This window comes from Corythoichthys intestinalis, chromosome 16, assembly GCF_030265065.1.
Source record: "Corythoichthys intestinalis isolate RoL2023-P3 chromosome 16, ASM3026506v1, whole genome shotgun sequence".
Classification (NCBI taxonomy): Eukaryota; Metazoa; Chordata; class Actinopteri; order Syngnathiformes; family Syngnathidae; genus Corythoichthys; species Corythoichthys intestinalis.
In genome coordinates, this window is record NC_080410.1 from 18,623,330 (window position 1) to 18,767,508 (window position 144,179).

Genomic DNA, 144,179 nt, shown 5'->3' on the forward strand with positions numbered 1-144,179 from the left:
TGTGCATAATTTTATACCATTCTCAGATTTTATTAATATTTCAGCATTGTTAATTTGGAACTCTCATTTTATTTTTGTCACAATTTCTTTTGAGATTGCTCTAAATTGTGTAATTTCAGTAGAACTTTATTTCGGCCGAAAAAATCGGGTTTCGACATTTTTTTTTAGCACATGTAAGAATGATTTCAGTTTGATGAGTTAACACAGTTAAATTGCAATTGCTTATGTATCATACTATAATAGCCTCTATACCTAAATTGCATGTACTACAAGGCACAAGTGCGACTAAAGCCAAACATTATTATTTTCATATGTACATTTCAAAATACTGTATTCAATGGGAGTCCTATTTTTATGCTATTATTATCTTGATAGCATCTGGACCTGAGCGATAAAACGATTTTATGAATTAATTCATGTTTGTTTTTCTTTCATGCAGATGATTTAAAAAAAAAAAAAAAAGAAAGAAAAAAAAAGAAAGAAAGAAAAAAAAAAGAGTTTAGGCTGTTTTTGGCAAGAAGGAAATCAAGCGTTTCTTTTCTTTGTGAATTTAGTGACAGACGATTTGCACCTTAATTACATTTATCAAACATTTTGTTTTGGAACTCCTTATTGTAAACTTAATCCCATAAAGACCTGGCGTCCACTTATGTGGACATGATAACATGTAGACGAAAATATTAACATTTGGTATGTAATGTGTAAATATGTACACCATATCTTAATTATTAAAATTATTTAATTATTATCGGCACAGTGGTACCTCTTATTACAAATGTCTCTACATACAGAATTTTCAGGTTAAGACACACCTCAACGGGAAGTTATTGCCTCTTGTTACGAAAAGAAATTTCAGGATACAAAAGGCAAAAATACAGTATTACTAGTACTCGCAGCCCCCTGAGTTTACTGAACCTAACATGCTTATAGCTGCTCTGCCATTGGCTATTGCCTAGCATTCCTGGCATCCAATTGACTAAGAGGGACCTCTACTGTATGTGTGTATCCCAGCGTCCTCTTCATTTACTCCTCGTGTTCCGACAGCTTTACATGAATGTATTAGCTTTTATTCTTTTTTTTTTTACATTATGCAGAACTTTTGTTTTTGTGCAATAATCTAATGGTAACATGCATAAAATGCATCAAAACATGTAACAAATACATTATAAAAGATTTATGTCTGGATTTTGGGGGTCTCTACTTACAGAATTTTCAAGTTACGAAACTACAGAACCAATTAATTTTCTAAGTAGAGGTACCAGTGTATTACGTATTTTTAATAAATAATAAAATAACAATTAATACATTTAAAATGGTTAAAAACTGAACTGAAACTCTGGTTATGGTGCCCAGTCCCATTATAAAGTCTTATTAAATGGGAGCTTTGCAATGCAAAGTGCCCATCAAATATTGTTCCTCACCTTTATTATTTAAGTAGATTTCTTCAATTTTATTTCAAATTCATTGCCTGCCATTAAAATGGTACACGTCCAATTCATTTAAACTAGGATGAATGGCTGTCAATTCATATGCAATCCATTTTGACTGGGCGGGGCAAATGAAAGAATGAGGATAAGCATTCCAGAAAATAGATGGTTTGCTGTGTAGCTGTATTTTAATGACCTTATTTAGCAACATGAAATCCTTCACCACCACGTTAACTATAATATACATTTTGTTACAGTAATTTGTCTCATAGTTTCAATCCTTGATATTTTCTCAACTAATGGAATGTCTGGTGTGTGTGTTTAATGTGCACCAACAAGTTATGGGAAAAAATAGTGATATCAATCACGGGGGCGCAACATAGTATATGCACATTTCCTTTACTGAAGGGTGATCGTTGCACACGTTAACACACAAAATATGATTTATCACTTGATCTACAGAGGGTCACCAACGCAAAGTCATGTGATAGTGTTACCAGTGCATAACGACTTCCTTACATGGATCAACAGTCTCTTTGCCTCATATTCCTGTGGGTAACTGTAAACTAGGGGAAATATCTCAAGACCAAAAACAAAAGATTAGAAAAAGTAATGTGTCAGAGTAATAAAAATGGTATGATGCGAACTTTACCTCGTTAGATAAAATTCTACACATAGGATAGTAGAGACTTTTAGAAATGACCCTGCAAAGTGAATTATATTGTTTCGAAGCATAATGGTCAAACTTAATTGAATATTGGTTCATAGTACTGTCAATTATGACACGACACCTGCAATGAACACGAACGAATGCATTACAGAAATGGCATTAATTGTCACTTTTAATGCAAAGTTGATTGGAACAGCTTCAGTTGCTGCCTCTAATATTTGGTTCCCTTGATCAATTACCTAATCATCCTATGCTTTTATTCATGTTCATGACAGGTGTCTCATCATAATTACGACAGTCTTATGGACCCACATTCAAACGAAGTGTTACCAACATACAGAATTCATTGACCTCTGTAATACAGAATGAAAGAATTGCACAAATACCCAATACATAAAGAAGTCACCTTACATTGTAGTCCCCTTCCAAAATGTTACCACAATAATAAACAATGAAAAAGATAAGTATGAAAAGAAGAGAAAAAAACATTTAAACAAGCCGTATCATCATTGCAAAAGCATGTGTAGATGTATCCGACAAAATGCTCCACTGTAATGCATTAATCTCACGAGAGCCACTGAAGGTGCTTGATGATGGTTGTGGATAGAGCAGAGGGCAGTCTTTAGTGAACTATCAACCTAACACACAGCACATGTGAAGAGGGCACAGACGGGCCTCAAAAGAAAAAGAGCCTTGAGACCTTGTCTGAAGAAGGAACGTGGACGCGAACAGTGGTGATGACGATTAGCTCAGCTTGCTGCCTATTGTGATGGGCGTGGCTACAGTGAACAGAGGAAGAGGAGTGGCGAATCCCAGTGTTGAGGCACAAAGAAGTAGTATCAGTATTGTGTGTGCGGGAGTGTGCGTGCATGGTTTAGCAAGCACAGTTCCGTTGGCTCTCAGAAGACGAGTCTTTTAGGCTCTGGTTCCTGTGGTTGGGCACTAAGGTAGCGTCTCCCTCCACGCTCTCATTCATCTTGTCACAGATGACATCCACTAGGCGCTCAAACACCTGCTTCACGTTGATGTTGTCCTTTGCACTGGCCTCGAAGAACTGGAAACCTAATGGCGAGGGATGGGAGAGTGTTGTTAACAGTGGCATTGATTATGATAGGCGTCCAATAATGTGTTTTTTTTTCATGATTTTGCAGTGAATTTAAATGACTTTGTCACCGGTAGGCGTACAATCCATTTGAACTGGGAGGGATGGCAGCGAATAAACAAATGCTCCCACTTCGAATGGATTGGACTATCGCCATCATTGGTAGCCAAGTGTGTACAAATGTGCTGCAAAGATTTAGAGAGGTTTCATGTACCAAGGTCTTCCCCAAGTCGTTGGCCATCTTCCGTAGGTATAAGCCTGTCATCCTCTAGATCACACTTGTTTCCGATTAGGATCACCTGGGCATTGTCCCATGAGTAAGTTTTAATCTGTGTCGCCCTGTCAAACAAACCAAAAATGAGGTACAATGAATAAGGAAACAAAAAGAACATTAAGATGGAGAAAACTCAAAATATGTTTAACACTTTGTAAGGTACTCATTAGGGCTGAACGATATTGGAAAAAATTGACATTGGGATTATTTGAACTCATTGTCTGCCTTTGACGGCACTACACGTCAAATCCAATTTGACTATAATTAACATTTTGTTTCCCCTCCCATACTTGTATATCAAATGTTAATATCGTGGCTTACATGATCCAAAATGTGATGTCTACGTTTGTGGACGCCAGGTCTTTATAGGGTTAAAAATTACCGAAATACTCAGTTGCCCAATAAAGGGAGAGAAAACAATTTCTCTCCCTTTTTTTTCTGTCAGCCAGAGAAATTACTACACAAACAAGTAAACTCTTTCTCATGGAATAATCTATTGAATAACTGGTTGCTATAGTTCCAAGGGTTTAGTTATTTTCAAATCATATGCAATGAAGAAAAATTAATCCATCCCAAATCCATTTATTGCCTAGGCCTACATTAAATATATGCATTATCAGAAAGTACCAGTCCTGAACCGCATTGAAGGACTCCTGGTTGGTAATGTCATACATAAGCAGGAAGCCCATGGCACCTCTGTAGTAGGCTGTGGTGATAGTCCTATACCGCTCTTGTCCTGCGGTGTCCTGCATTTAAACACATATACACAATCCATGTCAATGACAAGAAGTGTGGAATCGTTTTTTTTTTTTTTTTTTGGTCATTCACAAAACTTTTCTCTATGATATCAAATCTGTGTTTTTTTTTTTTTTTTTTTTTTTTTTTTAAAAACAACAACCTAACACATTATGCCAAGATATGTAGTGATGCAAAAGCATTTTGCAGGGTAATTGTCAACAGCATGACTTTGTCACCACAAGGGAGCACTATTGTCCATACTATGGTATTGCGAAACATCATCTCCTCTAAAGTACAACAGTACTGTATTCGGTGGTTCCCAGCAAGGGAGCCCCAACACATGCTTTCAGAGATCATCAGATGTTTACCAGAACACGATCCAATTTAACTTAAAGGAATAGATTGGATGTTTGTACGCGTGCTGCGTGATTGACCATACCTTTACACACAATGGCCATGCTTTTAAGTAGTGTCATTTTTGGTGTTTAAACCTGAATTTCCCCATTATCCAAGGTCTAAAAAATGTGAAAAATTACAATAGTTTGTGCAACTGTATTTCACATGAGGCTCATTTGTACTATGGGTTGTCAATTGCTTTAATTTGTCTGCAAAAGTATAATTTGTTAATAAAAATTATGTATTTTTTCCATCTAGCGCAACTCCATTAGATGAACAGAAAGTACTAAAAAATCTGTGTATCCATCCACCTGTTAACATTCAATCAACAGTAGAAGTCACATTAACTTAAGTGTATTTGTACTGTATAGCCCTTAATCACTAAAAAACACGAAAGGGATGTTTGCTTCCTGAATGCATTAAATGACTGTATGTAAATGAAATCAAACTTGAAACCTGATCTTCTATAAATTTATGACAGCCTTTATTTTCATACTGTAGTTTCATTAGTGGCACCTCCCAAAATACACAAAAATCTAACAGCATTAATTAAGTGTATTGGGATTTGATTTTTGTTGTTCTTTATACTCTTAGCTTAGCTTTACCAATATAACAAGACTGTACATGTGCACACATATATACAGTGCCTTGCAAAAGTATTCGGCCCCCTTGAATCTTGCAACCTTTCGCCACATTTCAGGCTTCAAACATAAAGATATGAAATTGAATTTTTTTTGTCAAGAATCAACAATAAGTGGGACACAATCGTGAAGTGGAACAAAATTTATTTGATAATTTAAACTTTTTTAACAAATAAAAAACTGAAAAGTGGGGCGTGCAATATTATTCGGCCCCCTTGCGTTAATACTTTGTAGCGCCACCTTTTGCTCCAATTACAGCTGCAAGTCGCTTGGGGTATGTTTCTATCAGTTTTGCACATCGAGAGACTGACATTCTTGCCCATTCTTCCTTGCAAAACAGCTCGAGCTCAGTGAGGTTGGATGGAGAGTGTTTGTGAACAGCAGTCTTCAGCTCTTTCCACAGATTCTCGATTGGATTCAGGTCTGGACTTTGACTTGGCCATTCTAACACCTGGATACGTTTATTTTTGAACCATTCCATTGTAGATTTGGCTTTGTGTTTTGGATCATTGTCCTGTTGGAAGATAAATCTCCGTCCCAGTCTCAGGTCTTGTGCAGATACCAACAGGTTTTCTTCCAGAATGTTCCTGTATTTGGCTGCATCCATCGTCCCGTCAATTTTAACCATCTTCCCTGTCCCTGCTGAAGAAAAGCAGGCCCAAACCATGATGCTGCCACCACCATATTTGACAGTGGGGATGGTGTGTTCAGGGTGGTGAGCTGTGTTGCTTTTACGCCAAGCATATTGTTTTGCATTGTGGCCAAAAAGTTCAATTTTGGTTTCATCTGACCAGAGCACCTTCTTCCACATGTTTGGTGTGTCTCCCAGGTGGCTTGTGGCAAACTTTAAACGAGACTTTTTATGGATATCTTTGAGAAATGGCTTTCTTCTTGCCACTCTTCCATAAAGGCCAGATTTGTGCAGTGTACGACTGATTGTTGTCCTATGGACAGACTCTCCCACCTCAGCTGTAGATCTCTGCAGTTCATCCAGAGTGATCATGGGCCTCTTGGCTACATCTCTGATCAGTTTTCTCCTTGTTTGAGAAGAAAGTTTGGAAGGACGGCCGGGTCTTGGTAGATTTGCAGTGGTCTGATGCTCCTTCCATTTCAATATGATGGCTTGCACAGTGCTCCTTGAGATGTTTAAAGCTTGGGAAATCTTTTTGTATCCAAATCCGGCTTTAAACTTCTCCACAACAGTATCTCGGACCTGCCTGGTGTGTTCCTTGGTTTTCATAATGCTCTCTGCACTTTAAACAGAACCCTGAAACAATCACAGAGCAGGTGCATTTATACGGAGACTTGATTACACACAGGTGGATTCTATTTATCATCATCGGTCATTTAGGACAACATTGGATCATTCAGAGATCCTCACTGAACTTCTGGAGTGAGTTCGCTGCACTGAAAGTAAAGGGGCCGAATAATATTGCACGCCCCACTTTTCAGTTTTTTATTTGTTAAAAAAGTTTAAAATATCCAATAAATGTTGTTCCACTTCACGATTGTGTCCCACTTGTTGTTGATTCTTGACAAAAAAATTCAATTTCATATCTTTATGTTTGAAGCCTGAAATGTGGCGAAAGGTTGCAAGATTCAAGGGGGCCGAATACTTTTGCAAGGCACTGTATATATATATATATATATATATATATATATATATATATATATATATATATATATATATATATATATATATATATATATATATGTATATATATATATATTAGGGCTGTCAAACGATTAAAATTTTTAATCGAGTTAATTACAGCTTAAAAATTAATTAATCGCAATTAATCGCAATTCAAACCATCTATAAAATATGCCATATTTTTCTGTAAATTAAATATATATTCTGTATAATAAATTGTTGGAATGGAAAGATAAGACACAAGATGGATATATACATTCAACATACGGTACAAAAGGACTGTAGTGGGCATTTCACTCTACAGTCATTTAAATCTGTCTATGCTGTCCTCACTCCGAAGCGTCTACTTTTTCCAAAGCTAGACAGCTAGTGAACGACGCCTTAATAATTAGACTTCTTCCTTTTTCATCTGATTTATTAATAAAATGGCCTCAAACCATTGTCCTCTTTAAAGCGTCGTAAAACTACAAAAAAAAAAAGTACACAAGCATTGCATTAGCAACAACGTTAGCTTAGCACGCTATACAGGTTCACTAAACATAAACAAAAAGCGTCTCATACAAAAAATATAACATTTCGCTTACTAACATAATATGTACATTCTTTACAACAACCATACTTAAGGACAAATCTTGTCCAAGGATCATATAAGCACAACATTATCAGCCCGAGACGTCGTGCAGCCATAATGAACTGGAAAGAAAACAATAAACCATGTCGCAAAGCGACCACAAGAGTTTGCTGTTTGACAGCACAAAAAGTCTTGCTGTAAAACTTACCAAAAGGCAGAATACTTTCTGAGCGGGACATGTGCGTTAATTGCGTCAAATATTTTAACGTGATTAATTTAAAAAATTAATTACCGCGCGTTAACGCGATAATTTTGACAGCCCTAACATATATATATATATATATATATAAATTAGATTTAGTCAGCACTTTGTGGTTTCTGTTTGCTTCTCTCAATAAGGAAAAGATCTTGTCTAAAACCTTTGGGCACAATGTTAAGAGATGTAATTGGTTTTGTGGCTGCACATCGGAAATAAAATTAAACGAGTGCGACCGAACTGGAGTTGGTTACCTGGTAACGTTATTCATTTGCATCAGGGCCATGTGTTTGTGTGCATTTGTCTGACGTTTCAACACAGTGTTGAGGAGAAGGTTGTCCAGGTAACCACAAGGGCAGTCAGGGTTATGAATGTTCAATTATAGTGAGGAGCGTAGGTCATCTAAAAACGATCGCTATCACGTTGCGAAAAGCCATCCCAATCAAAGTGCCACCATTATACTGTAGATTGATTTCCTAGCCCTGATGCTGCATACTATAATTCCCCATTACTGAACAGATTGTCATTCCTTTATTATTTCAAACCCGTCAACTTACCGTGGTATAGAGCAAATGTGCAGCAACAGTGTCTACAGTGCTGTTTTTTCCGAACAATACAAGTAAACAAAAGCTTTTCGCTAATACGTAATGTATGTTAAACAACTGATTAAAATGAGCCCGTGAGACTCTTGAGTGACGCCAGTGAAACCCTCATCATTAAACATTGTGCACCCACCGGAGATCACCCTAACACTACAACACACTATCAAGTACACCTGCATTACTTAATGCAGGTGCTTGTCAGATAATTATGTTTTGATAGAGCCTTTTAGAGATTATCCCTAAAGAGTTTTACTAGGGTTGGGTAATAAATTGATGTTATGAAATAAGTTAATATTTTTGGTAATTAGGGGGGAAAAAAACAACATGTATAAAGACTGATAACCCCATTGAGTCATGTAGGCACAATGTTAAAAGGAACCTCCGACTAAAAGACTTGTAAGCTCTAATAAGCCATAATTGTTCTCTTTTGCTAAAATATGTTATTAGAAACACATAAATATTGCCATTGATTTAAAATTTTATCATATTTAGTGCATGTTTTGACCTACGGAGGGCGCCATGTTTTAAGCGTGCAATAGATGATCGGGGTGATGACGTAGATTTTCATCGTCACTCGACCAACACCAAACAAGTTCCAGCATCATCACCTTTTCAAGAGTGAAGAATCTGCATAGGACAAGGTGTCAAGAGTCAAAAATCTGCATTGGACAAGATGATGATATTGGAACTTTTGTTTGGTGCTGTTCCAGGGAGACTTTAAATGGCACAAAATTACCGAATTGCCTGGCATTGACTGCCACTGACAGCCATAGACGTTCAATCCGTTTGAAGTGGGAGGGTGGCAGCGAATGAACGAATGTTCATTCGCTGCCATCCCTCCCTGTTGAAATGGATTGGACGTCTACTAGTGATAATTCCAATTCACACTAGAAGCTTGTTTTTCTCTTAATTAGTTGTTTGTAGAATATCCTACAATGTCCTGACCAATGTATCGATAATCGTTGTATGGCCGCCGCCATATCGTCAGATCATCGTTATCGTGAGCTTTGTATTGCAAATCGTATCGTATCGTGAGGTACCAAGAGATTCCCACTCCTACTGTTGAACACATTAGTCACACAGCATATTTAAACCACTCTTATTTGATATTACTACGTTTAAATATTTTCTTAAGGCATCTTTAGTATGTTCTGTCTGTATACATCTAAACAAAACAAGCTGAAAGCACACGGTAGTACTATGGGTGTCAAATTCGCCTCTAATAGCACGTTTCACCGGTGTAGCATATTTTGGCAGAACACCGTGTTTTTGCTACTCTCATCTCGTCTCATCCCGTCTTTCCTGTTCATTTAGCGTTTGCTGCTCGTTTTGTAAAATATCGACAGTGCTGTCATGCTCATTAATGTTCCTCTCGGGTTCAATTTGAAAGGGTTGAACGGATGACATGTTTATGTCGCTAGAGTCATACTCTGGAAGCCCGCCCTGCGACGTCAACAACAATGGCGACCTACTAGTTAAGCTAAGCTTAAATAAAAATATCAAGAGGGGTTTCAATATCAAATTATTTTAACTCATAATAACATTTATCTTTTAAGAGCTACAAGTCTTTCTATCCGTGGATCCCTTTAACATTTGATATACAAGTGGGAAACAACATGACAAAAAGTGATGTCCACACATGTCACGCTAGATCTTAATTATACTGGACTGTCTCAGAAAATTAGAATACACAATATTCTAATTTTTTGAGACAGTCCTGTGTATATATACAGGACTGTCTCAGGAAATTAGAATACACAATATTCTAATTTCCTGAGACAGTCCAGTATACTTGTATAATAGATGCTACTAATATTTTTTAACTTTAGTGTAGCTAACTCTTAACATAAAGTGCAGCTTTTTGAGGCCTGTAACCATATGAGCATTTTACGCTGTGTGTGAAAGGTGTGTGTTTGCGCAGAGATCAGAACACACATTTCCATGTCATAGAAAAGGGATGTAAATACGATGTGCACCTCATGTGTACATGTGCTTGCTCATGAATCCCCGGTGCAGGGGCCATGTGGTGCGTTATCAGTCCAGGCTGTTTCCATGATGCACAAAGGGGAGCATAGCAGCTGGCAGGGCGGGATCATCAACAAAATAACATGGCTTACAATGTCTTACAGATGGTGCTCAATGGGAGTTATCATAAATTTGATGATCAAGAGGTTGATAATTAACATAAAATGTGTAAGCTAACAAGAGAGGACTTCAATTTAGGCAGGTTCACGCCCTTTAAATACATGTCACACTGGTACTGCAGTATATATATTCATTATATCCTCAGCACAAGCTGATAGGGAACTTCCTCAGTTTCCTGAACTTGGAAAATACCAGGCAGTGTACAATCCGACAGACAAAACAGGACTGGGAAGACAAGTAAGCCCACATTCTGAAAAAGCCTCCTAATTGCAGTAACCTGGCAAAACATTTTGCAGTCATTTTTGAAGAATTTTCCCATACATGGTTTAACAAAAGCACATACAAGGAAGTGAGTGTGTGCTTTGGTGCAGGCCCAGTGGCTGGGTATCTTTGCAGTGGCTTACATATTATTAGTTTACGTGACTCATCTGTTTAATCAGTCTTATCAATGTAAATTAATATGATTGTGAAGAATGTATCACTTCTGACATTAACACCAAGACACAATTTATCAATACTAAGGTGTTAACAATGGAAGTTTCTTTTCAACAGGTGACATTAACATTTATAGGGCAAATGACTGTTTTTGGTAGTTTAAAAACATGTACAGTGGTACCTCTACATACGAATTTAATTCGTTCCAGGACCTTGTTTGTAAGTCGAAATGGTCGTATGTCGAGCAGGATTTTCCCATAGGAATACATTATAATTCCATTAATTCGTTCCAAAGCCTAAAAACATACACTAAATTCTTAATAAATACTGCTGGCACTGTTACAAATGGCAATTAAACATAGAAAAACAAATAAGTTATAAATAAATAATTCAGAATAATATAATAATAATAAGAAGAATTAATAATTATTCCTGTAAATAATGTAACGAATCGGATTCTAATATGGCGGACACTTTTTACTGTCCCTGAACGCACCGCGAAGCTGACGTCTCAGTGAGATAGGTCGGTGCGGTAGAGATAATACTTTCGTTTTCTTAAGAGCAGTCAACTGCTTAAGACAATGGGCGTTTTGTGTTGGATAAGTTCTTAAATAAATGATAAAAACGTGACGAAGCTGGCGATTTCCTTGGCAATGTTACCACAATAATAATTGTCACCTTAACTTATAAATAGTGGCGAACGGTGGTCGGAAGAGGACCATGGAGCTGTATTGTTGAGCCAGTTCAGGGACGCGCACCCCAAGCTCATATTTTTCTATAACTTGCATCTTCATTTCAAAGGTAAGCATCACTTTTTTCCTTGTTTCTCCAACTGTATCAACTTTTTTTGAAAACTGTGTTGATTTCTCACACAAGAAAATCCCCCGTGCGTTCGTTTGCAGTGCTGTCATGTCGTCGTATTTCGAGCAACTCGTCGGATGTAGAAACAAATGGCGGCTCAAATTTTACGTCGGATGTCGAAAAGATCGTGTGTCGAAGTGATCGTATGTAGAGGTACCACTGTATGTCATTATTATTGCATTATTATTAGATTACGACTACTGTATTATATGATTATTATATTTTTCATTTTATTGTATTAGGTTCATTCATTAATTAATAACATTTTAATTAAACCTATTAGAAGATATAATTCCTGGAGAAATTGCATGTTGTTTTATTTTTTTTTTTTACTTTTTACTCTGCTGGTCAGTGAATTAAAAGCTCAGCTGAGCTCTGTAAGTGCCCCCAAATTAACAGGACACTTCCTGGTGCATTTGCAGGTCACTTCCTGTAAATTTTTGTGCTTTTCCAGTTCACTTCTTGTTGTTGTTGGGTCATTTCCGGGTAACTTTAAGTATATTTTGGTCACTTCCTGGTGATTTTGGGACATTTTCGTGTCATTTTCTGTAGATTTGGAGGGATTTCTGGGTCAGTGTCTTTTGATTTTGAAAACTTCCTGTTGATTTTGGGGGCATTTCCATGAGAAATAAACCCTGACTATGTCCCCCCAATAACACTTGAACGTTATTGAAATTCATAGAATTTAAATGATTGCCCTATAAAAGGTTTTAAGCTGCTAAAATACACACTCTGGCAAACATGGGGGGTTGAAAAAAGTTGCTTATAAACTTGACATGACTCAGGTTTAGCTTAATACATTTGTATGTAGTAGTAGATAAGGGTGTGCCTTAAACCACAATAACTTGCGCAATTGTTTGAAGGTTAGTTTTAGAGGATGTTGTCTCTAAATGTTGAATGATTCAAAATACTGCTGTTGGTGTATAAAGCACTGAATGGGCCTAAATGCATGATTTGATGCAACGATATGGCTTATCCTAGACTTTTCAGAAGTCAAGTACTATTATAGTTTGATACAATCACTTTAGTTTAAATGCATTTAAACTTTAACTCCTAAAGTATTGATTCAATATTTGTTGGAACTTGGTCATTCGGATTCCTGCTCATATTTTGCTTTTGAATGTTGTCCTGATGCCTTAAAACTTTGTATGACGCACCTTGATTTTTTGTGTGTCTGAATTGTGCAATTGAAATTTAAAAAAAAAATAATAAGCTTCACCCAGATCTGCAGCTTGATCCTTTTGTCATTGCGGAAGACAGTCTTGACTTTGAAGTCAATGCCAACAGTGCTGACAAAGGCCGAGGTAAAGGAGTCATCAGCGTAACGAAACAGGAAAGAGGTTTTCCCCACACTGCTATTGCCAATGATCAGTAGCTTAAACATGTAGTCAAAGTTCTGGTCAGCAGCATCCTTCTGGGATGGCGGCTGTTGGAGCCGAGACTCATTTGATGCCATCTAGAGAGAGAGAAAAAAATAGTGTAGAGGATCACTTTTATGGTAGCGGTTCTCATGGTTGACATTGATCTGACTTGAGATAAATCCATTCTTAAAGGCTGAAAAAGTTTAAAAGTGCCACAAGGAAGTTTGGTGGACTCCCTATGTGGTTGTTTATATTGTCCTGTTTATTCAGAAAATACAACTGGGCAGAAGATGGTTTTAATTGGACACAGAAAAAAAACAAGGGTAACGGTGATCGAAAAACATAATCAATTACAGTATACTGTAGATGATACCCTGCTATATAGGCCTGTCGCGAAAACAAATTTTAGTAGGCGATATATTGTCACATAAATTATTGCCGATATGCAATATTATTATTGTCAATTGATCGAAACCCAATTCAACCACTAATGTAGAGACAACAGATCCTAATGAATCACCCAATCAACTGCAATAAAGTGCTAGTTTTAAATAAAACACAAACTATATCAGTAAATATTTAAAAAAAAAAAAAAAAAATACATACAATGCATAGCGAGTCATTTGAAATCTAGCTAAGTGCAGAATATGAAATACGTGAGAAACTCAACGCCATTTTTGTTTTCTGTGAATTAGAGCCAATCAAAAATGTTTCATTTCTCCAAAATGACTGTCATCTTGTGAGCATGTTAGCAAATTTGAAGCCAAATTATTTACTGCCAATCAGATTTTTCATAATAGGTGTCAGTTTAAAGCTAGTCTTAATGTAGAATCTGAAGTATGTGAGATTAACTCCAGAAATTCTTATTTACATGTTGACCATGATGTGCTTTTATTTTGAAATGTTCACCGGAAGTACGTTAGCTAAGCCGCTAATCATACGCTTTACACTCAGTTTAAAAAAAAAAAAAAGCCCTTGTCTTCTATTTTCGTCATGCATGTGTCAGTAATAGATGTTTTTCTTTTTTTTTTCATTTGCAAATGCTGTAAACCAGCAAGTTTTCATATTTGAAGTGCCATCTTTTAACCGCAAGACTGCCAATGTTTTACAGCAGGCTAAAGTGGTGAATGCATTGTCTTTTTTTTATTAGCCTCAATGTAGCAGCGCTAACATTTTACAATGTTTAATATATAATCTATATATAATAATTAATTTTACGTTGTGTTGATGACCAATAAACATCTGTGAAAGGAACTGGAGTCTCATTTGCAATCAACGTGCACTCAAGCCAAGTGCATGCAGCACACGCACATACAGATGTATGCACGCACGCAGACGGTGATAAAAATTACCGCCCTCATTTTTATTTACCGTGCCATTAATTTATTTATTGCATATCGTGACAGGCTTAGCTATATGTAGCTTTGCAAGGTCTCTTTAGCCTGCCCCTGTGCAGGGGAGTGAACAGTAGGAGTGCAACGGTTTGCGGTTCAAAGCTAATGGCAACACTTTTAACATGACTCCGGCACTAATTTTTAAATGTGTACGCCGTACATTACGTTCAAAATCTCTACGTTTTACGTGCATTACGTTTTGTTCGTTAATACGTTGGTTGAATGACGCGAGAAAAGTCAGAGACACGGAGAGGAAAGAGTGTTTGTTGTGACGCTGCAGCAAACGTGATGCTAGGCTAGGTGGCTCAAATATTTCCTCAATGTAGCCGACAGCCTACAACCTACGCCTAGATATCTCATGCATATAGAACTACATGCGAAATGACAGACTCGGTAGCGTTAGTAAACAGCCGCCATTTTAGAGCAGTACACTTCTCAGAAAGGCTCTGTTGTAGTGAACCTTCCTAGTGAACCTAAGTAATTTTTAATGTAAAATACGCCTAAATCAGCAAAATCTTGACTTGAGTCTATCTTGATGATGATGAAACAGTTTAACATTTTTCACATGTTGAAAGTAGACAGAAGGGAACTAATGCAAAAACGGGAGCAATTTTATCAACTTTAACGGTTGATTCAGAACATTAAATGACCTCCAAACATAGCAAACTTTACAATGATTTGGTTTTTTTTAAAAATGAAAAATAAAACGTGAAAGGTAACACCAGTTACTTTGCCAAGTAACTTTTTTACTACTGTGTATTTCAGTAATCAATCACTAAACTAGCCAAAGAGCTAAGAGGCATTTTAACAGTCAAAAATGTTTACATTTTAAGTGTTTATTTCATTTTCTTAGAAGCAAAATAAAGGCAGTTTAAAAAAAAAGAAATGCAAAAAGCAAACCGAAAGCAAACCGAAACCGTGATCCCAAAACCGAGGTTCAAACCGAACCGTGGGCTAACTGAACAGTTGCACCCCTACTGAACAGGGCACAACCCCGCTGTCTACCCCCCAGCACCATCCTACAATTATCCAACGTGTAGTTTTTAGCATGTAAAATAATTTCCTTGGCTGACCTTTTTTTTTTTTTTTTTAAAGTGCATTCTGGATTTGGCTTCAGTCCTATCATGCTGGTGCAGATTTGAGTGAAATTGAAATGGTAGTTGTGCTCTCAAATTACAGGAGGTTTATGCCATCTGTCCATCCGCAGGCCCTATTATGTGCGCAGTGTGAGGAAGAAACGTATCTGCACCGCTGCTTATCATAGCTTCCATCCCCCACACAAACATCGCTGATCAATCCATGTGGCTCAGCCCCACTTCCCTGATGAGACCTGTCTCCGTGGAGACTAGACCAGGACCCAACTGCCAGCAATACCCATTAGCGGCCCAACCAGAGTTGGTTGAGCTTTTAACTGGCTATAAGGAAACCTCTAGCACGAGAGTGATATCTATATCACACAGAAGTGAGATGTGAGAGCTGCCAAAACCATTTACCGTGTGTGCATGTGCTGGACTTACTTATTACAGTGGTCCATATGCTGACATGAACATGATAGATTGGTTTCACACTCCTATTATGTTGTCGGTCAAATTGACCTCTTTGTTGGAACATCTGCTTGGCTTAGTAAATGTAATCAAAATATATAGTTTAATGAAAATGGTCTACTTCAGGTATTTGCAAACGGATTTGATAGTATTTAACTTGTTTTAACTTCTGCTAAGTGTCAGGTTCTTTGTGCAAACACAAGCATAAGCAATTTCCTTTGGACAGGAACTAAAGCCAATATGTCAAAACATAGACATTTAAATGTACATACAGTATCTCCATCAGCTACTTTTTTCTCAAATCCATGAATTATTCTTTAAAAAAACATTTAAATCATCACATCTACTTTCTTACAGAGGCTACCATGTTCGTGACTTTTCACACCCATTATAGTGCGAAGTAGCAGGAATGTGACTTATATCAGTTATTTCCAGAGGTGTAAATCACCAATTTTACGACAATACAATAGTGAGTCTTTGGATACAATTTCAATATTTGCTGGTATTACAAAGTCTGCCATGATTCAATTTTGATTCAATTCATGGGTCTCCAACTGCTATTAAGAGAATATTATGAGCAATAAAAATACAAAGCAATTTTGATATTTTTGACCATTTGTCTGGTGAAACGTTTCAGATATTAGAAACCCAATGTTTTTTAACATCACGATCTTGATCAGTGTATTTCATTTTGATTCATTTGATTGTGTCACTGCTTTAATCAATCGATGTATCAATCTAGATCGACATATAGTTATACCCAGGGGTGAAAGTGAATTTCTTGCTGGAACTCCCCGACGTGAAGGTCGCCACGGACCCAGAAAGTTTATTTATTTATTTATTTATTCTTACTTTTTAATTTTTGTTTTCTTTTTTGTTGTGGGGGGATCAAACCTCTTATACTACTGAAATGCAAAGAAAACTGTTTTAGCACAGTTATTTCTATAACACATACAAAAACTGATTTTCATTTAAAATTGTATTTTTTCAATGATTAGAAAAATAAAAGTTAACATACAGAGCAATAACCCTAACCTCCATCTCCTAATTTTTATTTTCCCTCATTTCCTCACATTCTAAATGCCAAATCTCAATTTCAACTACTTAAGAACATAGGATGTAGATTAAAATTGAAGTTAATGTGTCCTGGAGGTGGGGCTCGAAGGCAAGCGTCTGGTGGCCGGGCCTGCCCCCATGGGGCCCGGCCGGGCACAGCCCGAAAAGGCAACATGGGTTCCCCTTCCCATGGGCTCACCACCTGTGGGAGGGGCCAAAGGGGTCGGGTGCGTAGAGAGTTGGGCGGCAGCCAAAGGCGGGGGCCTTGGCGGTCCAACCCCCAGCTGCAGAAGCTAACTCTTGGGACATGGAATGTCACCTCTCTGGCAGGGAAGGAGCCTGAGCTGGTGGGTGAGGCAGAGAAGTTCCGACTAGATATAGTCGGACTCTCCTCCACACACAGCTTGGGTTCTGGTACCAATCCTCTCGAGAGGGGTTGGACTCTCTTCCATTCTGGAGTTGCCCACGGTGAGAGGCGCCGAGCAGGTGTGGGCATACTTATTGCCCCCCGGCTTGGTGCCTGTACGTTGGGGTTTACCCCCGTGGACGAGAGGGTAGCCTCCCTCCGCCTTCGGGTGGGGGGACGGGTTCTGACTGTTGTTTGCGCTTATGCACCGAACAGCAGCTCTGAATACCCACCCTTTTTGGAGTCCTTGGAGGGTGTGCTGGAGAGCGCCCCCTCTGGGGACTCCCTCGTTCTACTGGGGGACTTCAACGCTCACGTGGGCAATGACAGTGAGACCTGGAGGGGCGTGATTGGGAGGAACGGCCCCCCCGATCAGAACCCGAGTGGTGCTCTGTTATTGGACTTCTGTGCTCGTCACGGTTTGTCCATAACGAACACCATGTTCAAACATAGGGGTGTCCACATGTGCACTTGGCACCAGGACACCCTAGGCCGCAGTTCAATGATCGACTTTGTAATCGTGTCATCGGACTTGCGGCCACATGTTTTGGACACTCGGGTGAAGAGAGGGGCGGAGCTGTCAACTGATCACCACCTGGTGGTGTGTTGGCTCCGATGGTGGGGGAAGTTGCTGGCCAGACCTGGCAGGCCCAAACGTATTGTGAGGGTCTGCTGGGAACGTTTGGCAGAATCCCCTGTCAGAAAGAGTTTCAACACCCACCTCCGGCAGAACTTCTCCCTTGTCCCGGGGGAGGTGAGGGACATTGAGTCCGAGTGGGCCATGTTCCGCACCTCCATTGTTGAGGCGGCCGATCGGAGCTGTGGCCGTAAGGTGGTTGGTGCCTGTCGTGGCGGCAATCCCCGAACCCGCTGGTGGACACCAGCGGTAAGGGATGCCGTCAAGCTGAAGAAGGAGGCCTATCAGGCCTTTTTGGCCTGTGGGACTCCGGAGGCAGCTGACAGGTACCGGCTGGCCAAGCGGATTGCGGCTTCGGCGGTCGCCGAGGCAAAAACTCGGACATGGGAGGAGTTTGGCGAGGCCATGGAAAACGACTTCCGGACAGCTTCGAGGAAATTCTGGTCCACCATCCGGCGTCTGAGGAGAGGAAAGCAGTGCACCATTAACACTGTGTATAGTGAAGATGGTGTACTGCTGACCTCGACTCGGGACGTCGTGAGTAGGTGGGGAGAATACTTCGAAGCCCTCCTCAATTCCACCGACACGCCTTCCTTTGAGGGAGCAGAGTCTGGGGACTCTGAGGAGGGCTCTTCGATCTCTGGGGTTGAAGTCACTGAGGCGGTTGGTAAGCTCCTCGGTGGCAGGGCCCCAGGGGTAGATGAGATCCGCCCGGAGTTCCTAAAGGCTCTGGATGTTGTGGGGCTGTCATGGCTGACACGCCTCTACAACATTGCGTGGACATCGGGGACAGTGCCTCTGGATTGGCAGACCGGGGTGGTGGTCCCCCTTTTTAAAAAGGGGGACCGGAGGGTGTGTTCCAATTATAGAGGGATCACACTCCTCAGCCTCCCCGGTAAAGTCTATTCAGGGGTGCTGGAGAGGAGGGTCCGTCGGGAAGTCGAATCTCGGATTCAGGAGGAGCAGTGTGGTTTTCGTCCCGGCCGTGGAACAGTGGACCAGCTCTACACCCTCGGCAGGGTCCTCGAGGGTGCATGGGAGTTCGCCCAACCAGTCCACATGTGTTTTGTGGATTTGGAGAAGGCGTTCGACCGTGTGCCTAGGGGAGTCCTGTGGAGGGTGCTCCGGGAGTACGGGGTACCGAGCCCCCTGGTAAGGGCTGTTCGGTCCCTGTACGACCGGTGTCAGAGTCTGGTTCGCATTGCCGGCAGTAAGTCGAATTCGTTCCCAGTGAGGATTGGACTCCGCCAAGGCTGCCCTTTGTCACCATTTCATAATTTTTATGGACAGAATTTCTAGGCGCAGCCGAAGCGTTGAGGATGTTCGGTTTGGTGGCCTCAGCATTGCATCTCTGCTTTTTGCAGATGATGTGGTGGTGTTGGCTTCATCAAGCCGTGATCTCCAACTCTCACTGGGGCGGTTCGCGGCCGAGTGTGAAGCGGTTGGGATGAAGATCAGCACCTCCAAATCCGAGACCATGGTCCTCAGCCGGAAAAGGGTGGAGTGCCCTCTCCGGGTCGGGGATGAGATCCTGCCCCAAGTGGAGGAGTTCAAGTATCTTGGGGTCTTGTTCACGAGTGAGGGTAGGAGGGAGCGGGAGATTGACAGGCAGATCGGTGCAGTGTCTGCAGTGATGCGGACTCTGCACCGGTCCGTTGTGGTGAAGAAGGAGCTGAGCCAAAAGGCGAAGCTCTCAATTTACCAGTTGATCTACGTTCCTACCCTCACCTATGGTCACGAGCTGTGGGTCGTGACCGAAAGAACAAGATCCCGGATACAAGCGGCCGAAATGAGTTTCCTCCGCAGGGTGTCCGGGCTCTCCCTTAGAGATAGGGTGAGAAGCTCGGTCATCCGGGAGGGGCTTGGTGTCGAGCCGCTACTCCTCCGCGTGGAGAGGAGCCAGTTGAGGTGGCTCGGGCATTTGGTTCGGATGCCTCCTGGACGCCTCCCTGGAGGGGTGTTCCGGGCATGTCCCACCGGTAGGAGGCCCCGGGGTCGACCCAGGACACGCTGGAGAGACTATGTCGCTCGACTGGCCTGGGAACGCCTTGGAATCCCGCCGGAGGAGCTGGCTGAAGTGGCTGGGGAGAGGGAAGTCTGGGCTTCCCTGCTAAAGCTGCTGCCCCCGCGACCCGACCCCGGACTAAGCGGAAGATAATGGATGGATGGATGGATGGATGGATGAAGTTAATGTAAACATTTACTTTTTTTTTTTTAAATAATCATAAAGATCTAGGTAACATACATTCAGAAAAATAAGTACAAATGACTTATATTATGCAGAGTGAAATGGAATAGATTTTGAAGATTGTGCAAACATTGACTTTTTTTTAAATCATAAGGAAATGAATAAGTAGCCTAACATAAATGAACAAATAAAAGTCCAAAGTGCACATTGAAAGCTAAGATGCTCTGAACCCCCCCTTTAGAGCAGATAAAACAAAATATGAAAGATAAGCCTCCTCAAGTCTTTCGTTGCTCTTAAAGATTTGATCCAATTATGTTGCATTGCCCTTTTCTGTCGCATCAATTCAACCTTTTTTTTTTTTGTTCTTCCAGAAAACATGCGCATTTGAACCAATCAGAGCTATCTCTGCTGATCACATGCCTAACATAAATGAACAAATAAAAGTCCAAAGTGCACATTGAAAGCTAAGATGCTCTGAACCCCCCCTTTAGAGCAGATAAAACAAAATATGAAAGATAAGCCTCCTCAAGTCTTTCGTTGCTCTTAAAGATTTGATCCAATTATGTTGCATTGCCCTTTTCTGTCGCATCAATTCAACCTTTTTTTTTTTTTTGTTCTTCCAGAAAACATGTGCATTTGAACCAATCAGAGCTATCTCTGCTGATCACATGTCAGTATGTCAGCTAATTGATTGGATAAATGAGTCCAGGCGTTTTGCTTTGCTGTGTGCATTCGCACATTGACGTGACTCATCATCGTCAGACTCAGATAACTGCAGCAGCTGGGGAAACCTCCATGCCGTCCGTGGAATAAAATAATTAATGAATATTAGTGGAAACGGATTACGCTTTACAAGCACTTTATTATGCTTGTTGTTAACACTTGTGTATGTAAATCTGATGTTGGTAGATTGTTTTCTTCTTGGAGATGAAATGCATGTGTGGCAGCTTAGCTTTTTTTTTTTTTTTTTTTACATAGCGTTTTGACAGTTGCTGTCGTATTTTCGTAATCAAAACACCGTGTACCGGAACAGCATTCCAGCCGTGAATCTTATACCGGAACTGCGTTCTGACCCTGAAGCTTATCTCCTAGTAGAGCCGGGTGGTATACCGAAAATGTACCCCAACCAAAATTCTTCACGATGACCGACATAATTTTGACCATGTCGGCCTGGTATGCTAACGCTAGCAGCTAACGCTACAAGCAAACGTGATGGAGTCGGGTTTAAGGGAGCTTCGCCAAACTTTCACCCGACATTAAGTAGACTGTTGGCGGCCTCCAGAAGAGCTTTCACCTGCTTTCCTTCCTGGTTCTCACGATTTCATGAGTGTGTGCTTTCATTGTTTTTCTACTGGTAGCCAGGCCACAGGCTAACGCTAGCGGCTAACAGCGGCTACAAATGAACGTGATGGACTCGGATAGCAGCTCTAACCTCGTCGAAACGGCTGAACTTAATGAGTGGATTGTGCACGGACTGTATCTAGCAATTGATACGTCACGTTATTTTGGATCTGTGTGTGTGTGATTTCTTTGATATCTTCTATGATGGTGAAGCATTCATCGTAAATTATAATCCAACAGTGACCATTTAATGGCCAGAGCTATTTTTCTGTATGTGCTTGCTTTATTTTGTGTCATTACTGCCATCATAAGATCTTCAATGTTTCATAGGCAAAAGAGCAATATAGCTTTAATGTGTGTGTGTCTGGGTGGGGGGTACATGTGTGCGTGCATGTATTAAAAAATTCTCTGGACAAAAAAACCTGAAACCTTGAAGTAAACACTTATGTTGAGTAATTATGTCACAGCAGCCATCAACAATAAATTGTCTGTTTGAAGTGTACTGTTCAAGCTGTAAGTCATTTGTGTTACAATGACATGTTTTACACAGTCGTATTGATCTACATAATGTTGTACATTGTTCAAGTCATACAAGCTGTTATTACTGTTCATACTTGAATTCTTATTGTTTGCAAGAAATTTTTATATACTTAATGTTTAGACTGCATGTACAATTGTTAAATATGTTAAATTGAAAGCTGGTAAATAAATCAACGAGAAACAGTTCATTTGTATTTCATGCATTGACTCAGATTTTCAAATTATATAACAGTCCGCTTGAGCGAATTTATCGTCATTTATCGTTATCTAGGTAAATCTGCTCAATTTACCGTGACACACACTTAAGGCCATACCTAGCCTTAACACCTAGTTTTAGCCTGATCAGTTTATTATCGAATCATAATAACAAATGATTACACCTAATCTTGTGGGAGGAATGTGCTGTCTTCAATCTCATCAATAAACAACTTTCCCCAAATACGTACCATGAATACAGAGCCTATAAATAGTCCCTTCAGAAAGAAACGCATTAAATTGAAGTTCCACTTTGTAATTTTTTGTAATCGCATACGACATTCCACAAAGCACATGATTTTTCAAGTCTCCGAAGGGCCATAGCATTGATTCACCAACTTTAAAACTAACATTTCCGCATGTTTCCAACAGTTCATCCTAAACTCGAGGTATATACTCAGTCACATGTCGTTTATGTTTACTTTGAACACCTGACATTGCCTGCAGACTAATTCATTACTAGTAACATTTTTTTCCTGATAATCATCAAATTAAAACTTCAATAGTGTTATTCTTGGACTATAAGACCAAGGTCATAGGTTTGATCTCAACATTGGTAGGGACAATATAACAGCATTATCTGCATGTACACTTTTTGCTGGCGACGGGACATTATTAAGACCAAACAGTTTACTGAACGTGGGTCAGGGCTACATCTCTAACGAACATGAACCTAATTAATTGATAGGCTAAATAATCAATCCAAAATAAATCTGTCTTGACTTATCCTAACTTTCATTTGTATTGGTTCAAGTGATACAACATTCGGTTTAAACCTTTGTCTATGCCTTTGTTTTAAAAAACTACTAAAAAAACATTTTGAAGTGCAAGTCCGTCTATTTAAACAAAAATACAAAAAAAAAAAAAAAAAAACAGGACGCAATCCAAAAATGGGTCCACTTCTGCGGGCCACTGGAGCACCCCTAGACTCAAACTACAGTATTGAAATAGAAAAGTGATATGGGGAAAAAAACAATTAAAAAAAATCTGAGATATCCAAGGAGTAATCTACATTAGAGGCATACTAGACTACCCACAGACTCGAACTAAAGTTCTGTACTCTCATGAAATTCTGATACGTGATTTCATTCCACAGATTTTTTTTTTTCATGTCAGTTCATGTTCATCTCCATGTAAGTCCCCTTGAAGCAGATTCATTCTTGAATAGCTCCCTATTTTTTGTTAATAAAGGGACTTGCACTCTAAAACCATCGCGTTGCATTACCTTAATTCACATTATGCAGACAATGATCCAAGTGAGGGACAGCTAGCTTGACTTCATTGTTCCTTGTGGAGGCTGGCCTGATCGCAGTAGTTTTGCAGGTTAGCCAGTTCAAACAGTTTGATGTTATGCTAACTCTGATGCAGGTCGGACTTTCAGTACCAAAATTAGTGGTGTTTCCTCCACCTCCACAACATTGACATCTTTTTACATTACTTACAGTGGCTGCTGCTGGCCAAAAAAAAACATCTAAAATCCCTCTTCTTCGAAGGGGGCAGAGGAGGTGGCATGTTGTCGACATGAATCTGTCGGGGCTGTGTGAGTTTGCGTGTATGTCTGTGTGGTATGTGTTCAAGTCATCAGCCAGTCAAACACACGTTTGAGGGGGAAAAAATGGACCGGCACGTTCAACAAGTGAAAAGGGATAAATAAGTCTGAACATAATGAAAATAATTCACTTAATAATTATAGGGTCTATTTTATCCTTACAACATTTGGGAAGACAATCTAAATTATTTATTGAAGGAAATAGTACCTTTTCTTGAAGGCACCGTCTAACTGTTCGCATTATTACTATCACGGAATAGTATCGTTTCTCGTATTTACTGTTTGACTGTTTGTATTGCTCTAACACACCCAATATAAAATAAATAGCACTTATACTATAGTTTAAGGAAAAAAAGCAGAATATAGGGCATAAGAGATACTTGACGCCTTCATATCAAGGAAGCCCAACGTGTGCATCATGCAACTGACAGCAAGATTGAATCTGACAAGCCCACCTCTGCACCACCAACTCTCGCAGTCAGTTCTCCCCGACAGTCCAGAATAAATGGCGGGACGCCCTGTCCTAACACAAGGAACACCGGAGAACGCCCGATCTCCAACTGATAACACGACTGATAAGACTCCAAGAGCCCCTTTGACGCTGAGGTGGCAAAATCCACAAACCTTGTTGCCCTGACAACAGTAACTCCCGAATCGTCCAGTCCAATCCACAAACAGACAATAATCCTAAACAACGCCCAAACACACCCTTCTTCTGCCCACAGCCCGCCCCGCGAGAGCCTTCAAAAAGACAATGTTTAACTAATCGTTGGCATTTTTCTCGGGAACCTTTTGTTGACTTGTGATATGGTGACCCTGAATCCTCGCCTGGGTCCGTCTGTGCTGTATGGTTGATGTCGAATAAATTGTCAACTTGTGTTTCAAAGCCTTTTTCCAGCTTTCAAAATTGAGTCAGTACAATGGGTTAAGATTAAGGTGAAGGCGCGGAGTTTGGCCTTTAGGCCGGGTTATCGGGGTCTTGTTAATAAAAACAAAAATACTCTTTTTTTCAAATTTAATAATTTATAACTTTGTTAGTCTGGTTGTCGTTGGATCTGCGCCAGCGTGGGGTCTGCGGTTCGGCTGGCGTGAGTCCGGCAATCTGGCTAAAAGGTCAGATTCCTTCACTATATACCTGAACTCATTATATAATGCAAAAACGGTTGCTTAAAAGTTGGTGTGTTGGGGACAATATGAGCATTCTGAAGTTTATAGTTCAGTGTGGCTTAAAAGTGGATGTCTTTTGATGTAGGGGCCAGAAGTGGTCCCGGGCGTAGATCAACTCACTTGCTCTTTATGGTGCTGAAGATTTGGATTGTCTCCAGCAAAACATAACAGGAGCCATTGCAATAAAAAGAGTGTGAGGGTTGTGGTGCGTCTCAGGCGACTCATTTGTTTGCAGAGACAGGAGAAGTGCCATGCCATTCACCCCCAGGAAATGTCTACCTAATATTATTGATTATGTGGCAGTTGTCACATCTGTTCACATTACGACAAGAAAACACGGAGGAGCCGTAAAGGTTTTGTTTTCAAAGCCAAGATGCTATCTTTTGTTAGCGAAAATCAGGCGAAACTCACTTAAACGTTGGTAAAAGTGAACAAATGGGAGAGGGGAAACCAGTTCAGGAAAATAATAGAAGGAAGCCAGGAAACAACGTACCTTCATACGGAAGTAAAACAAACTCGGCGTTTTCCTATTTTCCACCCACCGTTGAGGAGCGAGATGCCGGGGTGTGGTGGCAAAGTAACCTGGGTAAGAGCTCGACAATACGCGGTAGTCTGCTTCCGCTCCTGGATCCCAGTTGTGGTACAGTAGCTCCCTCCTTGTTGGGTTGGGTGGAAAGTTAAGCAACCGCCAGGCAGGCAGGCACCTGAGGCTGTGTGTGCGTGTGCGTGCTAAGCTCGGCAGGCTTGTTGAACCACCGTGCGTGTGCGCGTGAGCGCGCGAGATCCACATGCACATGATCCAAAATAGACAGCAGGCTACAATACTGTCCAACCTCCGCCAAGGGGTGTCTAGAACTACTACAAACGACTTCATCATTTGTATATTTCAAGTAAGTATAACACTTTATAGGTCACTCATTGGCTGCCATTGACAACGCTAGACGTTCAATCCATTTTACATGGGAAAGGCAAATGAAAGAATCCCAGTCAAAATGCATTGGTCATCTACCTAACACAGCCAGTCCTCCCGGCTTTTAATGAATTGGACATATATCGGTGTCAATGGCAGGTACACAACGAGTTATAAACTATTAAATTTTTTTTTTTTTTTAAAAAGTGTGTATTTGTGTTTTTATTATTTTTATTTTATGAACATTTTAATTTAAAATGTTATTTATTCATTTAAAAATATATAAATTATAAATACACACAAGTAATACACTGTGCACATTATATGGCGGAAAACACAGACAAGGCTGAAAAGGCAGTTTATGCTCTTGCACCCCTCTTTAAAATAAACTGCTGTATTTTAAACCAAAGGAAAAGTTGTGTTTGATACGACAATATGTCTATATGCTGCCATAGCAGATTTATGGTGCATTAAACCCCTTAACTATTTTTAAGTTGTCCGTTTTACCCTGGAAACCCCCATTTACATGCGTTGCACAACCACTTTTGTTTCATCCTAGCCACAAAAAGAAGGTAAGTAATCATATTTATTATTCAAAATGGCAGTCATTTTAGCTTAGAATCATCAATTGATGTCTAATATTTAGTTTAAAAAAAAAAAAAGACAAAATTATTCACTCTCATATTTTAAACTTTCAAAACAAATTACATCACAATGAAAAAATTAGCGTCTGTAAATACATCACGGATATCTACCTCATAACTATGGCTTAATTGTATTTTTTTTTTGTTACTGTCACATTTTCCCCAATATTTTACATAATAATCGATCCAAACAAAGAAAAATTGGAATCTCGACCACTCCTTGATGTTTGCGATTTCTGCATCGCGACCCTTGTTATATTACCATGTTTCACCCATAATATCCCCCAAAAATCCGGCTGTGGCCATTCACAGCTATGTCTTGACACTCGGTGATACATGGAGTTTTTGGATCGAAAAGAGGTAAGTACGCAATAATATCTCGTTAAAATCATGGCGTCTTTAATTATGCTGTCGCGTGCTCTCACCCCGAGTTAGGGTTTTGCTGTTTAAAAAAAAAAGTTTTTTCTCTAAATGCGCTACTGTTCAAAAATTTTCTTCCCCCAGAAAATTGAGATTTTAAGCTTTCCAATGATGTATCACACATTCAGGACAATTTTGAAATTTGTCCAAATTGGGGGTCTCAGAGTGGAACTTAAAGTCACCTGAGTGTTATCCGTCATACGTAAATTTATCAGAGCTCACATCTGTATACTCATCCATAATTTACATCAAACCTCCAAATAAAAGACTAGGTTTAAATTTGTCATTTAGTAACCTCAGGTCTGTTCAACAACCGGTGGAACCTTGAACCATTTGAAATGACCCATATTCTTGCGATATAGTCATCCAAGTCACAATTACCGGTAACTAATTGACGGTGATAGTCCAATAATAGTGCCATCAATGGCAGCCAATGAGATAACAAAGGGACAAAGTAATGTATATTCAAAAAGAAATATACATCACACAATGTTTTTTATTTTTTTGAAAGCACGTGTGACCCCTAGGCCAAAGACATCTACAAGAGGTAATCAAAGTCAGTTGCCAGCCGAACTGAATCAAATCAAGGTGACAAGATTGGAGGTGTAAGTTAATGTTGTCTTGCATGTCCATAAAACAAACCACAAACCAATTTTTATATATTTTTTTTCTCCTGAATTATTGAGGATGTGTGCCATGCCTCAAGCCAAGCTCTCAGACGCCCTACAATTTAGAATTATTCACTTGCATGACACTGGACAAAATGCTAAATGAAATGGGCAAAAACTAGTACTAGTAAGAGTACTGTATTGATAGACTTAGAGAAATCGCAGGCTCGTGCCAGGATCACTGTTGAAGAATCTATGCTAAGTAAAACATTAAGAAAGAATGGGAGTACAACAATGAGGAAGCTCTACTGTCCAAAAACAAACAAACAAACAAACAAACAAAAAACATTGGTTTCAGGTTTGCAAAACAGTTCCTGAAGGCTTCACAACGCTATTGGCAAACTATTAGTTAGGAAGGGACACAAATGACTAGGTCTGGAGAAATATAAAGCACAGAATACATTGGAAAACAACTGTAAAGTATAGCGGAGGTGTGATCATGACTTGGGGCTACAAGATGTTTTGTCTTTTTTTTTTTTTTGTCAAAAATGTTATGAAGTGTGAGCCCCGACACATTTCACCACAGAGCTTTAGGAGAGTTCAAGCGTACTAGAATGCAGCTTGGCTTGGGTATTTAGGCCTCCGTCTTGCCACATTATGCTATAGTTCAGACATTCAATATAAAAAAATAAATAAATAAATAAAAAAAAAAAGGATTTTCTAAAAAGTCTGTTCTCAAGTCGGGCATATTTTGAAGGTTTTGGTCTTCTCTCAAACTGCCTCAACTAAGGATTTTCTGTCTTGGACACCACTGATTTGCTATTCTTCAATTTAGGACTTTAGGTGATATGCCCCCCTCAGCACCCTCAAAAAAGGCATCACATTTGTTTTTATATTATGATTGTTTTCACAATTTGTTTTAAAATCCTTTGTATATTGTTTTAAAGTTGCAGGGCCATGCAGAGACCGATGGAGGGGCAGGTGCTCATAGTTCAAAAGGGGCACATGAACAAAAATTTAATACACCTTACACCAACATGACTTCCAGTTTAACCAGCGTTACAGTATTATTGGCTGTGACTCTGACAGACTTTAATTGGGAGGGGGGAACAGTGAATACAAATCAATACTGTCATCAACACTTTCTGACTGTGAATCAGTCAGTCTTTGCCTTTCTTCAACCTCTATATCAAAACTTCCTTTCTCAACTTAATTAGATGTTCACTGAGCCACCATCAGCAGTTTTTTTTCTTTTTCAAAACTATTATTTGTTTATTAGAGAACTTAAAGATGTGTACCTTTCTAGATAATGTTGTTCGGAGAACGGACAAATATGGTTGCCTATTGAGAGACACACGGGTCAAAATAGCCTTGGGGTCGGTGGTAATTCATTATTAAAGTAGAAAACTAAATAAGAGAAAATGACATCTTATTTTTAAAAAATCCCCACAATACACCTGGTGTAAGAATTTTCACTACAGTATTTGCTCGAACACTGTTTAATAAGGTAACACCGTTTGTTTTCAACTACCAGATGTCCTCAGACTCCTCACCACACACCCAGGTCTCGAAGCAACAGCGTGGATGGGGGGGTATGCGCCTTAGCAGCACACAGACGGCTTAATTTAAAAAATTTTTTTTTTATTAAGGTCTTTTTGGTGTTCAAGTACTCGGTGACGTGCCTGCACAGTCGGCCAGCACACAAATACGCACACACACACAAAAAAAAAGCCTAGTTAAAAGGGGCACTTTGGGCATGTAGGGGGCAGGTGCTCAAGCACCCCCATCCCCTGCACGGGCCTGTTAAGTTGTATATTTAAAATAATTTATAAGGAAAACTTAAACTAGAGGTTAAACATTTTATTCACATTCAAAGCAAACATTAACATGAAATTAGCCTGCTTCTTGCAAACAACACATCTCACAGTCAATATTTGATACAGCATATAGCAAAGAATTACGTCAAGTCAAAAAAATTAAAGGAATATAGAAAACTTTAATACATTCTACAATGAAAGGAATGTATAAAATAACGTTGGCTCCAAAAATAGGCCTAAACATTTTTTCGATCAATGATCTTAATCACCCAGCTCTGCTTCAACTTATTATAGATTGTGGAATTATATTATTTCTGATAAGACTATTTGCCTTGCACACAACAAAATCTGTTTCCATGTGTTATGTGAATGAGGATGATGTTATGGGAAAATTCTTTAGTTTCTGTACTTCCTCTTGTTCACACACCCATTTTTTTGCCTGTACTTTCTCAACTAAAGGTTGGATATTTTCTCAAGATATCATTATTTAGATCTATCATCTCTCACCATGTGAGAGGCTCAGATATGAATAAACACATTGCTCCTTACTACTGTAAACAACATTTCATGACTTGACTAACTTGTTCTTTGCTTAAGGAAGGTCTAATTTTTGATTGCGACATACACTGCAACATTTCCCGGAAGAATAAATGCTTTGTTGCAGTCTTTCCTTTTTCTTCTAAAGAAACGTTTTACTTCCAACAAAATAAAGCAATCAAATTTTGATTGAAGCCGAGTGCTGCTTTCATAATTAGAAGCAAACATCTTGAAAAACCCTCATACATAAATCACTTAGGATTTAAACTTTGTAAGTATGGAAAATAAAAATAATTTGCACTTGTAAACCACAAGAGCAGTAATAGTTATATCCTGTATATTCCTACCTGCATTTAGTTGTCTGTCCATACTCAATATGACTTTTCCAAAAGTAATCAAAATGTGAAAAATAAAAATCTGGAATCCACATGAAAGTTAGTTCTGATTTTACCTGTGGACTAAGTAATGATCTTAACAGTTAACTCATTGGCTACCATTGACAGCAACAGACTTCCAATTCATTTCCAGTTCAAATGGATTGCACTCCTACTAGTGACAAATATAATCTAAATTCACAGCAGAAAGTTAAAAAGAGCCGCACGACTGGACGTCTGTCATCGTCAATGGCACTGAAATAGTTAATACTTTTCATCCAAGTAAATCAAATACTCATCCTGAAAATATGTGATTAACTTTAACGTTTATTTAAAAAAAAAAAAAATGTCACTGAATTCTGACACGTTTTTATTTAAAAAATAAGGGCAAACAAAGATAGTTTCAAATAATACCTGGACTTGCATGTTTGGTCATTATAAAATGTGTTTAGCCATCGCCCCCTACTGGAGATGCATACATTGAGCCACATTTGTCTAAAACATGGAGATCAAATTTGAGTATGTTCTTTCAGTGGATTGAGCAAATCCATAAATCCATTTTTTCCAATAGTATTTTTTTTTCTGTACCCAGCCCCAAGAGGTGGAACACACACAGGACTGTTGGGTAGGTTGCCAGCCAATTCCAGAGAGCTATATGGCAAGTGAAATTTAAAGTGTTAAACTGGCAAAGAAAAAAAAAATCACAGGTACTTTGTTTTGGTCAATTGGACCAAACTAAACCCTGACACCTCACCATGCCTAAATTGTAGATAGATTTAGAGCAGTGTAGATCAAATTAGTTGTAGTGCAGATTACGCCTATCAGGTTGCAGAGGTTGGATAACCCGTGGTAGCGGCCGAAAGTTTTCTTGTAGGCTCTATACTTGGGGTCTTGCTCTTTGAGTTTGGAATAGCCTTGCTTTTCAGCGCTTAGTCCAACTTGATTACCAAGACCATGCTCCTTTTCCACCTCCCTCATCAGGAACATAATCTCAGTGGCTGCTGGACCAAACCACTGAGCATTCAGACCAGCCATCATCAAGGCCACAAAATACAGAATCATCTGAAAAAGAGCAGGATCCAAGACATAATGAATATTTGCAAGCATATTAACAAATTGTATAACAATCACTTGCACATTTAATGAAATCTAATGCAAGATATTTTTCCCCAACGTCTTTAAAGTGCCTGTGACACAAAAAAGCATGTTTATTTCATAATACACGCGGTATTTTATGCCCCTGAATGATATGGGCCGCTTGGATGTGTGTGGAAGCGATCGCTATTTTTATTTAGTTTTTTTAATCCCGAGCCATGAAAATGAGTGACTTCCGGCTTCGGTCTTGCATTGAGGAGGAGGGCGCTGTGACGTGTACGGTAGAAGACGTCCTCTTCACGCTATAGTGTACTGTTGTGTATGAGGACGAAGGATTCAGCTGATTTTGCGGATTAATACATTTATTTTTCGCATCACGCCAGCCAAACGGCTGCAGAAAAATCATTTTGTATGAGGGAGAGGCGTATGCGCCTTTTTGGAGTTTCAAAAGGTTCCCATTCACCGTGGATATTTACTGTGGGACCATTGGACTTATGAGGAAGTGAGTAAACATCTTGTTTTGTATTATGTCAAATACGAATACAGCGATTACAAAGTAAACACTACAAACTTCCTTTAAATGAAGGACTACTTACGTTTGATCATTGATAGGCATGTAAAAAGCTCTCCTAATGCTCATTAGCAGCAGCACGTTAGCTGCACAACAACTCCAGCCACCCTCCTCCGGGGAACAAACTGTAAATTGCTCTCCGCCAGGCGGTTTGCCGATCCGCGAAGACAATCGACAACCGGGTCATCATGTCAAATAATCCAGGATAGTTATGTGTGATTTTCCGCTTCGAAGACTTTGAAACATCACTCGGTTTGGGTTAGCATGTCGGCTAGCTGTCACGCCTTCTGGTTTGTTTACATTATCCGAAGCCAGGGAAGGGAAATGACATATGTCCGATTTAGGTGTCATAAAATATCGTTCGGGAGGTGCGACAGTAAAGGTGAAGTCGACAGTTTTGACCATTATGGAGTAATTTTGCCATGTCGTCCAGAATAAATGCATTTTTATTATTTCATATTCCATTCAGCACAAGACTGTTATTTGTCATGACCATGCCACTTATTTAGCAATTGGGGAAAATACTTGGATAAAAAGAACATCCTGTAAAAATATTGAAGTAAAGAGACAGAAACAATGACATTTTGCCACTCTCTTCGTCGCGTTTTCCTCGTTGTGAATAGTTCCACCTCGACGGGCTGACTGGTCCTTCTCAAGCCATTTATATAGCTATTGGGGAAAAATACTTGGATAAAAAGAATATCCTGTAAAAATATTGGAGTAGAGAGACTGAAACAATGACATTTTGCGGCTCTCTTCGTCGCGTTTTCCTCGTTCTGAATAATTCCCCCTCAATGGGCTGAATAGTAAAACCGATGAGCCCAGTCTACGGCCGACGTCATCCACCTGTTGGGGACGCTAAAGCCCTATAATGGTAGGCGTGGCTAACCGGCAGATTAAAAGACTAATTTCTCGTCATCTGTGCTTTGCTAAATTGTTGTATATAGTCGAATCGTCTCAAAATATGATTCTAATTCACATAATAATGCCATTTAAGACTTTTTTTCTCGTGTCATATGCTCTTTAAAGTCATGGGCGATAAATAGATGTTAGGAATTAATTTGTATTTCTTTTTTGCGGATGATTAAAAAAATTTTTTTTTTTGCCAAAAAGATAGATCAACAGATTATTTCACGGGAAAGAGTTTGTTTCTTTGTGAAGGTATTACGTTGCATTTGGGGGCTGACAGCACAAATAGGGGGAGAGAAAATGACATTTAAGACAGATGTTTTGCTTTTTTTTTTTTTTTTTTTTGTCCATAATATAATTTTTTTAAACCCATTTCAGGGCATGTGGCTATTTTTGGTACAAGGAAAATGGACCATATTAGACCGATCATGAAATCACTACACTGGTTTCCGGCAAGTCAAGGGATAGAATATAAAATCTTACTGATGCTCTACAAAACACTTAAAAAATACATGCTGGATTTGGTTTATCCCTACAAAGCATTCGGACACCCTAGGTCATCTGAAACTGGTTTGTTGTGATTTACAAGAACCACACAGGATGAGACGGCATTCGGTTATCATGCGCCACAACTGTAGAACAAATTACCTGAAGATCTGAGGTGTGTACAATTGGTTAGCAACTTTAACCCTTTCACACCTAAGCCTATTTTGGCCGAATTTGCATGCATTTGATGTTGCCTTTATATTTCAAAGAAAAAAATGTTTACAATGGCCAAGTTGGGTCCCTTTTTTCAGGACACCTTGAACTTCATGTCCAAACTGTTGTTTTCTTCACTGACCAATTATAATCCACATTTTGGACTGAAAAAGACAAAAAAAATCCCAAAATATTTTTAATGTTGATGTCCCATTGACAACCAAACATGCTCGACCAAACGTTTTGAAGCTTGATAATATTTATCCTACTTGTTAGGATAAACATTCAATAGAAAAAAATAAGATTGAATAGTTTTATGTTTGACATTTCAACACAAACAGCAAGTATGGTCTTAGGCGTTTTTGGCCTTTACACATACTATGGTCAAAACGGGTTATATACAGTGCAAAATAGTGAGAAAAAAATAATATACATATCATCTAACACAAAAAGGGTTTGGAGGATATCTCTTTGTGAAGTTAGGTATTATACCCATCACCTTATCTAAAGTATATACGTACATGCAACCAAGCTTCTCGAACACTCATCTTTATAAAAATTGAAAAGATTATAGTGAAGAATAAATATATATAACATTGAAAAAAAGTATTTTCAAAAATATTAACAAGTAGTTCAGTTCAATTCAAATTTTTCTGGCATACGACCCAATAAAGTTTAAAAAAAAATTTTTTTTTTTTTTTTTGCGAACTCACTAAAGCTTCTGCATGAACAGGTCACGGAGATGCGTCACACACAACGTCACACAGCCTACTCTTTCGCCGTTTGCGCGCTGCTGTCAGCCTGCCACTTCTACTCGCCGAGACGCCGACTCATCCCAGGAAAACAACGACAAATGCGGCTCATCTTCTTCCTTGAGTTAATGAAATAATGCATTAGCTTGCGCTAAATTTAGTTTTAGATTCATTCTGCACGTTTCAAAGTCGCTCGCTCAAACTGGCCGTTGCTTGCTTTAGCATGCCTCCTTTTCCTTAGTTGGCGCCTCGCTCGGCAATTTATTAAAAATGTCCACATTCGGTTCGTCCTTCTTGACATCACAACGACTCTTGAGATATGTAGTCTTTTGCGCTGCTTTCGGTTTTGAAAAAGGACAAGAAATGATGGAAATATGGAGATAGATACATGGTCCATGCAGCGTTTTAATGCATATTTATGAGTGCAATAAAAATATAAAATTCAAATGACATTATCTCCCGTTTTTCTTGGTCGATTGACTTCAAATAAAAACTGGTGTGAGCACCAACCTCCGCACTTTCAAATGAGACCAACCAGCGGCATGTGGGTGACGTAATTACAGCGTGGCGAAGCTTCAAAGACGATATGCGTAAACGCGTCGCTGCCGACACGTTCGGTGTTAAAGAGTTAAATCAGGGCTAAAAACATGATTGTTTACGATAACATATCCTTAACTGCCCTTACTCTTTAAATCTGTCTTGCGTAACTTGTGCTGTTTACTATTTTAATTGTTTTTGTTTTTAACTGTGTCTTGCTGATTTTTATAATTTTCATATATCCTTATGTTAATCGATATTTACAGTACCAATTCCTTTTGTTTTAATTGTTACTTGCTGAATTTTTTTGGGGGGAGGGGTTGAATTTCATAGTATTTGATACATTGCCTGCCACTGATAGACGTCCAATTCATTTAAATTGGTAGAATGATCATGTTTCAGTGCCAGAGATGGCATAATACTTTTTAAAATTATTTATCTCATGAGTGTTGAGTGTATTCTACATTATATTTGCAAGGCAAATCTGGCCCTAAACCACGTGGTAAGTTCCATTGCTTATAAAAGCTCTGTGTGAATATGTGATGCGTCATACCTGCACTGTTTCATGTGTGTCCAGTAGCTCTCTTGGATGATACACAGCATAAATAGCCAGACTGACAAAATGGCTTCCCAGCAAGCAGTAGAAATAAACTGGGAAGAGTTTACTCTGCACCAGGCCGAAAGTGTGTCGAGTCACCTGCCACACCAAAGCAAAACCTGCAAACACAAGAAGTCAGTTCAGGAAGAGGTGAAAGAACTGAAATTGTTTAGTTCTTTGACTCGTCTCCTCCTCTTACCTGCAATGAAGGAGACCCAGATCTGCATGCCCCAAGAGAAGGAGAGCACAAGGAGGTGTAGCGCTTTGACCAAATTTGAGGGATCCCCCTCGGTTGCCATTGTGACACTAAAACCTATGGTCTACATATAACATAATTTCATCCACATTAGATAAAAATGACAGTTAACAGCAAGCATGTCAAATTACTAATAATATTCAATATATTAAAAATACTAAATACAGAATGTGTAATATACATATGTATGCATGCATGCATGTACAGTATATCCGTACATACACACACAATAATCTACAGTTCTCTACAAGAATTTAACCATACTTAATCAAGTTGGAGTAGGGAATGAAGTAATTAGTTTCAACTAAGTACAGTGTATATTTTCTAAAAGCCGAGATGTTCTAAGCTGATAACATCAAAAAGTGTATCTTGCAGCCTGCAGCTTGTACTTGCAATAGATAAGGCTCAGTTAGGCTGTTAGTAAATTCACTAAATGAACATGTTGCTGACCAAAGAAATACATTTATTGCACGACAAGATATAAGTCTGGTAGATGAGCAGTAAATCTGCACTGTGATATGCTTTCATTGTTTTGTACGTAGGCATCATTTCGTTTAAGATAAAGTTTACACATGTTGAACAAAACCAGCAACAGGACATCGTTTTATTGAGTTTCAGAAGCACCGTGTAAACTATGGCGATGCATATTCAAATATTCAATGCATTAAAATGTCAGGACATACCCTTTTCCGACGTGATCTGGAAATAAATACTGTATTTCTTAATAATAACAGTCCAAAGTACAGCCGATTAGGAAACCCACGACTGCTTTAACTTCCTGTGTACTCTACAAGCCCGCCTTCTGGGGTGACACCAACCAATAAGCTTCTCGGAAAATATTCGAACGAAAGCACGACATGCTTCGTGACTTTTAGGCAACAATTTTCAAAATACATCCTTTGCCATTGTTTCATGCATGCCTATCACCATTTGCGAGTGTTTTCCAAAATTTAATGATATCATTTTTGTTTTTGTATTTTTAGTCATTCGAGAATTTTGATAAGCGATTACGTCATACACATGCGCCTCGCGGCGTCGCGCGCCAGTCTACGATTCGTAAAAACAAACGATTTTTCTCGCTGTGGAGGCTTTATTAAATGACTATATTGAAAAATACACAAATATTCATAAAGGACCCACAGAGAAAAATCGAGGAACGGCAAACATATATTCGAAGGTACGTTTGTTTCTCATCGTATTTCAATTGGTAAACATTGTTGCTAAACGAGACTTATTGTATTACAAATTAGCAGGACGCTAGCTATTGTTCCTTAAATGAATCGCTAAATATAATCAATATAATGACGTGCCTCCGTTTTCAGACCGTGTGTTCTGAGTGAAACGCATATTGTTAAAAATTCTTCAAATAGTTTACTAATTTCGCCGTTTAATTCATTTATTTTCTGTGTAGAGTCGCGCTTTTGTTTTGGAAAAATGAGTGTGGGTTTAGAGTAAATTAGAGGCGCGGCACATAGTTTGTGTACATTCCCAACAAGTTTAAGTTAGGATTAGTCATAATAAATGCGGTTTTATGTTCGTTTTAGCCGATTGTTTACACTCGTAGCTTTCTAGCTGTTAGCTCGTTTTAGCGCTAACGATCGTTAGCATGCTATCATAGCTCATTAAATAGCATCAAAATAGTTGATGTAAGTTGTGAATGGTGTCGTTTGATGAGAGGAAATGTGCAAATGTTCGATATAATTGGTTTATTGTTAAGTTAATGCGGTTTATGGTTTTTAAAGGAAAATATTAAAAAGGATGTGAATGTTAATCAGATGTTTTGCTATTCAATAGAAACTGGTTGTCTGTACGTATAAACACATCTGCACGTGAGGCATTAAAAAAGTTGATTTCATCCGACGACTCCTGTGCTCTCTGATCGGAGCCACTTCTGGTGATCAACAACTTCAAATCAACCAGTCAAAGGTACAATTCTTCTACACATATTATGCAGTCAATAATTATCAAGCTAATAGCTCAGCATTTTTTTTTAAATAAGTGTGTAACGGATATTCTAGTGCTGCCACAGACGGCGATAGAGGTCAGCAATATTTGACCAGGCATTGCTGGCAGTAAATAAGTGAACTAGTTAGTTAACTAGTTGAGTGTCATAAATGCTGAGCTCACCTCGTTTTTCATAATTGCAGTACTCAAGCTTCTTAGTGATTCTACTACAAAAAAGTTCAACATAAAGATATTAACTAATTGGCTGATAATGAAAACGGTAGATGTCCAATCCATTTTGACTGGGAGGGTTGACAGCGTATGGGCATCACCTCCCAGTTTAAATTAATTGGGCTTCTACCAGTGATAAGCACATTTACAGTAAATTAACAGCAGAAGGATGAAAAGAGCCACATAATTGGACATCTATAGACCCTACTCACATGACGTCACAACCACGCCTCCGCGCCATATTGTCCGTCTACTCGTCGTGTTGACGCATTACAGCTACGTAAATTCCTCCTATTATGGCGTGTTTTTCTGCTCGTTAACATTAATAATCGAAATGGTGAAGGCGTGTGTGGCGGTTGGTTGCAATAACAGAGAAGATAGACGGAGAGACTTGAAGTTCTACCGTATTCCGAGAGACCCGGAGAGGAGAGCGAGATGGACTGCTGCAATTCGATGAGAAAACTGGGCTCCAAACTATTACCAAGGATTATGTAGTAGTCATTTTATATCTGGTAAGATGCATTTAATATATATTTAGAGTAGAGCTGTCCCGACTAGTCGACATAGTCGACGTCATCGATGACGTAAATCCGTCGACGAGCACAACATCCCGTCGACGGTTAATGAAGGGTTAAAAAAAATATATTCGTGGAAAGTTCAAAATGTCGGATGCTCTGTATGCAAGCGGGGAAAGCGGCACAAAGCCAAAAAAAAGCGCACCAGAGTGTCCAAAACATTGACTTATTTCAAAGAAACAACGGAGGGTACACTCTTCTGTCCTGTCTCTTCAATGCCAAGCTTGGCTGCACGTCGGCCGTGAATAAACACCTCACATGCCGTCACCCAGTTTGTAATTTTTTTTCCTTCATTTTTTGTACACCAGAGGGTGCTGTCGCCTTACGGAATAATAATGTTTCATTGACAAAGGGCCTATAAGTGCTATTAGTATTGTCCTTAATGCTAACTGAAAGGTTTATTTCATGTTATGGTTTATTTTATGGTATAGAAAATTATATAAGGTTAAAAGGTCATAAATTTATACAGTATATACAGTGATTGCACTCAAGGGAGAGATTGTCAATGATAAGGTCATTAAATTAAGGTAAAGGCAATTCATTGATATATAAATAAGGTTTAATAGGAAAAAGGTGAAAAGTTTTTGTTAATTTCTAATTGTGTTGTTTTATTTGTGTGCACCGCAGCTCTTACGGTGTGATTACATCAAGGATGGAATAAAAGTTGTAAACCATCAGTTTAAGAGACCAACTTTTCAATCGGGATGCTACACTAGTTAATTCTATCAGCATTTGAACTCATTGTTTATTTGTGATTTATTATTGTTATTTACGTGTTTATTTGTACTTTAATAAATAATTTAAGTGTTCCAATATGTTTTTTGTGAATTGATAAGCGTCAACAAAAATCTCCTTGCTAAATTAGTAAACAACCCCCCCCCCCCCCCCCCCAAATTAAAAAAAAAAATTATTAGATTAGTCGACTAATCGTAAAAATAGTCGGCTGACTAATCGGGAGAAAATTAGTCGTTTGGGACAGCCCTAATTTAGAGGGTTTTGGACTGACAACCACGATTAAGATCATTGCGAGGCTAATTGCCGACAACATACAGTTTCAAATTCAAGATGCTTATTTCTTCCACCAGCATTACATTTTGAATAATATTTAGCTGGTACCAAGTGAAAGAAGCTGGCCTCGTCTACGGATCATCAGTGAAACAGGTGTGTCCAAACCTTTTGCAAAGGGGGCCAGATTTGGTGTGGTAAAAATGCGGGGGGCTACCTTGGCTGATTTACATAGAACAATATATTTAAACAAATGTTAGCAAGCCCTTCTGTGTGTCACATTTGCTTTATCATTTTTTAAAATTCATAATTTCAACAGTCTCGTCTTTGTGGCGTTCTCTTTCGACACTCGGGCTCTTGCGAAATACTGCTGCTGTGAAATTACACTAGCTTCAAGTTGCTATAATTTCTCGCTGCGTATCTTCCCTGTAATGTTGTCGTACATGTCAGCGTGTCTTGTTCGGTAATATCATTATCACGTCACATCGAACTCTTTGAAAACAGCGACTGTCTCTTTGCAAATGAGGCAGACACAGTTGTTGCGTGTTTTATCGAAGAAATAGTCCAATATCCACCTATCCTTGAAGCGTCGGCCATCGCAGTCAACTTTTTTTTTTCTTTTGATTGTTGCCATTTTAGAAATCACATAGGGTAATGTTGCTTAGAGTGCTGCTCTTAATGTTTTTCAAAGTTTCGTGAGAATAGGCCGAGTTTCTGTGGAAAAGATAGTTGTAGATATCAGGGTAGCAAATGTCAGGCAGAGAGGGCGAAGACAGCGGGTCGAAAAATATCGATTTAGGCATCAAATATGGATCTGGCGAATGGATAGACTGAACCTTTTCCACATAACGCCTTTTATGCCACGCATCCAATAAGTTTACAGCGTCTGAAAGCACCGGGGCTTCCATGAATTGCACGACAAATTGAAACCATTGAGAATACGGATAAACAAAGACGGACAATATGGCGGCCGGATACAGCGACACGTCATTCTGTGACGTTGGTGAGTAGGGTCTATAATTGTCAATGGCACCGAACGAATTACTGCTTTTCTGGCAATGTGACGACACACCTGATGGTTGTTATTTTTGGAAAAGCTGTTTATTTGAAATATTGCCTGAAAAATTATGATTAATTTTGGGTTTGTTTTCTCAACTGTAGTACAACAAAAATGGGGCGTAGAAAATCCAAGAGAAAGCCTCCCCCGAAGAAAAAAATGACAGGCAATTTGGACACGCAGTTCACATGTCCGTTTTGTAACCACGAGAAATCCTGCGACGTGAAAATGTAAGTTCAATTTAAAGTGCCTTAAAAACACGATGTACAGAATGTATTGACTCATACTATTTCTTTCCAGGGAGCGAACACGAAACACAGGAATAATATCTTGCAGTGTTTGCTTGGAGGAGTTTCAGACTCCTATTACCTGTATCCTTTTTTAGAAAACGCTGTGTTTTCAAGACTTTCTGGTAAAATGAATGATTCCTTTGACAGTTCTGCATAGAATAAAGCTAAGTTTAAGTGGGCACACTGGACTGATCAACAGTCAATCCAATATAGACAAACATTCATACCTAGAAACAATTTGTCTTTGAATAATAATAATATAAAAGACATGCTTTTTGAATGTGGGAGGAAGCTGGCATACCTTAGAAAAGCAAGAACGTTCAAATGTTAGGATGCTAACTTCGCTCAACTACACATCAATCGATATACTTAGATTCACTTGATTTTGATTGTAGTCTCCCTGTTATTTGAACATTTCCTTAAGTTAACTCAACAGATTTATCAGAACCAGTGGATGTTTACAGTGACTGGATAGATGCATGCGAAGCAGCCAATCAGTGATCGCCTCCCTTCAATTACACTGCTCACAAAAATTAAAGGAACACTTTTTTATTGGGCCTGGCATGAATTGAATTAAACATGTTTGATAAATTTCTGGTTGGTTAAGCAGCTGAGGGCCTCGTTAATCAATTTCAACTGTATTGGTGTTCATGGAATTAACAACAGGTGCACTTCAGTGGCAACAATTAGAAAACCCTCAAAACAGGTTTTACATGGAGGTCATTTCAAGTTGCTCCCTTTTGATCTTTTTTGGCTGGTTATGCCACTCGAGCTGATTTTGGCTTGCGTAATTATCTCTATTGGCAGTATGATGGGATTCCTTCACCCTATAGAAGTTGCTCAGGATGGCACATCCACACGTGCTGCAGGAAGAAGGCTTAATGTGTCTCCCAGGACAATCTCCAGAATATGGAGGAGATTTCAGGAGACTGGTGGTTATTCTCGGAGAGCTGGACAGGGCTGTAGAAGGTCCTCAACCCCTCAGCAGGACCGATACCTGCTCCTTTGTGCAAGGCAGAACAGGCTGAGCACTGCTCGTGCCCTACAGAATGACCTCCAGAGGGCCACTGGTGTAAATATCTCTACCCAAACAATCAGAAACAGACTTCATGAAGGTGGCCTGAGGGCCCGACGTCCTGTAGTGGGCCCTGTGCTTACTGCCCAGCACCATGGAGCTCGACTGGAATTTGCTGAAGAACACCAGAATTGGCAAGTCCGCCACTGGCACCCTGTACTTTTTACAGGTGAGAGCAGGTTCACCCTGAGCACCTGTGATAGACGTGAAAAAGTCTGGAGAAGACAAGGAGAACGTTATGCTGCCTGCAACGTCGTTCAACATGACAGATTTGGTGGTGGGTCAGTGATGGTCTGGGGAGGCATATCCATGGAGGGACGCACGGACCTCTGTTGCCTATGAAATGGTGCTCTGACTGCCATAAGGTTTCGCGATGAAATCCTTGAACCCATTGTCAAACCCTACGCTGGTGCAGTAGGTCCTGGTTTCCTCCTAATGCACGACAATACCCTGCCTCACTTGGCAAGAGTGTGCAGGCAGTACCTGGAGGATGAAGGAATTGAGACAATTAAATGACCTTAAGTCCCATGACTTAAACCCAATAGAACATCTCTGGGACATTATGTTTCGGTCCATTAGGCGCCGCCAGGTTGTTCCTCAGACTGAACAACAGCTCAGGGATGCTCTCACACAGATCTGGGAGGCAATGCCACAAGACACCATCCATCGTCTCGTTAGGAGCGTGCCACGACGTTGTCAAGCATGCATACAAGCTCGTGGGGGCCACACAAGATACTGAAAAGCATTTTTGAGTTGCAGTAATTAAGTTTTGGAAAAAATGGACTAGCCTGACACATCTTCATTTCACTCTGATTTTATGGTGTCTACAAAATTGAGCCCTCTGTAGGCTGAAAACTTTAAATTCAACACTGCCCTGACGTTATTTGCATAGATATCCAACTTCATATTTAGATCTGATGTATCTAATGTGTTTCTTTAAAGTGCTCCTTTAATTTTTGTGAGCTGTCTTGAAGGGAACGTATACGGCGATCCGTTTTGTATAAGTGTTGACCGTGTGGCGAGCTTGGACAGGAGTCTGAGGAGGAGTGTCGAACCACCGAGCCAAGCGGCGTTGTTTTGTTGACATTGAAACTCACGAAGTAACAACGTACATCTTGCATGCTGCGGCGGGAGACGTTTGTTTACTTCGGCTTTTCCCTTAACTAAACTCTTTTCCCCGGGAACTACACAACTTGCCAACATTAGTTCCGCAGGTGAATTCTGTTAACTCTCTACAACCGTTTACTTTATAAAGGTTCGAAAATTAGGGTGCGCTTTATACACGAGTACAAGAATTTCCCCTAGATTTATAAGGTAAATTTTGGGTGCGCGTTATATTTGGAGAATTACGGTACTTTAATGACCTGTGCTTGGAGCTATAGCAATTATTTTACATTGAAAGTAAAAAAATACATCATGATTCTCTCCTTTTGAAGTATAATGTGTATGCATGGATAAACAGGAGTTTTAACATAAAGCATTCTATAGTCCATTTATTTGCGTTAGTTTACCAGACAGAACTTCCACATTCTCTGCGACAGATGCAGTCGTATCGCAGCAATTCGCCAACTCGCTCAGTGAGGCATTTGTATAAACAGTAGATGTCTATGTTGACACTGTGTTTTATTATACCTGTATGTTATGTAGTAATTTAGTCTCATTTAGAATTCTAACCACTTTGTATTTGCTACAGGTGTAAAAAAACGACCATTTCACATCACTATTTTTCCCACTATTGGTAGTTACTTTTTAAGTATGTGTATTTTTTTTTAAATTCATGAATAAGGAACCTCTCTGGACCAAATGACACACAACATAATTCCATAACATATGCTCTCCACATTTTGTTAATAGTATGTAATCTTTGACCAATATTTATGTCACTCTGATCAATGATACATTCTGATGTGATATTTGCTTGCTTTAGATCTTTCCAGAATCACATTTAAATTTATATTTACTGTGTATTTCAAGATCATTCCAGAAACCCTGAATTTTATTTTTCAAGTGTTTTTATTGCACAAATGTCATGTCTAGTGAAAGCCAGTATAGAAAAAGACATTTCAATATTGTTGAAACACAGCCTACTCTTGAATGGTGAAAGCTTACCATTGACTCAACATTTTTATATATTTCAGTTGACACAGATTAGTAAATGCACTGTAAAAATGCTCCTCTTCATTGCTCGCATTCATTTTATTCAATTAAAGGAATGTTAAAAGATTTGACTGATGACTCAGTACATGGTTTTTGTCTTGTGTGAAACTTTTAAAACACTAGATGGTGCTCTTCTCCAAGCTGCGAGGCTATCAATTATAGCAAGTGACTGTACATCTCAACAATATGAACCACACTGTGGAACTCCATCTGAAATATGTACTCCAACCCTGGTGGACTCATGCACATTGATTATACGCATATTCCTGCTTTCTTAGCGTAACTATCCAGCAGCAGCTTGTGGCACTAACAGCAACATTACATTCAAGACATTTGGTGAGTTACAGCAATGCGATATGGTCTCTTCAAAAAATAGAAATTGGTGTGCATACTTAACAGTATCAATACGTTTTCTGCACAAAAGTAAAGGCAGGTAACAAGTGGAGCAACAGCGTCAAGACGGGAATTCTAAGGCAAAAGGAAGTTGTATGCAATAATCAAATTCTGAACGCTGTCCAATGTCGTACTATTGTTATACACCAGTTTTTGGCCACCCTTATGGTTCATTATACTTAACAGCCAAAATTTGAGGTAACGTTCGACACAAACCACATTGATTGGGATACAGTAGCATATGCCTGGATTAATGGGTCATTTGATAGGTGGATGACGAGATTATATCAATGTAGGTGCTCAAAAGTAAATATACTCAAGGTCTATTAGTCCTGTATATTTCACTCTTGTCAGCCTGTTAAATTTCAAAGAGGACATGGATTCTTCTTTAAGATCAGTAGCACCAACATAACTTGTCAATGGCAAAAACTGCCAAATTTCATTTGTCTGGCTCTCTGATTCCAATGTGGGAATATGTCATAAAAATGATCTATAAATAGCATAGAAATTAAATATTAGCCTCTTGAGTGACAGGGTCACTCTAGCAGTGATTAAATACAGAGGTTGGCCACAAGATGAAAGTTAGGATGTAAACTAAACACTACTGTTTTACTCATGGAAAGAGAAACATTTCCCAAGAGTAAAAATGTTAAGAAAAAGAGGGGGGATGGCGGTGACAATGACATCAAATCTGTGTTTAAATAACAGTCTGGAAGAGGGGGTCGCTCATCACAAAGTCATGGTTGTTTGTCTAAGGTTTAGCAAAGAAGAGTTGGGAGGTGGGTTTTTGAGGCTGCCTGTGGTTTTCTTAGTCAGAGTACTGGTTGTAGCCATCAAACTCAACCTCACTTCCATTGTTGAAGTAGGTTTCAGAAGGGTTGGCGCAGTATTTGTTGTCATAGACCTGACGGGGGAGCCCATAGGTGGTCATCCCCTGCTGGGATGCAACTTTGTTGGTGCCCATCTGCAGTGATATAGTGCTGGTGTCACAGTTCTCCAGCTCCAACTTCTTGTCAAAGATGTGTCTTCTTGTTCCTGGTGCTGTCATACCAGACTGTAGAGAGAGAGAGGGAAACAAAAGGCAGGACGGTAGTTAGTTTGCCCATAGAACAGTTTGCATTCGAATAAAAACGTACCTAAGTTATAGATTCAGATTTATTTTATTTTTTAAATAAACTTAATTGTTACAAAAATCTCTGTAGCTAATTAACAGTGTGTCTCCTGACCTGGTTGGCTCCTTTGTTTGTACCCATCTGTAGACTGATAGTTGACTGGTCCATTGGATTGTCCATGCCCATTCTTGAGTCATAAAGATGGCGCCTTGTACCGTAAGAAGTCATACCTTTTTGACTGGCAAGTTTATTGGTGCCCATCTGGAGATGACACAAAAAAAAAAAAAAAAAAAAGTCTCAATTTGAATAATAAATCTGTCATCCATTTCAGCCATTTCCACTCTGTCCAAAAATACTTTTGGAAGTTGGTAACATTTGCTTGTTTCTTAGATTAAGGGGTCATAAAGTACGTGGAATTAACTCTTTCAGTGCCATTGATATTAAAAGTTAATCATAAAATTAGTTTTTCACGAGTAGCGGTCCCTTCAATTTGAACCTGGAGGGCTTGCAGCGAATGAATGTTCGTTCATTTGCTACCAACCATCCCAGTTAAAATTGATCAGATGTCTATCACCGTCAATGATCAGCAAAGATTCAAGTGTCTTTGAAGGGTTTGGAAAGAGAAACCCATTCTTAGGTCCTGAAAAGGTTGTAGACCACTGCCTTGATTGATTTGTCTTAAATCTGACTCAGAAGACTTTTGCCAGAAGTATGAAGGATAAATTTGATCATTCTGCTTGCGCGTGGGATACTGGAAGTATGCTTGTGCTACTGACCTGCAAGCCGATAATGTTGCGTCCCTCCCTGAGCTTCTCTGGAGCAAAACGACGCTGTTGCTTCTCAGCATACTTCACTCCTATGTCGTACTTTGAGTGGAACCCTTTCGACTTGGCCTAGGGGGAGAAAAAAAGACAGCGATAAAAAGTTTGAGATTACAGTATTAAAAACTAATAATAATGTTACCATAATATATAAAGTTATTAAAGGGACCAAATGGAGTTTGTCACTTTTTTTACTCCGCGACTGCCACATCCTGCCTAAAACGTAACTGTAGCTCGTTCATGGTGCACATGCTTGTATGAGCAGAAACATAAAGCAAGGAGTGTTTGGCCCATAATATCAGCACCAGAAATGTAAAAACTAGGGTTGTTCCGATCATGTTTTTTTGCTCCCGATTCAATTCCAATCATTCCAGATAATTTTCCCCGATCATATACATTTTGGCAATGCATTAAGAAAAATATGAATACACTCGGACGAATATATACATTCAACATACAGTACATAAGTACTGTATTTGTTTATTATGACAATAAATCCTCAAGATGGCATTTACATTATTAACATTCTTTCTGTGAGAGGGATCCACGAATAGAAAGACTTGTGACTTTGTATGTTGTGACTAAATATTGCCATCTAGTGTATTTGTTGAGCTTTCAGTAAATGATACTGTAGCCATGCCCCAATGCATGATGGGAAGTGGAACCATGACTGTGCCTAGTGCTACCAATTGATATATCTTCTCTGTGTTGGGAAATAAAATAAGGTGTTAAGAAAAAGATCAATTGCTACCTTGCGTCCCCACATTGCTTCTAATCGTAGGGAGAGGGATTGTAAGGCTTTAGCCAATTAAAAAATGGCTCCAAAGGCTGCCAAAATTTACTCTACTCATTTTACGCTGCCTTTTATCTCTCTATATAGGTAAAATGGCGCCATTACAGATTGAGCGCGACAATGCGTGAGTGGGTCGTGCAACGCATGCATTAATTGCGTTAAATATTTTAACGTGATACATTTAAAAAAAAAACTTATTACCGCCGTCACCGGGATAAATTTGATAATCCTACCTTAAGCCTAAACTAAAGACTCTGGATGAGTGTAACATATTATGTCTGTAACGTTAAATACAATTAGGAAACAATTTAATTAAAAAAAATATATATACCTGTATATTAAAAAAAGGCATGGCCGATATTTTTTTGCCGATTCCGATACTTCGAAAATGACGTGATCGGACCCGATCGATCCGATCGATCGGGACATCTCAGGTAAAAACCCTTAAGTGGTCTTGAAAAGTGTTTTTGCCAAGGGAAGACTAGAGGGAGGCTTGGTGAAATGGTGCGTGCTGCCACGTGTCAGGGCTCTTTTCTCTGTGTACTCATCACGGCATTGGCGGAGCATGCATGGAGAAGAAAAGTATTTTAAGTCTAAAAATCCTGTATAGTCCCCTAAAAGATAACTAGAGCTTAAATAACACAACTTGTTAGCCAAACACTTAAGCTCATTCCAAATTTATTAAAGTCCTCATCCTCAGTATAATTTCTGAACTACTCTGCCAACTGTGGAAGTCGGGCGCCCTTCCTGTGTGAAAAAAAAAACAAGTTGCAGGCCTAGAAACACCTTGAAAAGTGCAAGTTGTACTAGGTACTAGGCCTATGTATTCATCAATATTATGACAGGGGTTGTATTCCCATTTCAATTTAGAAAGGCAGTTTCAAAAGAGCAGATTTGAGGCATTGACTATTATCTGCTTACAATGTCCTGACATTCCTCCCCACAAAGATTGTTTCATTCCACAGGAAGAGTAGCCCTAATGAGCTGTTTTGCCACCAGGGGAATTAACTATTAGTTGGTACGTAACGTGGCTAGTGAATAGCCACACTACATGCCAACTATTATTTAGGCATGAGGCACAACAACGGCACTCTGAACTATAATCTACACAGACAGTAGCAGTCTTATGAGTTAAATATTTTAGGGTAACACAGCAACAAAATCAGAGTCAAGTGTTTTAGTAGATGTTTGTCCTCACCATTCCTGCCAGAGCGATGAGAGTGGATTGAACCTGAGTATGGTTGACATTCTCAAACAAGTCATTGGCTTCAAAGATATCATGAGGTTTCAGGCCATATTCTGTGATTGCGCGGACAAAATTTCCAATGTTTTCCAACTGAAAAGAGCAGAAAAAGATTTTAAAAAGCATCAACAATGGTAAAAAGTTGAAAAATATTATTTATTACTGAGAATTATAGGAAACATGGCATTTTATTCAACAGCATGTATTTTTAAAACAAAACTTTTACTTGTCCTGATTAAAATACAATAGCATAATATCAAAATATACCAATGCTTGTTCAATAGTAATGGCATTCACATGTTACGTGTCCATTGCCCTGTCGAAGCTGCATTATATTATCCATCTACTGCTACTGTACCTATGCTAGCACACGGGTATGGACAGAAATGTATGTGCCAGAAACTGAACCTGTATTACTAAAACTGAACGAATGGATTAAAAAAGCTGAATTTGAATTACATCCAGAATTTGAATTGTGGATAATAGTCTTAAAAAATGCCAGCGTGATGAAACAGGTTTAACTGGTATGCTATTTAATATGCCCAGTTCTGCATAAGGATAATTTACCTGATTACTTCTTACTACTGATAACTGATTACAATTACTTCCATTGCAATAGAACAGAGACCATGTGACAACTCCATCTGAAAGTACCTGGTGCCAGTTTTGACTAGAGCGGTTGATCTTTTTCACAGAACCCGGCTGGAGAACATTAATGAGTCTACAAAGAAACAGAGGTGAAGAAAGGCGCACCAAAATATGAAATTCAAATCATAGACACACCACTTTAGTGAGTGAACAGGATCAAAATTTATAAAAATAATCATGCCTAGTTTTATTTGCCACTGTAAGGGAGCTATTCATTTTTTAAAAATGTTTAGCATTTTCATTTTAGTTTGTACTGATTCAAACCATCTCCATCACTAATAATATTGATTCATTCATCTTCCATGCCGCTAATGTTCAGGAGGGTCGCCGGGTGCTGAAGCCTAACCGAGCTAACTGTGTGCAGTGGGCAGGGTACACCCTGAATTGGTTGCCAGCCAATCGCAGGGCACAATGAGACAGACAACCTTTCATTCTCACACTCAAACCTACGGACAATTTGAAATGTTCAATCAGCCTATGTTTTAGGATTGAGAGGAAACCGGAGTACCCGAAGAAAACCCACACAGACATGGGGAGAGCAAACTCCACACATTGATCTCCAAACTGTGAGGCAGATGTACTAACCACTCATTCATTTACTGTGTCACTTTACTAATAACAGTGTCTTTAAAACTGAGCATTAAAAGTACTCTTTTTGATGCAGCTCAGATATCTCACTCACTCGCAGAGCAGGACTCCATCTTTCAGACTCTCCATGAAGTTTTCTCCAATTTTGTTGCTGGTCACATCCTGGATCCAGAGCCTAAGAGCCTCCTCCATATGAGGATCATACTTCCCTGCCAACTGAGGACAGAGCAGACGTTTAAGGTAATTAACTAGGCAAAACTAACATCCACAAGAGTCTACGATGCAAATATTCAAACTATATAGTGAAACAATGATGCTTTAGCATTTAACTTCACTGATCTTGGTTGTGAATTTAATAAAATAAAAGTCGAGCCATGTTTATCTTTATAATTACAATGTTGTTATTGTTGATGTTTGTGGTAAGGGATAGAAAAAAAAAACAATGTACTCTTTGTAATTTAACAAGCAAAGTAAAATATCTGTTATTTGGTCTACATCTATTTCTTTTTCTTGAATTCCCTCTAATTAACCCCTTACAGGGCAAGTCACTATTTATGGTAATGAAAATTTTTTTAAAAATTCATAAACCCAGCATCCATATACGTGGACATCACATTTTCCAATTCATTTAAACGGGGAGAAATGGCAGTGAATGCTCAACATTGATGGCGCTAGACCATGGGTTGGCAACCCAAAATGTTGTAAGAGTCATATTGGACCAAAAAAACAAATATGTCTGGAGCAGCAAAAAAAAAAAAAAAAAAAAAGTCTTTCATAAACCTTATAATGAAGGCAACACATGCTGTATGTATTGATATTAGTTAGATTAGCCAACTATCAAAATGACTAAGTTGGCTGCAAATTAATAATGAGCCTTCATGATTAAATGTTTATTTTTCCTGCAGTGCATCTTATCGAGAATGACGCACCATGTGACTACTGTTGTACGATGATGCCTCAAGTTTAACTTCATTACAATATTAATGAATTAGAAGAATGTTTGTGTCATGTTTGTCCAACAGAAAGCATATTAAAACAATATATTTCCCTCCCCCCATTTTTTTCCCATTTTCAAACATTTTTGATAAAAGCTGCTGGGAGTCACTAGGACAGCGCTAAAGAGCCGCATGTGGTTCTAGAGCCGCAGGCTGCTGACCCCTGCGCTAGACGTTCAATTAACCTGGAGAGTCAAATAAACTGGCTTTTTTTCTTTTCTAATTATTATTATTCCATAGTATTTAATGCATGTTTCAGTCCCTTTGACATTTGTTCAGTCACCTCTCCCAGTCAAAGTGAGTTGGGCGTCAAGTGCCGTCAATGGCAGCCAATAAGTTAAGTGATTGCACCAGAAAGGGTTAAGATGATTGCAATGTTTATCTTATTGTGGTTTTTTAAAAATCCTTTTATTGAACAGTAATTTATCACAGTTCCTGTACTGCCATGAATACAACCGACAAGATACTTTGTATTTAGGATTAAAAGCAAAAGTGGATTTTAAGGGGCGAAAAGTGTCATTGCATGTAATTAACTTTCTTATATATTTATATAAAAGTTTTAAAGCAATATAACTGCAACAAAAATGAATGAAATGAACAAAAAAAATATTTTTATAATGGGTCAAAATTATTTTTCGAACAGATCATGTGACTAGCAACTTAGACGGTCATTTGCATTGCATATAATTTAAAAAAAAAATGAAGGGATGGCAATTTTATTTTTCAAAGGATTTTTTTTCTTTGAACTTTTTCTGGGTGGGATTGTATGATTTAGACACAAATGTCCTACCCATAATATTACCCAAACACAAAAAGGATTGCTTCAATCAAAGAAATCATTTTTAATGAAAAATTAAGTGTTCAAATGCAAATTTTTCAATCTCAAATATTTTTTCGCATTCAAAAATTTTCTATGATTGAAATTTCTTTTTTTAATAAAGTGATTTTTCTTTCTGAAAATATATATTTTTTGAAGCAACTTATTTTTTGAATGAATAATAAAGACAAAAATGTCCTATTGCCAAAATGTGGCCTAAACACGAATCAACATTACTTCAATCAAAAAAGTTGCTTCAATCAAAAAAAGTGAAAAAAATAAAAGAAAAATAGCTTTCACATGCATTTTTTTGAGTTTCAAATTTATTTTTGCATTCAAACACTTTTTTTTGGTTGAAAATATATATTTTGATTGAATATTGGGCAACTTTTTTTTGGATTGAATAATAAAGACACAAATCTACCTATATATGGCTCCGCCCAGGGGATAAAATTTTTTGACTGGGGTCACTAAATGGCATGACACCGGTGGGCGAACCATATTCAATGGATGACGATCTTGGCGAAAAGTATTGCCTAAGTAGCCTGATTTAGAATTCCCCTCAAGAATATTGGGAAACAAAAAACGTTCATTGTCAACTTATTATTCTAAATATTCTTTTAAGTTAATTTTATGGCTGACACTGTTTCGGGGTCATCAACATGTTGTGCCCCCCCGCCCCAAAAGTCAAACTCCGCCTATGATTAAAAGTACAGAAGAATTTCAAGTATCCTTTGATTGTCTGTGGGATGACGGTGGTGGTATAATGGAACTGAAATTTATCATATACAGTTTAGACCAAAAACTAAACGTCGAATGACATTGATTGTACTGTATACGCTGTACTTGCAGACTAGTCAACAATCTGTCCACTATTTTCACAGTACAGTTAATTGATGACAGGGAGAGGAGTGTGAATAGGAGATCTGAGGACCCTTGTTTACTTTTGTCCCCTTTTCCTGACTTTGTCACAGTTAAATCTTGACAGTCTGAGACAAGCAGCCAACACAAGCAACATTTCCAAGATGGAGGGATGAGGATCGTGTAGCTTCCACTAGATCACACCAAACTTGGGAGAAACAGCTTTCCCAGACACTCCACCACCCAACCCCCTCCCTTTGAGTAACCTACTCTCCCTCGTCAAATGGCCAAGCTCATATTTCTCACTCCTTCTTGCTACAGTCTGGCTTTTCGAGAATATTCCCTTTTACAGTGAATTGCATTCAGCCCGTTAAAAACAAGCCAACACGGGCCTGCTTCCAAGTCAAGGTGCTTTAGTCGTATTGTTGAACTTGTGGAGTCGGAACTGATTTTTAGAGTAAACCGATCAAATCGATATTACAGTAGTATTTCATATAAAAAAATTTTAAAAAAGTAAAATTCCACATCAAGAGCAAAATCAACCAAATCAATGTACAATACAGCAATATATTCAACATCTGTCTAACACTTCTATTATTGCACTGCTTATGTTGTATATATTTAGATATTTGTTTTATCATATTTTTATACACTTTAAAGATTCTTACTTGTTTTTGCACTGACTAGGGAAACATCCCACAATTTCATTGTACTTGTGTATAATGACAATAAAGGAATTCTTTTCTATTCTAACCTGCAATATGGACTTCATGTATTTGACCTGAAAGAACTGAAGATATATTAATTGGGACTACCAATTTAAAGGGCTACGGTAGTCTAAAGAATCTACCACAATTTTTTTTTTTTTTTAATTGTCAGGATTAGGAATTCGATGGTGGCAAAATAGTTTTTCCCCCCTATTTGACAAGGCTTGGGCCCAGTTAAATCGAGCAAATCCCCACTCCACCTTTGTATTGGTCCTTGGGCCCAGGATTACAGTAAGAATAAATAATTGTGACATGGCATTGACCTGCACAAAATTAAAAAAGCAAACTAGGGGAGCACACCTACCACATAAAAAAAGACAAAAAAAAAAAAAAAACATCATATTTCTAACTTAATTAAAGTTGGTTTAAAGATTTTTGAGAGACAGCAAGAACCAAAAGTGGTATTTGCCATGTGGCAAAATGGATTTTGCCACGTGGCTTTTTTTTTTTTTTACCATGTGGCAAAATGGATTTGACATGTAGCATTCTTGGGGGGGATTATATGGCATTTTTGCAGGCCATGCATGTCCACGCCTTTGACGGCTATACACGTCCAAATTTTCCAATCATTTTAAATGGCAAAAAAACATGTGTGGCTGTGATTTTTGACCATCCATCCACTTACCATTACAGCACACTGATATTCAACTGGCACCCAAGTCAGGCTATGCCATTGACGGCTATGCACGTCCTAATTATCTATTCATATTAAATGGCAGAAAAACATGTGTGGCTGTAATTTTTGACCATATAGACTTTACATTACAGTGCATTGACATTCAACTAGCACCCAACTCAGGTTATGCCATTGATAGCTATGCATGTCCAAATTGTCCATTCATAATAAATGGCAGAAGAACAAACAGACAAACCTAAATCCATTTTGCCACATGGGGAAAAAATGCCACATGTCAAAATACATTTTGCCACATAGCAAAAAAAAGCCACATGGTAAAGAAAAAAAAAGCCATATGGCAAAAAACATTTTACCACATAACAAAAAAATGCCACATGGTAAAGAAAAAAAAGCCACATGGCAAATACTACTTTTGGCTCTCGGCCCTGCTGTTTTTTTTTTTTTTTTTTTTTTTTTTTAAATCATCCACAATAAAAAAATAAATAAAATCAAGTTTGTTGTTGTTTTTTTGCCCCAAAAAGAAATGTAACAACTAATTAGTCAATAGATTATGAAAGACTTTGTTTATTTGTGAAGTTATTACTTTGTATTTAAAATATGAGAAAATGTGGGACCTCTTGGGTGAAATTATCTCACTAACAGAGTGCAGCTTATAATGCACACCTTAATCATTCTGATAATCACCAGAATGGACTGTATGTGCACATCTCTACTCATTCCTACATCAATCTTTGAAAATAACCACTAAGAAGCAAAGCGCAAAAGTACGTTATCCCACATCTTAATCCTATGAAACAATCTTTGGAGAGAATTTAAGCTTTGAGTTTCCAAACAACAGCTTCTAAACCTCAAGGATTTGAAGATGATCTGCTGAAAGAAGTGGACAAAAATTAATTTGAATGTTTTTAAGGACGCTAGTCTCATATTTAGTAGGAAAATTCTGCCAGGAGGAGTTGCCATGCCAGACATAGTGGTTAAATAGTTTAATTTGTTGTAGTCAATATAATTTTCTTATTTAAATTACAAACTATTTTGAATGAATGAACAGCGCCTCTGTTACTTACAGTGAAGTTGTGCATATTGTGCCTGATTTCCTCCAAGATATGATTATTCAAGAATCAATTCAATTGCGGATAAAGGGGCCGTACCATAGGAAGGCAAATCAGCTAAGATATGACGCCTTGCTAAAATGCACCTAGACAGGACAGTGAACCCACAATAATTCGTGTTTCGGCATTTGTAAATCCATTTAACTCATCGCCAGTCAATCAGTTTGAAGCTGCCGCCACCCCAGTTAAAATGGATTGGACGTCTACTGGTGATAAACATTTAATTTCACAACAGAAGGATGAAAGGGACACATAATTGGGTGTGTACCGCCATCAATGCTAGCCACTGAATTATTTACAGATTTTGGCAGTTTGAATATCCTCAGTTATTTACTGGGGGGGAAAAATCAAGTATCGACTTCTTTTGCGATTATGACCAAAAAAAAAAAAAAATCTGTGTTACTTTGGCGCCATCTTGTGGCATCTGGGTACCATGGAACTATGTTGACGTCGATAATGGAGCTTCATTTAGGGGAAAATGGTGCTTTGCTACAAGTTTGTGGCATCTTGGTGCAGAAGTCTTATGTAGAGGTGAGTTGAGAAGTTTCAGATTGTAAAGAAAGTAGTTCTTTACTACCATCTTGTGGCAATTAGAAACCTTTTTGGAGGGCATGAATTACAAAGTGCCCGTAGTTAGGTTTTCACAGAAGACTTTCTATTCTAGAAGTTCCTATCCTCAGGGAATTGAGGGGGACGACTATTAGTTAAACAAGCTGGCAGTTCAAAAGCCAACAAGAACCAGTAATCCGAATGAAAACCGGGTGATGAGATAAGCAATTTTGTATCACCTGATTTTGCACTTGTCAGTATGCCTTTTGTCAGTGACACTTTTATTGTCCATCTATTGTTTCACAATGGTATGTGATAATAGGCTATAGGGAAAAATTGTTAACTTGGTCATCATCAAAGATCAGGTGCACGTTTAATTGTTAACAAGTTATTTTTTCATGACAGATATAACAACTTTATGTACGATGCAAAACATTACCTTATCATTAGTCAAAGTGTAAAAGAAGTGGAACAGATTAATTCTATTTTTATCAGTTACATGGTAAGGTTAATTCATGTGTGTCAGCTGCTGGCACTACTTGGTCTCAACCAGACAAGCTGGTGTCCCACTGTGTTCTGTCATGACAGTGTTTTGTCATTTTTGACTTCCATATAAACTGTTTAGGCTAAACACACTTTCTCAAGTTCCGAGCGAGGGTCTTGGTCACTCCTTAAAAGGCCATTTGTTTATGAATGATGTACCTGTCATTATCCGGCTGCATGCGTGCTCCTCCTTAACATCACCAAACTGGAACGTACCATGTGACTGCCAGTGGAGGACCCAGTCAACCCAACAAATTAAGCCTGACATAGCAGCGAACTATCTATGATCCTATATCAGAACACTAAAAAAAACTATAATGTCATCCTTCTGTTGAACACATCTTCTTACAGCCTGAGGGAAATGATGATGGAATGGTTGTTAGAACAAATACAGTGTGACCTTCTGCACACTGAGCTTGAGCGGCTCTGATTCATCACAACACACAATAGCCGACTGAGTAGGGAAACAAAGCATCCTGCTGGATCATCAAATCCTGCTTATTGGAAGTTGACAACAGTAAATGCTTGGAATATTCTTTACAATGTACAAGGACTTTTTGTGTGTTGGTAAAGAGCTACTAACCAATGCTGCTACCCAACTGTCTTGTTACAATAATTATATTATGTTTTAGTATTTCAGAAAAGGTCAGATATTGAACTTGTGTTGACATTTCCCTTAACAAATGCAATAATAATAGTGACGAAACTGGACGTACCATCAAATGGATTGTACGCCTATCGCCGTCAATGGCAGCCAATAAGTTAAAATACCACACTTTGGGTATTATTGCTTTAAACTTCATCACGGGCATGGTTTTCACTGTGGGGGTATGCAGTAAACAGGCAGGACTGTTCTAGTTGAAGTGTGTCATAAAACCTGCAGTTACTTAGCCTTCAATGTACTGTTCCTTGGAATCTACACAGTACCATTAACTCTTTCAGTGCCAAAGATGATGATAGACAAGGGCGTAAGTTTGCATAGGGACGGTAGGGACATAAAACTACCAACTTTTCAGGATGCTCAAATTGTCCCCACCAACTTTTAAGCGACCTTATTTGAATTTTACAATGAGTTCAGCTATAAAGGTAATTTAGATTGTCTTCCCTACCATTATTAAGTAAATTACTTTTATTATGTTCAGACTTATGTTCACCCCTTTTCACTTGCTGAATGTGCCAGTCCATTTTTCCCCCTCAAACACACGTTTGATTGGCTGATGACTAGAACCCACTTTTTCACACAATCCCGACAGAAATACATGTCAATATGCCGCCTCCTCTGTCCCCTTTGAAGAGGAGGGATATTAGAAGGTTTTTTTTTTTTTTTCCCGGCCAGCAGCAGCAGCAGCCACTGTAAGTAATGTAAAAATATGTCAATGTTGTGGAGGTGGGGAACATGCCACTAGTTTGGCTACTGAAAGTCCGACCTGCATCAGAGTTAGCATAACATTAAACTGTGAACTTGCTAACTTGTGAAGCTCGAGTAGAAAGCTGCTTAGAGGTGTCTTCCTGTATGTTTTCTACTGTCAACTTTAATTCAACTGTGCATTTTGTGCATTTATTCATTAATTAAAATGTATTTTTCTACATCATTTTTTAAAAAGTATATTTGCAGCCTATGCACATTTTTTACCCCCCCCCCCCCCCCCCCCCAAAAAAAAAAAAAAAACCAAACACACATTTTTTCATTTTTATGTAGTAACCAGCCATTTCTGAGAAATGTATCCAATCTGTTTGGTCTTATTAATGTCCCGTCCCCAGCAAAAAGTGTACATGCAGGTTATGCTGTAATAGCGTCCCTACCAATGTTGAGACCAAACCTACGCCCTTGATGATAGACACCCTAATCATGTGGCCCTTTTCATACTTTTGCTGTGAATTTAAAGTCCAGCACTACAGTCAAAACACATCTCCTTAAAACTAGTTAAATTCCCTTGTTTTCAGTGTAAATCCACTAGAAATAAATAAAATTATCTGCTAGTGCTTAAGGTAAATTTTACACATAGATTTCTTGAAATAAAAAAAAAAAAAAATCGCTATCTACAAAATAAGCTTAATATATTTTAAGCAATAAATTAGTATATTTAATCTTAAAAGCTTGTTTGTCAGAAATTTTCCTAATTCCAGAATAGATATTGTTCGAAGCATTATTTGAAAGTAAAATGTTATTTAGTTGAAAAATTACCAATTTTAAGATTTATGGTCTCAGTAAGGACAAATATCAATACTTAGTTAAAGTAAATGGACTAATCTGGCTCAATAATCTGTTAACTAGTCTTTAACACTCAAAACAAGATGGAGAAAATTATTTCACTAGATTTAAAACAAATAATCTGATTAAGACGTTATAAATTTGCAGTATAGTGGACGTCCATCCATTAGAAGGGGGAGGGCTGTCAGGGAATGAACGAATGCTAACTCTCCCATGTCAAATGGATTGGACATTTATCTCTGTCAATGGCAACCAATGTATTTAAAAAAAAAAAAAAAGGTTTGACTTCTCATACAATAGCATGAGCAAATGTATTCCTTTTTTTCTTTTTTTTTGCTAGATTCTGTATTCAGTACCGTGACAGAGTACCTGACCCTTTGGGTCAGAGTAAACACATCATCATTAGACCACTGAGCTTTCTTAAGGTAGTACTTTCCCATCACTCCTTGTCAAACGTACTTCCGAGTATAGTTTTATAATTGTAAGAAAACCCCAGCCTACCTTACTCTTGACCTCGGCAGAAAGTCCGAATGCAGGTCCACTCCTGAAATGTTGTGACATGTTGCTGTTGAGTCTATTTACAATGAAAGGAGGCAGAGCTTTAAAATCGGCGAAATGGTCAGAGTTGTGAGTCCAGGACAAATGAAGCACTCGGGAAAGTCCCCAAGTTATCCGTTAGTTTCTTATTTTATTCGAAGCCGTCCCGTTTGGACCTGGCGCTGAAGTGTGGAGGCAACTTTCCGACACTTTTCAGAATGTGCTTTAAACGCTGGCCAACTCCGTCGCTTGTGATTGGTCGAGGGCCTCGTCGAATCAGGGTGCAGCTTCCTCATCGAAGCCAGTGATGTCATTGCCTCGGTATTAGATCCAATCTGTCACTTTTTCCACCTCTAGGAAGCCCAGGGATGCTTTGCACTGATGTAGAGATACACTTTGGAGAACGTTTGTCACTATTTCACGTGAATAAAATGAATAATGAATAGAATAAAATGAGAAAAAAATATCTTGGCCATCAGCAATATTAATGTTCCCAGATTGGACAACTATAGTCAGTAAAATAAACTACGAACGATCACTGCCAGCACTTCCTAGTTAAAGTATATTGGACATTGACTGCTGTCAATGGCACTCAGATTGACTCAGTGGGTGGGAAGTGGTGTGCTGAGGGTGCTGCAGCTCCCCCTGGTGTTGTGGAGAAAAAAAGTGTTTTGGTGGAATTTGGGGGGAGTAAAAATAAATAAAATTTTAAACATATTGAAACAATAGTGTATTTATCTTTGGGGATTAAGTATTTATGTTGTAAAAGTTTTCTTATTTTGGTCACCACTTCACTCCTTGCTTGCTATGTTGAATATTTGTGAAAAAGGGACGTTTAACCAAGGCTTACTGGACCTTTTAGTTTTCAAATGTGTTTGTATGTTATTGCGCTGATTAGCTGCATGGAATTGCATTATATTATACGGGGGCTTTTGTTTCCAATACAAAAACTCCAACACACACTTTAGGTGAAATGGAAGACTGTCTTTGTAGTAGCCTAGTAGTAGTACGCAAACTATCTAGCATTCTGTGTACTGCCATTGTGCACGCCTTGGAGAAAACGTGCGAGCATGACAAATAGGCCGGAAAGGGCAGTTTTTCGATGGGAAAAACTAAAAATAGATCCTCAGCACCCCCTGCTTTGAGGGACTTCCAGTGCCGCTGATGGCACTGACACATTTATCATTGGCAGTGAATGAGTTAATATCAGATTAATCCAGGGGTGAAAGTGGGCCAGAACGGTCAGGAACGCAGTTCCAGTATAAGATTCAGAGCCAGAACGCAGTTCCGGTATAAGATTCTGGGCCGGAATGCTGTTCCGGTACACAGTGCTTTGATTCCGAAAATATGAGGGCAACTGACAAAACGCTATGTAGAAGAAAAAAAAAATACTAAGCTGCCACACATGCATTTTATCCCTAAGAAGAAAACAATCTACCAACATCAGATTTATACACACAAGTGTTAACAAAAAGCATGCTAAAATGCTTGCATAGCATAATCCATTTCCACCAATATTTATTATTTTATTCCACGGACGGCATGGAGGTTACCCCAGCTGCTGCAGTTATCTGAGTCTGACGATGATGAGTCACGTCAATGTACGAATGCACGTTGATGTTCATTTATCCATTCAATTGGCTGACATACTGATACATGTGATCAGCAAAAACAGCTCTGATTGGTTCAAACGTGCATGTTTTCTGGAACAGCAAAAAAAAAAAAAAAAAAAAAAAAAAAAAGGTTGTTAAATTGTAAAGGCAATAAAAGGGCAATCCAACATAAAATGGATTAAATCTTTAAGAGCAACGAAAGAGTTGAGGAGGCTTACTTATCATATTTAGTTGTATTTGCTCTGATGGGGAGGTTCTGAACATTTTAGCTGTCAATGTGCACTTTGGACTTATATTTCTTCATTTATGTTAGGCTACTTATTAATTTCCTTATGATTTAAAAAAAGTCAATGTTTGCGTGATCTCCAAAATATATTCCATTTCACTCTGCATAATATAAGTCATTTGTACTTGTTTTTCTGAATGTATGTTACTTATATCTTTATTATTAAAAAAAAAGTAAATGTTTACATTAACTTCAATTTTAATATACAGCCTATGTTCTTAAGTAGTTAAAGTTAAAAAATACAATTTTGAATGAAAATCAGTTTTGTATGTGTTATAGAAATAACGGTGCTATAACAGTTTTCTTTGCATTTCAGTAGTTTAAGAGCCCCCCCGCCCCCCCCCCCCCAAAAAAGAAAGGAAATAAAAAACATTAAATAAATAAAATTTCTGGCTCCATGCCGACCTTCACGTCGGGGAGTTCCGGCAAGAAATTCTAGCCACTTTCACCCCTGGATTAATTAATTGAATAAATTTGTGATTAATCGATGAATTTGAAGGAATAATCTGTCGACAAATGTAATTTTGAAAATTATCTATAGACATGCTTCCTGGGGGAAACATGGGCGGCATCATCTTTGATAATTTCTGGTGGTATATTAGGAAATTATGGCTACAGTATGTTATGCAAAGCATCTCAGTCAGAGACTGAATATACGTATCTACAGTGGGGAGAACAAGTATTTGATACACTCACAATGGGAAAACCCATTGGCAGTGTATCAAATACTTGTTCTCCCCACTGTATGTATAGACTAGTTTCCTGAGCAAAATATGGGCGGCGCCATCTTGGAAAATGTCATGCTCTGAACTTCGGGTTTAGACAGAACAACATGAAGTGCGGTTGAAGTAAGCAGTGTGTTGACAAAGTTAAAACTGTAAAATCAAACCAGAGGAACCCACGGAATCTCCAATAATGCATTCAGTACGACATAGATGAGACCCCGAGACTTTCTGTGCTGGGCGTGAACTCCTGGAAGCCCTTATAGACTGTATATGGTTGGAAGTGGAATGTTTTGATCAGTGACAAGCTAGGAGCTACAATGTGCCAGTGTGGCTCTACCTCTCCATACGCCTTAAATCGAAACCAGCTGAAGACAATACTGTAAGTTAAGGATGTGCTTTAAACCTAAGGATCTACCTAAAATATTGTATGTTTGTTCTTATCACTTTGTTGATCATTCGTGGACAAAATGATCACAATCTGTGCAGCCTGTGTTGACGTGAGGTGTAGATTGATACGCCGGCCACTTGAGTGAGCAAAATGAGGTGAAATTACAAATATTACAGTTGCCAAATGCAGAAGGGCTGACATGGATTTTGTTGTCACAAGGAAATACTACGAGGTAAGTACATATTAACAAAAAATAGTATGACCTTCTTTTTTATCGCAGACATTGATCGCAATAAAACATTTGGACAACATGATTACATTTCTTGTTTTATTTCAAATGATCGGTGCATGAGCAAAACAGGTTTTTAAATCACAGTTTACAAAATTATTAGAAAAATATTAATGAAGGTGTACCATAAGTCGAGCCTCCATCATCAAAGTAGAACACAGGTAGTCTCGATATATGTCAATCGACGTACAGTAAGTATTGTTATGAGGCACATCAAGTTGTCTTCCTTTGCCTAACAGTGTTTTCCACCTGTAAACAAACTAACAAAAAAACTTGTAGCACTTGCATTTACTGTATGCGTTTACATAATTGTGCCATTCTAAACGTACCGCAGTACAGTAGTTGTAGTAAATAATATTAAACATCATCGTAATTATAATCATCATCGTAATAACAATATCAAGACAAGTCGTTTCATTGGCAAGATTTTAGCTTTCGTACCTTTTTTAGCACCGGACACATGAAAATGCAGGGATAGGAAGAACATACAGTACCTTCCATAACACCAGCGGCAACATGGCTACATAAACACCCGCTCTTTGTGGTGGCATGGGCTTGGGTCCCCATCTGCCTTCATGAACATGTCCTCCCATGTCGTGATGATGGCAGATGGATGCGGTATTTCCAAATTGTCATTTTTAAGGGGTTTTGATGAATGTTGCCACTCCAGCTCCACTGTTGTTTTGGATGGAGAAAGTGTAAAACAGAAGTCGCGAGCAGAAATGCGGAAGTAAAGCGGAAGTACCTCGGAAACTTGTCTTTAAATTCTAAAGTTGCAAATCCAAATGGATTAGGTATTGGCACTGAAACATAATCATTGGCGGTGAATAAATTAATGATAGATTAATCTGTTGAATAATTTTGTGATTAATCGATGAATTTGATCGATTAATATGTCGACAAATTTTGCGATTAATCTAACTTGCAATTACTCAATGAATTCTATTCTAACGTTGTCTGTCCAGGTCAAATGGATTGAGCATTTATCACTGTCATTGCCAGGGACACATGTTTACTGACAGCGAATCAGTTAAATAGGACAATATGAGAAAGCACTAACACTACAGATATAAGGTGTGGACCTGATGAAGAGTGGCACTAGCGGTTCTCCATCCATCGATGGTAGCCAATGAGTTAATTAGATGTGATTTTTCAGTGACTTTACAACTATAACATTTTCCTCCTGATCTTATAGCATATATTGTAATTCAATTAAACAGTAATTATTGTCTTACCGGGCCCATTAATGCCTTTTCAACACCACTTATCTTTGACAGGGGTGCGGGGTGCTGGAGCCTATACCAGCTGACTTTGGGCAAAAAGCAGACTACACCCTAAACTGCTTGCCAGTCAGTCGTAGGGTACACACTGAGACAGACAGCCATCCACACTCATAATCACACTACCACTGAGTGGGAACCAACGCCACACTGCCTGTGCCAAAGTTAAGTGAATGTACCAGTGCACCATGTCTCCTAATATGTCAGAGTGAAATGTGTAAATTAATTTTGATATAGTGACTATACATTCATATTGTGTGTGCAGGAAAAACAAAGCAACAACAAAAGGTTAATTAACGACAAGATGTTTGAATGACTATATTTTAAAAAATGTCATTCTGACAAATGTCTCAGTAATTCTGCACTCACACTAGTACATTCGAGGAATTCAGCATGCCCGATGCTTATGATTTTACATAGAAGTGACTATACAAAGCCTGACATCACTCAATTACGTTATGTTTCCTTTTTTACACTGACTAAACCCTCTCACCTATTCTCTCTTTATCTCTGTCTCAAACACATGCACGCACGCAAGCGGATGACAGGGGAAGGAATGCAGCAGATTCAGGGGGTCTATGAAGCGGAGCGACAGTGGAGGTGGCTCCCCAGAGAGAACATGATTCACCCCATGCTCTCACTTTTGTTTGTGTCACTAGCAGACACATGGGCGACATGCCAATCTAACAGAGAGGGGGGAACAGAATGGACAGATGGCACATAGAAAAATGAGAGTGCTAGCACATGCGCGGGCATACACGCACACACACACACACACACACAGTGACCTCAGATGATGTACTGCGGCAGTCTTTCACTAACCCGTGAAGTTTCACTGTTCTCTTACAATGAATTTGTCTTGTGACCGAATAATTTGAACATAAAAATCCCTTCAATACTTGCTCGCAGCCATGTATAGTAGCTAATGTGTCAGTAGATAATGATGACTAACAACAGATGATTAAACAATCTTTTAAAAAATTTATACGTATGGGATATGTATGCCCTAACAGGTATATAAGTGGGGCCTACATCACCGGAAATGTGATGTCCACATATGCGGGCCCAGGCTTTATTAGTTTTCCTTCTTTCCCCTCCACTTTTAGATATTGTAGAGAATTGGGTCAGTGAGCTTCAGCCCATCTCAACTAATATTTTCCATTATAAATGTATCAACTATGCCATCAATTTGTTGACTGTCACACAAGAAAATGACACGAATGGAGCAAAGGTAATTACCACAAATGGGCCTGCAAATTTAGTGGGAATGGTTGTTTAGCTACTGTATATGCATCAACCCGTGACTGATAGGTAATCTGCCTGAAGTGTACCCACCTTTTCCTGAATAAGAGAAAGACTGAACCCCTGTGACAATTGATTGACTCATTGGCTACCAGTAATGGTGATAGACGTCCAATCCATTTGAACTGGGAGGGCTGGCAGCAAATGAACTTCCAGATCTCCCAGTTCAAATGGATTGGATGGCTGCTTGTGACAAACTAATTGAAATTCTCATGAAAAAGAGCCATGTGATTGGACGTCTATCATCGTCAATGGCACTGAAAGAGTTAAGATAAATTGTACAGAAAATAGACAAAATAAAAAAAGGATGAGGATCATTGGCTTATTAAATTCAATTTTGCACACATTCATGTGCAAGCCAAGCGAGTGTCCAATAAACATTTCAGATAGAAGATGAGGCAGCACACTTGTGGCTTGTGGAATGGACACTTTATTTGGGCATGATAGGAGTAGCAAGAAGCTCTGCCGACTGAGAAGTTATGTCTTGTGAAAAAGGAATCCCTCATACTTAAAAATAACAGACTACAGTCTGATATTTACTGTGCGGTGGAGTTTATTGTTTATGTTGGCCTGATGTCTTAACTAATTGGCTATTTTAACTGTATCGCATAGTATCACATGAGGCGAGTGTGTATTAAGACTATGTGAGGGAAAAAGGTTTTGCTATTTTATTACCGTAATTTTCAGACTACAAGCCACTACTTTTTTCCTTCATTTTGAATCCTGCGGCTTATAGTCCAGTGCGGCTTATTTGTTGATTTATTTGCGTTAATAAACACTTTATTCGACAGCGGCGTCATAAGACTGTCATTATTATAACATGACACTATCATGGACATTACTCAATGGTTATGAAAGATGTAATTAAGTGTCATCCGGCAAAAAATGTCACTAACTCCATTTATGCCCAGCTCGGATCTTTTACATCCATTCAGAAGTGAGATAATTTGCCGAATAACACTCAATGACATCTGTTATAAGCATTCATTAATGCTCATGACAGTGTCATATCAAACTTATGATTGTTTAATGACAGTCTTATGGCAAATAAAGTGTTGAAATTGATGAAACAATGGGAACACTAACTGAAGAAATAATTAGCACAGAACATGGATTTGAATTGTTATTTACATTTGTAGCGCTGCAATGCATGCTAGAAGGCATGTTGGACGACAACAGTTTTGACAGCAGCTGGCAGCAGAGGTTGACATGAAGCTTCTTGAACCAGTGTTGGTTCATTTGGTCTTATTCGTATGATGCCGCTGTCAAATAAAGTGTTACCGGTTAATATCTTTTTGTGTAAATATCCCATAATACAGTGAGTACATCTGCGGCTTATAGTCCAGTGCGGCTCATCTATGAACAAATGTCGTTTTCGTGTCAAATTTGGTGGGTGGCGGCTCATAGTCAGGTGCGATTTATAGTGCAAAAATTACGGTAATTGGATTACTTAATATGAGTGTGACAAAATATTGAAATGGTGATATATCGTGATACTTTGTATCCCAAAAGGTTATCGATATGCTCCTGCAATAATCGAGATATCGTTTTAAAAAGGTGTCAATATCTATTTAAAAAAAAACGGTACTCGACACCCAATCCATTTAGACTGGGAATGTTCGTTCATTCAAAACCAGAGCATTCGCAATCATTTTGTCAATTTTTCAGGGCATTTACAGGTCACTTGCTGCTCATTTCCTGTTGAGTTTGAGTCACTGCCTATTCATTTGGGTGATTCCCAGGTCACTTCCTGTTTTGTAACACAAAATAAACAGGAAGTGACCCATAAAATACCCGAAAATCAACAGGAAGTAACTGAAAATCAATAGGTAAATGACCTTAAAGGGCCCAAAACTACCTCATTGCCTGGCATTGGCTGCCACTGACGGCCATAGACGTTCAATCAGGGGTCGCGTTAACCGAATATTTTCCGTCGTTGACCGTTTATTTAAAACGGTGACGGAAAAAACTGAAGTCCATCTGTCATTTTGACAGGTTGCAATTCACACCCCAGACAACAGGGTGGCGAGTGAGCATATTAATTAGCTATTGTCTCTCTTGATGCATGACGTCGTTGGCCTTACTCGGAAAAATGTCAAGGCAACTGAGTGTTTGCCTAGCACGGCCAGACTGTTCTCCCTGTATTTTTCAAACACTGAGAGAAAAGTCTGGGACCCAGCCCATTAACGGCCTCTCGAGTAGGTACAAAATCAATCGAAAAATCAGATTTGTTTATTTGCGTGACGTGTTCTTCACGAGCAGCGTCACTCTTGCGCGCCGAAAGTCGTCTCCACAACAACACGGATGGCGAACGGGAGAGCCGAGAATATGTTCCAATCCGCGGTAAATACAGTTTTAAATGAGCTGAAACACATCGACCCGAGTCATTGACAACAGTCTGTCTCGCGCTAGCCATGTTGAATAAACTCCGCTCTCTTCGTATGTTTACTTCCGCGCGCAAGTCCCTCGTCCTGGCCTCGTCGCTTTGCTAACGTCACGTCTGCCCGTCGCTGATTGGTGCACTCCGCTGTCTGTTTGCTGTGGCTTGCTCCGCCCTGGAAATTGTATCCGCTGAATGGTGGCCAGACTCAATAGCTGGAACAGCGGTGAATCTGGTAAAAGTCCAAAACCTCATGACAATAGCCTCTGCAGCAATCCCACTTGAGACATTTGATTATGCACAAGCGGGCACGCAATTTAAGTCCTTGCGCACCAGGAGGAAGACTGCGTTCAGGCCACAGCAGGTGAACTGTTAATTTCATTGTTCCATATGTAGCCTACCTACTGGGGCTACAGTCAGCTGTTTTTGTCATTGCGGAGAAAAAGTTACATATTCATCTGCTTGATGTGTGATGGCGTGGTGTGGATTCTCTGTTAAGCTTGTCCGGACAGAATATTAATTAAAAATGAATGAAAACTAAATACTATTGAATATGTCATTATTATCATTTTAAAAATGTAATTGACGGGTAAAAATAGATTATGACCGGATTTTTATGACCCAGTCAGTCAAAATGACAGACAACGAAAAAGTCTAGCGCAACCTCTGCGTTCAATCCATTTGAACTGGGAGGGATGGCAGCGAATGAACCGTTCATTCGCTGCCACCCTCCCAGTTCAAATGGATTGGACGTCTACTAGTGATAAACTCATTCCAATTCACAGCAGAAGCTTGTTTTTCTGTTTATTAGTTGTTTTTAGAATATCCTAGAATGATTTCCTGACCAATGTATCGATAATCGTTGTATCGCCATATCGTCAGATCATCGTAATCGTGAGCTTTGTATCGCAAACCGTATCATATCGTGAGGTACCAAGAGGTTCCCACTCCTATTACCTATTTAGCCACTGATATTGGCTTGTCTAAATTTTTCAAAAACTTCATTTGAAAGGCACTGCATAAGCAAAACTAAAGTTGTTTATATTACTCTGTGATAATTTGCAGTTTCTCCTTTCCACTGGTAGTAAAACAAACTTGCATGGCGCAGTCCAGAAGAGTATTTCAGAGTATTCATATACATCAGTGGTAGAACACCTTCAAAAAGCACTTCAAATGGTAGTCGGATGAATGAGACTGAAAACAAAAGAGTGCATAAATGAAACTGGTGAAATGATGCAAAACTACCGGATAGGGGGAAGGAGAGGAGATAAAAAGGGGGATTAGAGTAGTTTCAGGAACTTGCTCTCCCCACCCACTTAGCCCTGTCCTCACACTGCTCTGCCTGGCTATTTATGGTAGAGAGCCCCAATGTCCTGTAAAACTAAAATGAGGTCTGAAGGCTCAGTTCATGACGTCATAACTCCTACCTGTGGTCACGCTCGGATAGGAAGCATCAAACAAAACTGGATTGCATGATTAATTAGACTAACAATGTGTCGACTACTAAATTCCTAATTACGCTATTCTCTCTATTTTTTCCCTCCTAGGCATTCGATGCATATGTATATCACTTATCCTGTTGAGGGTTGCTGAAGGGCTGGTGGCCATCAGAGCTGGAGAGACAGTCAACACCCTGGACTAGAGGCCTGTCACAGGGTGTACTCACACTGGGTTATCTGACTGTGTCACCTACAGTTGGCTTCTTGAGTCTCCAATAAGACTTTAAAACTTCCTTCTGATTGAGTTCATATGAGGCTTGGGCATGAATTCATTTAGTTATGACTTTGCATTTGGGTGTTTGTTAATTCGCCCCTCCCAGTCATGATGGATTCAATTTTTTAGCTCCATCAATGCCAGCCAACAAGTTCAATGAATGGGTTAAAGGCTTAACCTATTTTGAGCTTTCTGTCTTTTGCTCTCACATCCCTAAAGAAGGTAGCACAGCTTGCTTCTGATACCTTTTTACATCTGTAAGATGTGCTTTAATGCTTTTGCACACTAACAGTATTTAAACCAATTATGTGTGTTTGAAACTAGGTGTTATGATTATGTTTTCTCATGTAACAGTCTATTCGCTTGTGCTTTAGTGCTTACACAATGAAAAGAGTCATAATGTTTCTGTTTTCAGTAGACGTCACCATATTGTTTCTCTTTTCAGTAGACGTCACCATAATGTTTCTTTTTTCAGTAGACGTCACCATAATGTTTCTCTTTTCAGTAGACGTCACCATAATGTTTCTGTTTTCAGTAGACGTCACCATAATGTTTCATTCTGGTTTCTGTTCTCAATAAAAGACGTGGTCCCCAGGTTGGAGGCAGAGAGGCTTGTTGTGAGCCACCCGCTCAGCATCAACCTTCCTCCTGACGGCCGTCAGCGTAAAAGCTTATCTCTGTCTCCGTTCTGATCCTTGCCTTCGTCCTCCTCTAGGTCTTTATTATTTTGCTACATACAAGTAAGTTTAGACCTAACAACATCATTCAGCTACTTTGACTTACAAGTATGAGTACTTAGGAATTGATAACCTACAGATCGAATATCTTTGGAACCAATCAAAAGTTTTGACATCCATGACCCCAATAAAGAAAGGAACAAATGTGCCAGGAGTGGGATTTGAACCCACACCTCCATTTGGAGACCAGAAGTCCCAGCCACTGAAGGAGGAAGGCAGCACACCTTGAGTCTGGCACCTTAAACCACTCAGCCATCCTGACATGTCTGTCATGTTTCTGGGAATCTACAATACTCTTAAAAAAGTTATGTATCTTTGGAAATAACCAATTCCATTTAGAGACCAAAAATCCCACATCTGGCGTAAAGAAAAGGGATGTTTCTCGCCTGAATAAATGGAGGAGGAAGGCAGGCTCTGTAGCTGACTTTGAGAAGCTATGGTCCATCATAAACTTATTTTGAGCTTTCGGTCTTTTGCTCTCACATCCCCAAGAAGCTTAATTGCGATATCTTTTTAGACCACTCAGCTACTTTGACTTACAAGTACGAGTAGTTCTTAGGAATCCATAACCTACAGATGGAATATCATTGGAACCAATCAAAAGTTTTGAAATCTGTGACCCCAATTAAGAAAGGACTAAAGGTGTCAGGAGTGGGATTTGAACCCACGCCTCTATTTGGAGACCAGAAGTCCCAGCCACTAAAGGAGGAAGGTAGCACACCTTGAGTCTGGCACCTTAGACCACTCGGCCATCCTGACATGTCTGTCGTGTTTCCGGGAATCTACAATACTCTTAAAAAGTTATGTATCTTTGGAAATAACCAATTCCATTTAGAGACCAAAAATCCCACATCTGGCGTAAAGAAAAGGGATGTTTCTCGCCTGAATAAATGGAGGAGGAAGGCAGGCTCTGTAGCTGACTTTGAGAAGCTATGGTCCATCATAAACTTATTTTGAGCTTTCGGTCTTTTGCTCTCACATCCCCAAGAAGCTTAATTGCGATATCTTTTTAGACCACTCAGCTACTTTGACTTACAAGTACGAGTAGTTCTTAGGAATCCATAACCTACAGATGGAATATCATTGGAACCAATCAAAAGTTTCGAAATCTGTGACCCCAATTAAGAAAGGACTAAAGGTGTCAGGAGTGGGATTTGAACCCACGCCTCTATTTGGAGACCAGAAGTCCCAGCCACTAAAGGAGGAAGGTAGCACACCTTGAGTCTGGCACCTTAGACCACTCGGCCATCCTGACATGTCTGTCGTGTTTCCGGGAATCTACAATACTCTTAAAAAGTTATGTATCTTTGGAAATAACCAATTCCATTTAGAGACCAAAAATCCCACATCTGGTGTAAAGAAAAGGGATGTTTCTCGCCTGAATAAATGGAGGAGGAAGGCAGGCTCTGTAGCTGACTTTGAGAAGCTATGGTCCATCATAAACTTATTTTGAGCTTTCTGTCTTTTGCTCTCACATCCCAAAGAAGCTTAATTGTGATATCTTTTCAGACCACTCAGCTACTTTGACTTACAAGTACGAGTAGTTCTTAGGAATCCATAACCTACAGATGGAATATCATTGGAACCAATCAAAGGTTTTGAAATCTGTGACCCCAATTAAGAAAGGTGTCAGGCGTGGGATTTGAACTCACGCCTCCATTTGGAGACCAGAAGTCCCAGCCAATGAAGGAGGGAAGCAGCACACCTTGAGTCTGGCGCCTTAGACCACTCGGCCAATCCTGACATGTCTGTCATGTTACTGGGAATCTACAATACACTTAAAAAAGTTATGTATCTTTGAAAACAACCAAAAATTGGAGCATCAGTGAACTTAATAGTTTAACCAGCTTGCCTGGAGTGGGGTTCAACCCACGCCTCCATTTAGAGACCAAAAGTCCCACATCTGGCGTAAAGAAAAGGGATGTTTCTTGCCTGGATAAATGGAGGAGGAAGGCAGGCTCTGTAGCTGTCTTTGAGAAGCTATGGTCCATCATAATCCTATTTTGAGCTTTCTGACTTTTGCTCTCACATCCCTAAAGAAGCTTGATTCTGATACTTTTTTAGACTACTCAGCTACTTTGATTTACAAGTACGAGTAGTTCTAAGGAATCGATAACCTTCAGATCAATATCTTTGGAACCAATCAAAAGTTTTGACATCCATGACCCCAATAAAGAAAGAAACAAATGTGTCAGGAGTGGGATTTGAACCCAATCCTCTATTTGGAGACCAGAAGTCCCAGCTACCAAAGGAGGAAGATAGCACACCTTGAGTCTAGTGCCTTAGACCACTCGGCCATCCTGACATGTCTGTTGTGCTTCTGGGAAACTAAAACACACTTAAAAAAGTTATGTATCTTTGGAAATAATCAAAAATTGGAGCATCAGTGAACTTAATCGTTTAAATAGCTTGCCTGGAGCGGGGTTCAACCCACGCCTCCATTTAGAGACCAAAAATACCACATCTGACATAAAGAAAAGGGATGTTTCTCGCCTGGATAAATAGAGGAGGAAGGCAGGCTATGTAGCTTACTTTGAGAAGCTATGGTCCATCATTCACCTATTTTGAGCTTTCTGTCTTTTGCTCTCACATCCCAAAGAAGCTTGATTCTGGTATCTTTTTAGACGACTCAGCTACTTTGACTTACAAGTACGAGTAGTTCTTCAGAATCGATAACCTTCAGATCAAATATCTTTGGAACCAATCAAAAGTTTTGACATCCATGACCCCAATAAAGAAAGGAACAAATGTGCCAGGAGTGGGATTTGAACCCACGCCTCCGTTTGGAGACCAGAAGTCCCAGCCACTGAAGGAGGAACGTAGCACACCTTGAGTCTGGCGCCTTAGACCACTCTGCCATCCTGACACTTCTGTTGTGCTCCTGGGAAACTAAAATACACTTAAAAAAGTTATGTATCTTTGGGGGGAAAAAAAATTGGCAGCATCAGTGAACTTAATCGTTTAACTAGATTGTCTGGAGTGGGGTTCAACCCACGCCTCCATCTAGAGACCAAAAATCCCACATCTGGCATAAAGAAAAGGGATGTTTCTTGCCTGGATAAACGGAGGAGGAAGGCAGGCTCTGTAGCTGACCTTGAAGAAGCTATGGTCCATCATGGATAACCCAAAGCATTGACTGCACAGCACCATCTCCAGGCAGGGTAGCAGTTTCAGAGTCAGTCCGCTTCACTGCCATGCTCCACTGAATGTGGATTTTTTTTACTCCCCCATGCAATGTAGCTTTCTGATTCAATCCATCAGTCTATCATGGGCTTTCAGTCTATCCATTTCTGCTTTCTTAAAGAGAAGAATTACTAGATCAGCACAAACATAGGTTTGATGTTTAGGGGATTTCAAATGTTTCAGATAGCCTATCCATTGTGCATAAACAAATTTCTTTATTTTTATGCATTATTTTATACCAATTCCCATGGCATTTCACCTTCTTTCACCAGGCACACTTGAATCCCTTATCAACTTTCACCACCTCAGCTGGCACTCTTTCATCCTTCCTCCGCAATTGTGCACATTCTTTACTACTGCACACTCCAGTTGACACGGTATTCTTAAAGCTGACCTTGAATTATTATTTTCCATAACAATGATGTCATTTTATCAGACAAGACAATTTGATAGACATCCAATATAGTGAGGCTGTTTTCTTCCTTCTGCTGTGAATTCAAATGAGTTTATCACTAAGTGATGTCAAATTCATTTAAACTGGGAGGGTGGCTGCCAAGTTCCAACCCTCTTCAAATGGATTGGACGTCTTTCGCTGTCCGTGACAGCCAATGAGTTCAGAATTTCAAATGTTTTTAGATGTAAACAAGTTTTTGAACCTATTAGCTGGCAGGCTGGGATGGGCTCCTGGCAGAAGACGTACGTATTTTTATTCAGGGTGAGGTCGCTGATGACACGAAGGTGCCACTCGTTAACAAGCAGTTCTAAAAAGTTATTCCTATCAAATGCCAGGCGGAGGCATTAAGCACCTTGTTAAAAAAATCTCCTTGGTTTATAGCTGTCTGGAATGTTGATTCTTGATTTGTTTTTGTTTCTCCAAGTCTGGGAAAGAGCTTCAACATAAATTCCTCATGAAATAGGCAGATCATTTGGATCCATTTGTATATGAAATCAAGCGGAGCAGTATACCATAGTGGTGGCTGCTTGGTTCTCATAAACGACATATTAAAAACACATATTCAAACTCGTAAAGTGGGAAAGAGGAGACATGACATTTATAGACATTCATTCAATACAAATTACCTTTCTAAAACCAGCTGACAGAAGCCTGCAATTCACTTTTGCAGAAGCTCAGTTATGAAAACATATCATTCTCATAGATTTTGATTTTAAAAAAGCGCATACATCAAGTGATGATTTCTCTGATTATGGCACAAATGCAGCATTTCATATGTGTACCAGATCTGGTGTTATGTGATTATGGCACATATGCAGCATTTCATTTGCTACCAGATCTGGTGTTCTGTGACCGTACACTGTAGTAAGTAGCAGGAGAAATTTTCATTGAGTCTCTTGTTACTGGATGTGACCATGTTTGGTAAAGTTCCTCACACAGAACTCTGACCAAGCCCCTTAAGACCTCTCACAGCTCTCATGTGCACACACAGCTGTGATAGCCTCGATCTACTGAGGCTCCCCCTTTGGTTTATACACATTTTATTATAAACAAATAGTTCCTCCTCGGTCTCCCTAAGCACACATATTTTTGGGACATTTTACTACAGTGACAATAAGTAGCTAATATGGAAAACTATATAGCGTATAATAGATCGATATGGGGGGAAAATAATGCTTGTGGTGACAGCTGACACACTCGCACACAGACGTGCACTCACAAATCCTTGTTTGGAAAAATAGGAAGCTTTAGAAGGTTAAACAAAGTTCAGCACAAGGACCAACAAGTAATGTCGAGTCAATAAAAGACACTGCAGTTAGCTTCTCATTGTCTTCAAGTTTATTGAAGAACACTTTCAAGTAAATCATACCTAGAATTACATGGTTATTGTAGATAAACAACCATTATATGTCCACGTCATAGAGAAAAATTACCCTCAGAGAAAGATCCCAAAAAAGCCTCTGTGTGGTCCAGGCTGGCTCACGCCCCCTGCCCCCAAAACTGAAAGTTTCAGAAAAACAAATAAGAAAACAGTAACAAACGGCACTTAAAAACAAAAAAGGCAATGGGGCAAAAGTTATGAAAAACAAGACACAGTGGCAATCCATTAAAAGTAATAAATTGACATTTCCAGTTACAAGGTGATCTTAATAATTTAACTACCTAACCGTGATGCTTTATAAATTGTACCGTATCATCTTTCATAAAGGACAGCATCTGGTAGAACTAACCACACAGCAGGATGCTACAGTGATTTATTCATTCATGTATAATGTGGTACTATGTACTGTATTTTTCGGACTTTAAGGCGCATAGTGCATCAATGTACTGCATTTGTCATGTGTTCTTTATCCTTCAACATTGTAATTGTATTATTAATTTTATCTTTTATTTTTATTTAGGGGTTTGATGAATGATCAATGTGTGCCTTGAGCACTTTATTGGAGCAGTATAATTCAGTTATGCGCTAACAAAATTGGTTCAAGGTCATTAAAAACAACCAGAATTCATACATAAGGTGCACTGGATTATAAGGCGCACTGTCAATTGTTGGGAAAAATAAAGGATTTCAAGTGTGCCTTATGCTCCGAAAAATGCGATACTCCTATATTGTTATAACATTGGTCTCCTCATTAAGAAAAAAAAAAAAAAAAAAAAAAAAAAAAAAAAAAAAAAAAAAGGCAAAGTGGTTTTCAAACCTGATAAAACAATACACACACTTATCATTGAAAACAGCCTTCTGGAAATAACTGATTTTTTTACCAGCCCCAACATGTGCGATAAAGCATCTTTACAGCTGTTTTACACTAAAACAAAACAAAACAAAAAAAATAAATAAACAAAAAAATTAAATCGAGGAAAAGACCCTGACAACAGTTTCAAAAGTCCATTCATTAACTCAGCGGCTGCAATTGACGACGATATACATCCAATCCATTTGAACAGAGAAAATTAGTTTTCGCTGCTAGCCGTCCCAGTTCAAACAGATTGGACGTGTACAAGTGACAAACTAATTTAACGAGTTTTAATTTAGATTTTAAAAGCCACATGATTGGGCATCTATCATCGTCAACGGCACTGACAGAGTTAACAAGCAGGTCTGGTTTAATTTTGACTTTGTGCATGAGCCAAAAAATCCCAGCATGCCACAAGTGTCCTACTGACCTCAGGCGATCTTCCACTTTGATAGTCCTTGACTGAACACTACTAGTCCTATTCTATTCACAGCTTTGAGAGGGCCAATGTAGTGAGACATTAGCTTACCATTAAAGAGCTCACGTCCAAAAAATAAATACATCTTGATTCCATTCGTCATCATGCTGGATACTATTAGTGCCGCTCATTAAACCAATGACAACATTCATGGAGACGTGGCCGTGTCCGTAGTCAAGAGGCCAACGGAACAATCGCATGACAGCCTCCCTGATCATCTTTGGATTATATTAATACTTGGCCGGATTATTCATTGTGCAGGCATATTATAAAAATATACAGTATACATTGAGTATACACATGGAATACAGAGGAATACATAAATGACAATCATAGAGGATATTCGCATTAGAAAGCTCATGCTTATCAAAAAGGTGAGTCCATGTTTCTGTAAAAGGCACCGAATGTGTCAGCCTCTCCTCTGTGGTGACAGACAGAAATCCAGGAGGTCAAGAGTTATTGCTCCATGGGGAGTGTGCTTTTTTTCCTCTATCTCTTTTAGTTCTACAGTAAAAAAAAAAAAAAGTCCAACATTCTCCCAATGTCCATCCATTGAAAAATACAAAGACCTACATATGAAGAAAAGGAAACATGCAGAGGGTGACTTCCATGCCCGCTTTTTATCCCATTATGGTCGTGTCACTACTCTCAAACCTGAATCGCTTACTTGTTCATGTATGAGTCAGCCACGCAGAGTGAGCACATGTATAGCTACTGTGCAAGTGTAGGGAGACATGCTGGTTGAGGAGAAAGGAATCATACAAGTTCATGCATTCACTATGTTCAGAGCAAAAGGTGCAATTTCTCTATTTTGACTATTCCTCTAAGGCATCACAGAAAAATAGCAAAAGCCTCATTTCCACCTTGCGGTACGCATTTCTCATGAAAACGGTTCCACAACATTCAAAGTGAACAGTACCCTACTTTCTATAAGTAGTCTGTGGACTAGTTGACAGAGAACTGGCTGTCTACATTACATGGCACAATGAAATGAATTGAAAGGGGGGAAAAAACAAGCATCATTTATGGGGGGAAAAAAAAAATTGGAACATGCTTCAAGGAAAATCGTGTATTCCTTGTTTATGGTTACTGTCAGGACACTGCACTGAGCAGGGCTGTCTTTGTTTTATTTTCTTGTTTAATTAACTGGAAAATTCTGAGTTCCTATTCATTGCCAGTACCTTATTGAGCAGACTATTATCGTGCTATAGTAGTCGATGTAGCTCAAACTGCAATGACAGATCGTACGATGTTAAATTGAAGCGTACGGTTTTGGTGGGAATGAAGCTAATGCCACCATGCTTGATAGAAATATAGAAATAAAAACAATAACATGCAGAATGACACATTGCCTTCGACAGCATTCCAAAGAGTCAGGCTTGGTTTTCACTTAAAAATGAATTAAATGATCAGAAAATCTTGCTTTTAAAAGACATATTGCTGGTTGAAAAGAAAGAGACCCTGCTCAAAAAAAAAAAAAAAGCACCATGCTGGATTTAACCCTTTACAGGGCACTCATTGGCTGCCTTTGCTGACACTAGACGTTCAATTAGTTTTGACTCAGTGGGGAGAATGAACAAATTTATTCACCCCCGCCCAGTAAAACGGATTGAACGTCTAGCCTCATCAATGACACTGAAAGATGAACATCCGCAGCCAGTATATAATGGTTAAATTACCAAAAAATAGTCACTTGCCCTGTAAAGGCTTAAAGTATGGAATCCACTGCAAAACTTGAATAAAGAATTGACTGTTCTCCCACACATCTGCTTGATTAGTTTCTCAGAGTAACTGCGAGATGAAACCTGGAAGAATAAAAAGCTTTCAGGGTGCACCAGTACCTTCAGCACATTTTTAATGCCACTGTTTCACTGCATTGGCTAGGATAACCTTTGCAGATGGTTGGCTCGACAGAAGGGTAAAGAAAATCTCTGAGACCGTCTCAAGTGGTGATATCACCGAGGATATAATTTCAAAGACTACATTCACAGTGGAGAAGGGGGAAAAGGAAAAGCTTGCTGATGTTGTAAGGCAGGGGTCTGAGGGGTGGAGGTAGAACATAAAAATAAAATAAAATAAGAGTTCAGGCTGACAGTGAAGCCCAATCCAGTGAGGCAAATGTTATTGGTGATATGGTCATTTCCAAACAAGTGAGGCCATGACAAATTTTGAGAAAAAATGGCAACAAATAGACAGTTGGACAAGAGGAGCCAAAGCTACAAAGGTCTGCTATGATAAATCTCATACGTGACCTTAATGTTTTCTGTTGTTGTTGTTCCAATTGGGGTATGAGTGACTGGTGACAGGTACAAAGAGGCCACAGCAGGAAAAACTGTAGTCGAGGCATTACGGTGTTTGTACGTTTTAGTTGAGGTTGGTGCGTTTAAGACACGAGCCCTGCCGATTTACAACCTTAGTATGGGCCTCAAGTGCTACATCTCCTGCAATTTGGATAGAGTGGAAAAGGGCCAGCGGAGCAGGAGGATTTAACTTTTAAACCGTGGTTTTACTCAACCATGACTATTGCTCTCCTGTTCTTCACAGACACTTCAGAGGATTGGGCTTTGGCTGATGTAAGAGGAGATGAGGAGTTAAAATGGTGAATGAAAGCAGAGGGAAGGGGGCAAAATATGGGTTCAAAATGTGCACGTGAACGCCGTCTCATTCGTAACAAAAAGCAGCAGGATGCTAATGTGCCAGTGAAAGCACACTGAGGATGCGAAGGCTGGTTCTTGATTGAATCCTCATGTCTTGTGTCCGGGTTAGAACCTGAGGACTTACAGCCCCTTCTACTGGCCAACTTCAGGGAGATGGAGGGCTGAGTTTCAGGATTTGAGAGTGCAGACAGTCCAAGATGTGCAGCCTCTTCCACTGCTTGTGACCGTCTTTTCTCTTTTAGTCTGTGTGGTTGTTTGCATGTTTTTTCTTGGTCAAGCAGGGAGATGCCTCTGTTTTATCTTTCCGACCTTTCGATATGGCCAATACTTTGTAGCAACCTCGAGTTATCTTAAACATCCAGATAGTGTTCAAGATATCCAGGGCTACGCAGGAGGTGATCCAAGCTACCTGGGCACCCAAACCCAGGCGCTCAAAGTCTTCGGTGCCAAATGTGGCAAATACGCTTACCCAATAGGACGGCATGACAGCAATCCGTACCAGAAAAAAGACCACTGCCATAGCGACGCCATTTACTACCACCATCCTGTTTGAACGGGGGTATTTTAATGCTTCAAAGAACCACCTAGAAAGACAAGAACAGTAATCTAAATGCAAAGCAAAATAAAGAACTTAAAATAATTGCCAGCCTCTTTGTCTTCCCCCAAACTCCCAGAGGATTACAAAATCATTTTCTCTACCTCTTAATAACAACAACACCAACAAACCATAACATGACATATTACCAAATATCATTTCATATTTGTAAATGATATAAGATCAGGTTGCCACTTTTTCAGTACGACACCTTTCATTTCATGCATTTTATCATTATTAAATGTTTGTCCCTAAGATAGGTCAATGCTTAATGTGTCAAAAATTTGCCAGTTTAGCCTCATTTAACACTCAGTGCCCTGCAGCCCAAACATTTTGTTTTGTTTTGTTACAAATAAAACTAGTCCTGATACTAGAAGAAAATCAGAGTGAAATAGCTTAAAAGATGAGAAAAAACAATTACATATTCCCTAAGAAAATAATGCTAAAAAGGAATTGTCCATCTAAGGCAGACATGTCCAAAGTCTGGCCCGGGGGCCAAATGCGGCCCGTGGTCAAATTTAATCCGGCCTCCAGCCACTGTCCTAAAATCAATAACGTCTGGCCCGCACACAGACTTAATAAATTGGTCAGCAGTACTGCAACCAGCATATGAAGTAGCTTACACACTAAATGCTGCTCCTCATTTACCCACTAAAAGGCAGCAGCACTCTAAGCAACATTAACCCGTGTGACCCTTTACTCCCAATTTTATAAAATGGCGACAACAAAAAAAAGAAAGTTGACTGGGACGGCCGACGCCTCAAGGATAGGTGGAAATTGGACTATTTCTTCACTATAATACGCAACAATTGTGTCCGCCTCATTTGCAAAGAGACAGTCACTGTTTTTAAAGAGTTCAATGTGAGGCGATATTACCAAACAAGACACGCTGACATGTACGACAAGATTACAGGCAAGATACGTCGCGAGAAATTGAAGCAACTTGAAGCTAGTTTATTTCACAGTAGTATTTCGCAAGAGCCCGAGAGTCAAAAGAGAACGCCACAAAGGCTAGTTGCGAGATTGTTGAAATTATTGATTTAAAAAAATAATAAAGCCAAATCTGACGCACAGAATGGCTTGCTAAAATTTGCTTGAATATATTGTTCTACGTAAAGGACGTCAGCCAAGGTCGGCCCCCCACATTTTTACCACACCAAATCTGGCCCCTTTTGCAAAAAGTTTGGACACCCCTGATCTAAAGTGTGCTGAGAGGGACAGAGCAACACTTGTGTTCGACAGGTAATGAAAGTATACAATACAAAAAAAATAACTTAATAATTATTTATAAGGCAAGTGTCTAGTTTTAGTAATTAAAAAAAAGCATTAATCTCATGAAGACCTGACTTCCACATACATTGACATCACATTTTAGGTCATGTATTGCCTGGCTCTGCCAGACTATTCTCCCTGTATTTTTCAAACACTGAGAGAAATAGTCTGGGAACCATCCCATTAACGGCCTCTCGAGCAGGTACAAAATCAATCGACAAATCAGATTCGTTTATTTGCGTGACGTGTTCTTAACGAGCAACGTCACTCTTGCGCGTCGAAAGTCGTCTCCACAACACAGATGGTCAACGGGAGAGCCGAGAATATGTTCCAATCCACGTTAAAATCAGTTTTAAATTAGCAAAAACACATCGACACGAGTCATTGACAACAGTCTGTCTCGCGCTAGCCATGTTGAATAAACTCCGCTCTCTTCGTATGTTTACTTCCGCGCGCTAGTCCCTCGTCCTTCCCTCGTCAGTTTACTAACGTCACGTCTGCCCGTCGCCGATTGGTCCACTCCGCTGTCTGTTTGCTGTGGCTTGCTCCGCCCTGGAAATTGTATCCGCTTGAATGGTGGCCAGACTCAATAGCTGGAACAGCGGTGAGTCTGGTGTACCAGGCAAGGTCATGTAGGCAACAACATTAACATTTTGTATGCAAGTGTGGCCTACAGTACATGCGCCAAATTGTCATGTCCACACTGGTGGACGCTGGGTCTCATATATTAATATTTTTTACAGGCTGACGGCCTTTTAAGTTGCCGCCAAAGTAGTTGTTGTTCTTCTTTTTGTGGAAACAAACCACAAAGTTCCGTTCCTCTATTATTCGTGAACGGATCTTCTTGAAATTTGGTAGCTATGTAGCGAGGGCCAGTAACCATTGATCCTTGGAGTCTGATTTTTCATCAGAGCTGATTAGTTACTAGTATTTGCAAAATTATTGTTGCGTCTAGGTTACAAGTAGGCATGTGCAGGTTACCGGTTTCAAGGTTTACCGTGGTATTAAAACGTCACGGTTTCAAAACCACAAAAATTTTCCGTCATACCGTATTAGCTATTTTTTATGTCCCAAATATGCAGCGAGAAATGGAGTGGGAGTGCTGACTCCTGCCCCTCCGGTTGTTGATATTTCCGTGAATGACGTTACTCTGTGCTATATACTAGAGGTGACACAATGGCTGAAGGTGGTGAGCTTTTTCCGCTGTCAAAAAAAACCCAAATTCGCTTGTATTGGAGTATTTTGGCTACTGAAAAGAAGCAGACGAACGCGGGTTAGAGGAGGAAGGACATCCGACGACAAGACTTGCTTGCGGAGGGTGGCTGCAAGGGGGGAGGAGAACACCTCAAACTTGATTTCACATTTACGTGACAATCATCTGTCACTTTATACAAAATTTAAGGTAAGTAAATGCTGTCATTTACATTTACCACCAGCTACGAGAGTTCTCTCCAGGGTGTTTAGTATGTCCAGTGATAGTAAAACAAATACTATGACGTCACGTAACTAGCTTGTTAACGAGAAAGATAATGTGGCTAGTCAGCATGTAAGAAGAAGGCTAACCGGGTTCCACTCTACCATTAGCCAACTGTTCTAAAGTCATCCGCTCTAGGGAACTTGCTAACAGCGCCGCATTGTGCGGGACAACAATATAGGAAGTTCCGATTGGTACCGCCGCTGCTGACACCGACGGAACTAGTTGGAAATTCCTATATTGCGGGTTGTCCTGCACAATTCGGGACTGTTGGCAACGTTAATTCTTTCGCCATTGTAAACATCTATATAAGTATAACACCATTTACCATTTACCATCTGTAAACATCAAAATAAAATTTTCATAATCCAGCCTGTGGCGTTTTTCCTCTCTGGCAACACACTCGCTCTCCATTAATATTAAATTAATTAATAGTAGTAGTGGTATATTAACCCAGCAAAGGTTAACATACATTCCTGCATCATAACTTGGACTGAGAGAGGAATATGTAGAAAATGAGCAAATCTCTAAAAATGTTGGGATGGAGCTTCAAAGTCAGAGAAGTGCTAATATGCATATATTTTATTTATAAGTGTTTTTACTTTTTTATGGAAAATAATTATTTTTGTTCTATTGTTTAGCAACTTGAGTTGTGGCTGTGGGTTTAGTCTATAAATTGTATTTATTTAAATTTTATTCAAAATATTTCAGTTATTTATTTTATGGTTATATTATTCATTTATCTTAACATTATATTCATGTCGATGTGCCAATTTGCAAATATGTTGTGAAAATTTTTTAAAATCCTTTTCAATGGAATTTTTTTTAACCCGTACATCTCAAAATTACACATTTTAGAGCTATAATTGCTATACCGTGATACCGCGGTATTTTTGCTTAAGGTTATCATACCGTCAAAATGCACATGCTTAGTCACAAGTTAGCCAGTAAAAGGCATGTGCGCTCTTCATCACATCCATCAGTCTGTAGTGTGCTGTGACACACGCTTGATTGTTTATCATTAAACATTTTTGTATTTTTCAAATATATATTTTCATAAATAAATGACATTTTAAACACTTTTATAAAAACTAAATTAGTAAAATTAAATGAATAAAAACGCAAACACACTTAAAATTTTTTTTTTTTTTTTTTAAACTGGGACGAATTCATGTTTCAATGCCATTGACGATGCGGGACATCCAGTCCTTTGTCAAAATTTATTGGGTGTCAATATCGGCCAATGAGTTAAATAGGACCCCTATAAAGGATTAATATCTTTTTGACTCTGCTGCATTGAATATTTCCGATACCAGATTGTTTTGGCCTTAATACAATTGCAAGGCAGGTAATAGGGTGCGACGTGCATGTACATCAGTGAGGGCTGTGGCTTAGCGATTTCACAGAACAATCAATCAAAAGCCACCCATACCTACTTACCTTTGGTTCACAAAGGGTGTGGATAGTTCTGAAATAAGACGAAAGTTGGCAAAGTAAGGCAGCACGCCGCGTGTCTGAAATGACCCAAACAGAAAAAACTTACTCCAAAATGCAAACTAAGAAATTTAATTCTATTAGTTTAACACATGATGCTATGAATATGATCTTACCAGCACATATCCGTATGCATAGAGCGCCGCCAAGTGGTGACAGACAAAAAATTTGTCTCCCATAGTGCTCCAATTACATGCCAGCAGCAGCAAATCTGGAAGGTGACATATAAAAATAGAACTGATAAAAATGGTATTGTGTAAATATCCACTCAGAGACAATAAAAACTATGGTTGTCTTGCTTTGTGCACCCAGAAAAGGATGGACTTCTGCATGTTTTGGATAGGAAAATGCTGTGCGAGGTGTTTTATATCATCAATATTGATTGACCCTGAGGAAGGAGCGATTGTATAAGCAAAAATGACAAAACAACTCACCATACAGCAGGTAACCACAGGTTATGGCTACATTTAACTTCACCAAACTGGGGTCCCCCCTGTGGAACGGCATAGAACATCATGATAAAAAAATTCAATCAATAAAAGAAATTGAATCAGTAGATAAGTAATCTAATTTTTTTAATAGAACACTGTGCTAATCACAAGGCCCAATCAAATTAAACAACAATGATTGTCTGCTGTTGCCAGTATCTGTGATGATAACAGTTATGCAGGTTTAAAAAAAAGAACCATGTCATTCACTTATTACAGGGCAACTGACTATTCTTTATATTAGATTTATCAATTAAAAAAAAAAAAATCTTAAGCTCAAGGACCTGGCGTCCACGCATGTGGACATCACATTTGGGTCATGTGGACCACCACATGAACATTCGCTATACAATAGCGTACTGCATGAATGCCATTTTTAGACCGTGATGTTGCCATCGTAACATGGAACTGGGACATTATAGACCCGCCCTCGCATACAGTCCATGTAATTTCTGCTTGTTTTCTCCAGTAATCTTTCAAAAAAGAACATGCCCGTCAAACACTGCTGCTATGGAACTTGTAGAAACGGCTCATGAAGGATGTTTTCTTCATATGTTTCCCGAAACCAAAAAGGAAAAAATGTGAAGAATGGATCAACGTGCACGGACGTCCGATAGACCAGTCTGACGCCAGCAAGGTGAAGCCATTCACATTTCATATGCGGTAAACATTTTGTTGGGGGCCATGGTCCTATAGAGGACGAAGAGGTAAGCCATTTTGATATTTTTACTTATTTTTTTTGCGTAGCGTGGCGTTTTGCCGTGCTGCTTCTGTCTGATAATGAATGACCTGAAAAAAAATTAATATCGTATCTGACTGCCACTGTTACATTTTCTGTTGTAAATAAAACCACTTTAGTAAGGGGAAACGTTTATTTTTGAACCAATCCATTGTAGATTTGGCTTTATGTTTTGGATCATTGTCCTGTTGGAAGATAAATCTCCGTCCCAGTCTCAGGTCTTGTGCAGATACCAACAGGTTTTCTTCCAGAATGTTCCTGTATTTGGCTGCATCCATCTTCCCGTCAATTTTAACCATCTTCCCTGTCCCTGCTGAAGAAAAGCAGGCCCAAACCATGATGCTGCCACCACCATGTTTGACAGTGGGGATGGTGTGTTCAGGGTGATGAGCTGTGTTGCTTTTACGCCAAACATATCGTTTTGCATTGTGGCCAAAAATTTCAATTTTGGTTTCATCTGACCAGAGCACCATCTTCCACATGTTTGGTGTGTCTCCCAGGTGGCTTGTGGCAAACTTTAAACGAGACGTTTTATGGATATCTTTGAGAAATGGCTTTCTTCTTGCCACTCTTCCATAAAGGCCAGATTTATGCAGTGTACGACTGATTGTTGTCCTATGGACAGACTCTCCCACCTCAGCTGTAGATCTCTGCAGTTCATCCAGAGTGATCATGGGCCTCTTGGCTGCATCTCTGATCAGTTTTGTCCTTGTTTGAGAAGAAAGTTTGGAAGGACGGCCGGGTCTTGGTAGATTTGCAGTGGTCTGATGCTCCTTCCATTTCAATATGATGGCTTGCACAGTGCTCCTTGAGATGTTTAAAGCTTGGGAAATCTTTTTGTATCCAAATCCGGCTTTAAACTTCTCCACAACAGTATCTCGGACCTGCCTGGTGTGTTCCTTGGTTTTCATAATGCTCTCTGCACTTTAAACAGAACCCTGAGACTATCACAGAGCAGGTGCATTTATACGGAGACTTGATTACACACATTTGGATTCTATTTATCATCATCGGTCATTTAGGACAACATTGGATCATTCAGAGATCCTCACTGAACTTCTGGAGTGAGTTTGCTGCACTGAAAGTAAAGGGGCCGAATAATATTGCACGCCCCACTTTTCAGTTTTTTATTTGTTAAAAAAAGTTTAAATTATCCAATAAATGTTGTTCCACTTCACGATTGTGTCCCACTTGTTGTTGATTCTTGACAAAAAAAATTAAATTTCATATCTTTATGTTTGAAGCCTGAAATGTGGCGAAAGGTTGCAAGATTCAAGGGGGCCGAATACTTTTGCAAGGCACTGTAATATATAAAAACAGGGCATATGGTGGTAAAGGATAGATTTTTTTAAACAGGAGAACGTACACAACAAAAAGGTGTCAATGACAAAGCAAACTCTGGATTAGGATGGCTCTTTTTCCCCGTCTTTTTCAGCCCTCATCACTCAAGCCATCTCTTTGACTGAAAATTTTTATGTTCTTTACCAGTGAATTTGGCACCAGGGACATCATTTTGAGACAGAATTGGTAGGTTTAAGTCAGTAAACATCTCGTTCGTACACTATTTCCATGCATTTACTATTAGGGACAAATGGAAGGTTGACCCGCCTAGCAACAATTGCTAACATCGTGAATATTAATTTGCAAAAGTGACGTGTTGCTGAAAGTACGCCATTGTGGCCTACATGTTGCCTGGCACGGCCAGACTGTTCTCCCTGTATTTTTTAAACACTGGGAGAACAGTCTGGGACCCAGCTCCTAATTGGCCTCTCGAGCCCGAAGGAAAGCAACCGTGCAATCAGATTCGTTCATTTGCGGGACATGTTCTTAACGAGCAACGTCACTCTTGCGCATCGGTAGTCGTCTCCACAACAACACAGATGGCGAACGGTAGAGCCAAGAATATGTTCCAATCCGCAGTAAATTCAGTTTTAAATGATCAGAAACACATCGAGTCGCTAAAACCAACAGTCTGCCTCGCGCTAGCTATGTTGAATAAACTTCTCCGTTCTCCGCTCTCCTCGTATGTTTATTTCCTTGCGCTAGAGTTTCTTGTCGCTTTACCAACGTCACATCTGCCTGTCGCTGATAAGTCCACTCCGCTGTCTGTTTGCTGTGGCTTGCCCCGCCCTGGAAATTTGATCCGCGGAACGGTCGCTCTATCGCTGGAACAGCGGTGAGTCTGGAGTTCCAGGCAAGCCTGCATGACCTAAAATGTGATGTCTACATATGTGGATGCCAGGTCCATATTATTCTTATTAATTATTATTCTTATTATAGAATGTATTTATTAGAATTACCTGTATTTACATTTTATATGAATAAGAAAAATGATAAATTTATAAAACATCTATTAAAAACAACAACACATGTACTAAAATTAAAATGAATAAAATCAGAAATATACAGTACATGACACTTTGAAGATCTTTTTATTTTTTTTGAATATTTTATTAATATTTCATATCATTTAACTCATGTTTCAGTGCTATTGATGGCACTAGACGTCCAATCTACTTTGATTGGGAGGGGCAGTTGAACATTCATTCATTCACCCCCACCCCTCCCAGTCAAAATGGATTGGATGTGGAGTGCTGTCAATGGTAGCCAATGAGTTGACTGAGGGTCCAATTAAGTGTTAATTCTGCAAATAAGTTGTTAAAACATGCAATTCAATATTTTATGCAAGGATCTGCATCACTGACAGCCATGAGCAAATGACACTTTAGATGTCCTCACAAATACTGTAGCATCTGTCCAAAACAACAATGAAGTTTACAGAGACATCTGATCCTGGTCACAGTCAGGTGTCATATAGCAAATGAGCAGTGCAGCGTCTGTGAAATGGAGCCCATACGCACTGCCTTTATTAACCTGAAATGAACGGGAGCTCAATATCTCCTGTGGATGACCCCAAATTCCACTGTCAAATTTTAACATACACATGTCTATAAATTTGGCCTAACAAAAGAGAAATCCCCAGTTGTCCCAGAAATAATTCAACAATTTATAGAAGAAAATGAACAGAAATGATAAATTAACAAAAATCTTCCAAAAATCCCAATTCAAATGGAAAAAACACACAAATATAGTCTGTTTATGGCCCCCAATAACAGTGTCCAGTTGATTCATTTTTTAAAAAATTTCATAGTATTTCATTCATTGCCTGTCATTGACAACGATAGAGGTCCAATTCACTTAAACTGTGAGGACTGGCTGTGAATGCTCATGTTTCAGTGTGATTGATGACACTAGACGTCCAATCCATTTTGATTGGGAATGTGCATCTGCTCCTCCCAGTCAAAACGGCACAAAGCTCTAGTGCCTTCAATGGCAGCCAATGACTTCAATGAGTGCTCTACAAAGTGCTAAACTTATTTGAGCTTTCTCTGTCTTTTATTATTGTTTCCTTATAAACAAAAGAATTTAAAAATCGGAAATCAAATTTTGGGTGAAAATCAGAATAAGAATAATGTCACTTCAGGAGTGTGTTACACACCTGTGGTCATAAATTTTGAGACTTTTCACCATTCAGCTGAATGAGAAAATGGGGTGTACAACCAGTCTCGTCAGAACAGCAGCGTGACTTTCAGTTTGTTGAGGCTAGCATGATTTAAGTTGGCGCTTAATTATTAAGCACTAGAACTCTAAACCTTAGGAGCAATGCCTATGTCTGACACACAATGAACTCTGTCCGAGCACATCACTCCTTTTATCTAACTTAAACTTTCACCGAGCTCTGCATGCGCACGACGTTTTTAGCCAACATGTGAGCCCGCTTGCCGGCCAGATCCGAGCAAAGGGACACCCGCTTTGCTTTAACAGGCCCGAGTGCTTGCTTACCAAACTAAAAATTTGTCAGAAAGTATACTTTTATTCACATTTTGGCTGGGAATTTCTAGCCACTGATTAGTGTGCATCAGAACTTTAAAAGCGCCATGTTTTTGAGGAAAAATTTGGCCTGGTATGCTACTTTATTTAAATGTTGATTTGATGGTTTGTCTGTGGCAATTCCAGCAGTAGCAGGTAGTACAATGCTGTTCTTGTGCTAGGGCTCCCGATGATCATCCAGCACAATCAGATTGGTTTAAGGATTATTGCTTTCACCACTGTTGTGTTGCAAGGATATTTGTATTTACATGTAGTTAGAGAGGGTGGGCTCACTAAGAAATTCAATCACAGAAGTCGGTAGACTGTGTTGTAATGTACAAAGCTCAAATTAGAACAGTGAATTCAAATATTTTCAAAACAAAATCTCCTTTTCCTCACCACGTGAAGGGAATTAGAAATGAAGGAATCCAGCTCGGGACAAGAGCAGATGCAGCTTGGGTCCCCTTTTGTCCCCTGCACTTCTTAACCAAAGCCCCAGTCCCCCTTCACACACAATTTCTTTTCTCCCTCTTATGAGCAACACTGACCAGGGCCAACAGGGAGACAATAAGAGAGAAGGAGGAGCACTGCATTGATTTGACAGAGATGTAGGCTGTTGCAATGGCCAGCGGGAGAGACGAGGCTGGCTGTGGGGAATGATGGGGTGAGCCTGAAGAAGATTAGGCTGTGATGTGGTTTACTACGGAAAAGGAGCCTTTTTGGTATGACTCAAGTCTGTGTGCTGGGAGATGAGGTGGTAAAAATGAGAAAGGGGAACAGAGAAGAAAGACTATTTAGCCCTTTCTTGCCAAATGTATCACATTTGATACAGTTAGAATTTCATGATTTTGAGACTAATTCAGAATTTTGAAATATCTTCCCTCAAAATTAAAAAAGAATGGATGCAAGTCAATTCATGCATCTGCAGGTTCCATGAGAAAAAAAAAAGGATTTAGCAGGGTTATAGAGATTAGAGCGCTTATTACACATATTTTTTTCTTTTTTACAAACTTGAAAAAAAGGTTTCATTAAGACCTTATTTTTCAAATTTTGTGATTCTCTGACAATTGCTTCATATTGCAGGTCTTAAAGGGTTAAGGAAAAAGAAGTGCGTTGTAAAGTTTATAGCACGAATGAAAGCCAGGATTAGAGGTCTATGAAATCATGATAAGGATTTCTTATCTATTTCTATTTCTTCTCTAAAATTGAATAGTAAATGTTTCAATGTAGTGTATATCAGGGGTGTCCAAACTTTTTGCAAAGGGGGCCAGATTTGGTGTGGTAAAAATGTGGGGTGCCGACCTTGGCTGACATCCCTTACGTAGAACAATATATTTAGGCAAATTTTAGCAAGCCATTCTGTGTGTCACATTTGTTTTTTTTGTTTTTAACTTACTAATTTCAACAATCTCACAATTAGCCTTTGTGGCGTTCTATTTCGACTCTTGCGAAATACTGCTGCTGTGAAATTAAACTCGCTTCAAGTTGCTTCAATTTTTTGCTGCGTATCTTCCCTGTAATCTTATCGTACATGTTAGCGTGTATTGCTTGGTAATATCGCATCACATTGAGCTCTTTAAAAACAGCAACTGTCTCTTTGCAAATGAGACAGACACAGTTGTTGCGTATTTTAGTGAAGAAATAGTCCTATTTCCACCAATTCTTGAAGTGTCGGCCGTCGCAGTCAACACTTTTGTTGATTGTCGCTATTTTAGAAAATTGGAAGTAAAGGGTCACACTGGGTAATGTTGCTTAGAGTGCTGCTGCCTTTTAATGGGTAAATGAGGAGCAGCAGTTAGTGTGTAAACTACATCATATGCTGGTAGCAGTACTACTACTGACCAATTTATTAAGTCTGCGTGCGGGCCGGACGTTTTTGATTTTATGACAGAGGCTGGGGGCTGGATGAAATTTCACCACGGGCTGCATTTGGCCCCCGGGCCGGACTTTGGACATGTCTGATGTATATCATTTTGGTTTCCCTTACCAGACAGGATTGGCGTTGACCGCGTCATCGAAGCATAGAATGTATAAGCAAAAGAATCCTACAACCAGAGCGTGAACGGTCGACACCAACCTGGAACACAACACATGTACTGCATTAGTTTAGTTTGCATTTGTCTTTTCCCCTTTCACGTGATCCCCACCTACACTACGATTCAAAAGTTTGGGTCTCCCTACTACTTGGGCGGAACTATAAGGCTGAAAAATAAAATCAAGATTCATTCAGCAAAAATTTGATTTACGATTTTCCTCCTCCCACCTATATTTTCAAAGATGCAGTGCAGTATGGTATGTACTCCCGTAGGATTTTTGTGCCAGAATTGTTTTTTTTGGCTCTTTTGGCTTCTATAGGGACCAAAGTGACAGAAAATGAAGGGTGCCAGATTTTCTGACCCCCCTTCACCTTTCTGAGCGCCCCCTATAGAAAACAGATGCCTCAATATGTGAAAAAATGTAATTCAATCCCATGGAAATAGATAACATTGTTTTTTTCTGTTGATTCTGGAACATCTAGGCATGCTGATGGACATACAAAAAATTGAGTAAAATGTTACTCTTGGAAATGCATAATTTTCAAGATGGCGTCCAATTAGGCTGCCAGGAGCTTAAAATGGCTATATCTCAGTTTCTATTTGAGCTACAGACCTGATTTAGGTGTCTTATCATAGGTTTTAGGGCTCAAAGAATTCAACTGAATAGGTTAAATTGTCATCCTTTATTTATTTATTGTCGTACCCAAGATGGCGTCCATCCTACGGCATTGTCTAATTGTACAGAATTGGGTAAAAACAACACATTTGCCGATTTCATTGAAAGAGAAAATACGTCATACTTAATGTGATAAATGGTGTTTAAAAGACATTGTGTGACATTCAATTAAGCATACTGCAAAAACCCACAAAAACAGAACAGAACAAAGATAGGTTACCATAAAGGAATTGATAATCTATTTATCGTCACTGTCCTCTTCTGGAATGTCCTTTCTAGTGTTTGCGCAGTCTCCACCATCGCAGGTGATTCAATGATGGCAGGTTACTCTGAGGGTCGAGTTGACTTTGATCGATATATGGATGAATAATTGAAGAATTGATTTGATGCCATCAGGAGGTGACTTAGGAAGAAATGAAGTAAATAGGGATTCTCAAAGTTGTCAAATATCCCAGTAAATGACCAGCTGCGTTTTTGCAGATGTCTGCCCGCAGTAAGTTTGCAACTTTCTTCAGGTTGCCAATAACTTGACCATCATTCATTGTGGAAATACTGCAATCAATAGCTTGGCTTATGACAGTTGATTTAACAAGCTTGTCTGGCTCATTTAGCGCAGTGACCTTACAAACTGGACATCTGGAAGTCGCTCACTAGTGATCTTTTTCAGATGCTTGCGATAGTTTGTTGTCTCATCAGCATCCATGTGATATCTTTTCAGGATCAACAAGTAAGCGTCATTGACCTGAGCCATGTCAAGAGTAACATCATACATGATTGCATTTTGAATGGCGAAGATTAACTGTTCGTTACATAAAGAGAGAATGAGTGATTCTTTATGATGATCTTTCTTTCTTGTTTGGGTGCGTTTTGAATTGCGCAAGCAATCCCTGTGATACACACTTGCTCCTTTCGGACAGATTTTGACCGTTTAGGTCTCACAGATCCTGTAGTAATTGGACGCCCAGGTTTTCTTCTGGAACAGCCTGGTAGCTGAGATTGGGATTGGTTAGTCCTGAGACAATCAATTTTATTCTTGTTTATAACAGATTTTCGACAATCAATATGGTAATGAACTAATTTCAGTTCCTCTTGATTTAGGCCAGATAAGTAGTCAAAAATGTTCCAGAAAATAGCATTTACCAGTGGACCATAAAAATGTTGATCTGTTCTACATATTCTAAGCTGCATCTCCCCCAAATTTGGTGTCATACAACTGAAGCACAACAGTTCTACAGCCATTTTAGTAAAAGTAGTCCCAGGCGGACTTCTATTTTACTGTTCAGGGTGGTCCCAGAATAGATGCCCCCCCCCCCCAAAATGGGGGTGGGGTCAGAAAATTTGGCACCCTTCATTTTCTATCACAATGGTCCCTACAGAAGCCAAAACAGCAAAAGAATCAATTTTGGCACAAAAATCCTACGGGAGCTGTTTTTTTTTGACATAGCAAACCACACTAATACATTAAGAGCAGAAGACAGAGACATCTGAAAAAAAGTTTAACAGCAATGGAAAAAAAACAAAACAAAACCTCAATTTAATTAATAACATTGATCTATCCCCAAGTCTACTGTTACTTACCAAACCAAAGTTACAAAGAGTAATTTTTGTAGTAAGAACCATTATCTGAAGGGCACCAGTCAAAGAATGTATGTATTGTTCATTAAATGGGCATGTCTTGAAGCACACTGCCTCCCTCCTTGCACTTAAGTCATGCTTACATAACAAACAAGTTGAAAGCTCTCTGGTTATGCAATAGTTGGCCATTATACAGTTAACAAAATCCCCTTCAACTTGTCATTAAAAACCCCAATGATTTTAAATATTAATGGTGAGTATTGGTAGAAATCGAATAGAGTGGCACCATTGATAAAGGGCATTAAGCAATGACAAATGCAGTCATTTGCCCTCTGAACTGTTTTTTACAGCACTGTTCTGTTCACTGTTGTGTTTGTGTGGAATAATTCTGTTTTGATGGAGCGGAACATCAAATAGAGAAGTTGCATCATCAAAAACAGCCCGACTTGCTTTTAGAGGCCAATTTGAAAAAAAAAAAAAATCAATTTGAAAAAAAAAGAGGTTCTGCTGCAAATTAATATAAGTGCTTTCATTTCAATGTTGTCATTGGCTTGAATATATCTTAACAATTAACAAAGTTCGTTTATTTTTTCTTTGAGCGTTTTGGCCTTTAGTCTAATGCAAACTGAACATAATCACTGGAAACTCCATCCAGGATGAGGAAATTTCTAAACTATAAACACTTTTGATTTTCTCTGGTTTGACAGCTTACTGTACCTTCTTTTCTCTCCTCTCACGCTCGTTCTCTCTCCGCACTCCGATTGTTTTTGTGTAATTTTAATTCTTTGCAGTTGCTGCAACTCACCTTGAGTTCCATTCTGTGTGTTTGGTCGGAGGCAGTAATCCATAACTTGGAGAGATGGCTGAAGAGAGAACAGGACTGGCCAGAGAGAAGAGTAGCTGGAAACCCACAAAGCTACCAGCTACCACAGTCAACTCTCTCATCTCCATCTCTCACCTAAAGATGACAGAAGGACAAAGTGAAGTAGATAAGATGGAGGAAAGCAACACCCAGGGTCAACTGAGGTTTTCATTATGGTGTTGAATTAATGGTACAACATAAATTCAAAGACCAGGATCCATAACCTAAGTGACCTGAGACCTCATGACAAGCCTGGTGCTTTGTAAGGAGTGACAAGAAGACAAATAGGAGAGCTATTAAGTAGAGGTGCACGATAATTATCGGTCCGATAATATTATTCGGATTGGGATGTGTGCGTTTGTATACTGGCAAAACAGGAGTGGAAACAAAGTTTTGTTACTGTTCTAGAGGCCATATTTTTCCTTCACTGAGTTATAAACCTTACTATGGCAATTAGCAGTTGTTTGCATTTTACAGTGTTATGTTAACAAGTTCTTGAGAGGCCTTTTGGTTATTGATAGGCTTGCTGTTCTATAATTGCCAGGTTAAGAAAGTTGTTTCATGGACCAAGACGACAAAAGTCTCTCCTGTTGCACCAAATGTTTTATCTGCTGACAAAGCACAATACCTGTTGTTGTTAGTTTTAGATCAGCGCTCATTGATCAGGGGAACACAGAGTCAATGATATTGACTGATTGATTGTGATTGACTCAAATTATATCTATTCGAAAAAAAAATGATGGACAAAAAACAATGGCCGACACAGAAAAATCATTCTGGGCCTGTAAATAAGGTACACTTTGTAGACTTTCTTTAAATAGAATAGAGCATAATTTCAAAGTAGTGTCCGTGGCACATGAGCGTGCTGTAAGGGGTGTCAAACTCATTTTGGTTCGCGGGCCACATTTATGAAAATTAGATCTCATGTGGGTCAGACTAGTTTATTTTTTCATCACATGAGTTAACTCACTGGCGGCCATTGACAACTCTAGACTTCAATTTTGACTGGGAGGGGAACGAACGTTCATTTGGCTCCTCCCAGCAAAAATGGATTGGAGCATATCACCAAAGGTATTTTATAATACTGTAGTTCCAGAGATTTCCAGTAGTGGCTGGCTTCAAAACTGAGAAATGCCCTATTCACTTGAATTCAAAACCAGTCTATTTCACCATCAAAACAAATCTCTTTAAAACCTGGGTACAAACTGTGAATTTGGTCTGCTCATGTGCATGTTGGACTCGTTCGTTCAACTGCAGAACTTTCATGATGCTGGCCATCATCCGTCGACAGTCCCCAAAGCTCAATTGTTATCTTGAATTAGTATATGCTAGTAAGCTTTAGCCTGTGTAATTAAGGATTGCTGTTTAGTTGCGTATATTAACAGATTTTAAGAGGAGCGTTGTTTTGTGTCATTTTTATGCTGGTAGACACTGCAAATTCCATCAAAGCGAATGTCTTGGCCTAGCCACAACAAGTTAAAAATCAAAGCAAAAAGATGAAAAGAGCCACGTAACTGGACGTCTATCATCGTCAAAGGCACAGAGTTAAGAGCATTTCGAGTAGGGCTGTCCCAAACGACTAATTTTCTCCCGATTAGTCAGCCGACTATTTTTACGATTAGTCGACTAATCTTATAAATTAAAAAAATTTTTTTTTTACTAATGTAGCAATGAAATTTTTTGTTGACGCTTATCAATTCAAAAAACATATTGGAACACGTAAATTATTTACTTAAGTACAAATAAACACGTAAATAACAATAATAAATCAAAAAATAAATGAGTTCAAATGCTGATAGAATTAACTAGTGCAAAAGAATGGCATGTAAACAGATTCAGAACACTGACTTCCTTTCCAACAAACACCTCACATTAATATTATAGTACTATATATAATAGTATTATGATAATTATAATTATTCATTGCCAATCAGATTTTTCATAAAGAGTGTCATTTTAAAGGTATTTTAGTGTAGAATCTGAATTTTGAAGTATGTGGGATTAACTCCAGAAATCGCTATTTATATGAAGAACATGACATGTTTTTATTTTGAAATGTTTACCGGAAGTACGTTCGCTAAACCGCTAACTTCAGCTTTACACTCAGCAAAAAAGCACTTTTTGTAATTGCAAGTAGTGTCAGTAATAGATTTTTTTGGGGTCATTTTTTCGTTTGCAAATGTTGTTAACCAGTCATTTTTCTTGTTTGAAGTGTCACCTTTTAACCGCAAATTTGCTTTCACGAGACAACTGCCAATGTTTTATAGCAGGCTAAAGTAAGTTGCCTTTTTCCCCCATTCACCTCAGTGTAGCAGTGCTAACGTGTTTAATATGGATGTGTTTTCTTATTTTGTATGTCTGAACTTTAATTATACAGCTTGTTGATAAGAGAAAGGAACTGGAGCCATCAGCACGCACGCACCAATGTATGCACGCACGCACGGACGTGCGCAGCGATAAAAGGCATCCGTGAAAATTACCGGTCTCATTTTTATTTGCCGTGCGATAATTGGACTCATTGCATATCGTGACAGGCTTAGCAACTTCAATAAAACATGTCGTTAGTTAGTTAGATGGACTTACAAACTGGTTGACGGCGCTTTAGGTGTTCATTCTCGGCCGACGTGCAGCCAAGCTTGGCATTGAAGAGGCAGGACAAAACAGTGTACCCTCCTTTGTTTCTTTGAAATAAGTCAATGTTTTGGACACTCTGGTGCGCTTTTTTGTCTTTGTGCCGCTTTCCCCGCTTGCATGCAGAGCGTCCCACATTCTGAACTTTCCACGCATATATTTTTTTAACCCTTCATTAACCGTCGACGTGATGTTTTGCTCGTCGACGGATTTACGTCATCGATGACGTCGACTATGTCGACTAGTCGGGACAGCTCTAATTTCGAGTATTGGATGTCTTCTATAGTGTGTCGGTGTGGGGGTTCGGTTTGTTCCACAAAGCCTCCCTGAGTCATGTAAAGTGTATTTTCTCTTTTACCTGTGAAATACTTATAATATTGCCGGTATATTAATAAGCATCCATTCATTTTCTCGAGCTAGCCTGGGAAAATATAGTGCTCTCGTTTTATCCCATAATTCTGCTGAAAATAAGTGAACAGCCAATGGTAAGTAGAAAATCATCCCATGAAACAATTTATTGCACCAATAAAAAAATATATATTTTTGTACCGTTCTGTGATATTTTTTATATAAGGCAGATTCATTGTGTTACCATTGTATTGCGTTGTGGTGTTAAAATACAGCATTATTCAAACTCATTTACAGCAATGTACTGCACATCCAATCCATTCTGGGAGGAAGGTGGAAGTGATCCTTCACTGCCAGCACTCCCAGTTGCATCAGGATGTGCATCCAGGATCCAGCATAAAATTATGCCAAGCAAATAATGCAACCTTTGACAAGGCAAAAGTCACTAGAACATTATTATTTGTGTATGCAAACATCTAATATTAAACATTACAATAAAATGCACCAACCTAAACTATACTCATCACCCCTTGCTTAGTGAATAAACACCAAACTACTGTGTGAGGGAAAAAAAAAAACAGTACGGCAGTACACAAGAGAAGCGCTTATCACATGCCTTAAACAATGATTAACTCACATTTGCCAATTATGTCCTTTGTCTGTGTGCATAGAAAAGTCTTTTAGTTCGGCCAACCTCATGCAGCGCATGACACTTCAGGCATGTCGACTGCTATATTTATACTAAAATGGACATTGTCATGTTTGCAATAGCCTTGTAATAGCCTACACTAAACAAAGCACATGACATGGCATTCCTTTTAAAGTACAGTGGAACCTTGACTTATGAGTGCTCCAAGTTAAAAGCTAAATGGTGAATGGTGTTATACTTGTATAGCGCTTTTCCACCTTTCAAGGCGCTCAAAGCACTTTAAAACTGCGTTAAGAGCCATTGCTTGTTTATTCATTTTATGCCAGGTTATACCAGTTAAAATATGAGAAATGAGCGCTTATCTAGTCAACTGAAAATTAAAGGGGTTTTTCTATAGTTCTATTATGAAGTTAATACTATTTATTTGGAGGCTGACAACACAAATTGAGAGAAAAAATGTACTTAAGACAGGTTTCGTCCTTTATTTATGTTTCTTTTGTTGAACATTTAACTTTTTTTACACCCTTTTTGGAGCAACTATTTCTATGTGATTCAAAAATAAACAAAGTTAAACCCAAAAAAGACCTGGCAACCACATATGTGGACATTACATTTTGTAGTCTACATAACCCAAAAAATGATGTCCACATATGTGGACACCAGATTAAATTATAATTATTTTAGTTTTTTATTCATATGTAGTAATATGTTTATATTTTATTAATGGATAAAAAATGCAAATTCAAATTTTATTTAAAAAAATAAAATAAAAAAAAATTGTTGTTCATCTTGTTGTGCTCTGCAATTGGCTGGCAAACGATTCAGGGTGTACCCCGCCTACTGCCCATAGTTAGCTGGGATTGGCTCCAGCTCCCCTGTGACCCTCATGAGGATAAGTGGCTCGGAAAATTAATGAAAACTTCATAAAAACAAAAATATACAGTAGTTATTGGCCCCAATGATTTTTTTTCATAGTATTTAACCCACTGCCTGTCATTGACAACAATATACGTCCAATTCACTTAAACCAGTGTTTCAACGTAACTGGGAAATGTTAATGAATGAATTCACACCTCTCAATCAAAAAGGATTGGACGTCTAGAGCTGTCAATAGACCCCACTCACATGACGTCACAACCACGCCTCTGCGCCATATTGTCCGTCAGCTCGTCGTGTTTACGCATTACCGCTACGTAAATTCCTCCTATTATGGTGTGTTTTTCTGCTTGTTAACATTAATAATCAAAATGTTGAAGGCGTGTGTGGCGGTTGGTGGCAGTAACAGAGAAGATAGACGGAGAGACTTGAAGTTCTACTGTATTCCGAGAGACCCGGAGATGAGAGCGAGATGGACTGCTGCAATTCAACGACAAAACTGGGCACCAAACGATCACCACAGATTAAGTAGTCGTCATTTTATATCTGGTAAGATGCATTTAATATATATTTAGAGGGTTTTTGGGCTGACAACCACAATTAAGATCATTGCGAGGCTAATCGCCGACAACATACAGTTTCAAATTCAAGATGCTTATTTCTTCCACCATCATTATTTTTTGAATAATATTTAGCTGGTAACAAGTGAAAGAAGCTGGCCTCGTCTACGGATCATCAGTTAAACAGGGGTGTCTAAACTTTTTGCAAAGGGGGCCCGATTTGGTGTGGTAAAAATGTGGGGCTACCTGGGCTGATTTACGTAGAACAATACATTTAAAGAAGTTTTAGCAAGCCCTCCTGTGTGTCACATTTGCTTTTTTCTTTTTTAATTCATAATTTCAACAATCTCACCTTTGTGGCGTTCTCTTTCGACCCTCGGGCTCTTGCGAAATACTGCTGCTGTGAAATTAAATTAGCTTCAAGTTGCTTTAATTTCTCGTTGCGTATCTTCCGTCTTGTCGTACATGTCAGCGTGTCTTGTTTGGTAATATCGCCTCACATTGAACTCTTTGAAAATAGCGACTGTCTCTTTGTAAATGAGGCGGACACAGTTGTTGCGTATTTTATTGAAGAAATAGTCCAATATCCACCTATCCTTGAAGCTTCGGCCATCGCAGTCAACTTTTTCTTTATTGATTGTCGCCATTTTAGAAAATTGGAAGTAAAGGGTCTCACGGAGTAATGTTGCTTAGCGTGCTGCTCTTAAAGTGTTTCAAACTTTTGTGAGAATAGGCTGAGTTTCTGCGGACAAGATAGTTGTTGATATCAGGGTAGCAGATGTCAGGCAGAGACGGCGAAGACAGCTGGTCGAAAAATATCGATTTAGGCATCAAATATGGATCTGGTGAATGGGTAGACTGAAGCTTTTCCACATAACGCCTTTTATGCAACGCATCCAATGAGTTTACAGCGTCTGAAAGCACCGGGGCTTCCATGACTTGCACTATAAATTGCACGACAAATTGAAACCATTGAGAATACGGCTAAAATATGACGGACAATATGGTGGCCGGATACAGCGACACGTCATTGTGTGACGTTGGTGAGTGGGGTCTATAGCTGCCAATGAGCTCAATTCGTGCCCAAAAAAGGGTGAAGTTTGTTATACGCTTTGTCTTTTTTCATATTGTCTCGTGAAAAAAGTAGGAGTGCGGGAGGGGTGTGTCGGCAAAAAAATCGTAATTCACATTTTGGGTGAAAAAAAAAAAATCTTTTTTTGGCCAGATCGCCCAACCCTAACACCAGTGAGTCTTGAGCAAATGCTTCTCAAATTGAGCTTGTCGAATGCACCATTCCCTGTAAAATAGCATGTTCATCAAAAAGCAGAGGCATGCCTTATGTTCGGAGGAGCCCCACCGCCTCTTATTGTCTGGCAGCAGTGCACATTCCGGGGCCACGACGATCGTGTGCTGCATGAGTCTGAATAATTCACGCACATTCTTCACCTGGCAAGCTGTTTCGCGCACAGCCCCCATGGGAGGATGCAACACGGATGCTCCTCACTGCGGCTGACAGCCCGGGTAGGAGATCCACTCCCACGTCCACATTTGACCTTGTTCCACATGACTATCCTGCCGTTGTCAGCAACTCGCCACCCGTGACATATCGACTAAACATAAATAATAGCGGTTCAATTTCCTCTGCTTCGTTGGAAATCCAACCTCGTCGCCGACTAAGCCATTGCTGCACCGCACCAGTGTCTCTGCCGCGCATGAGTCCAAACAATCAGCCAGCCAAATCTTATGAAAGTCTTAGAGGAGAAATGGAGAAATGAATGCTGATTCACGGTTGGCTTTTCATCATGACAGGCACACAGACGCGTCAAATTTGATCATTTATAACGCCGATTGTAATTGTTCTCTCTGGCGCACCTGCTATGTGCATTAGATTAGCGTAATTTTTGAAAACTAATATTTGTTTGGCAGGTGGTTTGACTGCATATTTAAAAGAATTGCGGGCAATGGCGAGATAATTAGGCAGCGGTTGTCTGCACTAACATAACTAGATAACCGACTGGTTTCTCCACGCTCTGTTAGGCGTAAAACGAGTTTCCCCACGGCACCCGCTTCCAAACCAGTCCATTTTCAGAGAAAAAAAAGTAGTTATTTTCTCTCGCCTTCGTGTGGTCATGCTGTTGCTGCAGCCACAGGCTAGCCAGGGAGGCTCGTAGCCTAAGATTTATACGGTAAAACAGATCTTATCTGACGGAGAACAACCACATGCGAGCTTGCACGTATTGTATATGACGTTGGAGGAGTAAAGGGCTTCGTTACCTTTTATCCGTCGCATAAGTGTGTGAAGGTCGGATAGGCTCCTGTATAGCCGCCGTCTTGTCCACTTTCTTACAACTTGACGGCTGCTAGCAAGTCGGCTAAACTACAAGCTTGCGAGCTCGCCTTTGCGCCTCAAGCAGAGGGTTAAAAAAAATAAAAATAAAAAAACCCCTACTCTGCCACGTAAACAAGTCAGCGCCACCATTACAACATGGTAGTACAGATTATTTTTTATTTTCCCATTTTTGTCTTCTCTGCATAAATTTCCAAACGACTTCGGTTTGAAAAGTTAAAACTCGCTTTATTTTGTTGACAGGGAGGACTGACGTATGATGTCACAAAGTATCCGCCCCTCCGTCGTGCACACTCCCCTTGCAAAGGAGACGCCCTCGAGGAACAAAGACCATTATAAATCTTTGATTCAATAACAACTCCACTATGGCATATAAATAACTAATTCCCTGATATTGTCGAAGATAAACGTCAAATTCATCGAAAAAAGGATGAATGCCCGTTTGATTGCAGTGCCGCCGCACTATATAAGCAAATAACGCACTGGGTGATGGCCCCCAGTGGTGCCATGCAATGCTATTCTTCAGACAAGTACCTAAATAAGTAATGAATAAATCATTTAACATTTCATTCGTACGGAAGGCCATACATTCGCCTTCCTCTATAAGTCATTTGAAATACAGTGTTTTTAATTATATATTGGCTTTTCTCTTTCTATTTAACAATTCAACTTTAAAATAGCTGTATTATAATTAATACAGTGGTACCTCTACATACGATCGCTTCGACACACGAACTTTTCGACATCCGACGTAAAATTTGACTCGCCATTTGTTTCTACATCCGACAACATGCTCGAAATACGACGACAATGGCAGCACCGCAGACGAATGCACGGCGGATTTTCTTGTGTGACAAATCAACACTGGTTTCAGAAAAGGTTGGTACAGGTGGTGAAACAAGGAAAAAGTTGACGCTTACCTTCTAAATGAAGATGCAAATGACAGAAAAATATGAGCGTAGGGTGGGCATCCGTGAAATGGCTCAACAATACATCTCCACGGTCCTCCTCCGACCATCGTTCGCCAGTCTTTATAAGTTAAGCTGACAATTCTTATTGTGGTAACATCTCCAGAGAAATCGCCAACTTCGCCACGTTTTTATCATTTATTTCACAACTTATTCAAAACAAAAACACCTTCTGTCTGCTGCAATTGACGGTGTTCTCAAGAAAACATTCAAAGTGAAAGTGAAAGTCAAGTTCACCGTCTCTCTGGCAGTCAGCCCCGCGGTGCGTTCTGGGTCAGCAAAAAACGTCCGCCACATTAGAACCCGATTCGTTACATTAATACAGGAATTATTATTATTATTATTATTATTCCGATTTTGATTTATAATTTATTTGTTTTGCTATGTATAATTGCCATTTGTAATAGTACCAGCAGTATTTTTTAAGGATTTAGTGAAGGTTTTTGGGCTGTGGAACGAATTAATGGAATTATAATGTATTCCTATGGGAAAATCCTGCTCGACATACGACCATTTCGACTTACAAACAAGGTCCTGGAACGGATTAACTTCGTATGTAGAGGTACCACTGTACTGTTACTGTCTCTTAGCAAATAATGTTTTTTTTTTTTTTTTTTTGGTGGCCGTGAACTGACTATAGTCAAAGCAAAAATACAGTGGTGTATGCAGTGATTAGTAATAAAAACAGTCAAAGAAATAATATTTTTTGTGACTGTGTGCTAGTTTTGGGGTGGGAGAACAATTAGACTTTCAATTTAGGGCACCTGAAAGGGTTGCAGTGGCCCGGTCTCAGTGTCATTGATGACACTTAGACGTTAACCCCTTCCAGTTAAAATAGATTGGACGTCTAGAGCTGTCAATGGCAGCCAGGGAGTTAAAATAAATAAATAAATAAATTTATTAAATGTATCATATTTATGATCAGCCCTAATCGGGAAATTTAACTTGCAGTCTGCTGTTCATTTACATTGCACACCACAGTGAACCACAAAAAATGCCAGCATGCAAGGAAGGACGAAAGGAAAAAGTGTGCCATCCCTTGAACTAAGGATGGTAGGGTCAGAAGCCAGGAAGCCAACTATTTTGCTTACAATAGATAGACTATAGGGACATGTCCATTTGTCCACAGCAGCATTCAAAGTCCAAGTCCTGACAGATGATATTTGTACGATGAGAACAGCATTCAATTTGTTAACTGGTAGAATAAATCTCTTGGAAATACAACTAGAAAAATAATTCTGCTCTGAAATTACATTCTCATATTACTGACTCGGTTTAGGGTTAATCATAAAATAATCATCTGATTAAAGTGCATGATTGAGTGAGAGAGTTTGCAACTACTGTAGTCATATTGATTAAATCAGCGTCTGATAGGACAGCCAAACAAGAAACAACTAAATGCAGAATAACTTCCTTTCTCCTGTCACAACAATATGTTAAATATTTATTTATTCACTCATGCAAATAGATAAAGACTGCAGAAAAATGTAACCATCACGGTATCACCGCACAGAGGCCTCTCAAAACAAACCAGAATGTGATAATGTCAAAAAACAAACACTTCAGTCTTGTTCTCCTGGTTGCTCGTGAGCAATAAGCCACTTGGTCCACATTAGTATTACCTATTGTGAGTTACTGCCGCAGCGCTGCTATGAACTTTGCATTTACAGTTTATTTTTTATTGTTGTTTTGTTTGTTGTATTTTGTATTTATTATATGTGTATTATTTACAGTTTTTGATAAGTTATTATGAATACCGGGTATTAAAACATGCCATTGCAAATGCATACATGCAATTCAATGCCTATGAAGTGCCCAGTGAATTATATTCCAATTTTTAAATAGGCTACAGACTGTGAAAGAATAATTAGAGATGAGCCTTGAACTCTGAAGAATAATGAAACATGATGACAAAATTAGGATAGTAGACTTCAGCAATTTGCAATGTGGTGGTATATTAGGAAATTATGCCTACAGTATGTTATGCAAAGCATCTCAGTCACAGATTGAATATACGTATCTATGTATAGACTAGTTTCCTGAGCAAAATATGGGCGGCGCCATCTTGGAAAATGTCAGGCTCTGAACTTCTGGTTTAGAAAGAACAACATGAATTGTGGTTGAAGTAAGGAGTGTGTTTACAAATTTAAAACTGCAAAATCAAAGCAGAGGAACCCACGGAATCTCCAAAAATGGATTCAGCATGACGTAGATGACATTCCGAGACTTTCTGCGCGGTGCGTGATCTCCTGGAAGCGCGTATATCTATGTGGTTGGAAGTGGAATGTTTTCATCAGCGACCAGCTTGTAGCTACAACGCGCCAGTGTGGATCTACCTCACCATACGCCTTGAATCGAAACCAGCTGCAGACAAGAAGTTAAGAATGTGATTTAAACCTAAGGATATTCATAAAAGATTGTATGATTTTTCTTATTACTTCATTGATCATTGGTGGCCAAAATTATAACAACCTGTCAGCCTGTGTTGACGTGAGGTTGAGATTGATATGTCGGCCACTTGAGTGACCAAAAATTACAAATTATATTACATTTGCCGAATGCAGAAGGGCTGACACGGATTTTGTTGTTACAAGGAAATACTACAAGGAATGTACATATAAATGAAAATACTATGTCATTCTTTTTATTGCAGATATTGATCGCAAGAAAACATTTGGACAACATGATTCCATTTCTTGTTTTATTTAAAACGATTGGGGCATGTGCAAAACAGGTCAATAAATCACAATTTATAAAATTGTTAGAAAAATAGCATACGAGAATGTGATATCAGACAGCAGAGCTCTGGAGCGGCTTGAGAGCCTCACCGAACTTACACCCGACATTACACAGACTGTCGACGGCCTCTAGAGCCGCTGTCCTTGGTAATTCCAACTCCAATAGCGTATCTTAAAGTTGCTGCAGTTAAAAAGCCCTTAGTTGGATTCGGGATCGAGCTGACGGTCCACCACGAAGCGAGCTGTCCCAGCATCTTGGCCACCCCGGGTAGAACGCACGTAGTCTCGATACATGTCCATCAACATACAGTAAGTGTTGATGTGAGGCACATCAACTTGGCTTCCCATGCCTAACAGTGTTTTCCACCTGTAAACAAACGAACAAAAAACTTGTAACACTTGCACTTATGCGTTGACATAATTGTGCCATCTACACGTACTGATTAGCAACAGGCTAGCATCCACAGCAGTACAATAGGTGTTGTAAATAAAATTAAAGATCATCACAATTGCAATCATCATTATAATAACAATATTTAATGTATGTTACTCCAGCTCCACTGTTGTTTTGGATGGAGAAATTCTAAGACGGAAGTTGCAAGCAGACATAAGGAAGTAAAGCGGAAGTACCTCGGTAACTTGTCCGTAACAAAAATTATGTAAATATTGAAAATAATCACTGAAAGTTTTCACTTGACTGACCTATTTGGGCAGGAAGAGCAAATTCTATTCCCAGTCACAGTGTAAATGTAAGTGTGAATGATTGGATTTACTTTATGTGTACCTCACTGTATATCTGTGTCGAGATTGACTGGTGACCAGTCCACGCTGTAGTCATGCTTTTCATCTAGGTTTTGTCCATATTTTTTTGTTTCCCTATTTAAAGTCAATGTTCCATGGTTGAGAGAGAATGGGGGCTATTCACCCAGGGCACCATTCGGACCAGGACCACCTCTGGGTGCACTAAAGGCCTTCTTTGTTGTAATCGTGATTGATTGGCTGACAGATAAAATCGGACTAGAATCCCCATAGACCATGATGTACGTATATGACATGATCTGCAGTGTAGGCAGAGAGTAGATGGTGGAACATTCACTGATGTGGAGGTTTGTGCCACCATGGAGAGGAATGAAGATTAGCCAAACTACAACTGAATAAATCTAGGGCAATGAAAAAGGAGAGAGAGTGCTTTGGCACAAGGGTGACGAGTAAGGAGGAGTTGCCAGGGAAGAGAGTTCAAGGAAGTCTTAAGAAAAGGTTGATAGATGTCGTGAGGGTAGACATTAGGGCAGTTGTTTTCTGAGAGGAGGATGCCGAAGACCATCTTAGATGAAGAAGGATGACATGCAGCGGTGACTCCTAATGAGTCAAGCGTTTTTGACTGAGAGGGGGCAAATGACCGTTCATTTGCCCAACCCCAGTCAAAATAAATTGAACGTCAAACGCAGTCATTGGCACAAAATTGTGAGCCAGTCCTTACAGTTTAAATGAATTGGCCGTCTATCATTGTCATTGAGTAAAGAAAATAAACAACTATCTGGTTTATCTGGTTCGACTACTTACAAACTGTGGATAGCACAGTTGTGGAATCAGTGAGTCTTCCACGACCTCTACGATTTGTAGATGTTTATTTTATGTTATATATAATACTAGTTTAACACCCAAATTTATAAACAACTATATTTCAGTCTCAAACTGCTATGAAAATAACAAAAATTCAGATCATTCCGATGATGATTGAATCAGAAATCACAGATCAGAGACATGTTTAAAAATCCCAAGCAATGAACCTTTGAATAGCTTTCACACAGTGACTTTGGAAACACAAATCACAACAAAAAATATCCATCTGACATAATGGGGGATATTCAAACACTATACATACTGCCTCTCGTGCACATGCTCTGTAGCAACTGATTGAGCAAGACATGAGCAAACAGAATTTGTGACTTATTTGGAATCAGTGTGTTGAGACGGAATAAATGTGATCCCCTTCCAAAAACTTCAAATCCTCACAGCTTTTTAAACACCCTTTACTAATTAGTGTAGCTCAGATACCAATCCAGGAAAGACAGAATTACATAATGAAGCTACGTGGTGGATATGCTCTCTAAAAAAAGCCGTTAAGATGGCAGGAGCAAAGATGTGTATACAGTATTTTTGTCTGCTGTTGCATTATATTATTGTGTAGCATTTTTGTTGTGTAACTGTGGATGTGGTGCTTTAAAATTTGTCAAATGCCACATGAGCAACAAGACTAGTATTACTCAAAGCATCCATTTTAGTTTTTGAGCAATTGGTTCATAGTTACAATCCCTGCAAATAACGCCATTCACCCGTACGAGATACCTACCAGGGGTGTAACGATAGGTTAACTCGTTTGGGACGGAATCCAAAGAGCGCCTGTGTTGTGTGAATTTTTCAAATGTTTTGAAGTCTAAATGGTGTGAATTGGTGAAAGAGTGTGGGCTGTTCTGAAAAGTGGACTGAAAAATATATGTTGGAAAGTTTTGCTTTGCAAAGCCTCCCCACAATTATTCTTTCTGAGTCTAACGATATACTGTCAATGTACTGCACTAAACACCACAAAGCAGACCATCAGTGATATTGTCCTTATCATCTCTCAGTGTGTTCTTCAGGCCTAGTCAGCTAAACAATAACTCCAAATCAGCTTCCTTACACAGTAACTGTTTGCAAGATAGGCCACTCTTCCATTTTACACTTAGTCTCATCTCTGAAGCCAATTCCACTGTGGGCCAAATCAGAAAAAGAGCTGATGTGAGTAAGAAGAAGAAAAAGCACTTACAGGCATTGTGTTGTGAGAAACATGATTTTGTGCTGCTGACTCAGAGATTTGTGCAGTATACCCATATGTGAATTTTTTTGTCAGTTTCCAATGACTTAGCTTTCATTCATTTTGATTACTATGATGGATGGCCATCTTCCCACAGATGATCTTTTTTTTGTATAATTCCAATTTGTATCAGTAAATATTATAAGCCACTTGCATAAAATTCTGGGATTTGAAAAGGGGCAATTTCTTTTTAAGGATCCAACAGATGATTTTGAATGTATTATTTAACCATTCCAAAGTGCACTTACAGTATTTTTAAAGTTGCTTGTATAAGTTTCAAAATGCAAAAACATTAAGGGATTTATGAATGTTTAGATAGTTGACTTACTTCTTTTACTTGTGTTATGTTATGTAAAGCGTCTTTGAGTGTCCAAAAAAGCGCTATACAAGTTTGAGGTATTATTATTATTATTGTTGTTATTTTATTACATTGTTGTATCTAAAGACTCTTAATTCCACTAGACTGTGTTGACTCCTAAAATTTAGATATCCTCACAGATTTGTAATTACTGTATTTTTCGGACTATTCGTCGCACCTGTGTATAAGTCGCACCAGCCAAAAAATGCGCAATGAAAAGGATAAAACCATATACAAGTCGCGAGTATAAGTCGCATGTTTTGGGAGAAATTTATTTGATAGAATCCAGCACCAAGAACAGACATGTCATATTGAAAGGCAATTTAAAATACAATAGAGAACAACAGGCTGAAAAGGTGTACGGTATGCTAACATTACATAATGCTAGAAGTTAGACCGGGCCTAAAAAATTCAGCCCGACCCGACCAGCCCGCAGGTATTAAAGCCCGACGCGGCCCGAGCCCGCTCAATTAACTTGATTTGCGTGCCCGAGCCCGAAAAACCCCAAAATTTTATGTTTCATTTGTAGGCACGAGCCCGAAAACAACAACTATATTTTATGTTTTATTTGTGAGGACTCAGGAGAATTAGGAAATGCGGGAATGCGATGCGTGGTTACGTTTTCTGTGATCACGTTTGTGATGATGAGGTGCATATATGCATAATGATAACAAATTAAAGCCTGTCTTTTTTAAACGAATTCTCCCAGGTAAACAAGACTGTAAGATGGATATTAAATAAACATTTATATCTTTTATATTTGCGTGTCTGTTCTCACAGTCGGATAGTGGATTTGACATTTATTTTAATCTCCTCGAGATAAAAAACGCAACCTTTCTCAATGTTTAAATAGTCTACATATTATTATGATCATTATAAATGCATTTACACAACGAAATAACACTGGAAAAGTTTGTTAAATATATTTCTCGTATGAGACCAAAGGACCACATTCGTTTACATTTAGCAAAGCCAACACAGGTTTCCGTATAGCACCTTCAACAATCAATTTGAATCCTTTCCATATCCCACTCCTACTGCAGTTGTTTCCTTTTCAATTCCCCTGTGTTTAGTTTGTTTTTCACTCTTACAGCTGCTCCATATCGAAAAGGAAATACCAGGATGCTCGCGGACGGCGCCGCAGGGCGCTGGGAGGGGAAGATTGAAAAGAGAGCCACTGCGTGCACTGTGCAGGCATGCACAGCACCTTCTAATAATAATAATAATAATAATAATAATAATAATAATGCATTTTATTTATAAAGCACTTTACATTTGAAAACAAATCTCAAAGTGCCTTCTCTGTTTTATCCAAATTATTTATTTTATTTAACATCCATACATCGTTTTAGTATAAATACTGTATATGAATATATATTCATTTAAATAAAGTTAGTGAGAGAGAAGTCGGCCCGACCCAACCGTAAATAATCACACATAAATCGCTCCAGAGTATAAAATGCACCATCTGCCAAACTATGAAAAAAAACTGCGACTTGTAGTCCGAAAAATACGGTACTGCATTTATATTAGCTGGACTGAATGAATGAATTTACATTTGTTGGTTTATAAGTTTTATCTCTGTGTAGATTCTCATTCATCTCCATCATGGTAATCTGTAAAGGCTGAATCAAGGCAACCGGATTTTCTTGTTTTTTTGAAAACATTTCACCGTAATCCAAAAGGCGTAATTGATTCAAATTCATAGGTGTGGATTCGATCTACTAATGCCTTAATGTGTCTGCTCCTGGCTGGCAAAACATTTTGCCAACGGTGTGGGATGAAGCTGGAGTATACAGAGCAAATGGGACAAAAATGCAAGTGTCGCACAGGAAAGCTTTTTTTGAACCATAAACCTCATAGCAAGGACTCAGATATGCCACAAGGGGGCACCCTATTGTTGTCGATCACTCAAATACCTATATATGGACTACATAAAGGCCTCACCCATGTTTCTTAAACTTAAAAAATAAACAAAATAGAAAAATAAAAACAAATAATCAGGTTGACATTGCCGATTCAAGTTAATATTCAAAGAACCGATCAGGTTGATGTTGCCGATTCAAGTTAATATTTATAGAAACTGTTACTTTCTAATTAATTAATCAGTGCAACAGTCCAACTATCAATACATTTTATATATACATTTCTCCCAGTTTAAATGGATTGGACGTCAACTCGTGACAAGCCAGTCCTCCCCGTTTATATAAATTAGACAATAAAATAGCTAAATTAGGCAATAAGCTAAATACTGTACTATGAAATTTAACAATAAAATAACCAGAGTATATTTATGACTTTGTTATGTCTATTCACTTGGATTCATTAATTTGTAATTTTATTTATTTATAAAATAAATAAATAAAATTCCGATTAATAGATGAAAAAAAGAAAATATTGAGACATGGTTTTGCATATGTGGCCATCACTTTTTGAGTCATGTAGGCCACACCTGGAAAGCAAATCTTTAATATTGTAGCCTATTACTTAAAATGTGATGTCCATATATGAGGACTGTAGACGTCAGGTCGTTATAGGGTTAAGTTCTTTTTTTACTTTTTTAATTACCAAAAATATTGACTTGCCTGAAGGATCAGTAGTTCGATTTGTAGCTAAAACCGCCCACTGTCGAAGTGTCCTTGGGCAATACACTGAACCATAGTTTGCCCTAATGTGTTGGTAACGCCATGTACTGCAGCAGCACTGTTGTCGTACGAATGGGCTAATTTGAGTTAATGTAAAGTGCTTTGGGAACAGCAAATGTGTGTATATACAGTATGTAAATACTCTATACATGTACTTACCATTTACATCCGCCTCATCATATGGCCAATTTGCTTGCCAGCTACACTGCAAATTTATAACGTCTTAATCAGATTATTTTTCTTAAATGTAGTCTAATAATTTTCTCCATCTTTTTTTGAGGTTCAAAGACTAATTAAAGAGATTAAATTGTGAGATTATTCCATTTACGGTACTTTAAATACAGATTACTATTTGTTCTTTTTAAGACCATACACCTGAAATCTTGATCATTTTTCACCTAACTCAAAACAAAAATGCCTTTAAACAATGTTTTGAACAACGTCTATTCTTGAATTAAGAATATTTTACTATTTCATATATTTTTTAAAGATTAAATGTACTAATTTATTGCTTAAAATAAATTTTATTTTCAGCTAGCTATTTTTCTTATTTCAAGAAATTTGAGTAAATTATACTTGAAGCAGTTGCAGATAATTTCACTTGTTTCTAGTAGATTTACATAAAAATCAAGTGAATTTACCTAGTTTTAAGGAGGCGTGTTTTTGCAGTGTATAATTTACTTACACACCAGCCATTGGTTGATCAGCACAAGATATTGAGTTACAAACAACTTTCACTTGCAAACTTAGTCTTTAGTGATCTGCAAACATTAATTACAATCAACAATTAGCACCTTAAATGATAATAATGTTTAAGTAATGTTTTTATAAAACTTATATTAACTTCTGATGTTTATTGATGTTTAAATTATGATAGGAAGTTTGGGTATTTTCATCAGCACTTCAGCACGAATTTGGTCATATTGCCTCTGCCTGCATTGCCACGAGACTCTTTCACATGATTGGAAAGGAACAGTTCTAAAAAACAGGAGTCAAGAATTAATTGGTGCAGTCACAAGGTAAAGCTCCAGATTAAAAAAACATGTCCATGTCAACCCTCCCCTCAGGTTAGGTGTTTGTGGTGATTTAAACAGTTATTTTCTTTAAAAATATGAATAAATAAAACCGAAAGCAAAATATGCACAAGGAGAGAAATACATTTCCTTGTGTTCCGTGTGCAGATCAACAATGGAGGAAGCGAAACACACTTAATTAAAACTTATCCACATTTTTCACCACTTCATTGCTGATTGCTGAAGAAAATACTAATCTTTCAACTCCAGATGCAAAATGCTAATAGGTCATTGCCAAATGGTAAACATTGTATGAAAAATCCCCAGCAAAATCCAAAATAATTTGTTGTAAATTTACCTCGGGTAAGGGTATGTATTATAAATCATGTCCACTGCATGTCTTCAGACTGCAGATAAGTTGTGGGGATGCTTTGCAAAGTGAAGCGTCCCACAAATATAATTTGCATTTTTTTTTTTCTGTCCACTTTTTCAAGTGCTGCACAGCCCACATACTTTTACCGATTCACACTATTCGACCTTCCAAATGTTCAAAATATTCCCGCAACACAGCATCTCTTTGGATTTCGTCCATAACATTCATGGTTGTGGCCCCAATTTTTATTTATTTATTTTTAAAGGGATAAATACGCCATATTTATTTTCAATAGAAAAGACATTTAAAATTTAGGCAAGGCAAGGCAAATTTATTTGTTTAGGACAGTTAAACACAAGGTAATCCAAAGTGCGTTACATCACATGAAGCTCCACTAGCAAAGATAAAATGATTAATAAAAATCACATTGAATCAAAAAGAAAGTTAAAAAAACAAAGACAATTGAAACAGGAAATAAAATTCTAGATAAACAAATAGCTTGAAATTTGAAAAATATAGACAGTTATGAATATGCTGTGGTAAGCAATAGCGTTTTTAGCCCTGATTTAAAGGCCTTCAGGTAACTTGTTCCAGAGGTGAGGAGCATAGTAACTAAATGCTGCCTCACCCTGCTTGGTTCTTGCTCTTGGAACATATAGTAGACCAGTTCCAGATGACCTTAGGGGTCTAGATGCTTTATTGGGGTCAAACAAATCTAGCATGTATTTTGGTCTAAGGCAAATAAGTGTCTTGTAGACAAGCAGTAGTATTTTGTAGTCTATCCTTTGACTCACTGGAAGCCAGTGTAGCAATTTCATAACTGGTGTAATATGGTCCTTGTATTTGTAATGACTCTGGCAGCAGCATTCTGTACTAGCTGCAGCTTCCTGACTGATTTTTTTTGTTAAGACCTGTAAGTATACCGTTGCAATAGTCCAATCAACTGAAAATGAATGCATGCATAAGTTTTTCCATGTCTTGTTTAATTTTGGCAATTTTTTTTTAGGTGGTAATAGGCAGGTTTAGTGACAAACTTTAGTTGACTGTCAAATTTTAGGTCTGAATCAATAATTGCACCGAAATTTCTGACTTGATTTGTAGCTGTAAGTGACAATGTGCCAAGGTGTGTGCTGATCTTTGACCCTTCGTTTTTTCTCCCCAAAATCTTCACATTTAGCTGTAGAAAATTTTGGCACATCAATTCATTAATTTGATGAATTATTTATTCAGGGAGACCATGGGACTATAATTATGTGTTGACACAAAAATGTAAAGTTGTGTGTCATCTGCGTAGGTGTGATAGGAGATGTCATAATGTTCCATGATCTGAGGTAGAGGAAGCATACATGTAGATGTTAAATAAAAGTGGTCTGAGAAAGGACCCTTGAGGATCCCCACATGTGAATTTGGTTCGTTCTGACACATGGTTTCCGATTGACACAAAGAAATCTCTCTTATCTAAATAATATGTGAACCACTGAAGAACAGTGTCAATGAGCCCTACCCAGTGTTTCAATTTGCTGAGTAGTGTGTTGTGATCAACCGTGTCAAATGTAGCACTGAGATCTAATAATAGCAGAACAGATGACTTGCCTCCGTCATTATTCCGACGAATATCAATTAGAACTTTGATAAGCACGGTCTTGGTTCTGTGGTGTGGCCGAAATCCAGACTGAAATGAGTAAAAAAGATTGTTTTGCATCATATAGGCGTTGATCTTTTCAAAAACAACCCTCTTGATAATTTTTTGATAATGGCAGACTTGATATTGGCCTGTAATTACTAATGGTGTGGCACCCGGATTAGTTTTTGTTTTAGAAAAGGTTTACTACTACAGTTTTTATAGTCTGTGGGAACTATCCTGCTTAGAGAAAAATGTTTTAAATTTGCAGTATGTCTGGGGCTATGCAATGAAAAACAGTTTTGAAAAAGTTTGAAAGAAGGATGTCAACAGCAAGTTGTGGGCTTTAATTTTGACACAATTCCAATAACATTTTGACACAATTCCAAAAAAATGGTGTAGTCTAAGATGCTAAACTATCTAAGATTGTCATAAGCGGATTTTAAAGGGGGGGGGGCCAGCCCCCCCAATCCCCACCCCTGGGCGAAAAGGTTCATTGCATGGAATTGACTTTCCTATATATATATATATATATATATATATATATATATATATATATATATATACATATATATATATATATATATGAGTTATAAAACTGCAACAAAAATAAATGAACAAAAAAATATATTTTTATAATGGTTCAAACATTTTTTCGAACAGATCATGTGACTAGCAACGTAGACGGTCATTTGCTTTGCATATAATTTTTAAAAAATTGGGGAGGGCAAATTTATTTTTCAAATAATTTTTTTTCTTTGATTTAATTTTTTTTTTTTTTTTAATTGAAGCAACTTTTCTGGGATTAAATGATTTAGACATAAATGTCCTACCGATGGCCCAACGAGAAAAGGATTGCGTCAATCAAAGAAACCTTTTTCAATGAAAAATTAAGTATTCAAATGCAAAATTTTCAATCTCAAATATTTTTTCGTGTTGAAAAACTTTTTCCATGATTGAAACGACCCTAGTGAGGAAAAAGCAGCATGGAAAATGAATGAATGAATGAATGAAATTGTTCTTGTTTTTAATTGATTTTTTTAATTTTTTTTTCAAGCAATTTATTTTTTATTTTTTGATTGAATAATAAAGACAAAAATGACCTAGCCAAAATGTGGCCCAAACACAAATCAACGTTACTTCAATAAAAAAAAAAAACTTGACTTCGCCCCCCATATTTTGTGATAGAATAATAAAGACACAAATCTACCTCCACATTGCTCCGCCCAGCGGATACAATTTTTGACTGGGGTAACTACATTGGCATGACACCAGCGGGCGTACCATAATCAATGGATGACGATCTTGGCAAAAAGTATTGCCTAAGCAGCCTGATTTAGAATTCCCCTCAAGAATGATGGGAAACAAAAAAACACTCATTGTCAACTTATTATCAGAAATATTCTATAAAGTTTAATTTTATTGCTGACACTGCGTTTCGGGGTCATCAACATGTTGTGCCCCACCTGCCCCAAATGTCAAACTCCGCCTATGCATTTAGTGTAAATTTAACATTCTCATTTTACAGTTTTTGTCCAGTTCACATAATTCACGCATCAATAATTCACAAAATCAAGGCGCAAAAAGCTATCAACCAGTCTTTGACAAAAACATACAATTCCACCAAAATTTGACTCCCACATGTATTCTCAACAGCCACATTCATTTTCAATGGCTCAATTAACTCACAAGAAAACATGTCCATTTACTCTTATTGATTTTCATCTTGAAACTGAAAAAAAAAAAAAAAAATTCAGTAATGGTCATTATTTTTAACAAAAAAAAAATAACTTCCTTGAATTTCCCAAAATTAACAGGAAGTGACATGGATCGCCCAATATCATCAGAAAGTGACCCGAAATAAACAGAGAGTGACCCATGGCCATGAGTGCCCCAAAACCAACAGGAAGTGACTCAGAAATACCTAAATATCAGCAGGAAATGGCTAATGGAGTGATTGACGGCATTTATATTTTTGTAGTAGTAATAATGTAATACTTATCAATTTAAAAAAAAATACAGTAGAAACAGCAATACAAAGAAAATACTTATTATGCAGTCATCTTTAGTCAATTACACTAATTATTAACCTCTCTAAAGGCCTGCTGCGCAATGTTTGAACTTACCGTGTCCTACGCCGACCAAATATTTAATTATCTCAGACTGATTCTAATTAGCATGCAACTGCAGGTGATACATAAAACAGCTATTACGAGAACAAACACTCAATGGAAAGTTGTTGAGTGAAGCACGCAATACTTTCGAATTTGCTGCTGGGTCAAACAAATCTCGTTTTTTGAAAAGTAAAAGTTTTAATACCATTATAAACCCTAAATTGTACAAGCAATCAAATATAGCTGCTACATGAATCACATTTTTAAGACAATTTTGTTTTTTCAGTCACATATTTCAGATGATTAATGACATTTTAACAGCAAAAACTGCCATACTGTCTAAACCTTTCACCCAAATGTTTAATGACTTGCTTTGCGTAAGGCAAATTCCTGAAAGAGCATGTTGGCTTCATACTTTTAAATTACTTTCAAACATAATGCGACATGACATAGTTTCATCTAGATTGTCTCATAGCTGCTGCATCCTCAGATTCCTTCAAATATGAATTAACTTATACACTAAATGATTTGAATTTATTGTTTTTAAGTAGAAATAATTTGAAATGTAGAAATATTTCAATTTAAAAGTGGCTGGGTCTTATATTAACATATCTAACATGCTTGACAACATCTTTAAAGCAATCAGTGATGCAAAGTGTGAAGCTGAAAAGAATTATTGATGTGAGTAATCAAAATGAGCCATTTTGCAGTATAATTACTTTTGCTTGTACAATTGCAGAGCTGTAAGTAACAAGATTATTAATATAATCTATCAACTCCTTTGAGTTATTAAATAATAAATTATTTGGTAATTTAAAAAGGACATCTCATTTGTTTGAAATCCCAGTTTATGTTCTACAGTATATATAGTCAATATTTGGTGCAAATAATTGAAAAGATTATATAGGTTTTACATGTTTTAAAACTGAAATAAAACAGATTTTTAAAGGCGTCTAGGTTCACATGTTTATACTGTATTACGTTATTTTTGGGGGGGGGGGGGGTTGGGGTTGTGGGGATGGGGTCTTTATGTTATTATAAAATTCATCATAGCATGAGAAGCCATTCATGAAGAAATACATAGGTTTAATTTGTATGGAATTAATTTAACCATTCTTTATTCAAAAACATCTAAAACACTCACACACTAATTGCGTTTACATTATTTGAGACTACAGCGCCTCTGGTGGTTTCACTGTGCATTCCTTTTTTGTCTCAATTACCCCAATGATATAATTCAAGATTTCACTGCTAATAACATAATTCTCAGCTATCAGTTAACTCAATGGTTGCCAAGCCATGATAGGCATACAATCATGTGGATCTTTTCATCCTTCCCCGGTAAATTCAAATAAAACTGTCACTAGTAGACGTCAAATCCATTTCAACTGGGAAGGTTGGCAGCAGCCCTCCCATTTCAAATGGATTGGACTTCTAATAGCAATAAACTCATTTCAATTCACAGCGGGAGGATGAGCAGAGACATATGTTCGGAAGTCTATCATGATCAATGGGGCTGAAAAAGATCATTAATATAAACACCTCTAAGATGAATGCATTTTCATACTTCAATGCACACAAACATTTGAAATAAAATAGAACACTCCCTTAAGTGAAGGTAATGTAAAATTGTGGATTCTGCCAATGCCTCTTATTCTTTCTAATGGGCACAAGATGGCAGACCTAGCATTCCTATTTGTAAACATGATCTCATTTGGCTCCAAGAGGAGTACTCGCTTTTCTGTTTTTCCACAAATAAGCCTTCTATTTATACAGTGAGTCCACCTATTGCAACATTTATTATTTGAATAAGAAGAGCAAAGTCAGCAAACAGTGGGCAAATTTAAAAGTCTCAGTGGACAGTAACCTTTTCAGCAGAGCCAGATCGTGATGTAATTTGTTGTAATAATTAAATATAGGTTTGAATATACAATAGAACAATTTGACTAGGGATATCTTGGTGGGTGTGATGTCAGAAAAAGAAAGTGGGGTTGCTTCAAGTTTGTGCTTTGCCATACGTAGCTCAATCTACACCCACCCAAGCAATTCTGACAAACTTGAGAGAAAAGCAACTCATGATAAAACATTCCAAATATAAAACAATATAAGCAAATTCACATATACATACAGGGGCGTTACCGGGGGGGCAGGGGTGGGCAGTGCCCACCCACGGACACACTCTGCCCACCCAAAGAAAACTGGATGTAGTACTAACGGCAGCCTGGGCACTGCGTATGGTATCCCATTCATATAGTAGTGATGTGTTCTAAGTTTTAACCTTTGCGTTGTTACCTCCTCTTTCACCTTAAAAAAATAAATAAATGAAATGTTGGTTTTGTTCCTAGGGGGCGCTACACACATTTATGCTTTTTTTGTTTGTTTTTGTTTTACATTTTATCAAAGTTTTCACCAGTGTTCACCTGGCTGATGAGTTTGGTGAGTTTTGAAGCATTCTGAGGGGGGTCAAAGTAGGGCTCAAAGCGTCGGCGGGACAAAGAATGACTGCTAGGGGGCGCTACATAGTGTATTTGGAATATCAAAGATTGCACCTGTCTTGACCTGCCTGCAGATTTTAGTGCATTTTGAAGCATTCTAAGGGGGTCAAATTGAGCTCAAAGGGGCTGTGGGACAAAGAATAACAATAATAAAATAACAACAATAATAATAACAAAACCGAGGAACCACAATAGGTTACCTAAAAAAAACATTGTCACCTGCATGTCCATACTGTTCAGATATGGATGTATTCTAAGTCAAATAAAATCCAATCAACTTTTATTTGTTTAGACCAAATCACAACAACAGTTATCTCAAGGAGAAAACAAAACATGTTTTAAGGTGCAGTAGCCCTACACTGGATTTCGACCTACTTGAGCATTGTAGCTTTTATAATTTTTTATTTAATTTTTTTTTTTTGCCTTCCCCAGGTAAGACTAATGCCCACCCACACCTGGCATCCTGGTAACACCACTGTATGCGTATAATGTTTGATGAATAGACAGTTCACCTTTTCACCCGAAATCTGAGAGGCTCCTGTGTTATGACTGCTCTGCTACATCTGGAGTGTGTGTCGTGTGTTCAGTGACTCTTAACACATCTGGACAGAGATGCAGCTGCGGCGCCCCTCTCACGTCTGGAAAGCCTTGTGCAGACGCTTAGCTGTCACTCCAGGTTACCTACAGCCCACCTCACTGTCCGAGGTGAGACACTGCTACATGTGCGTCCACAGAGCCACATCTGCCATGACTGTTTGTGTATGTGTTGTGCTTGTGTGTGTGTGACTATGTGTACGTGTTTATCCTCAGGGCTAGAACTTTGCTCTTCACACCCCTCAAATAAACACACAACCGGATATATACACCAAGTTCAGGGTCATACAGTGTTTTTGGGTCATAAAAACTTACCATCAGAAAATTCAGCAACTGAGCTTAAAGGTAGAAACTAGTGATGCACGATAATACATTTTTCAACTGATACCGATAATTTCCTCTTCGTACCAGCCGATAACCGATAATGTCAAGCCGATAATTTTAATAAAGGATATATGTAAAATTTTAAAGTACCGTAATTTCACGAATATAACGCACACTTTTTCCCCCCCAAAATCAACTTGTAAAACCGTGGTGCACATTATACACGGGTACAGGGATGGAGACAGAAATATATACTGTATATATTATATATATATATTGTATATAAAGACCGATTTTTTTTTTTTATTGACACGGCCATGTTGTGTTGCAGAAACGTATCCGGCGATCCATTGCCGACCATTACGGTATGCGACGTCACCATTTTGTTCGGTAATACTTCACTCTGATTGGTCGAAGGATTTCGTCTGTGTTAAATTCTGCTTTTTTCACTCTTAATAAAGCACAGAATTTAGTTTCTTGAACTCATTTAAGTCAACGTTTATTGCAGCTCCGCAACTTGGACCATAACAAATGTAACACAACACAGACTTCCTGTGTCCGTCAACTATATCTGTCCCTCGGGAAACTCAAACCCAAGTAACAATAGTTCCTAATTTTTACAGCCTAGTGTACAGCGATGCGCTCTTTCCAATTTCCGATGTAAATCCTCACTTTTATTTTACCGTATCAATCCGTGGAAGAAACATTTATTCATCATGATGAAACGAGCAAGTTATACAGCAGCCTTTAAAAGAAAAGCCACATCTGTTTTGTTTTCTCCTGGATTCTGGTAAGTTGAAGAAGTTTTCAGATCATATTATTACCGTACATATTGTCAATTTACGGTAATGTTTTGAACTATCAATGTGCTATGCTGGTGCTGTGTTTCACCAGTCAGTAAAATGACATTTCTGTATGTGAACACGGGCTCTGTTTTCTTGTATTCTTCTATTTATTGGTGCTAAAATTAGGGTACGGGTACAATAATTTCCCCTAGATTTTACGAGTAAATTTGGGGTACGCGTTATACACGGGTGCGCCTTATATTTGGGAAATTACGGTATACACAAGAGCAAATATTACTGTGCAAAAATACAATTTATTGCTCTTTTTTATCAACATCAAACAAGTAGTAAATTCGAACATCGAAATAATGACAGATTGCCTGACATTGTGTAATGGCAAACTTTTGGCAACAATTACTTACAGATTAAATACCTCAGTTGCACAAAAATGCCTTTAAAAGTAAGCCATTCCTAACATATATAACATTACTACACTGCAAAAGCACACCTCCTTAAAACTGTATTCTATGCTATTCTAATCTATTGGAAATAAGTGGAATTATCTGCCAGCGCTTCAGGTATATTTCACTCACTTGATTCCTTGAAATAAGAAAAATAGCTAGCTAAAAATAAACTTAACAGCCTTATTTTAAGCAATAAATTATTATATTTAGTCCTAAAAAAACTTGTTTGTCAAAAATGTTCTTTATTCAAGAATAGGTATGGTTCAAAACATTATTTGAAAGCACATTTTTCTCAATTTAGGTGAAAAATGACCAATCATTTAGATGTATGGACTTAATAAGAACAAATGGTAATATTTACTTCAAGTAAATCGAATAATCTGGCACATTCATCTGTTAACTAGTGTTTAAAACAAGATGGAGAAAATTATCGGACTAGATTCAAGAAAAATGATCTGATTAAGACGTTATAAATTTATAACGTACTCAATGCATTGCTGACTGACTGACTTCTTCTGAGTGTGGTTTGGTACATGTTGAAATTATCATCTAACCAATGTGCCTTCATAATAAGCATGCTTACTTGACATCACTTGCCCAAATGTCCGTGGTGAAAATGATGTGATCGGCATGTTTTTCACAAAGAATGATGGCCGTATAAACTGCATTATTTTTTCATCCGGGGCTTTGGCTCTCGGGTAACTTCGGTAAAAAAACATCTCTTGTCCAACCGAGACTGGCATATCCTCCCGCCTGTGCTCTTCAGTCCGTCCATCCACAAAGCGAGCACCCGCGCCAGGCCTCAGTCTGGTCGTGGTACTAATGAGTTGAACTGGAGATTGGTGGCGGTGGCGCTGCCGTCAAAAGCGTCTCCGATCGTCACAAGCCTCGTAACTTAGCTTAGTTTATGTTTGTTTACATTCTTGTTCCAAAAATCTTTGTGATGCAGCTTTAAATGGCTGATCAATTTAGTGACGTTGAATGAGGATGGTTTCTTTCCACCTCGTGGAACTTCTGCAGTGCATGTTTTGCAGATGGCGAGAGCGTCCGTTGTTTCACACACGGAAAAATCAACCCACGCCACCATGATATCCAACTTGCCTCAACCATGTCATGTAACGTGTCACTCATGCGACAGGGGCTTCTGAGGGAGGAGGGGTTGAGGCGGCGGTGCAGAATTGGTAACGCGTCACTCATGCAACAGGGGCTTCGAGGGAGGAGGGGTTAAGGAGGCGGCGGTGCAGAATTGGACAAAACTGCTTCGATTGCGCACATTTGGAGGATAAATCAAGTATATAACTATCGGATTGCATTATCGGTGGAATTTTTTAAAATCTGGATCATCTGTGTGACATCATAATTGCCATTATCAGGCGATAATTATCGGTAACCAATATTATCGTGCATCTTTCGTAGAAACACACAGAAAAGACATAGAGTATGAATGTAATATTAACTCTTTTAGAGCCAATGACAAGCTTCCATTTATGTGTCACTAGTTGACGTCCACTCCATTTGAACTGGAAGGGCTTGCAGGAAATTCATTCACTGACATCCTACCCAGTTCAAATGGATTGGAGGTCTTTTACCGTCAATGACAGACAATTAGTTTATAATAGTAAATGTCAAATTATATTCCATGTTCTTCTTTATTTGGTTCAGTTGGGAAATCACACAAGTTCCCGATTGCCAATAAAGTGACGCAGCCTCAGGAGGGCGAACCCGCAGCTCCGACATAAAGTCAAACAAGGCTATCCGCGACACAAGTAGCAACTGCCACGCGAGAAGAAAAAAAAAGGGGCTGGTACTAGGTTGACGCCGGAACTTATACCCTGGCAGGGGGTCAACCTGGGGTCACAGGTGACTTCTTTGGTATTAACACTCGCACTGCGCATGCGCGAAGGGATCATTCAGTGCTTTCAGCACCACCTCTGGCAGTCAGCAGGGATGAAATAGAACAGACATTTGCTGTTTTCATATTTTGTCAATGAATGAATTAATTAATTAATATTTTGACGTAACAGAGGTTTCATAAATAGACCTTCTGTGACTTCAAACATGCAGTGTTCTAAATGTAGTATATCAGGAAAAAAAATAGAGAATAAAAAAAAAGCTATTAACTGATGTTGTGGATGTAATTGTGATAAGTTGCCTTTTTAATATTCTTTGTGCTATAAATGACTTTAATGTCCATCCATCCATCCATTATCTTCCGCTTGTTCCGGGGTCGGGTCGCGGGGGCAGCAGCTTTAACAGGGAAGCCCAGACTTCCCTCTCCCCAGCCACTTCAACCAGCTCCTCCGGCGGGATCCCAAGGCGTTCCCAGGCCAGCCGAGAGACATAGTCTCTCCAGCGTGTCCTGGGTCGTCCCCGGGGCCTCCCGCCGGTGGGACATGCCCGGAACACCTCTCCAGGGAGGTGTCCGGGAGGCATTCGAACCAGATGCCCGAGCCACCTCAGCTGGCTCCTCTCTACGCGGAGGAGTAGCGGCTCGACGCCGAGTCCCTCCCGGATGACCGAGCTTCTCACCCTATCTCTAAGGGAGAGCCCGGACACCCTGCGGAGGAAACTCATTTCGGCCGCTTGTATCCGGGATCTTGTTCTTTCGGTCACGACCCAGAGCTCGTGACCATAGGTGAGGGTAGGAACGTAGATCGACTGGTAAATCGAGAGCTTTGCCTTTCGGCTCAGCTTCTTCTTCACCACTACGGACCTGTGCAGAGTCCGCTTTACTGCAGACGCCGCACCGATTCGCCTGTCGATCTCCCGCTCCCTCCTACCGTCACTCGTGAACAAGACCCCAAGATACTTGAACTCCTCCACTTGGGGCAGGATCTCATCCCCGACCCGGAGAGGGCACTCCACCCTTTTCCGACTGAGGACCATGGTCTCGGATTTGGAGGTGCCGATCTTCATCCCAACCGCTTCACACTCCGCTGCGAACCGCTCCAGTGAGAGTTGGAGGTCACGGCTTGATGAAGCCAACAGCACTAAATCATCTGCAAAAAGCAGAGATTCAATGCTGAGGTCACCAAACCGGACCCCCTCAACGCTTCGGCTGCGCCTAGAAATTCTGTCCATAAAAATTATGAACAAAATCGGTGACAAAGGGCAGCCTTGGCGGAGTTCAACCCTCACTGGGAACGAATTCGACTTACTGCCGGCAATGCGGACCAGACTCTGACACCGGTCGTACAGGGACCGAACAGCCCTTACCAAGGGGCTCGGTACACCGTACTCCCGGAGCACCCTCCACAGGATTCCCCTACGCACACGGTCGAACGCCTTCTCCAAATCCACAAAACACATGTAGACTGATTGGGCGAACTCCCATGCACCCTCGAGGACCCTGCCGAGGGTGTAGAGCTGGTCCACTGTTCCACGGCCGGGACGAAAACCACACTGCTCCTCCTGAATCCGAGATTCGACTTCCCGACGGACCCTCCTCTCCAGCACCCCTGAATAGACTTTGCCGGGGAGGCTGAGGAGTGTGATTCCTCTATAATTGGAACACACCCTCCGGTCAGACTTTAATGTCTGAAAGATATTTTCTTTTAGCATTTTGCCCCTTTCTCTTGTCATTTCCACACAGAAACTACATATTAAAACAACAACAAGAACAACAATAAATATTAGTGCTGTCAAATTTATCACGTTAACAGGCGGTAATTAATTTGATTAATTAATCACTTTAAAATATGTAACACATGCGCGGGACGACCTATACATGCATTGCCGCAAACAGACTACAATGGCACCGTTTTATGTTTTTTGAGAGCGAAGAGGCAGAGACAAGCGAGAGGAGTGGACTCAGGCATTCATTGGGGCAGCACTATTTATTGGCATAAGCTTTGGCATCTCTTCCACAACAATTATAACTATCGTGGCGAGCGACATGGGTAGAATGACAGGAGATAATCTTTTTCTTAACACCCTGTATTGAACACAACGCAGAGAAGATATATCATTTGCAGCCACCCCGGACAGTCACGGTTACCCAACCTCCCATCATATATTTGGGCGGAACAGTTAAGTCGCTACAGTACCATTTACTGAAAGCAGAACAAAAATAACATTCCTATCGCTCAAAAAAAATAATGTTCACAAAAAGAAGAGTGCTCAATGTAAAGAGAACTGGCATTCCCAATCAAAATATCTATGCAAAATAATACTCAGACTTTGGTCAAACTCTATTCAAACATTTCGTTTAGCTCAACAAATACACTAGATGGCAATATTTAGTCACAATATACGAACTTTCAGAGGTCTCTTACGTTGTGAAGTCAACACTCAAATGAACGTAAGGTACAATGAACCCGGAAACTACGGCGTCAGTCGAGGGGCAAAACGCACTAGAAAAACTTGGCTAGATCTCTAATTAATTTAAAACTCGCCCTTGACACCTTGTGGTGTATTTCAATCACTACCTTCCATAATGGTGAGCTATTAGTTTATTTTTTTGATTGAAAATTTTACAAATTTTATAAAAACGAAAACATACAGAGGGGTTCTAATGTAAAATTACGATAACTTGTACTCACATTATTTTTTAAGAATTACAAGTCTTTCTATCCATGGATCCCTTTCACAGAAAGAATGTTAATAATATTAATGCCATCTTGTGGATTTATTGTTATAATAAACAAATACAATACTTATGTACAGTATGTTGAATGTATATATCCGTCTTGTCTTATCTTTCCATTCCAACAATAATTTACAGAAAAATATGGCATATTTTAGAGAGTGTTTGAATTGTGATTAATTACGAATAATTAATTTTAAACTGTGATTAACTTGATAAAATGTTTTAATCGTTTGACAGTCCTAATAAATATAAACAACCTAATAATAATTTAGGTAGAACTTGTCGGTCATACATTTTACTGAAAACCCTAAATATGTTATTTGTATTAGTTCACATATATTTCAAGATGCTACTTTTTAAACTTCTTTTAATATTGACCATTGATTTACATTTGCATTGCTGTTGTGATTGTTCTGTAAATTTCCCTTGGGGACATTTTTACCTGTACTTTATGCATTACCAAAGGAGTGCAATACTAGTGATCTTTTACACTGCAATCAATGCACTTCTTCTATCTATTACAGCTCTCTTTCAGAGCTGTTGTGGACTTCAAGATCAGTGCAGCATGCATCTTTCCCCTAAGCACTCCACCAGAGAAGAAACTCCATTCTAATTAACAGAGATTACAGCAATTAGCAGACCATTAATCACACCCTTATTAGTTTAGCTGGGCAGGGAGAAGAGAGGGAAAGAGAGGACATAAAGTGCAATCGGATAGCAAATAATAAGAGGAGGAACAATTATGGGGGAAGAGAGAGGCTCTTCTCTTGGAACTGCGTTTCCATGCTTTCTTCAGGAGTAAAACAATGCTTGTGGTGAAAAAATGTGTTGAGTGTGTCACATAAACTCAGATAAAAAATGCTAGCACTCTTAAACCTTTACAATTTACTGGCTGTGTTTGACGGTGCTAGACATTCATTCCATTCTGACGCAGGTGGGGCAAAGAATGAACGTCCATTCACACCCCCCGAGTCAAAATGAATTGGACGTCTAGCGCTGTCTAGACCTAAAGTCCACTTATGTGGACATCACATTTTGGGTTATGCAGGCCATATGTAGACCTAATATTGTGGACTATATGACTTGAAATATAATGTCCATGTATGAAGACGCCAGGTCTTAATAAGGTTAAGGTTATAATTACCAAAAATAGTCACTCGCCCAATAAAGACTTAAAACCAACATACCCACATTAATTCTAAACACCATGAATGAAATTTCACATATGATAGTGTAAATTTACTATGAACTTTGTTGAAGGCTGTGAGTGTGTGCGTATGTTGCGTGCGTGAGTAAAGTGTGTGAGCAAGGGCATGGGGGCGGTCGTGTGTGTGTTAAGGAAGTGAGAGTGAAGCAGCTTCTGAGAATGAATTTCAAAACATGCGCCTTGTGATACCATCTTCTTTCTCCTACCACCCCACCTCCTCCACCTCACACTTCATGCACCACCTCCTCTTCCACCCTCCACCCCCCCTCACCAGCTCGCCTCCTCTCCCCCATCAGCAAGAGGGGTCAAATGTTATTCCCTCCTCGTTGTCACGGTTGCCAATCACCTCACATTCTGTAGCAACTGTTTCCACGGCAACGGAGGGATCTGGTTGCCAGGCACCAAGAGCAATGCATGTGATTGTTACATATTTATTTAATTCTATCTTTATCTATTTGTTCATTCTAAATGTGTATTCACACCAAGGGTGAATGCCAGAAACACACACACACACACTTCTTCCCGAGCTTTTCTTTATGCACACGTCCATGAACTTTATCTTTTTCTTAATTTAGAACCACGCTTTGTCGTGCATACGCATCGACCACACACACATTGACTGCAACAACCCCCCAACGTGAACTAACGAACTCATCTGCATGTACCACAGGTGTGAAACGTGAGCATTGGATGACAAACAGTCATTATCATAGCAATAAGGATCCTAATCTGGAGTCGACTCTCCTCCTCTGGCCTTCTGTTCCCTCCTCTCATCTGCCTCGTCTCAGAGGAGCTGCACAGTGATAAAGACAGGCCCTAATGAGAGGGCACTTATTGCACTGTGATTTTCTCCCCTTCGTCCCATCCTCTTTTTCTTCACCCATTGCTGTCAACCTATACCGGCGGCATCTTTTCTCTTTTTAGTAATTTCTCGATCAAATCCCAACAGCCTTTGCGCTCTCATCTTGGATGAATATTTCAGGGTAATTGTAATAGAGTGACCCAGCAAAGTGGAAATTATAGCAAGAACACCTAGAAATACGTATTCATGCAAACTGAGGCCTGAACGATGAAACAATTTTATGAATTAATTTGAGTTTTTTTTTTTTTTTTTTTCAAATTATAATTAAAAACAAAGCAAAAAAGAAAAAAATATTTGAGGTCTTGCTGTTGTTTTTGTTGTTGTTATTTTTTGCCATAAAGGAAGTCTAGCAACAAGCTATTTCATGAGAAATGGTTTGTTTCTTCGTGTAGTTATTGCTTTCAATTTGGGGGCTGACAGGGCAAATGGGTGGGATATTTAACAAAGACATTTTGCACTTTTTTTGATAACATTTAATATATTTTAACCCTCTAAAGGGAAATTGACTATTTTTTTTTGGTAAATTTTAACCTCTGACCTGGCCTCCACAAACATGGAAGTCACATTTTGGTTTAATGTAGTGCGACTTCCATAACCAAAAAATGTGACACCCATATATTTAACGTTAGATCTAATTTAGAAATGTATTATTTTTATTAGTATTATTATTTATCATGATGTTCATGCATTTTCATGAATAAGGTACAAATATATAATAATTATGAATAGGTTTGTTCCGATCATGTTTTTGTGCTCCCGATCCGATCCCGATCGTTTTAGTTTGAGTATCTGCCGATCCCGATATTTCCCGATCCGATTGCTTTTTTTTGCTCCCGATTCAATTCCAATCATTCCCGATAATTTTCCCCGATCATATACATTTTGGCAGTGCATTAAGAAAAAAATGAATAAAACTCGGACAAATATATACATTCAACATACAGTACATAAGTACTGTATTTGTTTATTATGACAATAAATCCTCAAGATGGCATTTACATTATTAACATTCTTTCTGTGAGAGGGATCCACGGATAGAAAGACTTGTAATTCTTAAAGGATAAATGTGACTTTGTATATTGTGACTAAATATTGCCATCTAGTGTATTTGTTGAGCTTTTAGTAAATGATACTGTAGCCATTTAACTTCTGCCCAAATGCATGATGGGAAGTGGAACCATGACTGTGCGTCGTGGTACCAATTGATATATCTTCTCTGCGTTGGGAAATAACATAGGGTGTTAAGAAAAAGATCAAGTATTACCTTTCTTACCCACATTGCTTCCCACGATTATTCTAATCATTGGGAGAAGGATTGTAAGGCTTTAGCCATTTAATAAAGGCTCCAAAAGCAGCCAAAATTCACTCTACTCATTTTAAACTGCCTTTTAGCTCTATATACTGTATGGGTAAAATGCCGCGATTATGGATTGAACACGACAATGCGTGAGTGGGTCATGCATCGCATGCGTTAATTGCGTTAAATATTGTAACATAACAAATGTAAAAAGTATTAATTCTCGCCGTTAACGCGATAAATTTGATAACCCTTCCTTAAGCTTAAACTAAAGACTCTGGAAGAGTGTAACACATTATGTCTGTAACGTTAAATACAATTAGAAAACGATTTAATATATATAAATATATAATAATAATAATATATATATATATAAAAATATATATACTGTATATTAAAAAAAGGCATGTCCGATATTTTTTTGCCGATTCCGATACTTTGAAAATGACGTGATCGGGACATCTCTAATTATAAATATAGAAATATACACTGGTTATGGCCCCCAAAAACACTCTAAAGATTTGTTTTTCGTATCATATATCATATCATATCATATATCATATGAAATATGATATATGATATCATATCATATCAGATCATATCAGATCATATCAATCTCATAGTAGCAGGTTGCCCAAAACTTATAAAAATAGATATCCTATTAATTTAAAATGGAAGGTCTGGCTGTCAATGCTTATCTTTCAATGTCTTTGATGACACTAGACATTAAATCCATTATGAATGGGGAAGAGGGGGCGAATGAGGGGCATATGAGTCAAAATGAATTGGACGTCTGGTGTCATCGATGGAAGCCAATGAGTTCATTGAGTGCCCAACAAAGGATGAAAGTTATTTTGGGCTTTCTCTGTCTTTTGTCCTTATTTTTACCTTTACAAAGTAGTTAGGAAGGAAAAGAAAAGTGGGGAAAATTCATAAATTAATCATCATCATCATCAAAAATCATTTTCGGTGTAAAAAAAAAAAAAAAAATCAATGATTTTATTTTTCGACCATATCGTCCAGTCCAATTCAAACTCTATTGTCTCAGTTTGCTTTTACGCTGGGGCTGTTAGAGTGGGTGAGGAAGGACCTCGCTGACTGTTTTGTTACATTCTTGTTCGCTATATAAGCGTAACGACGATGATTAATTATGTTCATTTGTCCATCCTATGGCAAGCAAACAGTGATGAATTATAGGTGAATGAAGCGCCGGCCATGTAGGCAGCCGAAATGATTACACAGTGCATTGCTGCAGAAGTAGTGCAATTGATTATTCATCATGAACAATGTAAGCTTGTTTGGAAACTGTTATGAGAAATCAGCGGGTACCTGCACATTATACACAATACACTCATCAGCCTCAGCGTTAGAGCTGCAGGATTAAAACGGATTACGGGTCTGTCACCATTTTTAAGAAGATAATAATGTTCGTTTTTGATAGACACCTAAGAATGAATGTTAAAGTATTTCTGCATTTCACACATGGTGTGCAAATACACAACATTAAACTCAGTTAAACCCGTGACAACAACGCCAAGGCGTTGAGTTATTACTAGGGTTGTTCCTATTATGTTCTTTTGCTCCCGATCCCATCCTGATCGTTTTAGTTTGAGTATCTGCCGATCCCGATATTTCCCTTTTTGCTTGCTTTTTTGCTTGCTTTTTTTTTTTGCTCTTGATTCAATTCCAACCATTCCCGATAATTTTTCCCGATCATATACATTTTGGCAATGCATTAAGAAAAAAATGTATAAAACTCGGACGAATATAGACATTCAACATACAGTACATAAGTACTGTATTTGTTTATGATGACAATAAATCCTCAAGATGGCATTTACATTGTTAACATTCTTTCTGTGAGAGGGATCCACGGATAGAAAGATTTGTAATTCTTAAAGGATAAATGTGACTTTGTATATTGTGACTAAATATTGCCATCTAGTGTATTTGTCGAGCTTTCAGTAAATTATACTGTAGCCATTTAACTGTTCTGCCCAAATGCATGATAGGAAGTGCAACCATGACTGTGCGTAGTGGCACCAATTGATATATCTTCTCTGCGTTGGGTAATAACATAGGGTGTTAAGAAAAAGATCAACTACTACCTTTCTTTCCCACATTGCTTCCCACGATATATCTAATTGTTGAGAGAGGGATTATAAGGCTTTAGCCAACTAAAAAAAGCTCCAAAGACTGCCAAAATTCACTCTACTCATTTTATGCTGCCTTTTAGCTCTATATATAGGTAAAACGGCACCATTATAGATTGAACGCGACAATGCGTGAGTGGGTCGTGCAGCGCATGCGTTAATTGCGTTAAATATTTTAACGTGATTCATTAAAAAAAAAATTAATTACCGCCATTAACGCGATTAATTTGATAGCCCTACTTTAAGCCAAAACTAAAGACTCTGGATGAGTGTAAGACATTTTGTCTGTAACGTTAAATACAATTAGAAAATGATTTAATTTAAAAAAATATATATATATTAAAAAAAAGGCATGTCCGATATTTTTTTGCCGATTCCGATACTTTGAAAATGACGTGATCGGACCCTATCGATCGACAGCTTTAGTTATTACTACAATACTTTTTTTCAAAGGCTTATGCATGAAAGAATTTTTAAAAATATTAATGATTTGTTGTCATCGAAACAGTCAGTAAAGGGAAAACTTACATGTAAGTTTACACTTGCAGTTTGTACTGGCATTACAGTTAAATATCTTAATATATTTTGGTTAGGGTTTTTATTTCTTTTTAATTATGCAAGACGGTCAAATATTCCAGACAATAGTGAACATACAGTTTCAAATATAATATTACATTGATTCCTCAATTCTGGCTTTGTGTCTAATACAGTATGTGGTCCTATTTTTCTGGCTTAAACTTTTTTATGATCCGCTAAAGAGCTAAGAGATGAAGTCTAACGTTTGTCGTCTGATAAAGAATGAATTGTTGGGTAGGAAATAATATGTGAATTCAAGAAAGAATAAGAGATGCTCATGTTATAATCTCAGAGACTTGTAATCATCATGTCTGAATTCAGCATCCAATGCCCAGAAAATCGTCAAGCTGGTGAGGCAAGTGATCAAGGTATGCAGGGAAATCAATTACATCTTTAATTGCTGTGTGTTCGGGGAGGTAGAAATATTGCACGCAGGTGCTAGCGCTCACACACCCTCGCGCACACACAGCTAGAGACTGTGGCACTGGTGTAAGTGGAGTCTCTGGGGAGTAGCGTGGCGAATCCTCTTGGCTGGGATTTTTAGGATTTAACACACAGACACAGCTCTTGTCAAAGGGCCTTTTACATGGATGTGCACCGCTATCACATTGGCCCACTATGAAATAGATTTGAATAATCTCATTACATTTAGCATTATCTCAAGCCCTACAATCCAATGAAGTTGGACAGACACTGGCGATATCGGTCTAGTTAATCATGACAAATAGTAAATAATACTACAGTTTTATCTGTGTATCTGAAAAATAGATTTTACAAAAAAAATAGGGCTTTGCAATATGGACTAAAAATAAAAATGTTAATTCATCCCTCTGAGTAAAAATTAATTGGACACAGTGAGTCCTCCCAGTTAAATAAATTGGGTGTCTATCATTGTCAATGGCAGGCAATGAGATAAATATATTGAAATGAAAATTAAAATGAAAGTACAAAAAAATAAACATTTTTAATTTTATTGGGGGCCATAACCAGAGTGTATTTTTATTTTTATTCATTTTCTTTAGTTAACATTTTTAATAATTTATAATTCATTTATTCAATGAAAAATTATATAATAATGATAACAATATTATTTTCAAATGACGGAAAAATTCACTTGCCCTATAAAGGGTTTTAAAAATAAATAACAATATTAAAATACAAAACATCTTTTTCTCTCCCCCAATTTGTTCTGTCAGCCCCAAAAACAAAGTGAAAACTTCAAAAAAGAAACTCTTTCTCATGGAATGAACTATTAAATAACTGGTTGCTAGATGTTTTTTGGGGTAAAAAACAACAACAACAAATAACTTGAATAATTCTTTTTGTCATTCACAATTAAATAGTCAAATAAATTCATAACATTGAGTTATCGTCCCAGCCTACAACAAATTATGATTTACTCTCAGCATGCTTTAGTCTCATTTACCAACTTGTTCTTTTAGTCATATTCTACTTGTCGCTCTCCTCCTTGCAGAGCATCTGAAAGTAGACTAAGATTTATCTCTGACTTTCTAAATTTGTTCTGCTCGTGCCCCCACCAGCCCGCCAGTCTGTTTGCCCGCCAGCCAACCTGTCTAGATATTGCATTTGCTCTTTGACTGTGACCTTATACACAGCAGCAAGTGCAACTGCCGGACCCGCTGTCCTGTCGAGCATAGTCGTGTCTCGCTGCCATCAGGGGCCCAGACTCCCTGCCTTCGCCGCCCTGCACCAATTCCTCAATGCCCCCTCACATGCACCCCTCCCTCCACTATGTGCACTTATTGGATTCCCCTCTTCACCATGCACTCTGATAAGGGCATCTGTCAAGCGGATGAACAAGCCAAGCTGAAAAGGTGTGTGATGCACGCTTGGAAGGTTCTTACTTCCTGCAGAGGCCAGGAGGATGTTGGTTGGAGGAGTGTTGTGAGCCTGGGGACCACAAGCAGGACTTTAGGAGAACAAGTATGTTGCTTCTCGCAACAAGACCATTGAAGGAGACCGTCGATTATCATCCCATCACATCGGAGGAATATCTGCGGCCGACGACAAACGCTTCCGCTCAGCTACGCGTATTCTCAAGCAATAACATCGACATCTGTATTATCAACCCAAGAATACCCGTGGTCGAGACGGGAGCAAATGGTCAGACCACCTCTCTCCCCTCCACCTTTTCTCCCCTCTATAGCACCTGCTCCCATCCCCCCACTTTTGAGTCTGACGCCATATAACAGGAGAGAGCTGGAGGGAAGGGTGGGGATTTCATAGGCTTCGGAAACTGATCAGGTCCTGCAGGCAAAAGGGAGACAAAAAAAGTTATTATTTCGGTAATGTATAGAAAACGCCATGAAAGCCTCATAAAAAAAAGCAAAACAAAAAATAAAATGGCAGCTTATCGTTCAAAATGGAAGTAGTACTATGCATTTCTATAGTGATTTAAATGTTGGATCTGGAGAGCGCTGCAGTTTTTATTTTAAAATTAGAACGAATACAGGTTGTCCACATGTGTGAATATCCACATAGGTAGATGCTAGATATCTGCCGTTGATAATGGATGTCAAATTCATTTAAATGTGGAAGGGGACTGGCTGTAAAAGCCTCTCCTTCAATGCCATTGATGACACTAGACGTCCAGTCTATTTTGACTGGGCATGGCGAATGGAGGAATGTTCATTCACCCCCTTCCAGTCAAAATGGTTTGGACGTTTAGCACCCTCAATTTCAGCTGGTCAGTTAAATACTATGATATTATAGATTTAAAAAAAAGAAAAAAAACTTTAGCATTTTATTGGGGGCCATAACCAGAGTTTATTTCTGTTTTTATATGATCAGCTCATTTAAACGTGAGAACTCTAACTGTGAATGTTTATCTTTCATGTGGGGGAAAAAATTCTTTCAGTATTTTGCTAAGAACAAAAGAAAGATTTTTGGCAAGGCTAGTATTTTGTTGAGTCAAAACCTCTATTGTAAGGGATAATATTTTCTGTAGTCAGTATTTCGAACAGCACCGGGTAAACCACAACTCAGAAAAGATTAAAAAAGCAAAACATAAACCTAAGAAAATGTCGAGTGCTGAAAATGATAGACTGCTTTGCTTACACGAGTAGTCACTTTGCCGTAGTGCACAAGGATGTAATAGTGTTTTTTTTTTTAAGCCAAGGAACCCTGACTGAGTGCGAGTGAAGAAGTGGGAGATGTGAGCGTCTCCATCCCCGTTGCTGTGTTTATCAGCGAGCACCACAGTTGCACGCATACATCTGAGGCAGTTGGGGCTGCCCCCGCAGTGCTCTGAGCTCGGGGCCCCCATGCTGAAAACATGAGAGCAAGAAAGAAAGCAACAGAGCAAAAAAGATTAAAAAAGGAAGAATGTATGACGGGAGGATTGAAAGGTGGAGGGAGCATGGATGTTTGATTCTGTATACATGTGTGAGAAGGGAAAAAAAGAGAAAGTAACATGGCAAAAACCAAGCAAAAAGCAGGGAGGAAAGTCAGAAATGTCAGAGAGCCAAATGAGAATGAAAAAATAGTGCTGAATTTCATAAGAGATGAAAGGAAAGAAAATGATAGAACAAGACGGAGTTATGCGCCTCTATGTGAGAGAGGCAGGCAGGAAAAGAGACAGAAAAAGGAGGAAGGGGGTATGTATCAGCTGGGTTCAGACTGTCATTCTACGACATGATTGGCTGTGTCAGGAAGAGATAAGCAGTCTTCACATCCTTCTGCCCTCGCATCTTCAAGGCCCCGGAATCAAACGGTGGAGAACACTGCGGCACATTCCTCCGCACTGAAAGAGACTACATGAAAGGAGTAATTCCTACTATTATTCTAAACACCTCTGCATGTGAAATACCACACTTTTTCAAAGGAAGGAAAGTGATGAAAGTGATGAAAAAGGTCGAAAAAGACATCATAAAAAGGTTTTTGAAAATGTTAGCCTTCTTCCTAGGAGGTAGCACTGTATTTTAGCAATTCATCAGCTTCTACCACTTCACCATAAGCTCTCACTTTAGACGGCATTAGGAAAAGAGATGGAGAGAAGACCAACTAAGTTTCCTCTGCTTTGTCTCACTTCCTTTGGGAGCGGATCCCTGCTCTTAAAAGTCCCGCTGCTCATGTCCAGCTGGTCTCCACTGACCCAGTCGAACATCCGTCATCCAAGAGAAATCCCTAAATTAATCCTTCACACTTTATGCTAAGCTCTGACACTCTTGTATAGATCTGTAGGATTACAGAAGAGGTGGGAATTATGGGGCATTAGTTTCTTTAAGCAGCGGCTTAAACCTCCGCATTAGAAGTAGTTTTGAAACAATAATTCAAGCAAGTCATTCATCACCTGCGCACACTCCTTTTTCAACCCATTGGCTGGCACAGATGGTGATAGACGGCCAATCCAATAAACATTCATTCGCTGCCACCCTCCCACTTCTGATGGATTGGACATCTGCTAATAAACTCATTTAAAATTCACATCAGAAGGGTGAAAAGAGACACATAATTTGACATCTATCCTCGTCAATGGCGCTGAAAGCGTTAAATCTGTTGCTGTTATAGGGATACAAGCGCATGTGATAACAAGTGGACGCAGTGAGAATAGAACACAATCAAGGGTTCACCAAAACAGACAGTGTGTCTGCAAGGTTGCATAGGCATCACCAGCAATCTCCTGTGTACTCCAAACAGCTCCCCGCTACGCGCCGCATCAATTATTCAACATATTTATCTATGCAATCTGACGGCCTCTCCCCTCTAAAGCTCCGAACAAATTGCGGAAGCAGCTAATATCACTTCTGGCTCTGTGGCTCAAATCACCACGCGAGAAAAACCCCAAGGGGTGAGCAGGAGAGGCTGTAAACAATCACTTGACACTTAGCACTTATATTTTTTCATCTGTCGAGCTAAATGCAGGCTGTGAACTGAACGCACCTCCGCTCGGGGGCAATGCATCAGTGGGGTCTTCTTTCATGAAAGAGACAATGGCAGTAAATGTGTGCACGGGAGACCTGTGGCGCTTTCACAATACCAACAAATCACTGCTTCCCTTCCCCCAGTCAGATACCACACTCATGGATGTGCGCACTAACTCATACACACATATTCCCACTTCTGCCACCCCCCTCATTTGTTTCTTTTCCCCTTGCGTTTCACCAAACCGGCATTTAGCATGACACACGCTGAGGAGCCAGGGTAGCCAATTATCAAACAGATGTCAATGTATGCGTTGCAATACTAAAGGGAGTCCAATTACCGCACAGATGTTTTGTTTTTCCTCTTTTCACTCCTTGCTTTCTTTGCCAGCATCCCCTCAGCTCAAGGCCCTCTGAGGATTCCCCCAACACACTATCACCTCTACAATAAATACAAAATAAACAAAACAACAAAAAAAGAAAACCTCACCCTCCACCAATCATGTAGAAACTCAAGGCCGCAGCTACAAGAACACACTGAGCCACTATTGAGGCTAAATGAGAGCACATGGATGTCAATCAATAGTGTGTATGTGGGGGTATTGTTGGCGATTCAGAAGAAGGCGCCGGCCAGATCAGAACCAAGGACAGCTCTCAATGGAGAGATATGTGCAGCTTTGCTGCGTTACTAAATGGCAGTCTCCTGCATTGAGCTACTTTTGTGTACTGTTGTCTAGATAATAAAACTTTCAACACCATTTCTAAAAAAAAGCACTCGATAACATTTTCGATACTACATGAATAAAACCCCAAAAATCATCTTATTTTTTGTTAGCAAGGACCATACATGAATAAACAGTGGCGCCCCCAAATTTGGCCCATAAATGTGTTGGCCACCCCACTAGCCACCCCGCTTGCCAGTATATGGTTAGATTGTCGTAGCATCAGTTATGCATTTCATCCCAAAGGCAAATCTGCCAGCACCTGCTTTTCCCCAGTAATTATTTTGTTTTGTTAAATGTACACCTTATGCCTAATATATACATAGCACAATGAAACAGAATTGTTGTGGAACTCAAAATGTTGACTGGACAGTTATGGACTATGCACATTAAATCATTAGTAACATCAAATATTACACAATACACCAAAGTATATCAGTAGCCGTGTCCTTAAGTCTTTCTGATAGTTTTCCCCTGACCTTTTTACTGCAATAATATAACGAAAACCTGAAATTATGGCTTTTAATTTTGGTGTGTCACCCCAAGATTTTAAGTGGCCCCATCTGGCCACCCCTATGAAAAATTTCTGGAGGCGCCACTGTGAATAAAACCCCCAAAATCATCTTATTTTTTGTCAACAAGGACCATGCAAAAAATATCCTCCATTACCATTACTATCAACAGTCATGCAAAATCTAAAAATTTCCCTCATGACAACAAATTTCTGTTATGCAAAAAACAATTAATAAGTGAATCAAACTAATGCCACCAATTAGAACAATATTTAGGAGTAATACTGTAGTAAACACTCAGATGTTAGTTGGATAAAAACAAATAAAAAGATTGAATAGTCTCCCTGGTGATGATGAGCTGAGTATTTATATTTCTGCAATTAAATATTGTATCACGATTTCAGTATCGAATTTTTCGATACTTTCGACAACCCCTACTTTTGTAGACTAACACATGCACAAAATAAGTCAATATTTACATGTTTGATGTCAAAAGAGAACAATAACAGTATATCTCATTCAAGTACACATATATTAGTCCTTTATAGCAGTGGTCCTCAACATTTTTTGTACCACGAACCGGTGTGACTTGGGCCTATTTTTTTTCATGGACCGGCAATGTGTAGCGGAAAAATACAGCAGATATAAAAATACATAACGGGGCTAAAAACGAAAGTTAGGTGCAGGGGTAAATGTAACACCATCAGTTTTGTTAATAATTGAGTAAGAGTATAACGGCATTACTAAAAGCGTTTTTTTTTTTTCAGTAATGAGTAATTTAATTATTACTTATCCCATTTTTGCAACCTTTGCAACCGTTACTGAGGAAGTGAAGGGGCGCGTTAGCAGCGTTACTACAATTTGGTTGAATATACCGCTTGTTGTCTGATTTTGTCACAGCTGCCTGGGAGGTAGCAAAGTGGGAAGGAGGAGGAGGGAAATGGGTGGTGACGCCGTTGCAAACGCGATGCTAGGCGGCTCGGAGCGTTAGCATAGCATTCGCCTTCCTGTTAGCATTAGCATTTAGCGTGGCAAGCGTCATCTTAACACTCTCGGGCAACTAGTTTTTGCATACAGCTCGTGGCGTCCAGTTGGGGACATTTAATTGAAAATTATGTACTGTTTTCCTGTTGAGTATGCATGATCATAACCAAGTTGGTGTTGTCCTTGTAGATGCTACAATATAATAATATATGTATATATTATTATTATCACCAAATATAGTGACTTGCCCTAAAATTTTCTTGAATGACGTATGCATGAACCTTGTTTGATGTTTTTTAATCAAAACAACTAAAGCAAAGAGAGGAGATGCAGGATATTCATAGCCTTGCCTCCATTAAAAAAAAAAAAATGTATACCATATATTAAGTTTGTATACCATTACACTCTTAGATAGGTGAAATGTTTAAAAATGTAAAAAGTGTGACTAATGTTTTTTTTTTTGAATGAAAAGAATTCAGTTCAATTCAATCAGTTAATATAAACATTTGATATAAAAAAAATGTTATAGAATGTTGATGTGAAAGATGCTATAGAATGTAACATGTAATAACGTGGAACATGAAAAGTAAAATCAGTTACTTTGCTGAGTAACTAATTACTCTTACAATGAGGTAACTGAGTTACTAACTCAATTACTTTTTGAGAGAAATAATTTGTAACTGTAACTTACTACTTTTTAAAAAGTAAGTTTAACAACACTACTCACCATACATTGAATCAACCTTTTTTAACAGCGGCCTCTCCTAAAATTTGACAGCAAATATCCTTGGTCGCATGGATAAAAAAAGTTTCTTGGCTTTAGCAATACGGTTGGCCATGAGGTATTTTGCTCTCAGTGCATCTCTTTGTGCCGAGGCAGCTTTGAAGGCTTCATTGCCTCAGTTTGCTAGCTTTTGGCTACATATTACGCACAGTGGATTTAGCGACTGAGGGTCACCTGTGGCGACAAATCCATATTTTAGGTTGGATTCTGGGTATTGTCTGTTAAAAGAAAAATTTCCCTGTAAAAATCTGTCCAAAGACTGCTTCTCAGTCATCTTCGCTATTGTGTGGGTCTATTATTTGATGTGCTTACATCATACGTCATTATCGAGGACAGGCGTACATAGATTTAATAAGATAAATGCTAGATGCTAATTCCAATGGATTTCCATAGTGTAGACTGGCAGATTGGTGTGTCACAGGCCAGAATGGGGTCATTAGTAAATTATTTCTTATTTTTTTGCAGCCTGGTAGCGAATGCGTCCAGGACCAGGAACCGTCCCTAGCCCGGTGGCTGGAGACCCTTGCTTTATAGGACAAGTCACTATTTTTGGTATTTAAAAAACAAAACAAACAAAATTTAACCCCATAAAGACCTGGAGTCTAGCCTGGAACTCCAGACTCACCGCTGTTCCACCTATAGAGTCTGACGACTGGTTCACGGATCAAATTCCCAGGGCGGAGCATGCCACAGCAAACAGACAGCGACGGGCGGACGTGGCGTTGGTAAAGCGGCAAGAAACACTAGCGCGAGGACGTAAACATACGAGGAGAGCCGAGAACAGTGAAGTTTATTCAACATGGCTAGCATGAGACTGTTGGTTTTAGCGACTCAATGTGGTTTTGGTAATTTAAAACTGAATTAACCACGGATAGGAACATATTCTCAGCTTTCCTGTTCGCCATCTGTGTTGTTGTGAAGATGACTTCCTACGCGCAAGAGTGACTTTGCTCCTTAAGAACACGTCACGGAAATAAATGAATCTGATTGCGCGGACGATTTCGTTCGTGCTCGAGAGGCCAATAAGGAGCTGGGTCCCAGACTCTATAGCTGGAACAGTGGCGAGTCTGGAGTTCCAGGCTACCTGGAGTCCACATACTATATATGGCCATTAGGAGTGGGAACTATTGGTACCTCACGATACGACACGATTTGCGATACAAAGCTCACGATAACGATGATCTGACGATATGGCAATACAACGATTATCGATAAATTGGTCAGGAAATCTTTCTACGATTTTTTACTAACAACTATTAAGCAGAAAAATAAGTTTCTGCTTTGAACTGGAATGAGTTTTTCACTAGTTGACGTACAATCCATTTGAACTGGGAGGGTGGCAGCGAATGAACATTCTTTCATTCGCTGCCATCCCTCCCACTTGGCCGTCAGTGGCAGTCAATACCAGGCAATGAGGTAATTTTGGGCCATTTAAGATCATTTACCTGTTGATTTTCAGTTACTTCCTGTTGATTTTGGGGTATTTTATGGGTCACTTCCTGTTTATTTTGAGTTACAGAACACGGCGTGACCTGGGGATCACCCAAATGACTAGGCAGTGACTCAAAATCAACAGGAAATGACCTGTAAATGCCCTAAAATGAACAGCGAGTGACCTGTAAATGCCACGAAATCAGACCGAATGACTGTGAATGCTCTAGTTTTGAATGAAGGAACGTTCCCAGTCTAAATGGATTGGGCGTCGAGCACCGTCAATGGCAGCCTTAGAGTTAACTAAGACACTATTATGGTGGAAGATTTTGGTAGCAGCTTGATGGTTTCTTTTTTTTTTTTTAAACATTGATAACGTTTTAAAACGATATCTCGATTCTTGACAGGAGCATATCGATAAACTTTTGGGATACAAAGTATCAAGATATATCACCATTTCGATATTTTGTCACACCCCTAATGGCCATCATATTTTGGTCATGTGGCCTAAATGGGATCTCCACATATGGAGACACCAGGTCTTAACTCATTGGCTGCCATTAACTGTCATGGCCTATGTCCCTGCTGCTGCATATCCTGATTGCCTTTAATTATCCACACCTGTTCTCAATCCATCGCCTCATGGCCAAGCCAATAGCACTGCTTAACTCTACAATTACCTTTGTATTTAAAGCCCTGTTTTCAGTTCCACTCTGTCAGACTGTCTGCGAAGCCCGCCTGTTACCTGCCTGCCTAGCTCTCCAAATCTTGTTGCTGAATCTGGACCCGCCTGGCTGCTGCCTTCTCTCCTGCTCCAGTAACTCGACCTGCATTCTGTGTTTGGAACCCTAAATTCTTCCTAGCCCGTATGAGTACTGCTGCCTTCTTAACTCCTGCACTGCTGTTCCCTTCAATAAAGAAAAACTGTCAAAATGTCACGCATTTGTGCTCCTTCTCTGTCTGATAGATGTCCAATTCATTTGAAATTGGGGGGGAGCAGTGAATGAACAAATGGACTGGATGTTTAATAGTGACAAATTCATTTAGATTCATCTCAGAAGGTGATAAAGAGCCACATGATTTGATGTCTATTGTGTCAATGGCACCGATTTATTATTAATTGGTATTTTAAATATTTTTATGAAGAAATAATTTATAAATTGATAAAATATTTTAGGGCTGTCAAATGATTAAAAAATTTTATCGAGTTAATCGCTGCGTAAAAATTAATCGTAATTAATCGCAATTCAAACCATCTATAAAATTTGCCATATTTTTCTGTAAATTATTGTTGGAATGGAAAGATAAGACAAGACGGATATATACATTCAACATACTGTATATAAGTACTGTATTTGTTTATTATAACAATAAATCAACAAGATGGCATTAACATGATTAACATTCTGTTAAAGCGATCCATGGATAGAAAGACTTTAGTTCTTAAAAGATCAATGTTAGTACACGTTATAGAAATTTTATACTAAAACCCCTCTTAATGTTTTCATTTTAATAAAGTTTGTAAAATTTTCAATCAAATATAAACTAGTAGCTTGCCATTGTTGATGTCAATAATTACACAATGCTTGCACAGTGCTTAAATCCATAAAATCAGTCGCACCCAAGCGCCGGTAGAGGGCGACAAAACACCAAAAAACACAAGTAAGAAGTGGAAATGACACTGTGCTGTCATTTTAATCAGTTTGAGCGGGGCATGTACGTTAAATGCGTTAAATATTTTAACGTGATTAATTTAAAAAATTGATTACCGCCCGCTAACGCTATAATTTTGACAGCCCTAAAATATTTATTAAAAACTATATTTTTGGGGCTGGGGGCGATTTCATAGTATATAGCTCATAATAGCTTGTTGCCTGCCATTGACAACCAATGCATTAAAACTGTTAGAACTGACTGTGAATGCTCATGTTTCAGTGCCATTGACAGAGCTAGACTTCCAATCCATTTTGACTGGGAGGGATGAATGAACATTCAATTGTTCATTTGCCCCTCAGTCAGAATGGATTGGACATGTAGTGCCGTCAATGGCAGCCAATGACTAAAACGAGTGCCCTATAAATTCTGAAATATTTACTGTATGATCAAGTGTTCCACACAGACACTTTAGTAGCCAACTGTTGGCACATTCCTATCCAGCATCTCGACTAATAGATTCCCAACCAATCTTCACTCCTCTTCATTGCCTCCATTTCTTCTTCTCTTTCTCCTGCTTAAAGAGAAGGATGAAAGACGATGCGTGCTCAAAGCCCGCATGAAAGCAAGGAGATGGAACTTCATGTCTCTCTTTGCTGCTTGATCAATAGGAATTTAATGGACAAGGATTGAGTTCAGAGAGTTCATGCTTGCCAATGTGCCTGAGGGCTGAGCACGAGCATACACTGAGGCAGGCAGGCGGGAGACACACCTCACACACACATACACACACACACGCTGAAATTGATGTTCTTTCTCTAAATGCAGCCATACGCAACACATTGCCAAATGCCCCACCAAACACACATGTTGCCAAAGGCGACCAAATGGAGCTTACAAGTGTTTCCAATTCAACGTGATCATCCATATAAAATAATTTTTGTTTGATGCAGAAATGCTAGTTTTATATTGAATTCCACCCCTCCGGGAGTATGACTGTTGAAAGCTTAAATATTTCATTGAAGTGAGCTGAAAGCAATCAATTGAAGAGAACGTCTAATAACATCAGCCCTTGTATCAGAGCAGTCCTTGCCTTTTGGAGTAAAAGTGCAGTATTTTTTCCCATGTAAATTTATATAAATACATATACTGTTTATGTGTATGCATAAAAAATTTACAAACTACAAAATTGTTGCAGAACTACCTAGCGAACTCAAAAGCATATCATCCTGACATTATTAGTGTTCTGTATTAGTCTTGCAACAAGTGTCACGAAAAGCTGACTAACCTGAAAGAGAAAATCAATTAAATTAAGAATGCTGAATCATCCAAATCTTATTTTAACTCATTGACTGCCATTGACGGCGTGAGACGTTCAATCCATTTCGTCCGCTGTCAGTCCTTTCCAGTTTAAATGTAATGGACGTCTAGTAGTGACAAAAGCATTTAAAATTCACAAAAAAAGGATGAAAAGAGCCACATGATTGGACATCTGTCATCGTCAATGGCACTGAAAGATGAAGATGATGACAGGGGAGACATCTCAGTCCAAATTGAATAGGGAAACAAGTGTCCACTGCAAATATGAGCAACAAGCAACAACTCTTTAATCAGGTTTTCTATCTCTGAGATGAAAAAGGAACACAACCAACACGAACATGAATAAAAGAGTGCATTATTGCAGAAGTAAAGGCAAGATCGCAAATGCCATGACACCTCTTTTGGCTTTGAGCTTTACTTTAATATCTTGTTGCAGACAGCTATTTATGGTGGTCAAATAATGTAATTCAACCCACTTGCCATGGCTTGACAGCAGTCTATACAGTGCATTGTGAAGGCATTGGCCGCGCGCATTTATGCGTGACTTGCGCTTCTGCATTAATTCTATTACACACCATTGAAGTCGCTCCTGCAAAAGGATGACAGTGGATGGAGTGAATGTGTTCTATACTCACTCCATTGTTGGAAGTCCGTCCGGTTCTCCACGCTTGCTGAAGTCGACGACATAGTGGATTTTGGCAATATGTGGAAATCACAGTGAAGGGGAAACGCCCCCTCTCTGGGTCTCTCTTTT

At 38.9% G+C, this 144,179-nt stretch overlaps 5 protein-coding genes and 5 non-coding genes across 13 annotated transcripts; 1 reads left to right on the forward strand and 9 right to left on the reverse strand.

Moving 5' to 3' along the window:
* Window positions 1-2,600: 2,600 nt before the first annotated feature.
* rab3db (RAB3D, member RAS oncogene family, b) lies at window positions 2,601-25,957 on the reverse strand. 2 transcript variants are annotated; one of them, XM_057817459.1, is made up of 5 exons: window positions 25,753-25,957; window positions 12,992-13,228; window positions 4,101-4,219; window positions 3,414-3,538; window positions 2,601-3,159 (listed from the first exon to the last, which is right to left on the reverse strand). In XM_057817459.1, the coding sequence occupies exons 2-5, from the start codon at window positions 13,226-13,228 to the stop codon at window positions 2,972-2,974; spliced, it is 669 nt and encodes a 222-aa protein (XP_057673442.1). In that variant the 5' UTR covers window positions 25,753-25,957; the 3' UTR covers window positions 2,601-2,971. The 2 variants fall into 2 exon arrangements, with proteins under 2 accessions (XP_057673442.1, XP_057673441.1); XM_057817458.1 differs by having other exon boundaries at window positions 25,704-25,955.
* Window positions 25,958-29,546: 3,589 nt separating this feature from the next.
* tmem205 (transmembrane protein 205) lies at window positions 29,547-36,731 on the reverse strand. Its single transcript, XM_057860602.1, has 4 exons — window positions 36,621-36,731; window positions 35,881-36,001; window positions 35,637-35,800; window positions 29,547-31,582 (listed from the first exon to the last, which is right to left on the reverse strand). The coding sequence occupies exons 2-4, from the start codon at window positions 35,978-35,980 to the stop codon at window positions 31,280-31,282; spliced, it is 567 nt and encodes a 188-aa protein (XP_057716585.1). The 5' UTR covers window positions 35,981-36,001; window positions 36,621-36,731; the 3' UTR covers window positions 29,547-31,279.
* Window positions 36,732-36,946: 215 nt separating this feature from the next.
* On the forward strand, window positions 36,947-44,342 carry elof1 (elongation factor 1). The gene is made up of 5 exons (XM_057817178.1): window positions 36,947-37,114; window positions 37,732-37,863; window positions 40,854-40,979; window positions 41,050-41,120; window positions 41,476-44,342. Exons 3-5 carry the CDS (start codon window positions 40,864-40,866, stop codon window positions 41,538-41,540), a joined length of 252 nt encoding a protein of 83 aa, XP_057673161.1. The 5' UTR covers window positions 36,947-37,114; window positions 37,732-37,863; window positions 40,854-40,863; the 3' UTR covers window positions 41,541-44,342.
* cnn1b (calponin 1, basic, smooth muscle, b) lies at window positions 44,292-59,132 on the reverse strand. Its single transcript, XM_057817177.1, has 7 exons — window positions 58,861-59,132; window positions 49,964-50,085; window positions 49,288-49,354; window positions 48,589-48,726; window positions 46,553-46,669; window positions 45,891-46,037; window positions 44,292-45,718 (listed from the first exon to the last, which is right to left on the reverse strand). The coding sequence occupies exons 1-7, from the start codon at window positions 58,918-58,920 to the stop codon at window positions 45,473-45,475; spliced, it is 897 nt and encodes a 298-aa protein (XP_057673160.1). The 5' UTR covers window positions 58,921-59,132; the 3' UTR covers window positions 44,292-45,472.
* A 10,623-nt stretch (window positions 59,133-69,755) lies between these two features.
* On the reverse strand, window positions 69,756-69,871 carry trnal-caa (transfer RNA leucine (anticodon CAA)). The gene is made up of 2 exons: window positions 69,834-69,871; window positions 69,756-69,801 (listed from the first exon to the last, which is right to left on the reverse strand). It is a non-coding gene; the product is annotated as a tRNA-Leu (tRNA).
* A 381-nt stretch (window positions 69,872-70,252) lies between these two features.
* Window positions 70,253-70,368, reverse strand: trnal-caa (transfer RNA leucine (anticodon CAA)). Its single transcript has 2 exons — window positions 70,331-70,368; window positions 70,253-70,298 (listed from the first exon to the last, which is right to left on the reverse strand). It is a non-coding gene; the product is annotated as a tRNA-Leu (tRNA).
* Window positions 70,369-70,748: 380 nt separating this feature from the next.
* trnal-caa (transfer RNA leucine (anticodon CAA)) lies at window positions 70,749-70,864 on the reverse strand. The gene is made up of 2 exons: window positions 70,827-70,864; window positions 70,749-70,794 (listed from the first exon to the last, which is right to left on the reverse strand). It is a non-coding gene; the product is annotated as a tRNA-Leu (tRNA).
* A 372-nt stretch (window positions 70,865-71,236) lies between these two features.
* Window positions 71,237-71,353, reverse strand: trnal-caa (transfer RNA leucine (anticodon CAA)). The gene is made up of 2 exons: window positions 71,315-71,353; window positions 71,237-71,282 (listed from the first exon to the last, which is right to left on the reverse strand). It is a non-coding gene; the product is annotated as a tRNA-Leu (tRNA).
* Window positions 71,354-72,359: 1,006 nt separating this feature from the next.
* trnal-caa (transfer RNA leucine (anticodon CAA)) lies at window positions 72,360-72,475 on the reverse strand. Its single transcript has 2 exons — window positions 72,438-72,475; window positions 72,360-72,405 (listed from the first exon to the last, which is right to left on the reverse strand). It is a non-coding gene; the product is annotated as a tRNA-Leu (tRNA).
* Window positions 72,476-73,161: 686 nt separating this feature from the next.
* Window positions 73,162-101,363, reverse strand: tlcd4b (TLC domain containing 4b). Of its 3 annotated transcripts, none has more exons than XM_057817416.1 (7): window positions 101,035-101,363; window positions 93,640-93,792; window positions 90,535-90,624; window positions 83,885-83,943; window positions 83,567-83,661; window positions 83,397-83,470; window positions 73,162-79,199 (listed from the first exon to the last, which is right to left on the reverse strand). In XM_057817416.1, the coding sequence occupies exons 2-7, from the start codon at window positions 93,783-93,785 to the stop codon at window positions 78,854-78,856; spliced, it is 810 nt and encodes a 269-aa protein (XP_057673399.1). In that variant the 5' UTR covers window positions 93,786-93,792; window positions 101,035-101,363; the 3' UTR covers window positions 73,162-78,853. The 3 variants fall into 3 exon arrangements, with proteins under 3 accessions (XP_057673399.1, XP_057673400.1, XP_057673402.1); XM_057817417.1 differs by lacking the exon at window positions 101,035-101,363 and adding an exon at window positions 96,280-96,745; XM_057817419.1 differs by lacking the exon at window positions 90,535-90,624.
* Between the last annotated feature and the right edge of the window lie 42,816 nt (window positions 101,364-144,179).

Excerpts from the sequence above, each read along its gene's own strand:
- rab3db (XM_057817458.1), bottom strand. Across the intron at positions 4,220-12,991 it reads GGATCAAGCTGCAGATCTGG|GACACCGCAGGACAAGAGCG; the intron begins GTGAAGCTTATT and ends GTTTAAATGCAG. Across the intron at positions 3,160-3,413 it reads ACGACTTGGGGAAGACCTTG|GTTTCCAGTTCTTCGAGGCC; the intron begins GTACATGAAACC and ends CCTCGCCATTAG.
- tmem205 (XM_057860602.1), bottom strand. The coding sequence starts at position 35,980 with ATGGCAACCGAGGGGGATCCCTCAAATTTGGTCAAAGCGCTACACCTC. Across the intron at positions 35,801-35,880 it reads CTGGGTCTCCTTCATTGCAG|GTTTTGCTTTGGTGTGGCAG; the intron begins GTAAGAGGAGGA and ends TTGTGTTTGCAG. Across the intron at positions 31,583-35,636 it reads ACACACATGAAACAGTGCAG|ATGATTCTGTATTTTGTGGC; the intron begins GTATGACGCATC and ends GCTCTTTTTCAG.
- elof1 (XM_057817178.1), top strand. The coding sequence starts at position 40,864 with ATGGGGCGTAGAAAATCCAAGAGAAAGCCTCCCCCGAAGAAAAAAATG. Across the intron at positions 40,980-41,049 it reads AAATCCTGCGACGTGAAAAT|GGAGCGAACACGAAACACAG; the intron begins GTAAGTTCAATT and ends ATTTCTTTCCAG. Across the intron at positions 41,121-41,475 it reads GTTTCAGACTCCTATTACCT|ATTTATCAGAACCAGTGGAT; the intron begins GTATCCTTTTTT and ends TTAACTCAACAG.
- cnn1b (XM_057817177.1), bottom strand. The coding sequence starts at position 58,920 with ATGTCACAACATTTCAGGAGTGGACCTGCATTCGGACTTTCTGCCGAG. Across the intron at positions 49,355-49,963 it reads GATGGAGTCCTGCTCTGCGA|ACTCATTAATGTTCTCCAGC; the intron begins GTGAGTGAGATA and ends GTTTCTTTGTAG. Across the intron at positions 46,670-48,588 it reads TCATCGCTCTGGCAGGAATG|GCCAAGTCGAAAGGGTTCCA; the intron begins GTGAGGACAAAC and ends TTCTCCCCCTAG.
- tlcd4b (XM_057817416.1), bottom strand. The coding sequence starts at position 93,785 with ATGGAGATGAGAGAGTTGACTGTGGTAGCTGGTAGCTTTGTGGGTTTC. Across the intron at positions 83,944-90,534 it reads GTCAACGCCAATCCTGTCTG|GGGGGACCCCAGTTTGGTGA; the intron begins GTAAGGGAAACC and ends GCCGTTCCACAG. Across the intron at positions 79,200-83,396 it reads ACACCCTTTGTGAACCAAAG|GTGGTTCTTTGAAGCATTAA; the intron begins GTAAGTAGGTAT and ends TTGTCTTTCTAG.